The 143,982-nt window shown below is 46.6% G+C and overlaps 2 protein-coding genes and 2 long non-coding RNA genes across 4 annotated transcripts; 3 read left to right on the forward strand and 1 right to left on the reverse strand.

Moving 5' to 3' along the window:
• The first annotated feature begins 36,321 nt into the window (after window positions 1-36,321).
• LOC146203528 (uncharacterized) lies at window positions 36,322-37,524 on the forward strand. Its single transcript, XM_084603083.1, has 2 exons — window positions 36,322-36,692; window positions 36,825-37,524. The coding sequence occupies exons 1-2, from the start codon at window positions 36,322-36,324 to the stop codon at window positions 37,522-37,524; spliced, it is 1,071 nt and encodes a 356-aa protein (XP_084459209.1).
• Window positions 37,525-43,245: 5,721 nt separating this feature from the next.
• Window positions 43,246-44,448, forward strand: LOC146203529 (uncharacterized). Its single transcript, XM_084603088.1, has 2 exons — window positions 43,246-43,616; window positions 43,749-44,448. The coding sequence occupies exons 1-2, from the start codon at window positions 43,246-43,248 to the stop codon at window positions 44,446-44,448; spliced, it is 1,071 nt and encodes a 356-aa protein (XP_084459214.1).
• A 24,529-nt stretch (window positions 44,449-68,977) lies between these two features.
• LOC146203530 (uncharacterized) lies at window positions 68,978-75,853 on the reverse strand. The gene is made up of 3 exons (XR_014703893.1): window positions 75,622-75,853; window positions 74,117-74,242; window positions 68,978-69,528 (listed from the first exon to the last, which is right to left on the reverse strand). It is a non-coding gene; the product is annotated as an uncharacterized LOC146203530 (long non-coding RNA).
• Window positions 75,854-105,021: 29,168 nt separating this feature from the next.
• On the forward strand, window positions 105,022-120,453 carry LOC146203531 (uncharacterized). Its single transcript, XR_014702420.1, has 3 exons — window positions 105,022-105,117; window positions 105,873-106,040; window positions 120,312-120,453. It is a non-coding gene; the product is annotated as an uncharacterized LOC146203531 (long non-coding RNA).
• The last annotated feature ends 23,529 nt before the right edge of the window (window positions 120,454-143,982 follow it).

The following is a 143,982-nucleotide window of genomic DNA, read 5'->3' on the forward strand; positions in this document are numbered from 1 at the left end:
ATTTTGTTGAGGGCGCGGTAATCAACACAAAAGCGTACCGAGCCGTCCTTTTTTTTTAACTAGCACTACTGGGGAGGACCATGGGCTTGTTGAGGGACGAATTATATTGCGATGGAGCATATCATTTACATTTTCTTCAATTACTTTTCGTTCAGAGAGGGAAACCCGATAAGGCCGTCGGCGAACGATAGAGTTACCTTCAGTAATGATGCGATGGTGCGCAACACTAGTCTGTCCCAGTGGTGTGGAAGTGGCATCAAAAATGGCTTGGTGGTGTCGAAGCAATGTCAGCAGTTCTTGGCGTTGGTTCGGCGTGAGTTTAGGATTAATAGTCTTTGCGAGAACAGAGAGACTTCTGACGAAACACGTTGCTGAGGCGGAGGGGCGGTGAGCACCATCAGGGAAAAAGGTTGAACATCCACCATGCTATGCAGAGAAGTTCCTTTTGGGAACACGAGGGATTCACGTGAAGTTTTAGTGGCCACTACTGTCGCTGAGCCGTTGTGAAACCGGACAAGACTTGACGGGAAGGCGATGCCGCGTGCAAGATGACTATATGATGGTGCTATGAGTACGTCCCCGTCAGTTATGTGGTCAGAAACAACAGTAAGCAGTTTTTCGCACTGAGGAGGCAAAACAGTATCAGCGGCGGTAACGAGGGGATGATGTCGTTCAGGAAAGTCAGATGAAAAATCGCTGTCTGTCATATGGATAACATGCTCACCACAAGAAATTAACGCTGAAGCGGTTGAAAAAAAATCCCATCCAAAAATCATCAGATGCGCACAAGGTGAGAGCACAGCAAACTGCACATGATGGCGGATGCCGTCGATAACAACTCGTACGGTGCACTTCGCTGAAGGGCGCAAAGGGACGTCACTGGCTCCACGGAGTTCAGGCCCATCATATGGTGTTGTCACTTTTCGCAAACGGTAGCACAAATCAGCGTGAATAACAGAAATTGCAGCCCCTGTATCAATCAAAGCTTCGACCGGTAAACCTTCAGCGATAACAGCAATCACGTTATACGGGTGTCACGAAATCGGCGCCCATTTTCATCAAGCCGGTACAGCGCAAGGCGCGCGCGGCGTCGCGTGGAGAGCATGGAGAGAAAAGCCCCTTCCCCGCGCGGGAGAGCGCGTAGCTTTGTACGCGTTGCCGTGACCCTCTTTCCCATTGCCCGGGGAGGACGGTGGTTCATCGGCCTGGAATGTGCCAGGCCCTTCGAGAACTTTCTATGGGACCTGGCCAATGACGACGCGCGGCTCGACGGGAGGAGAAGAGGGAGCTACAACCAGCGAAGCTATGTGTGTGTGCGCGCTAGCTTTGGCGCGTGTTAACAAACAGACGCGGCGCGCCCTATTTAAAGCGACCGCGCCGCTTGTTGAGTCAGTCAGTCAGCCAGTCAGCCAGTCAGTTCGCCAAGTGTTTTGCGACGTGCTCGCCTGTGTTTCGACTGGACTCCCGGGGATCACCCGCTGCTGGCAAGCCCACGGACTTTCAAGGGAGCGGCGCTCGTCTCGTATGGCAGCCACATCGTGACTCTTGAGGCGTCGGACTGCAACAGTGCCCGGTGAACAATTTGGTGTTTGTTTATGTACTCTCTCGTGTTTCATCTGTTGTAAAGCCTCTATGTTATTGGATACCTGTGTAATTGCATGCTTAGCGTTTGTATTCTGTGAACCTCTCGTCTGTTGTACTTCAAGTGATCTTGTGTATTCCTTTGTATCGTCTCTTGCTGTGCATAAATTGTGTTTTGTTTGTTACTTCTGACTCCGATCCTTACTCTGGTTTGAACCGGCGACCGCTGGGCACCAAACGACCACCCCCTTCTGTCACTACAAGGTAGCTGAATTCCGGCTGAGCTTGCCACGCAGGTCGAGGGCATCTCCTTTGCGACCGGAACAGCTACCCCCACTCACTCTAAGGGTGTCTGGGAGTGTGCGCACCGTTAAGGGCGCATCGTTAATAATACCCCTCATAATTGTTAACGGGTGACAATTATTCTGGCGTCCGCGACAGGACGTTTGGTGCACTCAAGCTCAGAGGACGGAGAACGAGTTGGAAGAGTTTACGAAGAGGTCGTAAACGGTGTAGCAGCAGAGCGATAGCAAGAGGTACCGCGCTGAAGCGGTTGTGTAAGGTCCATTGAGAGTGCTATGTATTAGCATTGAACAGTTAAGATTGAAGATGAATATCAAGGAGATTGTTGCCTTAGGCCTAGAGAAGGGTCTTAAAGGAGCTGAACTGCGAGAATGGGTGGACCGAAAAGAAAGAGAGGTTCTAGAACAAGCTAAGAAGGAAAGAGAAGAGGCTGAGAAAGAAAGAGAGAGACAAAGAGAAGAAAGAGAGAGAGAATGGCAGAGGAAACAAGCAGAGGCAAAGAGACAAGAAGAAGAAAGAGAAAAAGAATGGCTCAGGAAGAGAGCCGAAAGAGAAAAAGAATGGCTGAGGAAGCAGGCAGAAAAAGAAAAAGAATTCTTAAAAGAGAGAGATATCCTTCTCAAAAAGCTGGCTGAAGTTCGGCGTTTGAAAGGTATTACCGAGCCTCCGGAGGTTACCTTTCCTTATATTAGAAAGTACAGTGAACCAAGCGATACATTGACAACCACAGGTACTGTAGAAACTGGCTCCAGCAGCCAGAATGAGGTTTTGGATCAGCGTGTTCCTGCAACAGAAACCTCAGATGACCGAACTGAAGTTCAGAATTCTCAGAAAAAAGAAATTGTGCCCTCCGAGACGACAGGTTGCAGAGAAGCTGCAACGGCAGATGTCGAGCCAGAATGCTCATTCATGTACTCTACGCCTAAAGATGAAGAAGGGCAGGATTGTAGCTCCTTATTAAATGACACCATGGCTGAATACATGAGTGACCGGGATGAGGAGCTTTCAAATAGCAGTGAGCACGAAAGCTTGGATGAAGGTGACAGTGGAGGTCCTAACCTTGAAGATTCAGAAATGGAAGAAAGCGAAGACTGCACTGCAATGAAAGGATTCAAGAAACATTTTAAGGAAACTTTTAAGGAACGGGATGTAACTGAAAGTGAGGAGGATGAGCCTCCAGTTGCAACTGAGCTCTGCTTAAAGAAGGTACGACTGAAGGTCGTAAAGAAAAGAAAGAAAATTGGGATTGAGGGAGAGCAAAGTTCTCAAAAAGACGCTCCTTTCAGACAGCAATGTTCTGATTATGCGGGTATAACCGGATCAAACGTTCCTCGGCCAAAGGTGCGAATAAAAGTGAAAATGAAAAGAAGCAACTTCAGACCTGCCAAGTCAGGTGAAATGGAGCCGGAAAAGTCAAGAAGAAAGAAAAGGAAGAACTTACTGGAGGACTTGAAGCGCAAGGAGAACAGCTTAAATAGAGAAGAAACTGGGCGGCCGGCACGGAATAATATTAGGCCCGCAGGCAACATTTCTCTCCGCGAGCGTACCGTTTGGGGCCTCAGATACAAGGGCCAAACTACTTCTGATCGGCAAACAGAGAATATAGGGAAGATCAAAGCGCGAATGAGGAAGAAAAGCAGGACACGCGTAAGAAAGACATACCAGTGCTTCGTAAGAAAGAGAACTGGCAGTTTGAGAAGAGCTCACCTGTTCGAAGGAAAAGCCACAAGCCGTTTTTGGAAATATAGGCGAAAGCATGCCCTGGGTTTGTGTGCTCCACATTTGAATAGCTGTGTTTCTGTGTTGTTGATTCTTATGTGTATCTGACGACAGTGTGTTGCTATGTTTGTGAACATCATGGCATTGATGTGTGAATTTTGTAATGGGTTACTACAGTTTGTGAAATTTGTGCAATGTGTGTGATATGGTCATTTGCCCCATACAATTGTGAGCGCATGCATGTGCGCGCGATGTTCGTGGTTATTGTGAATATTGTGGGACAATATTCTTTAAGGGAGGGGCAGTGTCACGAAATCGGCGCCCATTTTCATCAAGCCGGTACAGCGCAAGGCGCGCGCGGCGTCGCGTGGAGAGCATGGAGAGAAAAGCCCCTTCCCCGCGCGGGAGAGCGCGTAGCTTTGTACGCGTTGCCGTGACCCTCTTTCCCATTGCCCGGGGAGGACGGTGGTTCATCGGCCTGGAATGTGCCAGGCCCTTCGAGAACTTTCTATGGGACCTGGCCAATGACGACGCGCGGCTCGACGGGAGGAGAAGAGGGAGCTACAACCAGCGAAGCTATGTGTGTGTGCGCGCTAGCTTTGGCGCGTGTTAACAAACAGACGCGGCGCGCCCTATTTAAAGCGACCGCGCCGCTTGTTGAGTCAGTCAGTCAGCCAGTCAGTCAGTCAGTCAGTCAGTCAGTTCGTCAAGTGTTTTGCGACGTGCTCGCCTGTGTTTCGACTGGACTCCCGGGGATCACCCGCTGCTGGCAAGCACACGGACTTTCAAGGGAGCGGCGCTCGTCTCGTATGGCAGCCACATCGTGACTCTTGAGGCGTCGGACTGCAACAGTGCCCGGTGAACAATTTGGTGTTTGTTTATGTACTCTCTCGTGTTTCATCTGTTGTAAAGCCTCTATGTTATTGGATACCTGTGTAATTGCATGCTTAGCGTTTGTATTCTGTGAACCTCTCGTCTGTTGTACTTCAAGTGATCTTGTGTATTCCTTTGTATCGTCTCTTGCTGTGCATAAATTGTGTTTTGTTTGTTACTTCTGACTCCGATCCTTACTCTGGTTTGAACCGGCGACCGCTGGGCACCAAACGACCACCCCCTTCTGTCACTACAAGGTAGCTGAATTCCGGCTGAGCTTGCCACGCAGGTCGAGGGCATCTCCTTTGCGACCGGAACAGCTACCCCCACTCACTCTAAGGGTGTCTGGGAGTGTGCGCACCGTTAAGGGCGCATCGTTAATAATACCCCTCATAATTGTTAACGGGTGACAACGGGCGATCAGGAGGACTTTTAGTAAGTTCGCAGAGTGCAGTTTGACCTCCGGAAACTGCAACACTTAGTTTTCCGGATGGCGGACAGGAAGAGTGGTTGCGGGGCGGAGAGGGGAAACTAAGCGGCGGTATGGGGAAAGGGACCGGCGTCGAGATACATGGGCGCCATTTGGTTCAGACGAGGATACCGGCGGTGGAGAGGATCGACGAGGTGGGCTGGGAATAGGTCGCCGCTGATAATATGAGGGTACGTCACTTTCGAAGGCGTCGTAACCACGCCGCTCGTTTTGAATGCGTCGACGACAGAAGCGGGATATATGCCCTCGGATTCCACAGTAGTAGCACACTGGGCGAGACTGGCGCCAAGGTGCGTAATAGGGTGGCGTAGGCTGAGCCGTCGTCACGGCGTTGATGTGGTTGTAGGGCGGTGCCAGTTGGGGCGGCGGAACAAAAGGAGGGGGTGATGCTGCGACGGGTGCGTAAGTCGATGCTGGGCGGGGTGCAGGAGGGTCGGACACCATAGGCCGAGTGATTGTTGCCAGCTCATCTTTAATGATGTTGTGGAGACCGGCGTCATTAGAAGGTACCGAAGAATGATCGCACCCGTGTTGACAGACAGGCTTGAGGGCTTGAAGCTCCTCCCGGATGATGGCTCGAATCAGTGCCCGCAGATCTAGGTCAGCAGAGGCCGGGCCAGTAGCAATGCCGGGCTGCAAACGGGAGGACTGCAGCTGGTCGATACGTTGGCAGGTCGCAATAATGGCGTCAACAGTAGAAGGATTCTGGGCAATCAGGGTGTTATATGCCACTGAATTAATTCCTTTCAAGATATGGTGTACGCGTTCAAGTTCCGGCATGGTGGGACTAATACGCCGGCAAAGTGCAAGTATGGCCTCTATGTAAGACGCGTACGACTCATCGGGACCTTGGAGGCGAGAGGCGAGCTTATTCTTCGCGACCTCAATCCGAACTGCTGGGTCCGCAAAATATTGGCGGAACTGCTGCTTGAACGTGGTCCAGTTAGTGGTGTGGGGTTCGCGGTTAATAAACCAGGTTCTGGCGACCTCAATGAGGTAGAAAGAAACATTCAGAAATTTTAGAGCATCGTCCCACCGGTTGTAGTTACTGCAGCGTTCATAGGTGTCCAGCCAGTCATCGACGTCTTCATCGCGACGACCAGCGAACAGCGGCGGGTCGTGTTGTCGTGTGGGCACAGTCGGAGGGGGTGGTGCAGCCGAGGTAGAGGGTGCTGCCGATTCGTGGGTACTCTCGGTAGTCATAACGATGGTGGTAGGCAGTAAACAGCGACCGGAACGTAGCTCCAGCGAGAGGCAGGGCACAAAACAGCAAGGGGATCAAGTCCTATCTCCACCACTTGTGGAAAAAGGCCAGGTCGAGACGGCAAGGTCGAGACGGCAAAGCAAGGGATGCCGAGTCTGGCGTTTTACTCCGATGACAAAGCCCAGGCGCGCGCCGGAGACGGCGCCACGGGACGATGATGATGGTATGTACAAATGAAAGAGGAAGATCATGGAATGAACAAAATAAAGAACATCCACGGAAGGCTCACAATATATATATATATATATATATATATATATATATATATATATATATATATATATATATATATATATATATATTGACAGCTTGAAACTAACATCTGGCGTTGGCACGTGCGTCCCCTCGGTTAGCTATTGGCAGAAACATACGAAAGAAGACACGATCATTCGTTTCTTTCCTGCACTTTATTTCCTGCATCATAACACTTTTGCAGCTTAAAACATTTTTATTAAAAGGCTGTCATTTTTTCTCACAGTGCTATCCGAAAGAGTTTGAAAGATGTCGCACTAGTTCTAGAAGTCGCAGTGTTAATATAGTTTTAAATGCTATTAATATCAATAAAGTAACAGACTTAGTTGATTCAGCGTTGGTAAAGCAGGCAACGAATGCCGCTTATTTGGACAGAAAATTTTTAAACTGTCAGCGAAGCATACGTGCCGCAATGCAGATTTAAGGGCATATATTCTCATCCCCAAACCGTGTTCGTCAAATGTGTGCTCTAATTTTGAAACTCAGTTTACAGATGTCCCACGCGCCACAGCGCAAGTGTTTTTTGGTCCAAGAAGCAGTGAAAAAATCTGGAGAACATTATGATAGCTCGGCCCCGATTACATCCACTCTTGTCACAATTTGTAAGGCGTATGAAACAAGAAATTGGCAGTCTAAACAATGGCTTTTGACGACAACATGATTTCATTAGGAGTTTCTTAAATTCACATACGCGCAAGTGCTCGCGAAACGCGCGCGATGCGCTTGCGCTGGCCGGCGCCGCGTGCTTTTAGCCCCTTGCAACATGGCCGCCGCTGGCACGCTCGGCCGGCTTCACCCGCTCGCATTGGCTGTATTAACTCTATGCCATGGGGGACACTCCAGAAGTTCCATCCATCCATCCATCCATCCATCCATCCATCCATCCATCCATCCATCCATCCATCCATCCATCCGTCCGTCCGTCCGTCCGTCCGTCCTAGAGCTCCAGCAGCCTGCGTATGGTACCGATGTAGCCGAGAGGGCGATAAGCGTAAAAAAACTGGGAGAAACAGTGGAGCACCTCGTCCTCCATTGTCGCAGACTCGAGACACCGCCCCTAGAGGGCGCTACGCTGTCAGAAGCTCTCGGGTATAGTGCCTAGAATATACTGGTCTCGGGTTTGGACAGGTCACGGTGTAAGGACAGGTTAAACCGGCAGCAGTAGCAGCCTGCAAGCGCCGCCTGGCTGAGTGGTAAGCCAAGGTCAATGGTGGGCCGTGGTGCGTGGTTTTGACTGATGGTGCCCGGAGCACCGCTAGCACCGCACATACTGTTTTTTTTTGTTGTACTTTAATTTTTCATTTTGGTCGGACTCGGTTAGCCCGATGTCCACCCGTTGCAAAGGGCACGACCGATATATCATCATCATCATCATCATCATCATCATCATCATCATCATCATCACCTGCCTCCGTCATCTCCGCGTGTACAGTCGGCGTGTGCCGACGGGGAGGGTATTTTTGCCGGTCGTGAACGCGCAATCACGTGACACAAAAGTGACGTAGAGCTACTACGTCACTTCTGCGTGTCCTGTCGACGTTTTTTTTTTTTTTTTTAATTCTACTGGGGCAGCGAGAAAAGCGCTTGGCCGTCGGAGCGCGGCTTCGAGCTGGCGGAGGGAGAGCATCAAGCCGTCCGCACGCTTTCTTCTGTATTTTTTTTGTTCCTATTAGTAGGGAGAGGTTGAAAGGAGGGGCGGGTAAAGCCCCTCACTAAAGGGGCTTTAGGGGCGGGCAGGCTAGACAACGTAGACAGCGTGGTTTCAAACGAGTGACGGCTTGGAGCTGCCCTCGGTAAACCAGTATGCACGCTTGCTTCCTTTTTTCTTTTTCGCTAGCTGTGAGGTATGGGCTGGTTTGGCTTGAGAGGCAGCGGAGGGAGTGCTGAAGATTTGCTGTCGTTTACCTGGCTCAATCAGCCGCTTTTGCACCTTAAAAGTTACGCCTCAATTATGTACATACAACAACTATATATATATATATATATATATATATATATATATATATATATATATATATATATATATATATTTATATACATATAATGTAGTGACGTATCCGTAAGCTAAGTAACATCTTGTATAATTTCACAGCTTAATTCCAAACATCAACGTTTACGCGCCGCAAGATGCTGTAAAGGTATTTGCTTTTTGCCACTAAAAAGCTGCATGTGTATGGGCGCGCGTGTGTGCAAATAACTGATGCGCAGGTACTCAATATATTTGAGGCCCCGCATAAGGTCAGTACTCTTGCACGTTTTCATTGTAGTGAGGAAGCAATCACAATCCCTGCAGCGCGCTGCGAAGAAGCAGACCACCTGACCCCGCCAGACCACCTGAAGAAAGAGAACGAAAGCAAAAGACTGCGAACGCACAAAGTCTGCGCTCACTCATTCTCCCGGGGGAGGAAAATTCTGTTTACTGCTTGAAGCCATGGGGGAGGGGAGAAGACTGTGTTGGAGGAGGAGCCATGGTGTGGACAAAACTAAAGCCCCTCAACAAAACTGCCGCGAACGCTTCCTCTTACAAGGAAAAAAAAAAAAGAAAAGAAAAGAAAGACTCCGCGAGATACGCGTACGTGACGTGTAGGCTACGTCACCCATGTGTCACGTGATTGCACATCGTCGACCTGCAAAAACATTCTCCCGTGCCGACGCAGCAAGCGCGGCGAACCAACGTTACTAGAACAAACTCAGCTCCCCATACCGCCCAGCGGAGGAGCGTGTCCCAAGTGGCGGTCGCGAGAACTAGCGGCGCTGCGGTCGAGTCTTGCTCCTTCCCGGGCGCGTCGTCTGCTAAACGCGGCGCGGAATCATGGAGCGGCTGGCGCGCAAATACAGGGTCTTGAATATTTGGGGGCTGGGATTTAAAAAATTCCTATGCAAAATCTACTACCCCATTCGAGCTGAAATAACGTTCACAAAGTAGCAAAATATAGTCTACGTTATCTGATAAGTGATTCAAAATCGGCACTTGCCTAGATTTCCCGAAATCGAGAAAAAACTGCTCTCGGTGGCGTGCACAATTTTCGCAGAAGAGAGTCAATAAGCTATTTTGACATGATACGTCATCTGTCGAGCAGTAAGACAAGCTCCATCCCGGCCGTTGGCGTGCTTGCTTCGCTGCCCGACAGATGACGCACCATGTCAAAATAGCTTTTCGATTCTCTTCTACGAAAATTGTGCACGCCTCCGAGAGCAGTTTTTTCTCGATTTCGGAAAATCTAGGAAAGTGCCGATGTTGAATCACTTATCAGATAACGTAGACGATATTTTGCTACTTTGTGAACGTTATTTCAGCTCGAATGGTGTAGTAGATTTTGCATAGGAATTTTTTAAATCCCAGCTCCCAAATATTCAAGACCCTGTAGTTTTAGCGAACTGCGGTTGCGCTCTAAAATGGCTGCAGTAAAATTATAACTAAATCACGAAAGTTTTGGCTTCGAAGCTAAGTGTTACCTGGGAGAGCGCGTTTATGTGCTGCGAAATTCCCTCATTAATGCCATGAAACAAATCTGACAACGCTGTTGACTTGCTTACCAACACTGTTCGTTGCTTTGCCCACTGGCTTCTGTTTTGTAGCGGGTAGTCCAGTACTTATTAGACGAAGATTTAATGCCAGCAAACGGCCTACGTCGTTGTATAATCAGAACGTTTGTTCTTAGTGTCCTATTTTTGAGGTCTGACCCAGAATAACGATCCGTAGACATTTCTAAAAAAAAAGTTTTGTTGCTTATGTTATACAAGAACGTCGGATAAGTGGAGTTAATTAGCTAATCAACTGAGAAAGGATTCAGCGGGAATGGACATAAGCAGAGCATAAATAAATAACAGAACATACACGAGTCCCTCTCTCTAAAAAAAAAAATTATATCAAGTTATCGCCCTGAGAAATCCCCCACGCCCCCCTATGCACTCACAGAAAAAGAAAAGGAGTAACGACACTATTTTATTGTTTGTAGAGGTAATTGTAATAAAATTCAAGTGGTAACACAACTGCTCGTTAGCATTTTCCTTGACGACACCTCCGTAGTCGATGAAACCGTTGACGGTGTATGTAGGTTTGTTGAAGTCGTAGCATTGCTTTAACTTAATTTCGTCCAAGATTAGCGTGCCTAATTTCCCGTGGTCGTCTTTTGTTAGCATATGATCTCGTATTTCTTCAAGAGCAACGTCATTAAAGCCATATTTGCAGGGAATGCCTTTGAGTACTTGAGTTAGGCGGCTCATGCTTGGTAGTGGCAGCATCTTAAGGTCACTCAGAAGTTTGTATGCCCTTGGACTCGCCAGCCTCACAAGCATGCAATTGAGAAGCCATTCGGCATCATACCTCATCCCAGACGGCGATTTGTCTTTTATTTGTTTAAATATCGTGATTAAAGCCAGCCGTTGCAAGTGCGGAAGGTCCTCCAGACGCAGCTCTAAATCTTCTTCCGAGTTCTTTTCGAGGTTTTCTTTTAACGGCGCTATTTCTTCTTTCTTTTTCTTGTTTGCTGCCGAAGTTCGCAGAAGTACTTTTCTTAGCCGTCGTGTCTTCAGTTGTTCAAGTCGTTTTCTTTTTTCTGACCCTCTTGCTTGCCGAATTTTTCTGCGCAGCCTTAAACAGAACAAACTTGTCGCGAAGTTAGCACAGAGCAGTTTTTATGATGCATTCGCTCTTCGCTTAAGCTCTGAACTGCGGCCCCCTAACACAATTTCATTTCACTGGCCTGCTTAAGACCTTCTACCTCACCAACCCTTTGCACATTATATAAGAACTTTTCGTGCACTTTACCGATGTACGCCTTCATTGCACATGACAACCGCTCGTCGATCACAAAAGTATTTTCAACTAGCAAGTTTCCTCGAAGTAGACGACGAGTGTAAAACAGCTCACATCTTTCATCTGTCTCCTCATCTCGAAAGTACTCAAATTTCCATTGAGTTGTTGGCAAAGTTACAGACTCCAGGCAATCGAGATTAAAGTCCGAGTCCGTTTGTGCAGTGCTGCTGTCCTGTTCGTGCTGCTCTGATACGAAGTATTGTAGGTTCGCTTCCGACACCACTGTCGAAACACATGGGGAAGCGCGATCCTTTGGTGACTTTCTTTTCGGTCTAGAATGCTTTGGTTTTGAGATTAGTGCCGGCAATGAAGGAAAAAGCCTCGGTAGAGCGCCTGGTGCCAACATCCATTTCACTCTATCCGAAATTACTTCCTTACCTTGAATTATATGCCGCTTTGTCTTTAAGATGTCTTCCTCTTCGAAGTGCAGATCAGAAACCTTGCATTTCGAAGTCAGTTGTCGGTCTTTTCTGTGAAGGGCTTGCTCCCATCTTTTAAATTCGATAGAGTCTTTCGGTGGCGCGAAGAAATGACGGCCTTTCGAGTCTTCATTTCGATACCCACTTTTGCACCCTGGGGCAAAACAGGTCGGCATGGAGAGTCCCGATGTCGCAAAATAAAAATAAAACGAAAGAAATAAGCCAAAAGCAGCCGACGCGCAGTGACTGGCGCGGGCACGCGTTTAAGACCGCTGCAGCCGCCGACGCTGACAGCCGCGGTGCAGAGAGTGGCGGCGACGGAGCCAAGGTATGACGGAGCAGGAGTAGTTATATTACTGCAACCATGTAGAGTGCAACGGCAACGCGTCGATAGGTTATGTGATACCTTGAGGCGCGCAGCCTTCTGGTACCAAACCTTCCTCCATCTGACAACGGCATGGCAACACCTAACAGCTACGTGTGTGCCGGCCGCTTCATGCTTCCGCGCCGCGTGTAGCAGACGACAGCTCCCGGCAAGAAGCTGGATGGATGGAAGGATGGAATATAGGAGCGTTCCCTTTGAAACGGGATGGTAGCAGTAGCTATCATGCTCATTTTTCTCCATATATCTTAATTATTGATTTAGAATGGTTAACTAAACCATCATTCTATTTATAAAATTTTGCTCCTACATTACTAACATTATGTCACTTCTCTGTTTTTAAGCCACCAATCTTCCAGCCGTTTTTTGCTAGTTTCCACCGCCGGTTTATTCACCCGGCCACTGTTATCTCTGAACCCCAGAGCTACAGGAACAGTGATTGCGCCTGCATCAACTTCCGGATGGATACCATTGCATTCGAGTATAATATGGTCAATTGTTTCACTGGAGTTTCCACATACAGCACATACGTCATCTCTATTGTTAAACTTCTTTTTGTAGCTGCGTGTTCTAAGGCACCCTGATCTAGCTTCAAAAAGTAGGGCACTGCCTCTTGAGTTATCAAAGAAATTTTCCTTCCTGATTTGCATTTTCCACTTTCGGTATAATTCCACACTCTGTTTTTTTTTTTCATCGAATTTATCCAATTTTTACCTTCTGTGTTTTTCACCTGTTGCTTAATGCTCTTTATTTCTCCGTCCTTGTTACTAGCATACTTACTAGTTAGTTTCCTAGTTCTTTTCCTCCATTGTGAGTCAACGCTTTTTAGGTACAGGTATTTAAATACCTTAGCTGCCCATCTGTTACTGTCCAATTTCCTCAGGCGTTCCTCATATAATATTTTACTCTGAGCTTCCCGTACTTCGAAAGATGCCCAGCCCATATCTCCCTGTACCGCCTCATTTGTAGTTTTGCCGTGGGCACCTAGTGCTAATCGTCCAACGGATCTCTGATTTGTTTCTAATGTCGACTGTACCTCTGATTTTAGGCACAAAACCGCATTTCCGAAAGTAAGTCCGGGCCCCATAATTCCTTTCCAAATACCCCTCAATACCTCATACCTATTGTATCCCCACAATGTCTTATGCTTCATTATCCCAGCATTCCTTCGCCCTTTGGCCTTAAGTGATTGCTCATGCTTTCCAATGTATGCCAATCCTTCGTTTACCCATACCCCCAAATATTTATATTCTGCTACTCTAGGTATTTCAAGGCCTTGAATTTTAAGACCCTGATCAGTTGAGCAGTTGAAAATCATCAGACCCGACTTAACTGCGCTGAAACTGAAGCCTAGAGCACCCCCTTCGTCTCCGCAATACTTAACTAGAGTTTGCAATTCTTCCAGACTCTCAGCTAGCAGCACAATATCGTCTGCATACATCAAACCGGGGAGGCGCTGCTCTACCGCCTTTCCACCTAATCTGTATGACAGGTTAAAACCTAGGTTACTGTCTTGTATCCTCCATTCCAGGTTTATCATATAAAGCATGAACAGCACCGGTGATAGAGGACAGCCTTGTCTTAATCCTTTGCATACTTTGACATCCTCCGTACTTCTTATCCCTTCCCACGTAATTTCTACTTTGTTATCCCGGTATATTTCCTGTAGGAACTCAATTATCTCATAACCGATACCTTCTTCTTTTAATATGTTCCACAGGAGTTCCCTGCTTACGTTGTCGTACGCCCCGTTTATGTCCAGGAAGGCCAAATACAAAGGTCTATTTTCCACTCTAGGTATTTCGATGCATTGGGTAAGCACGAACAGGCAATCATCTAAGCGCCTACCATTTCTAAAGCCGTTCTGAAGTTCTCCGAGTATCTTGTTACTTTCAACCCATGCTTGCACCTTTAATTTCACCGCCTGCATGGCTAACCTGTACATTACAGATGTTATGGTAATCGGCCTGTAGGATTTTATGTGCATCATTTCTCCTTTCCCTTTATAAATCAAATTCATTTTACTCTGCCGCCAGCTGTCCGGAATTTGCTTATTCGCTATGACTGTTTCCAAAGCTTTTAACAACGTTTCCTTACTTTTTGGACCGAGTTCATTAATCAGCTTGATCGGAATTCCATCTATTCCTGTAGGTGTGTTTTTAGGAATATTCTTTTCTGCCTTTTTCCAGTTTAGATTGGTCAGTTCTAAGGTGCTTTGAATTCTGCTACCTTGTGTTGCTTCCTGATTTGCGGAGATTACCCTATCGTCGTTCTTAAATGACTCGGCTATAACTAATGTAATGTAGCTCACTGCGTTGTCTCCCTTTAAACAATTTCCCTCGTTATCTTGAACCCGATTTTGCTTTCTTTGATTCTTCTTCCCTAGCCAGCTTATATGGTTCCAGAATTTTCTTGCTCCGCCTCTAGAGGCATCGTGTGTATCAGCCATCCAGCGATCGGTGGACTGTCTTGTTTTACTTTGGACGAGGGCCTGCACTTGAAGTTTCTTTTGTCGATATGATTCCCATTTTTGGTCGATTTCCTCCTGAGAAGCCTGTGCTTTCTTTGCCATTCGGTGTTCCCTTGAAGCAGCCCGTCGTTCTTCAATAGCTTCCCTGATTTCCTTATTCCACCAGCTTCGTGGCTTCCTCTTTCCATTCCAGCGGTTTGCTACTTTAACCTCCTGAATTTTACTTCTTATGAGTAGTTCTACCTGTTCATAATCCCAGTCTTCCATGGGGCTTTTCTCTATTGCTTCCTCTATGTCTGCTGCTATCTGCGCTATTTGATCGTCGTTTAATTTTGCGTTTACGTTTTGTCTAAGTTCCATTTCTCTTTTCATCAAGGGCCCCATCTGCAGACTAATACGTTTATGATCACTTCCCAGACTACACTCCCCTTCTTCGTCTATTTCCATATTTATGACCTTGCTATAAATTTCATGCGGCATTAGACAATAGTCAATGGTCGTCTGCCTGTTGCGGAATTCCCACGTGATTTGGCCTTCACATTTTGTTTCTTTATTTACTATAACTAGATCGTGTCGCTCGCAGAAATCTAGCATTAGCTTCCCGTTACAATCCGTGTATCCATCCAGATCGTCGATGTGGCCGTTCATGTCCCCCAGCAGAATAATATTGGCCCCGTTTCCAAACTGGCTTATATCGTCACTGAGACATTCAACAAGATCCCTATTTTCTTGCCTGCATTGATGTCCTGTTCCTAAATAAACTACCCCTAGCCATGTCCTTATGCCGGCAATGGTTCCCGAAACCCAGGTATGTTCTTTACAAGATGATTTAATTCTTTGCCAATTTGTTCCCTGGTGTATCAACATACCTACCCCTCCACCCTTTCTTTCCCTTCTCGTTCTGTTGCACCCTTCCCAGACGCAGCCTTCTATAAACGGCGGATCTTCTAGATCCCTGAGATGAGTCTCGCAAAGAGCGTACACACCTATTTTGTCATCCTTCAACTGCTGTTCTATCTCTAGCCATTTCGCTCTTTTTCTACCTCCTTGCATGTTTATGTAGCTGATCCTAGTGTTAAATTTCTTTCTAAATTCAGGAAATTTCTTGAATTTCTTTCTAATTTCTAAAAAGCAAGAGTCGACTGCAGCGCCGCTAGTTCTCGCGACCGCCACTTGGGACGCCTCTGCGGGCGGAGCTGTGAAAAAAATAGCACCTGCTTTCACATGTTTCTTGCGGTCGGACAAATATGAGAGCGATGGGCAGCAGCATTGAGCGCGACAAGTAGACCCTTGGGCGACGGATTGCCTTTCTGCACTGAAACTTCATAAGTTCGTTTGCAACTTTAAATTATTGTCGATCGTGACTGATTTTCGGCCGCACGATGAATAGCGCAATATCAAATGCCTGCAGCTCGTGCACGTTTTGTTGTATATAATATATCAAGTTAAGATGCCGCCCTGTGAGTTCCATTAATTCACTTGTGCCCGTGCACATATTCGTACTGAAAAGGACACAAAAGCTGCTGCAAAGCTTGTAACTGCTGTTAGTACGTTTGACCGGTCACTCCAGCGAAGCAGCTTTTCTCTGATATCACTTTCACGAGTTTCAACGAATGACTCGTCTTCATCACCGGCTCTATAGAAAGCAAGTAAACATTGTTAGGATCCGGGCAAAGTCACGCAGCATCATTCCTCAAAACTTTCTTTTTGAAGGTCATGAAGATTTTGACAAACGAATTAAATATCCACGTACAACGTACGCGTAGCTCTGATCAAGCAGGATATATTTAAGTATGGTATATATATGGTACATGCATTTTAATGTCCAAAAGAGTAATCTTCTATGAGGGGTGCAAAATAAGCAGATAAGATGACGCACTTTTGAATAAACAGTTTCAGAGTATACTAAAAAAAGCTTAACAGATCGTGCAAATTTCGCTGCGATCGTGGAGAACGTTTTGGTCTCTCCTGAAGACAAAAAAAAAAAAAAAGGAGAACATTCGTACGGGCCTTCATGTATCTATTAACCTGTGAATGACCTTGGCTACGTCTGTACGATATGAAACAGACGTGAAACGTCTTTTTATCGAGTAGGGTGGCAGCGCGCACTGTATGTTACAATTAAAGAACTAAAACATTGAGTTCTTATTCAGTGAAATTTTGACTTAAGTTGCCGGTACACTGAGCTAGAAATATGATTTATAGTTCACTATATTTGTCGGTAATATATTCTTTAGAGTGAATAAGGTGCAATAATGGCAGCGTTTGGGCGAGTTGGTTAGATATGTTAAACCTGGAAAGCGCATAAAAAACACATTGACAACAGCATCGTGTGTCTGTCTCTTGCTGCTGTCCGTGTGTTTTTTTATGCGCTTTCCAGGCTTAACATGAATAAGGTGCTTGGAGCATCAGAAAGCCCATTAAGAGTTGTCATATGAAAAACACAATTCCAGTCATTCATTCGCCGTCCTTGCATGCACTAGCAGTAGGCACGGGAGTTGAACAATGTTGGCTGTTAGTTTTTGATATACATATTGCGCTTTCTAGTTTTCATTTAACTCAGTCCCTACAGTTGTCCACTGTAGCGCCGCGCGCTGCTGAGGCCACGGAAAAGGAAACCAATTAAGCGCTCTTCGCCAGGTAATTCCAGAAGTAATCGGCTGATAAGGTGCTGAACTACTCTTCGGGCATAAACAAAACTATTTCTACGCACAAACGAAGCTTACGCTTCAGAATATTCGCACGCGCGAACTGGTTTCGAAGGCCGCATCGCTTAGCGCTTTGTAGGCACGCCTACACCCCATGTCGCTGCCGATCGCAGCGCTCCCTTTGTTTACAAACATGACACCAAAGCACGGCCGGTCTCGAGGGAGAGCGCGCGCTCTCCCTCGAGACCGGCCGTGACCCATGAAGGAAGGAAAAAACTGAGGAGAGGCCCCATGTATCCAGATGCATTGCGAACAATGTGCCGGAAGTCACGTGCTTTTTTTTTAACCTAGACATGGGGAAGATAGCAAAAGCGTCAGCGTTGCTATGGGGCAGCATGGCTCGCGGCGTCAGCGTCGGATGGCGCGGAGAAGCGTTCAGACCATGGAGGAAGGAAAGAACTTAGGAGAGGCCCTGATGTCATTTTGTCCCTGACGTCAGGGACAAACCTAAAGTAGGTGTTGCCTTCTGGACTGCCACAAGCCTAAAAAGCAGCCTCCAGTCCAGCTGTTGCATAAAAGACAATGTCTACAATATAGCCACACATTCCCTCTTCCCCACTTACTATCGTGCCTACTGCGAGTATTGTCCACTGTAACCACAAAAACTGTTGAACATCATGGTTGATGTATAGGAAAATGTATATAGAGCACCAGCTCAATATACTTTGCCTACAAGAATCGCATAAATTTTATGACATTGTATTCCACAAGGATTAGCAAAGCAAAGCTCACCAAATAGGTGATGTAGTCATTATAATCCAGAAATTCATTTCATGTTGGTCTGAACGGAAGAAAGAAACAGCTCAAATGGGCAGGACATGCAGAAAGGCGAGACAGACAGACACATGAGCTGCTCGTGTGTCTGTCTCATCCGTTTGAGCTGTTTCTTCCTTCCGTTCAACATGGACCAACCAGCCTGACAAAGCCCTCTTCTTCAATTTGTATCTAGATAGCAATCTGCAGGGGTGAAGGTAGTATGAGCCTTTTTTTTTTGTTATAACGGTCTATTCACTCTGCATTCCACTGGATTATACCTATATAGGCTGTGCAGCAAAGAGCTTTAAAAAGTAATGGACCAGCTCCCATAGCCATCCTTGTTAGTTGCAAGCTTTAATGCACACTACATATTGTGGGGTTGTCCAAAAACCGACTTGCGAGATGTACTAATAGAAAACCTGTTGTCCTCTGTATCTTGCTTATTTAACAAGCAAGAGAAAGCATACTACAACATATACCACTATATGTACGCAGCAATAGACCTCGTCATTGGCTGTCCACAGCTCTTTGCTACCACTGATTGGACTACTATTAATTTCTATGGAAGTAGTCACTACCCATTTCTCTAAAACAAAAAACGTGAATCCATCATAAATAATCCGAGTAAGTTTCAAGACCATACTGTTAACTAGAAATTTTGAAGCTCTTGGCAATGTCCTTTTCATAAACCACTCAAGTGCACATCATGACAATCCTTGGTTGCACTGCATGACAAAATGTGCACAGAAATACATTACAGAGACATCAGGTAAAGCACAAAACAAATAAAGACCATAGCTGTACACTCATGTTTTTGGTCTTAAATGGCATCCACAAAAAGTGCAACTGCTTGGAAATGCAGACTGTTGTGACATATTCCTTGAGGTAGGAAAGTATGAGCAATCAATTGGTGTATGATATCACTTCAAGTCCTTGCTGGCAGAATACAGGTGTGAGTTTATACAGATACCTCTCCAAGTTTTCTGATCCTGTGTGCAGCATATGGGCCCTTGTTCTTGAAATCAAAAACAATGAGCAGACAGACATGCATGTACAACTGCCAAATGCTGTTCCATCCTATTACTGCAAGACGCATCATAGAAAAAAAATGCGCCTGTCTGTTATTTGCACGGAAGTTTGGCAACTGCCTTTATTCTCTGTGACATGCCATTAGAATTCATAGACAAATTTTCTTTTCAATAACCTCATGTCATGCTTGCAAATCCAAGTCTGAAATTAGCTGGGTGTTACATTACCGTAACATGCCTAGAAATGAGACAGCCGACAGACTGCCTGTGTCAGCTACTATCTGTAGTACCATGAACACCGAGAAAAAGTACCCCACATGCCTCAACGTATTTGCCCAGGCAAGGGCTGCTACTCATGTCACCTTAGCAATTTTACAGATCTCGTTATACACTGCAAATTAATATTTTAGGGCTATTGATACTTAATCGCTTTCTAAAAGCTTCACACCCAGCATATTTTACTGGCTTGAGTTAACAACTTTTCTTGTGCTTGGCGCTCTTTCGCTTCAGATCCGCTGCACCGTAAAAATCCACCGTCACAAGGAGTTGCCTGCTTCTAGTGGCTAATGGCAGCAGTTATGCCAAAGCCGCAAACACTGTCTCAGCTACCAGTTTCACCGTGTTATTGCAGCAATCTAAACTACATGTGGTTTATTTGTTATTTCAGGGTTATTTGTGCTCTATGCAGTGCATATTACATATGAAACAACAAGACATTATAATGTCAGGTGCAGTTTCGGTAAATGAATCAATGTGCACTGACCTGTACAGAATGGGTGCTGTTGTACTGAGAGACCAATTTATGCAACGCATTCAGTTGTATCCCTGGACCAGGAGGATTATTAAATGCTGCAACAGCAGGCTTAAGTACGCACACCAAATCAATATGATCCGATTTACTGTATCTTATCCTTTTAACATTTGCATGGATGCTGAGAATATTCATACTGGTTGTTCACACCATCACTTGTGGTACCATTTTGTGAATGAGCTGTTACAATAGTTTCACCAGTAAAATTGTTGTTTTTGCTATGGCCCTTAGAGCACTATATATAGATGCCGCCTCCTTTCAGTCACTTTTTTCTGCGCACTGTACATTGTCGTGCTCAGAATGACTTTCAAGGTGTTGTTTCAGCTTGATGCAGAAATGACGCAAACATTATGGTGATGGTTAATATATTTGCAAGTTGTAAGAAATTTATCTTATGGCCTTGCTCAGTGAAGCAATTTCTCAAGAAAGGCAGCTTAATAGTCGAAGTAAATGCACAGCGGTCAAACCAAAATGGTATTTTCATACCCTAAAATAAATCTATACAGCACTATACAGTGTAGCAGTGGTGGAATATATGTTTTCTGCAAATTTTACAGCCCCAGTAGGCAGGAGGAGAAAATGGTCTGGGCATATGTGTAGTGCACAAATATTCTGGAAGAAAGCGGCATTGTGCAGGGGTGCAAAGGGTAGGGAGCTCTTCTCAAGGGTACCTGGCAGAGGGATGTTGGGAGCTTGTTGGCATATTGGAAATGTAGTTGAAGTGGGCAATTTTAGAGACCGGGCCTGAAAAATATGAATTGCTAGTCTAGTTAGTCTTAATTAGGATTCCAGTGTCCTGCTGTGAAGCACATCTCCCCCATCCCCGCACATCCCGCATTTCTAGCAGGTGCTTCTACACCCTACACCCTACTAATGCTTCTCAAATGCATGTCCCCCCCCCCCCTTATTTAGACACCTACTCCTAATTTAAGTTCCTAGAAAACAGGGACGTAGAAGGCAGATATTGGTGAAAGGTGGAGTGATGCTTGGGACGCAGGCAGTTGCATTTGCACTAAACACTGCTAGCATGCAATACAGATTTGTGGCAGTGATTCCGCGGGTCGCACTTCGCTATGTGGCCGTTGGATAGCATTTAGCACGCAGTACGTTGACAGCATGCCGTCCTAATCGATATACTCTCCATCGGCGCATGGATGGCGTGAAATAGAGCGCTTCAGTTCAGTGCATGCTCTGTCCGTTTCACACATGACGTCCCGCACGCTCAGACGACGTGAATTTTGTTCCTACTCACGAAGCAGCTCGATAACAGCTGCATTTAACGTGAGGGCGAAGAGTCAAAATCACACACACGCACACACACGAAAGAAAGAAAGAAACGAAACTATGCCGTTGCACTTACGATCGAGCTTTAGGTTTCGTTTTTGGCATGTTTTTTTTTTCTTGACCTGGGCAGCTTAAACGACGCAGGTTGTATACGCTACACAGATTAATTAAAAGAGTGCGCTAACTTGACAAAACAGACAAACAGGATGAAAAAAATACAAGACACCAGACACAATTAAAGCGCAGACACTGCGCTTTGTGTCTCGTATCGTGTTTTTTTTTTTCATACCGTTTGTCTGTTTTGTTAAGTTAACTAGCGCGCTCCTTTAATAGCAGAACAAAACTAGCCCCATTTAAAGCATTGTTACACAGATACGCGTTATGGTTTGCAGCCGCTACAGATATGACGCAAATCGTTGCGCTCCCCCGCTCAACGCGATCGACGGTGCTCGAGCTCGGAGCTAAGGCACGACTAAACTCGGTGACACTTTTTCTTGGCAATGGAGCCAAAGCTACAGAGCCGAAACGCATCTTCTTCCTACGCAGCTGAATATAGTCCCTAGTTGCATGAGCAGTTTCTGCAAAAACAAATTGAAATCATAGCGCTAGTTATTTACAGTATATTTCTTATAACAGAACCGATTTCCCGAAATGAAGCTGTTATGCCTAAAACATTTGTCTTGGTTCCACCGGGTTTTCTCGTGTGATGTCTGTCGCGGGTTTTCGAGACGCCCCGACTTTGCAAACAAGATGGCGACTGTCGCCTGTACGGGTCGTTCCGGTTCTGGTTCGTCCACTCCGCAACAGTTGGAAGCGTTTTCACCGAACAAAATTCGAGTCAAGTTCAAGAGACGCTGGCTGTCAAAGCTAACGAAAGAAATGATCTGCAACGTCTATGCAGGCCGAAAGCCGCGCGGTCGGACTACATGGCGGAGCGACACATTTAAAGACGCCCCGCCTCCCTACCTTTGCGCCCATTGCCAAGAAAAGGTGTCCCCGAGTATAGTGCGTTTAGGACAGTCTGAACATGCAGCACAGGGATGGTGCCAAGTCTTGCATACTCACGGAGATTCATACTGCCGCGAAACCTTCAGAACAGTATTTGTTGTTTTTTAACAGCCGCCGGCATACAGGCTTATCACTCTGATTCTGGACCGCGTATCAGTTCCGTAATCTTTGTTTGTTAATGCTCGATGCCGCGAGTCACACCTTTATCAGTTTTGTTGTAGCACAAGATGCACCGAGATCTGTCTCGAAGGTTCCGGCCACTCGGGTGTCTTTCCACAATGTTCCAGCCCGTGCTGGTAGCTGCTTGCGACGTTATCTAGATTGTTCTGTGCAGCCTTTAAATTGAGCGTTGCCGAGTGTGACGGGTATTCTTTGTTCGACGATCGACGACGAGCACGTTTGTTTCTATCGCCGCCGCCGAGTTGCTTAGTTCTTTTTGCGGGCGCAAGTCAGCCCAAATAAAGAGTTTCTTTAGTGCAATCATCGACCCCATCATTTGTGTCATCGACCTCGTCACCACTACGTGACATCTGGTGGAGGTGCTGTCTTTGATCCTTCAAGCGAAGACCCAAGCCGTGTTCCTGTCGCCCTGGAAGACCAGCCTACAGGTCACCGAGCCAGCCGCCGACTTCAAGGCCTACAACCCGAACACGGTCTCCTGCTTGACCCCATTCGATCTCGGAAGGCATCGACGCTGACAATGGCCCAGCCTACAGCACCGGTTATTTTCGTACAACCCCAGGAGCCCCCCTGCTCCCATGGACTACCGGATGAAGATGCGGGAGATTGGATGAACCTTTCTGACCGTGTGGCAGATTTCAACGGCTGGAATGACGCCGCGAAACTTAGGCAAGTCTACTTTGTTCTTCAAGGACATGCCCGAGTTTGGTTCGAAAATCATGAGGCAACTATGAAGGATTGGGAGACTTTCAAGGAAGCGTTTCTGACTGCCTTTTCAAGCATCGTCCGAAAGGAAAAAGCCCAGGCCCTTCTTCAGTCAAGACTGCAACTTCCTAACGAGTCTGTCCTGGCGTACGTTGAGGAGATGAAGCGCCTCTTTCGCCGCGCCGACCCTAACATGACTGAAGGTGAGAGAGTCAAACTTTTAATGCGAGGCGTCCAAGAATCGCTTTTTGGAAATCTTTTCCGAAACCCGCCAAAAACAGTGGCGGAATTTGAAACGGAAGCGTCTGCCATCGAGAAGACGTTGTACACCCGGATGCGCTACTACGAGCGGCCACTTCAGCCAGACTACTCAAGCCACTACCCCAGCGCATCTGCAAGTGGAGAGAACCTTCGTGACCTCATCCGGGAGATCGTGCGAGAGGAGCTCCGCCGAATGCAGCCATCATCGCAACAACCCCAGGTGGCGACGCTCGCGGACGTCGTCCGTGAAGAAGTCCAGCAGGCGCTGGGCGTTCCTGAAGCGACGGCTGCGACTGATCCAGCACATGAGGCAACAGCGATGAACTACGCTGGTGCATTACGTCGCCCTCCGCCCCGACGTGATGACTTTCCGAGCCCTCGCCGCTACCGGCCTGTTCCTGAAAACCGCCCCTTGGCTCCCGCCCGCCAAGCCTACCAACGACCAACAAACCCCAGGAAGTGCGACGCATGGAGAACAGCAAACAACCGGCCATTATGCTTCCACTGCGGTGAGGCCGGCCACATTCTGCGGCACTGCCCGTACCGACGAATCGGTCTCCGCGGATTTGCAGTCGACGCTCCACGACCACGCCCAGGTGAACGACCGCAAGAAATCGACAACTATCTGCGTAGCGGTGAGATTGCGCCACCAAGCCGTCGATTCAGGTCTCCATCGCCGTACAGGGCCCGCTTTACGTCGCCAGGACGTAACTATGATGGTAGTGTGCGCGGAAGGTCCCCAAGCCCCCGTAGGGGAAACTAAAGGCAGCAACCTTTGGAGGTGAGGTTGCTAAACGGCGAAAAGACGAAGATCCTCCGCCGCCGACGACCACTCACGACGACGTAACCACTTCATCGCCGCTCCACACGATGACATCGATGGCAACACGACCAGAGTGCAAGCAGACACCGCCGCCCAGCGAAGTAACAACGGTATGCCCCGGCCATGACCTGAAGAAACGACGGAGCCGAGATCGGACACCAAGGCCCACGTGCAATGCGAGGACGCGAACAAGTGACCTTGAAGTTGATATCGACGGTCGCAGAGTCACTGCCCTAGTAGACACCGGAGCTGACTATTCAGTCATTAGTGGACCGTTAGCCTCTCAGCTCAGAAAGGTTACCACCGCTTGGGACGGCCCGCTGATTCGCACCGCAGGTGGCAACCTGATTACTCCATCGGGACGATGCACTGCAAGAATAACCGTAAATGGGCGTACTTACCCCACCAGCTTTGTGGTCTTGCAGCAGTGCTCCCGCGACGTGATTTTAGGCATGGACTTCCTAAATGAACATAGGGCTATCATCGACCTGCGATCCAAGCTCTCTGCAGACAAAGCCATTTCTGCTACGACGACGTCGATGCAACACATCCCTCTAAACGTCCTCGACGAAGAATTGAACGTCCCGCCCCGATCAAGTATCGCAGTCTGCGTAGGTAGCGCCAACATCGAAACCGCTGAAGGCATCGTCGAAGGAAATCTCCAATTGCTCTTAGAACGAGGTGTCGGCATCGCAAGAGGCATCACGAAATTCCGGAAAGGTCAAGCTCAGGTTCTGGTAACAAACTTCACCGAAGAATACTGGCATCTCAACAAGGGCACGACGATCGCCTTTCTCGACGAATTAGCGGACCTCAAAGATGTATTCTCCCTCCACGACCAAACGCTGGAAGACGCACCGGACCTATTCCGTCAGCCCACATTTGACATCAACCCGGCATTGACCCACAACAGGAAAGACCAGATTATCAGTCTGCTTCGAAGCTACGGGGAGTGCTTCTCATCGTTATCGAAGGTACGGCAAACACCACTGGCCAAGCATCGCATAATAACGGACGAACACGCCCGACCTCTGCGCCAAAGCCCTTATCGTGTATCGCCGCGAGAACGCCAGGCGATTCGCGATCAAGTTGAGGAAATGCTGCGTGATGACGTAATCCAGCCATCGAACAGCCCCTGGGCGGCACCAGTCGTTTTGGTCAAGAAGAAAGACAGCACACTTCGCTTCTGCGTTGATTACCGCCGCTTGAATAGCATAACGAAGAAGGATGTCTACCCGCTTCCCCGCATCGACGACGTACACTCTCGACCGGCTCTGCAATGCAAGGTACTTCTCATCGATGGACCTGAAGAGCGGATATTGGCAAATTGAGGTCGACGAAAGAGATCGCGAGAAGACCGCATTCATCACACCGGACGGCCTTTATGAATTTAAGGTGATGCCATTTGGCCTCTGCTCCGCACCAGCCACGTTTCAACGAGTAATGGACACAGTCCTGGCAGGCTTGAAGTGGCGAATTTGTTTGGTATATTTGGACGACGTTGTTGTCTTCTCGTCAAACTTTGAAGACCACCTAAAACGACTACAGACAGTGCTGGAAGCCATCAAGTCATCAGGGCTAACGCTAAAAGCAGAGAAGTGTCATTTCGCCTACGAAGAACTCCGATTCCTAGGTCACATCGTTAGCAAGGACGGTATTCGCCCAGACCCGGAGAAAACAGCTGCAATCGCACAATTCCCACCGCCTGCCGACAAGAAAGCTGTGCGCCGATTCCTTGGGCTGTGCGCTTATTATCGACGATTTGTCAGAAACTTTTCGCGGATCGCCGAACCGTTGACGCAGCTTACAAAGGCTGACGTACCTTTTAAATGGGAAGCGCCTCAAGGAGAAGCCTTCGACGAACTTAAGCGCCGCCTGCAATGCCCTCCTGTACTTGGCCACTTTGATGAAAACGCCGAGACCGAAATTCACACCGACGAGAGCAGTGTGGGCCTAGGAGCCGTTCTCGTCCAGAAGAGTGCCGGGCAGGAAAAAGTAATCGCCTACGCTAGCAGGTCCCTCACAAAAGCCGAAGTCAATTACTCGACGACCGAGAAGGAGTGCCTTGCGATCATCTGGGCTACTTGTAAGTTTCGTCCATACCTATACGGCCGACCATTCAAGGTTGTTAGCGACCATCATGCGCTCTGCTGGCTGGCTAATTTGAAAGATCCCTCCGGCCGCCTTGCCAGATGGAGCCTACGACTTCAAGAATTTGACATGACTGTAGTCTATAAGTCGGGCCGGAAGCATTCCGACGCAGACTGCTTATCCCGCGCTCCCGTCGATTCTACCCCGAAGGACGATAACGATGACGCCTTTTTGGGACCGGTAAGTGCCAGCAGTTTCGCAGAACAACAGCGATCAGACCCTGAGCTGAAAGCGCTAGCCGATTACTTGGAAGGAAAGACCGCTTCCCCTCCTGGTGTGTTCAGGCGACATTTATCATCCTTCACGTTAAACAAGGGCCTCCTCGTGAAGAACTTCGCACCCAACAAGACCGCGCAGCTTCTCGTAGTGCTTAAAACCCTTCGGCAAGAAATTCTGCAGGCGTTGCACGATGAGCCCACAGCAGGCCACCTCGGATTTGCGCGCACGTTGCGTCGAATCCAGAAGTATTACTGGCCGCGACTGCCTGCCGAAGTTGCCCACTACGTGAAGACGTGTCGTGAGTGCCAACGACGCAAGACGCCGCCGATCAAACCAGCAGGACTACTAAACCCGATTCCGCCCCCAATCCTGCCCTTTCAACAAATTGGGATGGATCTCCTCGGCCCCTTTCCATCTTCGTCTATGGGTAACAAGTGGATCATCGTGGCCACTGACTACCTTACCCGTTACGCCGAAGCAAGAGCACTACCAAATGGTACCGCGGCAGAAGTCGCCAAATTTTTTGTCGAACAAATTCTCTTGCGACACGGCGCCCCAGAAGTGCTCATCACGGACAGGGGAACGGCGTTTACGGCAGAGTTGACGCAAGCCATCCTGGATAACAGTCACACAAGCCATCGACGAACAACTGCGTACCATCCCCAGACCAATGGCCTTACGGAGCGCCTGAACAAAACGATCGCTGGCATGATCGCTATGTACGTCGACGCTGAACACAAGACCTGGGACGCCATCTTGCCGTACGTGATCTTCGCGTATAACACGGCAGTCCAGGAGACGACCAGAGCGACTCCGTTCAAGCTTGTGTACGGTAGGGAGCCCACGACGACGCTCGACGCAATGCTACCGCACGCAACCAACGAGGACAACCTTGACGTCGCCGTCTACCTACAGCGTGCAGAGGAAGCGCGACGACTCGCACGGCTGCGTATAAAGACCAACAGCGCACTGACAGCCGACGATACAACTTACGACGACACCACGCAGAGTACAATCCAGGAGACCAAGTGTGGGTTTGGACACCTGTTCGCCGTCGCGGATTAAGTGAAAAGTTGTTGCGTCGATACTTTGGGCCGTACAAAATCATTCGCCGCGTCGGCCTACTGGACTATGAAGTCATTCCCGACGGAATGTCAGCATCACAACGGCGACGCGCACGCCCAGAAATTGTACATGTTGTACGACTGAAGCCATATTACGCGGGTTGAAGAATGTGTGCTGTTTAAAATTTGCAGTGCTTATGTTTAAGTTGCTTTGTTTTGAAACATCGAGGCGATGTTTTTTTTTTTTTTTTTTTAAGGGGGGAGTAATGCCGCGAAACCTTCAGAACAGTATTTGTTGTTTTTTAACAGCCGCCGGCATACAGGCTTATCACTCTGATTCTGGACCGCGTATTAGTTCCGTAATCTTTGTTTGTTAATGCTCGATGCCGCGAGTCACACCTTTATCAGTTTTGTTGTAGCACAAGATGCACCGAGATCTGTCTCGAAGGTTCCGGCCACTCGGGTGTCTTTCCACAATGTTCCAGCCCGTGCTGGTAGCTGCTTGCGACGTTATCTAGATTGTTCTGTGCAGCCTTTAAATTGAGCGTTGTCGAGTGTGACGGGTATTATTTGTTCGACGATCGACGACGAGCACGTTTGTTTCTATCGCCGCCGCCGAGTTGCTTAGTTCTTTTGCGGGCGCAAGTCAGCCCTAATAAAGAGTTTCTTTAGTGCAATCATCGACCCCTTCATTTGTGTCATCGACCTCGTCACCACTACATGACAATACATATATATGGTGGTACATTGCGCTTGTAGAAAAAAAAAAGCCAACACAGATATTAGAGGTGCAGTAAGAATAATAATAAAAATTAGAGGGTCTCTTAGATGTCTCTCAAGAGGAGAATATGGCGAAAGCCTACCCTTTCTATCCTATAATTTGCCTCCAATCGTTAGCCTCTTGTCAGCATTCGTTGCAGGGCTTCTTTTAATTTAATTGGTTTACAGGAAAGGGAAGGCGCAGTATCTATCACACTTTCTCCGGCAAGTGTGAGTTAGGACCGTGGTTAGGATGGTACACATCCTGTCGCATGGCGTTCCTTAGCGCGCGTTCAAGTGTGGCGTTGTAGATGGCAGGGACGCATCTCGCCTCGGACAATCAGAACGCTGCAAAAGCGGGACACACTTTGTGCGTGTGTACAACATGGCTGCATATAGTGCACACAATATAAGTTCGGGTGTGCTGGCAGAAATAAGTCTCCCCCCCCCCTCCTTCCTGCTGAACAGACGGGAAGAAGAAAGCATGCAGAGCTTTCATGCTGTGGGAACACACACAGGCTCACATGAGTGAATTCGCTTACGGTTACGCGCACTGCCTTGCGGCCGATGAAACCAGCGCTGTTATTCGATCGGCGGAAACGGCGCAGTGTATGCGAGAAAATAAGTGACCTCACGTATTACATGCGTCCCTTGTCGATATATAGTCCGTTACTTGTGCTCCCGTCGTTCTGAGCTACGCAACAATTGTACTTAGGTTTCTCCACCATCTATTTTTTGCACTAAACCGGGGGAGCTAGAGTGGGAACATTCCCAAATTATATGTGGTCGAGGATCCTATAGCTCATCTCATCACAGCGGCACTGGCCTCGGGGAACGTTGTGGTTCGCCATAACAGCTATAAGGGCACGTATATGTAGGCTTGCAATCGTGTTCACGCGATTGCCTGTCTGTGGTCGAGCGCCCTAACCATTGAATGCATGCGATATATATCGGGCGCTAGACTACTGTGCATCAAGGATGCGGGATCGAATTCTGGCCGCGGCGGTCGCTTTTCAATGGAGACGAAATGAAAGCGCCCTAATGTGCCCTGTTGTGCTGCTGCTCAATTGCCAGTGCACGTTAAAGAACCCCAGGTAGTCGAAATTTCCGGAGACCTCCTTTACGGCGCGCTATCTTTCTAATCAATTCGCGTGGTGTATACATCTGAGAAGCAGTGCATTTATTCTGACGGTGCTACGATCAAAAATACGTCTTCGTAATAAACGAATGTTCGTTGTAACTGCGCAGCAAGTGGGCTCGACTAGATATTTATAAACTCTCTCGCCAAGGGTACCCCATAGCTATAACGCGCGCATAGCTAATGAGCAAATTTTTCTCATTAAGTTTTTGGTACTATAGTTATGTACGTTACAGTTGGCAGAATTATAAACACGTTTAGGTGAAATATTTTGTTGCTTATAGAACATCGTTATCACACAAATTGCAAACGCCCACCTAAGCTTACGCAGCAAAAACGCGTCCTCGGCTGTAACCAGTAGATTGCAGTTCACAGCCACAGGCCAACAGATTCCTACCAAAAAAAAAATTTTTTGCTTCCGACAACGCCAGAAACCGGCAGCCACAGCACAGAACCAGCTGGTGCTCCCTATAGCTACCGAAACCAGAAGGCTTCCTTCCAATTATTGAGACAATTCAACCAGCAGCAAACAAATTCCTGATGGAAACCAACAGATAAATTTTCATAACGAAATGTTCGCATTGGCGTCCAAAGCAGCACTCCGTGACGCTTGCGTTCGGTGGCTGTCAGCGCTGTTGTGCCGGTGGGGTTATCACACAGTAGCCCACCGTCAACAGGGTTGTGCCAAGGAGTTGGTTGTGCAGCGCTCGTCACCCGTTTCGTGAACGAGGGCTCTCAGCTACCTGGGCGGTAGCGATGAATCCGAGTCGGCGTTGGTGAGATGAAGAAAAGGCTTTATACACTATTTACAGGCATTTAAACAACGAGATCGGCTCCGGGGCCGAAAGCTAACATAGCCATACGCGACTGTTCTCGCGCAGCGACGGCCGGGGAGATTCCGCCGCGTCGGCTCTCTCGGGGGCCGACTGCTCTCGGTGGACGCTAGTGACGAACTCACTCTCGGAGTCTCGAACGGAAGCACTTGAGACTCCGTCGCCGAGAGCCGTTGACGCTCAAAATGGTCCAATCCGACGGCAGCACTTTCGCAGGGCCAATGGGAGAGCTTGCTGCGCTCTCGCTTCAAATATGCCGCGGGGCGAGAAGGGGTTCACCGTCAGAGGGCCACGGCGCCGTGCTGTCTGGACGCTCAGCTCATGTTGAAACACGTCGCTTCTTTCCCTTTGGCACGGCTCGCCTCCAGTGCACTGATGCTTTGCAAAGAAGTATCCCGATTTTGTGAAGAAGGCGTTCGCCGAAGAAGTTTGGCGTCCGGCTGAATTTCTGGGCGGCTTTGGCCAGGCACAACAGCGCACATATGCCTCACACCGATTCTGTCTAAGACAATTAAGCTCATTTAAGAGGGATGTGAACTTGGTTGCGGCTTTCGGTGCAGTTCCATAACCAATGTAACGCGATCGAGCGACCGAACGAGCAGAAACGGAACTATATATGCCTTACACGCATGTTTCGCTTGTGGTGACAATTTTTGGATCTTTAATTTGCAGTATAGATTGTTAAATTCTAACCGATGATAACTAGTGTTGGATTAAACTTGCCGCGGATAAAAGAATGCACAATTATAAGCGCTTGCGTGTCCACGACTTTGCCTGATCCGCGCGCGTTAAAATGCACGAACGTGTAATATGGGAACTTGTAGCTTATCAAAGCAAAGTGGTAGGGCCGCAGCGTTCCCCTCATTCATAAAAAAATAAAAAAATAACGCGATGCTGTGCGCGTAATTACGTTCAAGAAGAAAGGGCATGTGGACTCAGATTAAAGTGTGTCGTACGTGAACTCAAGGGCTCAAAGCTTTTGTGCAGACCGTGGTAACACCGTGGCGGCGGGTCTTCTTTCTGCCCGCGCACCCGAACTTATTGTGTGCACTATAATATGTAGCCATGCAGTACACACGCCCGCCTGTAGTGACGAGCTCTGCAGACTGCTAAGACAATCACGTACGGACCAGATACTGACTACTTAAATTTATTATGATTTTTACTACACCTCTAATATCTGTCCTGTCTCTCTACCACTCGATCTCCTGTTTTGTTTCAGCTCTCCGCCAACACCACTCCAACACTATGCGACTACGCCAATGCCACGGCGCATATGCGCAACCCCCGACCCAAAAGTGCAGCACTGGCAGCCGGTCGCCGAGTGTGATCTGTAGGGAGGTAGGGGTGCAGGCATAGGTGTGGGCATGGAGGAAGTGGGGTGTGGTAGAGTGTGGGCGTGTGGGGCGCCTCCTATGGGCCACGGCCGGTCTCGGGGGAGAGCGCGCTCTCTTTCTTACGGCCTTCTCAATCGCCGCGGGAGCAATGGGAACTTTTCTCCTTCGGTTACGGTCTCCGCCGCCGCAAGGGGCGCGACCTGCTCACTGTTCGCTCCGCATATGCTTCGGCGGCGGCAGGTGGCTTTTGTCTGGTTTCGCGCTGTCGCTCGCTTGTTTCGTGGTGAGTGCAGCCCCGAAATGAAAGAACACGGAAGGTAGATACTGCAGCACCATGTCGTCAGCGTACTACAGACGTGAACCGAGTCTTTATATACCTAAAAGCACTGTCGCTCAGCAAACGTTCGACAAGCGTATGACATGCATTGCGGCATGGTAGCTACTTTTGTCCATTTTAATCCGAATTTTTCCCAAGCCTGCACAAGAATAGCAAAAAAAAACTGAATGAGCAGTGATCACATCGAAGCTTCTTCAAGGCTAACATTACAGCAACTCGTCTGCAGCAGCAAAACCGTCTTTCAATGCTAGATGCGAAACCATCCATACATAGCACCGAAGATGAAAATAATTTCATAAAATTTAATAGTTGCATTGCTTGCATAATATAAAGTATTAGTATAAAAGTAAAAGTAAAGACTGTATGGTTGAGTTTTCAATGTTATTATAATTTATATATTAGCAAATGTGTTGTATTTAAACATTATTTATTTGGAAATAAATGCTGTTTTATTGAAATTTTACATGATATTATGCTTATTATGAAGACAATAAAGAAATGGTTTGATATTCATGACACCATTTTTGCTTGAAGCGGTAAAAAGAGGCTGATATAAATGACACAGCTGGTGATACTCGATTGCAGTGACAGACAACGAGTTCACTTGCTATATCGAAAGCATCCAGGAAACTTCTAAAGCGTTAAAGAAGGAAACTTTCACTGAAGAAACATTTTAAGAAATGCTGTTCATCACGAGTCTACTGTACAAGTGGTAGAATACCTCCTGGGGAAAGGTGTCGGCTCCATCCTCACCAGGAAACTCAATAAAGGCCCCATTGAGCCTGGGAAAGTAAGGCTAATGTGCTGAGAGAACTACATGCTAGATGCGAGGGCCGTAACAGCGGCACTTGACCACGTTGTCAAGACGGACGTTTCATCTTAGAGCAAAATCAAGGCAGTTTTCGTCGATGCCGAAATCATTTCTGCTCGGCCACGATCAGTAACCGAGGAAATGAAGGAATTGTGGTGGCATCTCCTGTCATCCCATTACTGTCTCATTTTCCGGTTTAGCTTACGTCGATGGATACATTCATCACATCACCCCAGACAACACACATACGTCCCAGGGGCATCCCAGGGATTCCGATTATGGGAGAGTCGGATGTCCTAGGGAAGTCCGGAAAGTCCCACAAAAATCCTGAAAACATCCCAAATGAATAAGAAGTGACTTCCTCAGGACGTCCCAAACAATACCGAGGTGGGACATGTTCGGGGTACTTTAGGAGCTTATTGGGACATTGTTTAGGAGATTTTCCTCTGCTTGTTATTCTAGGCCCTGTCTTGCAGAGGCCTCGTAAGAAGCATGCAATTATATGAATCTGAGCTCATGTTGGTGTTATGAGCAGACTCAAGTTGCCATCTTTAATTTGTATTGGGATAGTTAGGGCAGGAATGATTTGGAAAGAATTGGAGGCAGAGTTGAATTTCAACGGGAAAGACCACTATGCTCGAGGTGACCATTCCCAAATTTGTTATAATTATTTGGTGTTGAATGAACGATTCAAAACATATACAATAATATTGGCTAAAAACATTTCACTTACTCGATGAACGCCCACGTGCAGAGTAATATTCGGGGGCGGTGTACACTGCATGCTCCAACCTGTACTATACAGGTTTCCTGCATTTGCCTATATACTGGGTGTTGTATAACTGTGCATGATAAACACACAGCGGAAACTTTGCGGTCCTTGAGAAATTACACACACAGAACTTACGCGCATACTTCGCAAATAACAGAGGAGTCAATTTTGAGATTACCACATTTTTCAAGTACTTCTATATATACTGCACAACAAGGGTGTCCTGATATGTGCAAGCAATACACTGCATAGTCGCAAAGCTATATAAAATTATCTCTTGGATAGTTATATATTTTGTTAGCAATACAGTTAACCAATGTCCCATGCCACATTCTGTTAATTGAGCCACTTCATTTCTTTGTCGACAATAAAAATAAAGCTATTAGTTAGAGCTGGTTTGTGTTCTTCGGAGAAGTTGGGCGCCACGAAGTTGTACCCGTGATAGTTGGGCGCCACGTCTTGTTGCAATTGACATATGCCCTTTTTGCGAACACGATTCATATTTAACATTACCTCTCATATCATGGTAGGCTGCATGTAATGCAGCATATTCCGTCACCGCCTTTTATATATTTTCCAAAGGAACCAATCCCCATGCATCAGCTAATGTAGTTATAAGCTTACATTCGCTGTTCATATGCTCTGAAAAACCACAATGTACAATCAGTGACAACCACCCAACATAGACTCTTGGAAAAGCGCAACTGAAATTTAGTTAGCAACTGTTGAGCATTGTAGCAGGGACGGCGCCAATTTCTAGTTATAGTGATGTTGCCTTTTGTTTTTGACATTTCAAGCGAATTTGTGTGGTTCTTGTTCACTCGCTTTCGTGCGACAGGGTGCATGATCCCGTACAACTGCCCTGGAATGTATTAGCATGGTCGTATAAAAGGACAAGTAAATGGGACGTCCCACGGAGATCCTTCTTCAAAGGTTCAAACATAGCCCAGAAGGGAGTTCGCAGGGACGTCCTAAGGATTACCCTGTTAGGATGTGGGAGGTAGGGGTTTAAACGGGACGTCCCTGGGAGTTGGTGTGTTGTCTGGGACATCACATTTATTTTCATTGTTAGATACATGTACATGGTTATCAGTATTACAGAAGGATGTCCCGAAGTAAAAACTGTCCGGGGAACCTCCTATGACAAAATTGCACATTGATAAGTTAATCAGTGACCTCGGTGTGTGACGCAGCGCTATATTTAAACTAGCGAAAGAAGCAGCTCCATGTACATTCTTCTACGAGGGCAAGAATTCTAGTGGACTGCATTATCCGAAACCAGAGGTTATTGCCCTATTGGATAAGGTTTTCTTACAAAAAAAAAAACTCGTGCATCTACCACAAACAAATGCTCTCGAAGTACTTCAAATCCTGATTCAAGCAGCAAATTCGCCATTGCTGAGTTGCCCTGAAGGAATTAACAACAGCCTATAAGGTCCGCTTCTTTGATATCTGAAAAATTTATCACGATCCTTTTTTTCAATTATGTCAAGAAAGTGACAGACAGGAATTATAGGCCAGCTCCCTATATAAACAAACCGACCAGGAAGATATTGAGACTGAATTTTCTAGCCGCAGGTCACATTTTGATGAATATGTAGTACAATGTATAACTTTGAAGGACAATTTTTTTATTGTTTACCGCTCTTTTCAAATGGGCATGAACAGTTATGCCCATTTCGTTGATTAAAAGTTGTTGTTTATCAATGTATTGAACCGACTACGTCTGTTATACACGTACGTGCGTCAGTCGCAAGACTACATATAAATATTCTGTCTTTCAACCGACTGATTTGTTTTGAATGAAGCTAGAACAGCTCACTCCACTATACAGCTGCAATTTTAACTACATGCATAAATTACATTCCTTACTCTGAATCTGAGACGCGCCATGAATTTTCGCCGGTGCCTCCTTCGCTCTAAACGAAAACAAGCGGTTTACAGAATCTCCCGCCAACAGTTCATGCACTCACGTCAGGTCGCACTGCACCTGCTTACAGCTTTCGAAGGAACACTGCATCGGCTGATGAATTTATTTCTGTACAAAATTTAGAGGCAAAAAATGTTGAAGTGTACCGCGGCTTCATTCGACCGTGCTCGGCCGTACTGACGAAGGCGCTCACGCGCGTGAACTGTGTTGACTCTATTTTATTACTCGTACTCGATAAATCTTAGACGCTGATTACGGCATCTTTGTATCAACCATAAGGAGTGAAATGTCAGGACCTGCCGGTTGCAACTGACGCGGGCGGAGCGAAGAGCGAGCGCGCGTTTCCCTTGCGCGTGAAAGGCGGTAGCAGAGGCGCAGCAGTGGGGCGGTGACGACTAAGGCTCCTGTGACGACCCCACCAAGGCGCGGCGGGCGGTGGAAACAGACCCCATTGGTAAAGTGAGCTAGAATGGGGTAGTGGGCTCACGGGGGCTCCTTCCCCGTGGCCTCCGCTAGTGTTCCTGTATATACAGGAACACTAGCCTCCGCGATCGGCTACGTCGCAGCGGAGCCGATCGCGGAGGCCACGCCTTCCCTGACGCAGTGTATGTTATATGCACTAGGTGGCGCCACCGGAGACTTCAATGTCCAATTTTGCCAGCGACGTCGTCCGAAGCTAAGTGCGCTTTTATATTTATTGTTTAGCCTTGAAAGCGTATTCTCCTGCATGCGTTAAAGCACTAATTTCAATCCTAGGACCAGGGAAAGCGGAGGTAACCGATTTTCCCTAGGTAGGTGGGCGGGCTGCCTATGGGTCGTAAAGTTAAGAAAGACATGGGGGGCGAGGAGCTGGTGCAATGTGACGAGTGCAGGCGCTGGTGCTACATGGATGAAACTGGTTTTGAAAGCTTAGATGACGCGGGGGAGACTAGTTTCTCGTGCAAGTTGTGCGTTAGGTTTAAGGAGACCATTCTGAGGCTGGAGGGTGAATGGGCCGTAAAGATTCAGGAGCTCGGGAGGGACAAGGTTGAGAGGGAGAAAAGGATGGCGCTGGAGGCACAGGCAGTAGAGCTGGTTAGGATGGAAGGGGCAAAGACCGACCAGCTAGAGGAGATAGGGTCTCAGCTCAGGGAAGAACAAAAAAAGCGAGCCGAGCTGGAAGGTCAGGTGAAGGCGCTTATGGCGCGTGCAGCTGAAGACTCCGGGTCGGAACAAAGTCAGGGGGTGGATGAGACCAGCGTGAAGTCCCCTCAGGATGAAGGAGATGGAAAGGAGGCGGGCAGAGAAAATCACCCGGTGGCGGTGGAGTCGCAAGAGGCGGCTACATGATGCTACAGCGAAGTAGCAAAACAGTTCGCGGGAGGGCTATCGACAACCCCGGAATCGCGCGAGAAAGGGGAAACGCCGCTACGACAAGAGAACCAACGAGAGCGAACCGGGCGGCAGTTGGCGCAAGCTGGAGATGAAAGGCTAGATCGTAGGAGAGTTCTGGTGGTGGGGGACTCAAATGTAGCAAGGTTTGAGGAGGCTGTCCTAGCAACAGTGAAGGGTGACAGGCGTTTGAAGGTGGAGGCCCAATCGGGGAAAGGTATGGTTGAAGCGATGACCAAAGCCCAGGAGGTGGTAGGGAACAACAAGGATGTAGAAACCCTGGTCATCATTCATGCAGGACTCAATGATGTCTTGAAGGGGACGAGCCGGAATCTCGGGAGGCAGTTAGAAGTAGGTATAAATAACATAAAGGAGGCCTCTGAGAAAGTACACGTGACTGTATGCACAATCCCGGAAGTAGAAGGGCAGTCCAGCAGAACAGAGGGGAGAGTAGTCGAGGCCAACCGGGTCATTAGGAGCCTAAGCCGACGACTTGGGTACACCACAATGGAGGTTAACAGGGATGTGTACGAGGTCGGCCTCCACCCATTTGCACGAGAAGGCATCCACTACAGCCGGGCCACCGGTAGGAGGGTAGGAGGCAGGATAGGCCACCAGGCAGCAGCTTTTTTAGGAGGGCCCAGGGCCCTGAAGCCACCAGTATAAACAAAGGCGACCAAGAGGACGAACATAGACTAGGGAAACATAGAAGCCATAGAAGAAGCAACAGGCATAAGCGCAAGAGCCATATTAATTCAGACATAGGGTATATTAACATGCAAGGAGGCAGGAATAGGCTAAAATAGGAGGAAATAGAAGTGCAGCTTTGGCAGGAGAAGTTAATGGTTTATGGATTTGTGGAGACGCATCTTCGGGACATGGAGCAACCACCCTGTAACCCTGATTATGCATGGGAATACTGCAACAGAACAGAGGGCAGCAGAAAGGGAGGGGGAATTGGGGCATTCATCCATAAAAGTACAAATTGGCAAAGAGTCAAACAGGAATGTAAGGAACATTTATGGCTAAAAGGAAAAGTGGCAGGGGAGCAAACACTCCTTGGCTTTGTATACCTGTGGACAGGAGCAACTGCCAAAGAGGAAAACAAAAAAAATGGTAGAATGTATAGCAGCTGACATTAATGAGCTAGAAAAAGGATGCGAAATAATTATAGTAGGGGACATGAATGCTCATATAGAAGATATAGATGGATACATAATAAAAAAATAAAAAAATAAAAATAAAAAAATAACGCGATGCTGTGCGCGTAATTACGTTCAAGAAGAAAGGGCATGTGGACTCAGATTAAAGTGTGTCGTACGTGAACTCAAGGGCTCAAAGCTTTTGTGCAGACCGTGGTAACACCGTGGCGGCGGGTCTTCTTTCTGCCCGCGCACCCGAACTTATTGTGTGCACTATAATATGTAGCCATGCAGTACACACGCCCGCCTGTAGTGACGAGCTCTGCAGACTGCTAAGACAATCACGTACGGACCAGATACTGACTACTTAAATTTATTATGATTTTTACTACACCTCTAATATCTGTCCTGTCTCTCTACCACTCGATCTCCTGTTTTATTTCAGCTCTCCGCCAACACCACTCCAACACTATGCGACTACGCCAATGCCACGGCGCATATGCGCAACCCCCGACCCAAAAGTGCAGCACTGGCAGCCGGTCGCCGAGTGTGATCCGTAGGGAGGTAGGGGTGCAGGCATAGGTGTGGGCATGGAGGAAGTGGGGTGTGGTAGAGTGTGGGCGTGTGGGGCGCCTCCTATGGGCCACGGCCGGTCTCGGGGGAGAGCGCGCTCTCTTTCTTACGGCCTTCTCAATCGCCGCGGGAGCAATGGGAACTTTTCTCCTTCGGTTACGGTCTCCGCCGCCGCAAGGGGCGCGACCTGCTCACTGTTCGCTCCGCATATGCTTCGGCGGCGGCGGGTGGCTTTTGTCTGGTTTCGCGCTGTCGCTCGCTTGTTTCGTGGTGAGTGCAGCCCCGAAATGAAAGAACACGGAAGGTAGATACTGCAGCACCATGTCGTCAGCGTACTACACACGTGAACCGAGTCTTTATATACCTAAAAGCACTGTCGCTCAGCAAACGTTCGACAAGCGTATGACATGCATTGCGGCATGGTAGCTACTTTTGTCCATTTTAATCCGAATTTTTCCCAAGCCTGCACAAGACTAGCAAAAAAAAAACTGAATGAGCAGTGATCACATCGAAGCTTCTTCAAGGCTAACATTACAGCAACTCGTCTGCAGCAGCAAAACCGTCTTTCAGTGCTAGATGCGAAACCATCCATACATAGCACCGAAGATGAAAATAATTTCATAAAATTTAATAGTTGCATTGCTTGCATAATATAAAGTATTAGTATAAAAGTAAAAGTAAAGACTGTATGGTTGAGTTTTCAATGTTATTATAATTTATATATTAGCAAATGTGTTGTATTTAAACATTATTTATTTGGAAATAAATGCTGTTTTATTGAAATTTTACATGATATTATGCTTATTATGAAGACAATAAAGAAATGGTTTGATATTCATGACACCATTTTTGCTTGAAGCGGTAAAAAGAGGCTGATATAAATGACACAGCTGGTGATACTCGATTGCAGTGACAGACAACGAGTTCACTTGCTATATCGAAAGCATCCAGGAAACTTCTAAAGCGTTAAAGAAGGAAACTTTCACTGAAGAAACATTTTAAGAAATGCTGTTCATCACGAGTCTACTGTACAAGTGGTAGAATACCTCCTGGGGAAAGGTGTCGGCTCCATCCTCACCAGGAAACTCAATAAAGGCCCCATTGAGGCTGGGAAAGTAAGGCTAATGTGCTGAGAGAACTACATGCTAGATGCGAGGGCCGTAACAGCGGCACTTGACCACGTTGTCAGACGGACGTTTCATCTTAGAGCAAAATCAAGGCAGTTTTCGTCGATGCCGAAATCATTTCTGCTCGGCCACGATCAGTAACCGAGGAAATGAAGGAATTGTGGTGGCATCTCCTGTCATCCCATTACTGTCTCATTTTCCGGTTTAGCTTACGTCGATGGATACATTCATCACATCACCCCAGACAACACACATACGTCCCAGGGGCATCCCAGGGATTCCGATTATGGGAGAGTCGGATGTCCTAGGGAAGTCCGGAAAGTCCCACAAAAATCCTGAAAACATCCCAAATGAATAAGAAGTGACTTCCTCAGGACGTCCCAAACAATACCGAGGTGGGACATGTTCGGGGTACTTTAGGAGCTTATTGGGACATTGTTTAGGAGATTTTCCTCTGCTTGTTATTCTAGGCCCTGTCTTGCAGAGGCCTCGTAAGAAGCATGCAATTATATGAATCTGAGCTCATGTTGGTGTTATGAGCAGACTCAAGTTGCCATCTTTAATTTGTATTGGGATAGTTAGGGCAGGAATGATTTGGAAAGAATTGGAGGCAGAGTTGAATTTCAACGGGAAAGACCACTATGCTCGAGGTGACCATTCCCAAATTTGTTATAATTATTTGGTGTTGAATGAACGATTCAAAACATATACAATAATATTGGCTAAAAACATTTCACTTACTCGATGAACGCCCACGTGCAGAGTAATATTCGGGGGCGGTGTACACTGCATGCTCCAACCTGTACTATACAGGTTTCCTGCATTTGCCTATATACTGGGTGTTGTATAACTGTGCATGATAAAAACACAGCGGAAACTTTGCGGTCCTTGAGAAATTACACACACAGAACTTACGCGCATACTTCGCAAATAACAGAGGAGTCAATTTTGAGATTACCACATTTTTCAAGTACTTCTATATATACTGCACAACAAGGGTGTCCTGATATGTGCAAGCAATACACTGCATAGTCGCAAAGCTATATAAAATTATCTCTTGGATAGTTATATATTTTGTTAGCAATACAGTTAACCAATGTCCCATGCCACATTCTGTTAATTGAGCCACTTCATTTCTTTGTCGACAATAAAAATAAAGCTATTAGTTAGAGCTGGTTTGTGTTCTTCGGAGAAGTTGGGCGCCACGAAGTTGTACCCGTGATAGTTGGGCGCCACGTCTTGTTGCAATTGACATATGCCCTTTTTGCGAACACGATTCATATTTAACATTACCTCTCATATCATGGTAGGCTGCATGTAATGCAGCATATTCCGTCACCGCCTTTTATATATTTTCCAAAGGAACCAATCCCCATGCATCAGCTAATGTAGTTATAAGCTTACATTCGCTGTTCATATGCTCTGAAAAACCACAATGTACAATCAGTGACAACCACCCAACATAGACTCTTGGAAAAGCGCAACTGAAATTTAGTTAGCAACTGTTGAGCATTGTAGCAGGGACGGCGCCAATTTCTAGTTATAGTGATGTTGCCTTTTGTTTTTGACATTTCAAGCGAATTTGTGTGGTTCTTGTTCACTCGCTTTCGTGCGACAGGGTGCATGATCCCGTACAACTGCCCTGGAATGTATTAGCATGGTCGTATAAAAGGACAAGTAAATGGGACGTCCCACGGAGATCCTTCTTCAAAGGTTCAAACATAGCCCAGAAGGGAGTTCGCAGGGACGTCCTAAGGATTACCCTGTTAGGATGTGGGAGGTAGGGGTTTAAACGGGACGTCCCTGGGAGTTGGTGTGTTGTCTGGGACATCACATTTATTTTCATTGTTAGATACATGTACATGGTTATCAGTATTACAGAAGGATGTCCCGAAGTAAAAACTGTCCGGGGAACCTCCTATGACAAAATTGCACATTGATAAGTTAATCAGTGACCTCGGTGTGTGACGCAGCGCTATATTTAAACTAGCGAAAGAAGCAGCTCCATGTACATTCTTCTACGAGGGCAAGAATTCTAGTGGACTGCATTATCCGAAACCAGAGGTTATTGCCCTATTGGATAAGGTTTTCTTACAAAAAAAAAAAACTCGTGCATCTACCACAAACAAATGCTCTCGAAGTACTTCAAATCCTGATTCAAGCAGCAAATTCGCCATTGCTGAGTTGCCCTGAAGGAATTAACAACAGCCTATAAGGTCCGCTTCTTTGATATCTGAAAAATTTATCACGATCCTTTTTTTCAATTATGTCAAGAAAGTGACAGACAGGAATTATAGGCCAGCTCCCTATATAAACAAACCGACCAGGAAGATATTGAGACTGAATTTTCTAGCCGCAGGTCACATTTTGATGAATATGTAGTACAATGTATAACTTTGAAGGACAATTTTTTTATTGTTTACCGCTCTTTTCAAATGGGCATGAACAGTTATGCCCATTTCGTTGATTAAAAGTTGTTGTTTATCAATGTATTGAACCGACTACGTCTGTTATACACGTACGTGCGTCAGTCGCAAGACTACATATAAATATTCTGTCTTTCAACCTACTGATTTGTTTTGAATGAAGCTAGAACAGCTCACTCCACTATACAGCTGCAATTTTAACTACATGCATAAATTACATTCCTTACTCTGAATCTGAGACGCGCCATGAATTTTCGCCGGTGCCTCCTTCGCTCTAAACGAAAACAAGCGGTTTACAGAATCTCCCGCCAACAGTTCATGCACTCACGTCAGGTCGCACTGCACCTGCTTACAGCTTTCGAAGGAACACTGCATCGGCTGATGAATTTATTTCTGTACAAAATTTAGAGGCAAAAAATGTTGAAGTGTACCGCGGCTTCATTCGACCGTGCTCGGCCGTACTGACGAAGGCGCTCACGCGCGTGAACTGTGTTGACTCTATTTTATTACTCGTACTCGATAAATCTTAGACGCTGATTACGGCATCTTTGTATCAACCATAAGGAGTGAAATGTCAGGACCTGCCGGTTGCAACTGACGCGGGCGGAGCGAAGAGCGAGCGCGCGTTTCCCTTGCGCGTGAAAGGCGGTAGCAGAGGCGCAGCAGTGGGGCGGTGACGACTAAGGCTCCTGTGACGACCCCACCAAGGCGCGGCGGGCGGTGGAAACAGACCCCATTGGTAAAGTGAGCTAGAATGGGGTAGTGGGCTCACGGGGGCTCCTTCCCCGTGGCCTCCGCTAGTGTTCCTGTATATACAGGAACACTAGCCTCCGCGATCGGCTACGTCGCAGCGGAGCCGATCGCGGAGGCCACGCCTTCCCTGACGCAGTGTATGTTATATGCACTAGGTGGCGCCACCGGAGACTTCAATGTCCAATTTTGCCAGCGACGTCGTCCGAAGCTAAGTGCGCTTTTATATTTATTGTTTAGCCTTGAAAGCGTATTCTCCTGCATGCGTTAAAGCACTAATTTCAATCCTAGGACCAGGGAAAGCGGAGGTAACCGATTTTCCCTAGGTAGGTGGGCGGGCTGCCTATGGGTCGTAAAGTTAAGAAAGACATGGGGGGCGAGGAGCTGGTGCAATGTGACGAGTGCAGGCGCTGGTGCTACATGGATGAAACTGGTTTTGAAAGCTTAGATGACGCGGGGGAGACTAGTTTCTCGTGCAAGTTGTGCGTTAGGTTTAAGGAGACCATTCTGAGGCTGGAGGGTGAATGGGCCGTAAAGATTCAGGAGCTCGGGAGGGACAAGGTTGAGAGGGAGAAAAGGATGGCGCTGGAGGCACAGGCAGTAGAGCTGGTTAGGATGGAAGGGGCAAAGACCGACCAGCTAGAGGAGATAGGGTCTCAGCTCAGGGAAGAACAAAAAAAGCGAGCCGAGCTGGAAGGTCAGGTGAAGGCGCTTATGGCGCGTGCAGCTGAAGACTCCGGGTCGGAACAAAGTCAGGGGGTGGATGAGACCAGCGTGAAGTCCCCTCAGGATGAAGGAGATGGAAAGGAGGCGGGCAGAGAAAATCACCCGGTGGCGGTGGAGTCGCAAGAGGCGGCTACATGATGCTACAGCGAAGTAGCAAAACAGTTCGCGGGAGGGCTATCGACAACCCCGGAATCGCGCGAGAAAGGGGAAACGCCGCTACGACAAGAGAACCAACGAGAGCGAACCGGGCGGCAGTTGGCGCAAGCTGGAGATGAAAGGCTAGATCGTAGGAGAGTTCTGGTGGTGGGGGACTCAAATGTAGCAAGGTTTGAGGAGGCTGTCCTAGCAACAGTGAAGGGTGACAGGCGTTTGAAGGTGGAGGCCCAATCGGGGAAAGGTATGGTTGAAGCGATGACCAAAGCCCAGGAGGTGGTAGGGAACAACAAGGATGTAGAAACCCTGGTCATCATTCATGCAGGACTCAATGATGTCTTGAAGGGGACGAGCCGGAATCTCGGGAGGCAGTTAGAAGTAGGTATAAATAACATAAAGGAGGCCTCTGAGAAAGTACACGTGACTGTATGCACAATCCCGGAAGTAGAAGGGCAGTCCAGCAGAACAGAGGGGAGAGTAGTCGAGGCCAACCGGGTCATTAGGAGCCTAAGCCGACGACTTGGGTACACCACAATGGAGGTTAACAGGGATGTGTACGAGGTCGGCCTCCACCCGTTTGCACGAGAAGGCATCCACTACAGCCGGGCCACCGGTAGGAGGGTAGGAGGCAGGATAGGCCACCAGGCAGCAGCTTTTTTAGGAGGGCCCAGGGCCCTGAAGCCACCAGTATAAACAAAGGCGACCAAGAGGACGAACATAGACTAGGGAAACATAGAAGCCATAGGAGAAGCAACAGGCATAAGCGCAAGAGCCATATTAATTCAGACATAGGGTATATTAACATGCAAGGAGGCAGGAATAGGCTAAAATAGGAGGAAATAGAAGTGCAGCTTTGGCAGGAGAAGTTAATGGTTTATGGATTTGTGGAGACGCATCTTCGGGACATGGAGCAACCACCCTGTAACCCTGATTATGCATGGGAATACTGCAACAGAACAGAGGGCAGCAGAAAGGGAGGGGGAATTGGGGCATTCATCCATAAAAGTACAAATTGGCAAAGAGTCAAACAGGAATGTAAGGAACATTTATGGCTAAAAGGAAAAGTGGCAGGGGAGCAAACACTCCTTGGCTTTGTATACCTGTGGACAGGAGCAACTGCCAAAGAGGAAAACAAAAAAAATGGTAGAATGTATAGCAGCTGACATTAATGAGCTAGAAAAAGGATGCGAAATAATTATAGTAGGGGACATGAATGCTCATATAGAAGATATAGATGGATACACAGACTCGACAGGTACCATGCTGCTGGATATGTGTGAAAGACACGACTTAGTTGTCTGCAACAGTACTGAGAAGTGTGACGGGGTCATAACGTGGGAGGTAGGGAGTCTGCATTCGACACTAGATTATGCGATAATGTCACACAGGATGTACGATAGGCTAAAGGTCATGAACATAGATGAACATGGTGCCAGGTGTCTAGACAGTGATCATAAACGTATCAAGATGAGTTAATTGGAATAAAAACTAATTCAGGAATGAAAGATGATGACCAGCCAGATGGGATCTTTTACTCGGAGCAGCAAATAGAAACAGCAAGCATCCATATTGAAGCAGTAATCTCTAAGGATAATAAAGCAGAGTGGACATACACAAAGTTAATGGGACTGTTTGGGCTAGAGTTGGCTAAGGTGCGAGTCAGGAAAAAAAGGACAAGACGAAAACCAAAGAGCTGGTGAGATGGGGAGGTGAAGAAGGCCATAGAGAAACGTCAGGAAGCCTCCAGGGAACACAGATATTCTAAGCATAGGGGAGACCCAGAAGCAGACGTTGAGAGAAAATGGGATAAATACATAAAATGTAGAAGGGAGGCATCCTACTTAATCAATGAGAAAATTAGAAGACAAGGGTCCCAGTGGCTGACAGAAGTAAACAAAAGGGATAAAAATGCAGCTAATAAATTCTGGCAACACTTGAATTCCCTTAGTAATAAGACTAGCCTAGAGCAGAGGTCTATTGTTACAGATCAAGGTATTCGGATAGAAGGGGAAAAGGCAATAGATTATATACGACTAACGGTGTCAGAAAAGTTTAAAGAACAAAGAAATGTAGTAGGTGCTTTAGTAGAGGACGATAGACCGGTTAGTGCAATTGTTCCAATTGGACAAAGAGAGTGGGAAAGGGCTGAGAAGAGAGTACCAAGTAGCACATCAGCAGGCCCAGATGGTATTCCTATTAGGTTATTAAAGATGTTGGGGCCAAAGTCTAAGGAAGCGTTAAGAAAGGTGGTGAGCAAAATGTTAATGGATGGCAAAGTTCCTGATGAATGGAGACTAAGTAGAATGAGCATGATATATAAGGAAAAGGGGGACAAAGCTGACATAGGCAACTACCGTCCCATAACAGTAACATCAGTGGTCTACTGGGTGGTGATGCAGATTATAAAGGACAGACTGCAGGTATGGGTAGAGAGCAAGGGGGTGCTGGGAGAGCTGCAGAATGGCTTCCGGAAACAAAGGAGGTTAGAGGACAATCTGTTCTCATTGACACAGTGTATCGAGGTAGCAGAAAAGGAACACAGACCCCTATGACTAGCTTTTCTAGATATCAAAGGAGCCTATGACAGTGTATTTCAAGAAGACTTATGGAATATTCTGGATGTGTTAGGTGTGGAAAGCGGAGTAACCAATCTTTTAAAAGATATTTATAAGGATAACCAGGTGCTAATAAAATGGGAAAAAAGGTGTCGAAGCCTGTAGAGGTAAAGAAGGGGCTTAGACAAGGATGTCCCCTGTCACCTTTGTTGTTCATGCTGTACCTGCAAGGATTAGAGGCTAAACTAGAGGGGAGTGGACTCGGCTTCAACCTTTCTTTATTCAAGCAAGGAGAATTTATCCCACAGTCATTACCAGGACCAATGTATGCAGATGATATAGTACTGATGGCTGACAACAGGGTAGATTTGCAGGAGTTGATGGATATCTGCGGTACAGAGGGAGATAAGTTAGGTCTGCAGTTTAGCAAGGAAAAATCGGCAGTCATGATTTTTAATGATAATGAGGCCGGAGAACATAGGATACAGGAGGACATGCTGGAAGTAGTGGATAAGTACAAGTAGCTTGGGGTGTGGATAAATACTGGAGCTGAATACCTAACGGAGCATGAAAAATATGTGGCAGCTAAGGGAAGTAGAAACGCAGCCGTCATGAAAAACAGGGCACTGTGGAATTACAATAGGTATGAAGTGGTGCGAGGGATTTGGAAAGGGTGATAGTTCCTAGTCTGACTTTTGCCAATGCAGTCCTGTGTGTATGAGATCAGAGGTCCGAGCACGGTTGGAAATTAAGCAGCGCGGGATGGGTAGGCTTGCTTTGGGAGCTCATGGGAATACGCCAAACCAGGGTGTGCAGGGTGACCTGGGATGGTCTTCTTTTGAGAGCAGGGAAGCTGGCAGCAAGATAGCGTTTGAGCAACGATTGAGAAAAATGGGAGAAAAGCGGTGGGCTAGGAAAGTCTTCAGCTACCTCTACATGAGGAATGTTGACACAAGATGGAGAAGGCGAACAAGAAAATTGGCAAGCAAATATTTGGACAGCAGTAGGGGGACTAGCCAGGAATTATCAATTAAGAAAAAGGTTAAGGAAACAGAGAGGGGTCTGTGGAAAACAGGGATGGAGACTAAATCAGCATTAGAAATGTACCGAACTTTCAAGCAGGAAATAGCCAAAGAAAACATTTACGATAATTCTAGGGGCAGCCCATTGTTGTTCGAGGCTAGGACAGGAGTATAGCGGACTAAGACGTACCGAGTTAAGTACCAAGAGATAGACACGCTGTGCAGGGTGTGTGGGGAGGATGAGGAAACGCATGAACACTCAATAATTTCCTGTAAAGGGCTCCTCCCTATAGTTCAAGGCAATGGGCCAGATTTAGCCAAAGCATTGGGGTTTAAGGATAATGAAGGGAAAATAGACTTTAAAAGGGTAGAAATAATCAAACGAAGGTTAGCTGATTGGTGGCTGAAAGGAAGGCAAGAATAGGTCCACACTATATATTACTATTCACGGCTAGGCAGCCTGTGGCGCCGCCGTCCGATTCAAAGGGTTCAGCCTTATCCACCCATCCATCCATGTAGCGCTCTGCTGGTTGAGGGGTTGCGTTTATAGTTGCGTTCATGCGACCGCGGCCTTCTCACTTTAGAAAAACGCAGCGTCTTCGTCCACACTTTTTAGATTCGCGTGTAGCAGCTATGCAGAGGTTGGATATATTAGCAAGTTGTGCTACTACTGGTGCTATACGATAAGCTAAGAGGTTTCTAACTGCAAACGCGTGTCCGATTTCTCTCCGGCGTCCTTGGCGAAAAGTGAATTAAGGCGCGTGTATGAAAATGACTGCGGCGCTCGATAGCCCCATTTTCTGACGTTTGTGATTCACGGCCGCGATGATAAAGAGTACAGAGACACATAGGTTTGCGCGGGTAACGTGTAAAGCTGTATTCGTATTCCTAATGATCGCACTCGCGTAATGATCGCACCCGAACATGGAGCCGCCTGGTGGTTGATCTGCAGTCACCCCGCAGAGAATGCATTCCGACGAGTTCCCAACCTAGTCTAGTAATGTTGGAGTTCCCATGATTCCATGCTTTGCAGCGTTGGCCATTTTGCAATTCGGCAGCGTCGTAGCGTGCTTTGTGTTTTTGTGCGAGTTTACGCCATTTCACCATGGGGCGGTATGCCAGTTACACCGCCGCGTTCAAGCTTAAGGCTGTCGACTATGCACTGGAGCATGGCAACAGCGCTGCTGGTAGGCATTTCGGCGTGGACGAAACGAGGATACGCTATTGGAAGAAGCAGCGCGAGAAGCTGATGGCTACGAACAAGACACGGCGGGCTTTCCGTGGACCCAAAACGGGCAAGTTCCCTCGTGTTGAGGAGGCGGTCCTAGAATACGTGAGGGACCTGCGCAAGGATGGTTGTGCAGTGTCATTATAAATGATAGACGTAGGCGCGCACAACTGCCAGGAAGCTGGGAATCGCCGCAAAGGATTTCCGCGCTAGCTCCGGTTGGACGACTCGCTTTATGCGACGGAATGGACTTTCCCTGAGGCGGCGGACGTCGTAGTGCCAGCGGCTCCCAGCCGCGTATGAAAGCAAAGTGATAGACTTCCATCACTTCGTCACTAGGCTTCGAGAAAAATGCGGTTACCTCATGTCGCAAATTGGAAACGCCGATCAAACTCCACTGACGTTCGACATGCCCCGGAATACAACTGTGAACGAGAAGGGTGCTCGGAGCGTCCTCGTGAAGACGTCTGGCGCAGAAAAACAGCGATGCACAGTCATGCTCGCTGTGACGGCCGACGGGCGGAAGCTGCCACCATACGTGATCTTCAAACGGAAGACTATTCCGAAGGGAAACTTTCCCCGTGGCATCCATATACGTGCACAGATGAAAGGGTGGATGACCGCAGACCTGATGGTCGACTGGATCAAGACTGTTTGGGGAAGAAGACCAGGAGCATTTCTGCTTCCCTCGCTTCTGGTTTTGGACAATTTTAGGGGTCACCTTGTGGACAGCGTGCGTGCCAAGCTGAAAGAGCTGCGCACGGACATTGCAGTCATTCCTGGCGGCCTGACTTCGCTGCTGCAGCCTCTCGACGTGTCTTTGAACAAACCGTTCAAGGACAACGTTCGACGACTTTATGCTGAGTGGATGGCGATGGGCCAGCATGATTTGACGCCGAGCGAAAAGATTAGAAGGCCATCCGTGGGGATGCTGTGCTCGTGGATCACAGAAGCGTGAAGCAGTATCCCCGACGAGGTAGTGGCTAAGAGTTTTAAGAAGACAGGCATATCTAACGCTTTGGATGGAAAGGAAGATGACTTCCTTGGGATTGTGAAGATGCTCCCAGTGACGACACTGCCGTTTCCGATGAGTCGTGCAGCAGTGAAAGCGAGGATGGCGAGGATTCAGGCTTTGATTAGAGTACTGACGAAAAAAAATAAATGGGCATTGTGCACTTCATGTGATGCTTAATGTGCGTGTTTATTGCGAAGGTAAGCCTTACTCAGCTTTTATTTTTGGTTGTAATCGAGATATATGTTCTAAGACGTCTGACCTGCAACTTGTTTGCGTTTTCGGTGCTCAAAAATGTTTTGTAGAAAATTTACCCCGCGTAATGATCGCACCCCGAAATTTGCGTCAGTATTTAAAAAAAAAAGTGCGATCATTATGCGAGTAAATACGGTAGGCCGCAGCTGTCAGCATCTTTTTGTCGCGCCTGCCTTCTGGATCGTGAATTTACTATCGACGCTGTTTATGGAAGAAAGGTGCATAAAATTTGCCACAAGTCATTAGTGAACACATCTTAAAAGCTTGCAGTAGTGCATCCTCCGTCCATTATCAGCAGTTTAATATCTGAGAATTTTCAGATAACTGCACAATTGCGAATAAGCTGTATTCGTGTAGACAGTGTTCTGATCGATAGAGAAGGACCTGACAGGAGCTCTAGGAGTGTGAAAACAAGCATTTAGTAGGCATCTCGGGTTGATGAACGGCGGCTCCACTGCTTCCTTGACAAAAAGTGCACCCGTGTAAATATTAACTGAGAGATGCGAGGCGTATATATGTTTTAAGCATCCGATTTCTCGCTGGAGCGTGTCTTTTACTTCTCCGAGTGCATCAGTTTATTTGCTGCCCGAATACAATTCATGGCATGAAAAAAAAAAAAAACTCAGTGGACATATATTTTTGAGAACGACTGTATACGGCGCAAATTTAAGACGACACAAGGAGCACATGTTCACATATGGTATCCTTTTATTTCTTGTGCTGTCTTCTTTGCGCCGTATACAGTGTTTCGCGAAAATATGTTCACGGAGTGTTTTTCTTTCGTGCCATTAACTGCATTACGAACACAAAAAAGAAAAGGACACAACATGTGTCGTCTCCGTTTTTTGTTTTCTTGTGTTGTCATCTTTGCGCCGTGTACAGTGGTTTTCAAGTCATGAATGATCGCCCCACAGGCCGTCATATTTTCGAGCTTGCTCAAGAAGCAGCAAAGCTGACAATAGCTGAGTCCCCATTGTCGCGGAAGTTAGTGCCGAGCTATTTGCTCCCGGCGACGCCGCGGTTAGCAGGCTTTACAAGATTCGCAATTCAATTTCATTAGACTCTATTTAGCAACATACCTGTGAAATATTAGCCTATAATCACTTCAACTATAATATGCTGGCTGTGGTCAACAGATATACCAGCGCATTCTTGACGCTTAGTAATGCGTTGAATAAAGTTATTTCCTAACTACTGGTCCTCCTTTTTGTTCACATTCGTATTTGGCTTTGTGCTTCTCATTGATGCAGCATGTCGACAATCCGGCTAGCTGGCCCTGCTTGCACGAATTCCCCTGGCTTATTGTTTCCACAAGGCCATAGAATAAAATACAACTGAAAAACTAGGCTGGTATACGTGTAATTGATGTGATCAGGTCATCGTGTATTTATATCCATTAGGGAGGATTTATATTTGCTCCCATTATTTTTCAAGAGCCACATATATTTCGATTCGTGCGGGGTGCCTTTCCCGTAAGCGTGTCTGGAAGCCTAGCACAATGGTTTTGTCATCGGGGTGGCATCTTCGTATCAGAAGTCACAATTCGTCGGGTCACATTGCCCACTGCAAAACAAAACTTCCGCAATGGCGAGAATACAGCAGCGAAGGCAGGCGAAGGCAAACGGCGCGTAGCGCGCGGTGCCGCGCGCTGCTACATTGAAGGCGCCGGTGGAGGCCCTCTCCGGAGGCGCGCAGGACTAGAATCTGCTGACATAGGCAGCGTCATCGCAATGTATGGCGCCGGCTGTGGAGTGAGCGCACTACCCAATTCTAGCTCACTTTACCATTGGTGAGGCCGTAAGAGAAGAGAAGCGCGCCCTCCCTCGAGACCGGCCGTGGATGGGCACGCACGCACGAATAAAGTTGCGTTTCTGTTCTACAAAAAGCTAACGTTAAGGATATTATTTTACTTTACATGGTAGTTCTTCTCTTATTATTATTATGTGCAAACGCATGCTAAAGAACAACCTTTTTTATACAATGACGTCATTTACGCCACTTTCTTCGTGTGTGTGAAAAAGACCTCTCCCTCGAGTAAACAACGTTAAAGTGAGTTAGAACGTGACGTCACGGGACGCACGTGCGGCGACTGCAGCGCTTTTCGAAGCAGCGGCGATGGGCAAAATCGGTCGTTTTTCTCGGCCGCGGCCGTACTGAATGCAGCGGCGCGCGCTTGTGTCTCGATTATTTCTATCCCTGTCACACGGCCGACTCGGAACTACCTTGAACTTCCTGAGTCGCAGGGAGCTTTCTTCTGTATTTTTTTCCTATTAGTGGGGAGAGGTTGAAAGGAGAGGCGGGTAAAGCCCTTCAATAACGGGGCTTTAGGAGCGGGCAGGCTAGCCAATGTAGACAGCGTGGTTTCAAACGAGTGACGGCTTGGAGCTGCCTTCGGTTAAGCAATATGCACGCTTGCTTCCTTTCTTCTTTTTCCCTAGCTGTGATGTATGGGCTGGTTTGGCTTGAGAGGCAGCGGAGGGAGTGCTGAAGATTTGCTGTGTCGTTTACTTGGCTCAATCAGCCGCTTTTGCACCTGAAAAGTTACGCCTCAATTATGTACATACAAAAATATATATATATATATATATATATATATATATATATATATATATATATATATATATATATATATATATATATATATATATATATATATATATATATATATATATATATATATATATATACATATATATATATATTGTGAGCAAGCTTCCACGGATCTTCTTTCATTTGTACATACCATAATCTTCTTCTTTCTTTTGTACATACCATCGTCATCGTCCCGCGGCGCCGGCTCCAGCACGCGCCTGGGTTCTCCTTCAGATTAAAACGCTGACACGGCGTACCTTGCCTTGCCGTCACGACTTTGGCGTCTCGACCTGGCCTTCTTTCACAATATATATATATATATATATATATATATATATATATATATATATATATATATATATATATATATATATATATATATATATATTGACGTATCCGTAAACTAAGTAACATCTTTTATAATATCACAGCTTAATTCCAAACATCAACGTTTACGCGCAAGATGCTATAAGGTTATTTGCTTTTTGCCACTAAAAAACTGGATGTGTGTGAACGCGCGTGTGTGCAAATAACTCATGCGCAGGTACTCAATATATTTGAGGCCCCGCATAAGGTCAGTACTCTTGCACGTTTTCATTGTAGTGAGGAAGCAAACTCACAATTCCTGCAGCACGCTGCAAAGAAGCAGACTCACGACTCGAAGTCCCTGCGTCGCTTCGAATACCAGCTCTAACCCCGCCAGACCACCGGAAGAAAGAAAACGAAAGCAAAAGACTGCAAACGCACAAAATCTGCGCTCACTCATTCCCCCGGGGGAGGGAAATTCTGTTTACTGCTTGGAGCCCTGGGGGAGGGGAAAAGACTGTGTTGGAGGAGGAGCCATGGCGTGGACAAAACTGCCGCGAGCGCTTTACAGAAGAAAGCTTGCGTGCTGTTAAGTGCGGACGGCTAGATGCTCTCCCTCCGCCAGCAATTGAAGCCGCGCTCCGACGGCCAAGCGCTTTTCAAACTGCCCCAGTAGAATTAAAAAAAAAAATAAAAACGTCGACAGGACACGCAGAAGTGACGTAGTAGCCCCACGTCACTTTTGTGTCACATGATTGCGCATTCACTATTTGCAAAAATACCCTCCCATGTCCTCTAGCGAGAGAATAGACCTCTCCTCGGGTACGTCACGCGATGCGCTGACGTCACGGTGGTGACGTTTCCAGTTTGCGCCGCAGACGCCGATGGGCAAAACAGCCGCCTGAATGCATGCGATCCGTTGAGCGAGCCACAAAAATCTTCATTGCAGGAATTGGAACCTTTGCCCCGACCCTGAATCGTAATCCCTACGAGCTGCTGTGCACCAACCGCGCTAAGAAAGGCTCTGGTATACGCTTTTTTCGTTTTCCACGGGACGAAAATTTCCTGAAAGTTTGTGTGCACGCACTGCGCCGAGATAAATGGAAGCCACACCCACAGACCGGATCTGCGGAACTTGCCCATGCTGATTTGTTCTAGAGTTCGGCTAGTTTATCATTCACTGGACTTATTACACTATTTGGTGATTTACATAAAACTGTTTGACTATAGGTTGTTTTGTATCCACAGAATGAGGGGCTTTGAGAAGGCAAGCCGTAACTCATTCTTTACCTTCTTCGTTAACGTTTTTTCATGTTTCCTTAAAAAGGGTGCTCAACTCAACCTCTGTTGGGCTCATATATATGCAGCTTATCTCAATGGCAATTGTAACAACTAGTAAGGTATGTTTTCGGAGCGTTTAAGCTAAAACTGAGGTAATAAAGGTTAAGTATAGTTAGAGGGAATAAAAAATCGCTACGTACACTTTCCCGGAACTTGTTGTTCCACTCACAAAGCTGTGAAGTAGTGGACCGAGTGAGTCCAGATGAAACGAGCATTTCCACTTTGAAGAGTACATAAGCTACATGCGTGGCTAACCTAAAAAATAAGGCTGTGGCTAAAGGTACGTCGGACGGACCTCCGGTGCGTTTTTCTTCGGGATACGACGGACGGATCCGGGAAATATTTTTCAGAGGTACGGCGGACGGACCCGATCGGTAGGGTTCTTCCGACGGACCCAACGCATTTTTCTCCGATATGGGCCTTGGGATCCGTCGGGAAAGCCGGACTACAGAGGCTATAGCCGGACAAGCGTTTAGGGGTAGCTCGACTGGAAACGCTGATTGGCCCAAACTTTGTGACGTCATATATAACGTCACAAACAACGTCATGAGTCACGTAATATTTTATGATGTCATGTCCGGATGTAGGGCGCACGTGTTTTCCCTAGACTGTCCCTGGATTCCCCATGCTTTTCAGAGCGCCCGGGCGCGACCCGGCGGCATGGCCGGTGGTGTCGGCGGCTTGCCGCAAACAAACGGCAGCTGCCCAGCCGATGGCCGTCGGCGGAGAGGCACGAGGCCTAGCTTGCATGCAGTGCGGACACCGTGGAAACGGCAGCGATGTCAAATAGAACCGCCACCTTAAGGACAAGCGTTTAGGGGTAGCTCGGCTGGAAACGCTGATTGGCCCAAAATTTGTGACGTCATTTATGACGTCACAAACAACGTCATGAGTCACGTGATATTTTATGATGTCATGTCCGGATGTAGGGCGCACGTGTTTTCCCTAGACTGTCCCTGGATTCCCCATGCTTTTCAGAGCGCCGGTGTCGGCGGTGCGCCGCAAGCAAACGGCAGCTGCCCAGCCGATGGCCGTCGGCGGAGAGACACGAGGCCTAGCTTGCACACAGTGCGGACACCGTGGAAACGGCAGTGATGTCAAATAACATATGCACGCTTCGAGCCGCGAAGAGGTTTCCGAGCTAGCTTGTCACACCACACGAATTGCCGGGGAAATCACAGTGTAAATGCTTTTCCTTTATCTAGATCTGTGTGAGACCTTTCGGCGACAAAAACAATCGAGGTTCGCCAACGCAGTGTGACCTGTTCGTAGGCCGGCCGGACGAATTTTCCAGTGACAACTGCACACCATGTTTGCGGGGATTCCGCTCTTCTGCACATTTCGTATATTTGCAAAACGTTTCCTTGCAAAATAGCTTTCTCGGTGCGACGTCTTTCAGGCGCGCAGGCTGTCGGCAACGGTCGTCCGTCCCGTTGCCACGCGTCCCGATACAATTCGGTCTTTTTCTAAGCGAAATAGTTCATTATGAATTGTTTTAACCAGAAATGCGCTCGGTGACCGCTCTTATTGGCTAAAAAGGGCCTAATTTCCTCACTCCAAACTAATACGCCGGCGAATGCATATGATGCCGGCCGGCAACACCGCGGCGCCGGCGCTATTATAAGCACATCCTAGCTGCAATAGCTAGCTAGTCCATCACTGTAGGGGGCAAAAAAAAAAAAAAAAAAAGCTTTGAGGACAAAGGGAATAGAGATACGTACTAGGTCATTCTGACTCTACAAATTTTTTAGGTCAGAATTGTGATGCTGGAAGTGATATGTTGATTAGGAAAAAAAATACTAAATAAGCTGTAGTATTAAAGGATGACCTCTCACTGTTTTGGCTACCCTGTTGTTAAAAACAATTAGGTGCCTAATGAATATCCTATTCTCATTTGGGCTATGATTATTATAAAACTATGTAAGTCATTTCACATTGATCAGGGCTTGTTTAAGATTAAGTTTAATAAAGCAAATCCCCAGCTTGCACTTTGAGCTTAATGCCTTCATACCTCAAATAAAGTTGATGGAGCATATAATAAAGTCGCAGTTAATACAACCGGATTTCAGAACATTCAGCCTCAGGATTTCAGGCTAACAAGAAGAAATGTTGTACATTGTTACTAAGGAGGTCATGTTATATATGGGTAACTATAGGAGCATTATAAGATGTGTACTTTTTAAGTAGTAAAGATCTGTGCGTAGCCTTTAGAAAACATGAAAACATTGCAGCGTATATCACATGAAGAGTAATGGCATTGTATGTTTGGTAAGTGTCAGCATATGTTTGCTGTCAAATTGAGATCCATGTGATGCATGCATCTTTTAATGACTTAGGGCTGGTTCTAATGCAACGCATGGACCATTTCAGCTTGTCATGCCTTCGCATGTCTAATATGTAATAAACAGCGTCTTACGTCTTCTGCATTTCTTTGACAGCAACAAGTTTTGCATCCGTCATATGTCTCAATTGTGATTTTTAACTGTACCTGTAGCTTGAAACAGACTGCTGACTGCCATCACAAATTTGTTTGTTATATATTAAAACACTGCATTTATTTTCGTTCATAAAAACATTGAAATGCTTTAATAACTTTCATTGCCTTGAGTAAATGTTTGTCATTCGTTACAATGATTGCTTGCAGTCCAGAAATTCTTTACATTCTTATTTAGCTATACCTTACACTTACAAACACATATAAAGTTATATATGTGCTACACTATTTTTCCTTCCATTTAGTATCTCTCACACAACCTCAGAGTTTAAAGACAATTATTTATCAAACAGCACTTGTGAATATGGGTAACTATCTAAGTGGACACTTTTTTAATTGCACAATGATGGCATAATGCAATGAAAAATAAGTTAATGTGGTCCACCACTTCAGTTTGCAAAAGACTTATGAAAGAGAAAGGTAGCATGCACTATAGCCAATTTTTAACAAAATTTTCTTGGCATATGCCACCTTTTATGCAACTAATATGTCAGCAGCCAAAAAAAAAATATTCTTATACATTACTAAGGTGCAAAGATGAGTAAAACGAGTATTTGCTGAATTTCGGGCTGTCCAGACATTGTGGGATTGCTTTTCAGGATATAAAAAGGCATTTTTTTTTTTAGCATAAAGGAGGGGTTAGAAACCTTGCTGTCCCTATAGGAGTGTGAGGACTGCACTGGGTGCAGTGCTCAGGAGAGTGTGGCTGGGAATAGGGGGGGGGGGGGGGGGGGGGGGGAGAGAGGGTGGTAATGCAAAGGGTGCAGTTAGAGAAATATATGCAAGGCAATTCACATGCTGCAATGCTGTGGGCCTTAAGTTCTTTTCCTCAAGAGAATGCTTTCTCTCTTTTGTTGCTGTAAGAGAAGGTTATTGTTAAAATGAGAGATACAAGTCAGTCCATCATGAAATCAAACCTGACGACCCCCACTATCACTCCGCTGCAGAAGACCACTTTGAGACTAAATGTATTCTGTTAGCAAGGCATCACTGCTCATTGGTACCTTTTTTATTTGCAAGGAGGCTACAGTAGTCTGTGCCATAGCTTTTCTATGTTGCTAGCACCTATAGCATGCAGAACCTGAAGTAGTAAATGCTACACAATTTCATTTGCAGACAAAGCACCTATACCTTTACAAAGTGGTGGCAAAGATGGATGATTTAAAGCTCTTTCTCAAAGATGATGTGTGGCCACAGTGTGCAAGGCTATTGAGCAGAAATTCATAAAATCAAATGAGCTCAGAATATCAGTAGACAGGCCCCAGAAGTTCAAAAAGAGTATGGTAGGGGAATGTGTCTGAGGTTCAGGGTTTTCATTGCCGGAAGAAAATAAAAGGGGTGATGCTTGACTGCACTGGTAGATTTTATATGCCGAGCTCTGCATTAAATCAAAAGCGATTTTAGAAGCCGCAGAACATATCTGGCCCTCTTGAAGTGAAGAGATTTCTTTATTCTACTGAGGGACCTCTCAAGCCTTAAAGTATGTATTCCGAAGCTTACATCCTTCTACGACAAGCTGTCTGATAGAACACATTTCATCGAAATGCCTTGGCTGAGGAGACACTTCAAATTAAAGTGGCAAGCATTGGACTCGAAGAGGCCAACAGTTGGGCAGCATTGGAGTTCCCCAGATTGAGATTTTCTAGAGCCTCTCCCCAGCCTGCAACTATTCCTAATATATGAGTGTCTGTAGTATCCTGTGAGAGGAGGAGGTTGTGTCCTGTGAGGAAGAGGACCTATGATGGGTCAGTGCACGCTTTCAGATCTTGCATTATCATCTCTCGTAGGTGAGCTGGCAAAAAACATTGATTTTGACAAACCGAGTAGCAGCTTTGAAGTCTTAAAGACCGGAAAATGAAAATGTTGGCATGTCGTTTTCTTTTTTTTTTTTTTTTGCTTCATGCACTTTAGATCAATACCAGCTTTCAAAACAAGATTTATAATATCTGAAATTAGTTGCTCAAAGCAAGATGACTTCAGTGTTTCCAACTTTTTGTACACAAGCGATTTCTATAATTGATCGAGGGGTATGTTTATTTCATTTGTGCGGCAGGATTAATTATGCACTTGTCCCTCTGCAAAATTTGATTTTACAGCGTAGTTGTTGAAGGCCTCAATTATGACTGCTTGTTTGTTTTTGTAACTTCAGTTCTCTTCTGTGTGTTCGAGTTGTCCTTTCACTATTAGAATGCTTACTTCTCAAATGGCATTTCTACGCCCATATTTGCATGTGAACGCTCAGTCTAACATTCTAGCTGGTTCGTATTTACTTTATTCTTTGTCACTGTGGCCGATGCAATTGCAGTTGTCTTGTGCATGTTCAAAGCTTTCAACAGTCCTTATGAAGAGTTTGTGGAAGCATAAAAAATATGAACTGCAATACAGCACATTGGCCAGTTCTCAAGGCTTTTGTTGGCACTGCGCTATGCCTGATGTAAACGAAATTGTTCACAATGGCACCGTGTTATAATCCTGGTCGCATCTGCCAGTTTGCCACTTTTTAGTTACTGTGCGTGTTACCAAGTATTTCTACATGCTCAAAGTTTGCAATTCTTGTGGTTTTTATATGCCCTTTTATTTGAGTGGTCCCAATCTAGAAATTCATCTGTCAAAAACCTCTACTTAGTTCTTCACAAATGCACCTTTCTTAAGAAAAGAAAAAATATGACATATGCCCCTCGTAATATAGCTTATTATCAGTTGTGGGGTATGCTTGTTACGTTAAGAAACGAATGAAAAAAAATGCCTCGGCTTGCACCATGTTGTGCGATACGAAAAACGAACTTCCCCAATCGAAGAAAGCCTTGACGACAAAGTAGTTGATGGTATTGCGCTCAGGTGTGTTCATGAAGAAGAGGGGGGGTTGCCCCACGTTATTGCACCGGATGTCGCAGACCTACGCCATTGGGGGTTAGAAATGGAGTGCTTTCATGGGATACAGAGGAACAAATACAACCGGTCATGGAGACTGCAAACATGCGCCTCGCATGCAACGGGTACCTTATACTCATGAACGTTGATCCCAGTTGAATTCCAGTTGGGGATCCATTGTTATCCAACTGGTATGAACTGGAAGTTTGTTCCTTAAACACTTTACATCAGTTAGGATTTTTGCCTGGGTTGTTTCAAAGTAATGTGGAAATGTCAGTGTTGTTCAAGTTACTGCCTATGAAGCAACACAGTTTTACAAAAAAACAATGGTTGTGAGCCGCCTCATGCATTTATTTTTTCGTTTTGAAAATGTTTCAAGCTACAATAATTGCCGTGTCACTTTGCATAAAAGAAGCTATAGCTTTTTACAGGAATGGATTTAGAGTGTGCTAAAGAAAGAAAGTGTAAAGAAAGATGGAATAGTGACATATGTGGTCTCTTTTATGCATGACGTTTGTGTGCCGCACATGAAGTGAAAAGATATCTCTGTTGGTTAACGGCTTTGCACTCAGTGGATTAGTCATGCAGTGTTGCATGACAGACCACCGATGGCCCAATACATCCTACAAAAGACTAAAAATGAGAAAACATGACAATAAAGTTGAAGGCCCATGATCTGCCAGGAAACAATGGGGTGGCTCTGAGAAGGACTTTTATATTGGCAGTAGTAAGGATGGCAGTCCTCTGCTTTGTGGCTCTTCACTTCGCAGTGACAACACTGGTGTATATACTGCACTAACACCTACTGTAGTTTTGACCATGCTGTCAGTTATTCTGAGAGCTGCGTCGGTGAGCATCAGCCAGTGCTCTAAGTTTCAAGTGTTCATTTGTAAAAGATGTGTTCTAGATCCTGCTAAAGAGTCTTGTATTATCCAATTGAGTTTCCAGAATTTACACCTTCTCTAGAAGCCCTCATTCCATTTAGGCATCTTTTCATTCTTTCCAATTAGAATTTTCAGTTCTAATTGAATTTCCATAATCAAATGTCTTCCAGTTTCCAGATGACCTCCCAGCTGGAATAAGTACTTAGTCCCAACTGCATAGTTTTAACTCCGTAAAGAAGCAATTTATTTTTATTATGGGCTGCTAAGTTATGGTCATCTTACGGGTTAGAATTGATATTCCTAATGAACACCCAAATTGAATGGACAATTGTTATGCATGGTGAAACTGGAATTCAAACTACATTTCAATGATGCATTGTGTGTGTGCTGGCTAAGATGTTAAAGGAAGCTGGTGCATTTCGCTCCCTAGTAAAAATACACTCAAACATATTAGATTTCAATAGGCTTTGCAGTTAAAAATTTTGCAACTAATTTCAAAGTCCAATCTGGAGCCAATGATTTCAATTTGAGCATATTAGATAGTCTCGAGAGCTAAATTAAATGTTTCAGAGAGCAACTCATGCACTTAGGTCCTGGACCCATTTACAAAGGAGCAGCAGGCATTAGCTGCTGAGTAGGATAAAAAAATTTACACATTATTTAAAAAAAAGTGCAAGAATTAGAGACCCTATGTCTAGAAGATCTATTAATGCGAAAGTATTACTTCGCTATGTTTATTTATTTATTTATTGTAAGTACCTACAGCGCCCATGAGGCATTATTGTAGGGGGGATACAACTACATACAATAACACATGCAAAGAAGATATAAGGAAACTTGTTAGCAAGGTAACACAACACACTGATAGAACACTAAATGAATTAAGTAGTATAAGTGATAACATAAAATACATTAACACAGCGCTGGCAAACGCACAGATTTCACATATTTCTGTCCACAGACCGCGTCCGCACACCGCATCCGCAGAACGTGTCTGCAAAATCATGTCCGCAGCAGTTGTAATTGAGAAGTGGTGGAGGTGTAATGAGTGGTGTCAATCAATGGAGGGTGATGTAATGTTGCAGCAGCATCCGTTCTTTTGCATTGCTCCAATGCTGATTCTGCAGTGCTCTTTAACTTTGCAACATTTCTGATTTTACAATCCTAAAAAGTGTATTCACAGCTGTTTTACAATTTCAGGAATACCTGTGAGACCATTAGATTGTGTTTTATTGATTGCAGGTTGCACCAAGTGTGAAAGTGCGGGAGAAACCAGAGGTTGGAGTTTTGAGTTAAAAACAGAGTGGCTCTAAATTGCAGCAGTGCCATCGAGTAAAGAAAGCTTTTACTGTCCTGCTAAGAAAAATAGGAAACATGCAACAAGTGGCATTCATAGTTAAAGATAATTATACTGTATTCTGCACGGAGGTGTCATGTCATAAACCGGCAGTCAATATCGGTTATGTAAGAAACACACATTTAATTTACTGAGAATTACCATTTTATTGCTTTTTGCTCTTGTGGTGCTTGCCCACATAAAACTGCGATACCTTATCTGTGGGGACTTGCATAATTAAAGGCAAGGACAGTACCACATCAAGGTAACGCCCACTCATTGAAGAAATCTTTTTTTTTATTTGCAGTGTTGTTTGTATGAATTTCCTATCACAAATGAAAAAAATTCACACTAAGACTTATGCGAGTTTCTACAAGGTCAATATTTTTATTATAGATCGGTAGCCATCTCTTACATCATTTTCTTATTTCAGACTCAAAACAAAATAGTTTTTCTGTGTTTATTTCTTCATGAAATTGGACCAGGCAAACGATTTTTCAAGTAAATAATTTCAATGTAAAACAGTCTCATTGAGATCAAAGCCAGTAATAAACACACTATTATCAGCATACATGATGAGCTGAACACTGTTGTCAATATGAATTATGTCATTTATGTACAAATTCAGCAAAAGTGTGCCTAATACTCTTCATTGAGGTACTAAACAAAATATATAAAGGATGATTTGTTTTTGTTACTGTTCATCTGATTACTTGAATGGGACTTGATTCAATTATTTCCAATACCTTTGCGAGTGCTGGTAATTAAAAAAAAAATATCTCTACGAACGTGTGCTCCATGCTCTAGCAGATTTCATAGAGCTCCCCGATAGAATATTAAGCTTTTATATTAGCATTGCATGACATGTTAATTGGATGTGAAGCATGTTTGATGTTCACAAATGCATGTCCTTTCCATAATTTCGACTCCCTTAATTGTACGAAATGTTGCCACAGAGCTGAAGTGTTGCCATTGAATTGGACTCCAAATTGTTGACTGGAGTCTGGGGGCCTATATCCAAGTTGGAAATGGTCATTTCCGATTTTGATCTGGCCTCAACTGTTTTGTTAAACTTGGAACAAAGCCATACTGCCGCGGTGCAATCCATCGCTACGTACGTGGTTCGGCTAGAGCAGCTTTTTAGACAGTGACAGACACAGAGACCAATGACAATTTTTATTTAAGAAACAGCCAACAAAAGTGAACTGAAAACATGGCAACCCCCATACATGGTTACTATACAAAGGCACACTGCACTTGAACCTTGTCTAGGACGCATAGCGCGTAGGATGCTTTCGTAAAAAAATAAAAATAAAAAAGAAAATAAAAAAACGTACATGGCATCGAATCCAGGTGCGTACACTTCTGCCTTTTCCCGTGCTCTCGAGTTGAGTGATCCTTGGATGGCGACTATAACCTTCGAAATGTGATGCATTTATAAAAAAAAATACACAGCGGCACAGAGCCGCGGTGTATATTGTAGCCTATCGCGAGGCCTATAGTTTGTCGTCACTGCAGCACTGGAGAGAACGACCCTGGCCATGTGCTAGCTGCAGCAGCTGTGGAATGCACGAGGTGAGAATTAAGCAGTACAGTACTCTATGAAGCAATATTCAATACGATTATGCAGTTGTTATATAAAATGTCGATACTTCCATTAACATCGCTGAACAAAGCCGCACCACACTGAGAATACTCTAGCTGTTAACCCTGTTGTATGGACTTAGCGTTCGTCGCGGCAGCAGAGTGACGCTTGCCACGTGTTCTGCAGCTGCTGCACGAAGACTCGGAAGAATGAGTGAGGGAAGCGGGTAATAAGCACTGTAGCACTTTATACAATCAAATTTGACACGATTATGCATGCGTGTATTTACGTATAGCCTGGTAAAGAGGCCTAGCGCGCAAGTTATTTTGGTGGCCGCGGCGATTGATACGAAGCCACGTGCAACGTAGAGAGGGAAGAGGAGTACGGGATGTGCAGGTCTGCGGTCTGCCAGGAAACATTGGGGCGGCCCTGAAAAGGGCCGTTTGGATGCGCAGCGACGTGACGGCGTGGCGAACGCAACGCCCTGCACTCGTCCGTGGCCCTTTGCCGTGCACCGTCAACAGTGGTGCACTACGTCGTACACAGTGCCTGGTTATATGCTGCCCTGGATGCTGTAGCGATGCTTCCACTGTAGACATTTACGAGGGTTGCCGCGATGATCTTTGAGAGCTGATCGATGCCGCGATTCCTGACATGGGCTGCTGCGTACAAAGAAAATCCTCGGCCTCTTCGCAGCATACAGGAAACAATGCTGTAAAAAAGTAGAAAAAAGTTGCATTATGAACATAGCGATTTGATGAATGCGCAACATATTACAAAACTTTCGACAAAGAAATCTGCGTTCTTGTACCTCAATCAGGGTTGAGAATGCGCACGGCCGACGTGCGCCTCAGCATAGCAGTCAGGCAGCGGTTAGTTGCCGATGGCGGATGTTTTCGTGGAGGTCTCCATAGCCGTGGCCGATTTTTTTTTTTTTTTTTTAACACGAAGAGCGCTCATGCCACGAGCTGCTGCTGCACGAGGTCCTGGAAGCACGTGGGGAGAGACAAGCGACACAGCACTTATAAATAAGCAAAATGCGAGACAATTTTGCGCAATTTATACTTACCTTGACGGTGTTTGCGATCTCCCGCATGTCGTCGCCATTATCAACGTCATTCCGCCCAACGTACAGCACGGATCGGCGTGCCGAAAGCGCATTCACGTAAACGCGCAGGCCCGCCATCGTCGAGCACCTCGGTGACCGAACGCGCCGGCGCCGGTGCCATGCAGCAGCGAGATCCACGAACCGAATGCCGGAATCGCGCGCGTTGCCAGAGCGGGGGGCACCTAGCGCTTCCCTAGAGCGTCTAGGGACGAACAAAAACAAGCAAACCCAGTTTTTGACTACGTCACGTCCGGTTAAGCATCGAGCCCGACGCAAAAAACGTCACGCCAGGCCGCGGCGTGTCCACCAATCAGCGTTTCCAGCCGAGCTACCCCTAAACCCCTAAAAAAAAATAAAAAAAAAACTTCGACAGGACACGCAGAAGTGACGTAGTAGCCACGTCACTTTTGAGTCACGTGATTACGCGTTCACGTGTGCAAAAATACCCTCCCAGAGGTAAAGTGAGCTGCCAGAGGACATACCGCGTTTCCGCTTTGTGCGACGGGAGGGTATTTTTGCACATCGTGAAGGCGTATACACGTGACACAAAAGTGATGTGGGGCTACTACGTCACTTCTGCGTGTCCTGTCGACGTTTTTTTTTTTTTTATTTTTATTCTACTGGGGCAGCGAGAAAAGCGCTTGGCCGTCGGAGCGCGGCTTCGAGCTGGTGGAGGGAGTGCGTCTAGCCGTCCGCACTTAACAGCACGCACGCTTTCTTCTGTATTTTTCTTCTGTAAAGCGCTCGCGGCAAATTAGTTTTGTCCACGCCATGGCTCCTCCTCCAACACAGTCTTTTCCCCTCCCCCATGGCTCCAAGCAGTAAACAGAATTTTCCTCCCCCGGGGGAATGAGTAAGCGCAGATTTTGTGCGTTCGCAGTCTTTAGCTTTCGTTCTCTTTCTTCAGGTGGTCTGGCGGGGTTAGAGCTGGTATTCGAAGCGACGCAGGGACTTCGAGTCGCGAGTCTGCTTCTTCGCAGCGCGCTGCAGGGATTGTGAGTTTGCTTCCTCACTACAATGAAAACGTGCAAGAGTACTGACCTTATGCGGGGCCTCAAATATATTGAGTACCTGCGCATGAGTTATTTGCACACACGCGCGTTCACACACATGCAGTTTTTTGGCGGCAAAAAGCAAATGACTTTAGAGCATCTTGCGCGTAAACGATGATGTTTGGAATTTTGGAATTAAGCTGTGAAAAATACAAGATGTTACTTAGTTTACTTAGTTTACGGATACGACTCTCTCTCTCTCTCTCTCTCTCTCTCTATATATATATATATATATATATATATATATATATATATATATATATATATATATATATATATATATATATATATATATATATATATATATATATATATAGGTATATACATAGGCAGATCAATTAAGGGGAAATGAGGGTGCTCGTTATAATACAGGAAGGAAAGAAGCCAACAGTCGGCGAGGCCAAGGAAAGCGTTGGGGATGGTACTTTATGTATTATTTTTTTAATGTTTACTTAGATAATCACACATTAGAAGAATCACAGATAACCACAGAAAGCAGGGACTTTCCACAATCTATACATACTACACAAGATGTTCCCTACACAATACAGGAACACATGTCCGTGGTGCGGGGCAACCCCCACACTATACCACATCACATGGGAATGCGAACGAAACAGAGCCTTCCACAAACTAAATAACCCCAGTGCGGAACAACGGGAGGGTCTGCTGACCAGCAGCGAGCTCACGGCCCAAAGGGCTCTGGTGCGGCACTCCTGCGAAGCAGCAAGACTCAGCGGTGCCCTGGAATAGGGGCGCCGACCTTGTGAAGAGGCCGAAGATATGAAGACATCGGCACGCCGCTAAAACCAAAAATTTTTAGAGCAAAAAATGTTTTTCTCTCTCTCTCTCTCAACGACGCGCCCGAAAGCTCAGGCAATTTTTTTTCTTTTGATTATGAAGCCGCGTGATGCACAGAAGACACGCAAGCTTATTTTACAAGCGAAGAACTTTCCTCGAAAAAGGTTTATGTGCAAGCGTGATTTTTTCCACTGTCAGATTGATGTTGCCTGTAAGTTGGTCAGCAGTGGTCGCATTAGTTTGGTTAGGTCCTTTGTGTGACTGAGGTCTTCTCTCTCGCAAATCAACTCCGGAAATTGCACAAAATAAGGAAGAAGGGATGAAACTAACATGTTGCATAGCTTGCTGCTTCTTCTGACCTCCAGGCACTTCATCACCTTAGTAAACAAAGGTGCATGACAATTTTCAGATCATTAGGCGTCCATCATCAAGAATTTTGATAAGTCCAGGGTTTTGCAGGAATCATAAGGCACAAAGTTAATAAAAGGATGGGGACTAATAAAATAAAATTATTGACGCTCTAAAGTAAGCACTAGAAGATATTTAAACTTTGGTAATATATAAATAATGAAAACACGGGCAAGTACTGAAAACAGATTAAATAAAAAAGTTTCATGAGATCTGTAAAAATATTAATACTTTCTCTTCAAATGGACGTGCAAGGTAACCAGCCAAGAATGCATTCGGTGCTAACTCTATGTCAGCTGCTGGTTCACACCACACATGAATGAATCCAAGCTGACTCGAAAACTCTCTCGCATCAGACGTGATGGCAATTGGCAAGGTACGACTTTCATAATCCCGAATTCCAAGTTTTATAGCTGCCTAATTGTTGATAGGTGTATTTGCAGACTGTTGCTTGCAAGATGCCAACCTGCACAAAGCATGGCAAACAGTGTATAATCTCAGTCGATATATATATATTTTTTTTTGCTAGTGGCACCTTCAGTATTTTCTCCGAGGTGAAACTGCAGCCATTGCGTCAACTCTGTCGTTCCCGCCTTTGAATTGCCTTAGGCTGCTAAAAAGCAATCCTATAAGCCCGCTGTTGAGGTCCTGCTTTAGGGCATATCGGAAGCTCAAAATAAGATTTGGGTAAATGCAATGCACTAGTAAGGCACACAGAAGACATTGTTTTAAGATACTTGATGTGATCAAGAAGGTCCTTAATTTGCGCCACTGTGGATCTGGTTGTCATGATTGTCACTTCGTACGTTTGTTTGGTTAACCTTTGCTTCGACGTGCCTCCTTGGACCTGAATGTCTTCGATATGCCAAAGTCCAACTCTAACCAAGAGAGTCACTCGTCATCTGACGAATAGAGCGGCTCCTCTTGGTGTCTCCATGGCTTCACTTATGCGGCATACCATTTTGATATCATTGTCATAAAAGTGATCGTGGCGGAGCTATCTTGAAACACACATGCTTCAGGATGACACGGAGGGTTGCCAAGGGGGAAATGAAGTGTAGCTATAACAAGTGGGGGAAATATATCTATTGCCCTGCGCACATTCATTTTTTCAAGGTTGTTCGGCTCAACATGAGCCCGCGTGAGTAACTTAACTTGTAATGTGGGCAGTTCGGGAACACGGAGAGATGGCTGAAGGAAGCAGGATCTTCAGTTTTATGTTCTTCCTGTAATCGTCATCTGTGAAGTGCAGTGAGTATACCAGTGACTTGTCACTCAGCTCCCCCTGGCTTCCTTTTCCGTCCTAGCCCTCCCGAGATGTGTTTTTCAGCCATGCTGCTCGACGTTGTGAATCGCACGGGAACTCATGGTAGCCGATCTTTTCTTGCTTTCGTGGTGCACAACGGCACACAGCAGTTGCCTGGCATGTGATGCATACGCTTAGGACGCTGTTGACACAGGCACCAATGACACGCATGCCTATCAGAACCACGCGGTTATGCTGAGTAGTCAATATGAAAACACTCGCCAACACAGCCAGTGCGCACCTTCCGCGTCGTCTGCTCGTCCGTGCCGGCGGCGCCTCGACGATGATGATGATGATTGTGTGGCAATCCCAAGGTATGTCTACCTTTGGCAATCCCTTTGCATCGGGGGGGGGGGGGGGGCACGATGTGCACCCTAGCCGTTTACATGACAGAAGTCTTAGCATATACACACACACAGACCACTTAACACAGTCGGGGGGTGCCTTCGCTGGAGTCACCGAGTTCGCCTTCGGCTTGCGCTGCTGAGTCGACCCCCACCACTGTCGAAGTCGGCTTTTTGTTGCCGCCACCGCCGCGTGCGGAGTGTCACCGTCAGAGGCGGCAAAACCCAGCGCCTGCAGTAGGGTGGCGCCCTCTGGGTGTCGCGGTGCCAGTTGCGGGCAGTAGAGGACCAGATGCTCTATGTTCTCCTGCTCCCCACCGCACGTTTGGCAGCGTCCTGCCTGAACCACCGCAGACTTGTCGAACCTCTGCCGGTACAACAGAGTGCGCAGCGCCCCAGTACGCGCCTCCCAGACGGCCATAGACGTCCGACGGTCGACCGACGGACGTCCGTTTTCGGACCTTCGGACATCCGACGGAAGTCCGGTTATGTTCGATATACGTACAGCGGACGTCCGTCGGACTATCGTTCGTGGATCCGGATCGCGTCCCACGGACGTCCGACGGGCAGCCGGAGGCGGACATTCGGACGTTTCCCGGAACATGCTTGCAGGGCCCGCTATTGGTGCAAAAACTTGCCAATAACATTCGTGTAAAGCTCAGCAAGCATGTGCCATGGAAATTTCAGTCGCATACTAGTGCTCAATGCCTTTGTCGTGAGAGTAAAGCAGACAACAGAATATGCAACAGGTTCAAGTTTCCTGTTGTCTGCTTTACTTTCACACACAAAGCACTGAACAGTAGTGTGCAATTAAAACTTCCATCAAAGAGGCACATATGCTAGCTGAGCTTTACACAAATGCACCATTCCTGAAAACATGCTAAGTGCATAGGCATACCAGCATGCGAGGTTGTAAAAAAAGCATTTTTTTGGCTTTATTGCAAAAACTGCATGCATAAATAGTCTACACTAAAAAAATATCGATGTTAAGGAATGGCATGGTAAAATGCAGGCCAACGGGAGTATTAAGAATCTACTTGAATAATTTTTTTTAATTATCCTTGGCCGTGACAGCTCTTCCCTTGGGGAGGTGGTGGAGGAAAAGGTATTTATTGAAACCTAATATTTCGGAATTAGCGAGGAGATGATCGAGTTCTCTGTGGGCGGCCTCCGCAGGCCGGGATTCCAGGAGCAGTTACTATCCTGTGCATTTGCTCGATCAGCTGTTGCTGGTCTTTCAGGCCTAAGATGGAAAGAGCAGGCTGGGCTCCTCCTGCAATAGAAGGGAAAATTAAATTCAAGTTATCTGTGCTGAACTTTGATTACACATCTCCAAGGGCAACTGCCAGTTTCTCTCAATTGCTTTTTCTAGATGGCACTGTACGCATGCATCTCCATTCAGAACTGTCACATACTATATAGAAAGGTCATATAACTGCAGCAAAACCCATGCAGAATAACAAAATATACAAACGTAGTTTGACCAGAACCTGGCATTCAGTATTTTAATGTTTTTATGTCGTCTCTTTGAACATGCCACTCTGACCAAACACGGCATGTTATGCTTGCTGCTATGCACCCTCAGCAATGCCCAAGACATGGAGTGCACATGCAGAGAAACTAAGCATAAAGGATGCTGTATATGAACATAAAGCACAGCCAGAGCATTGCAGTATTACACAGGTACGCATTGGCGGCAGAAACCTGCACTTTGAGCGGTTTAACAGGCAGATTTCTAAAGTAATTGTTCCTGCTCTGAAAAGAAGTGATCAATAATAACATCATTTAAAATTGTTACCTTTTTGTTCTGTAAACTACACATTTCGCTGGTTTCCATGTACCCTCTACCGAAGACATTGCCTGGGCGTGTCGGGGGTATATCGACATCAACATCTAGGCTACAAGCGTCTAGAAAGCGTCTCCTTAGAGCAGCTGCGACGAAGTAACTTATCTGATCACATGCAAGCTGCTGCAGCAGAATAAAGATGGACATTTGACATGTGGCTAAAGCCCAATGTGGAAGCATAGCCCGCCGCTGTGATTGCGCAGTGTTCATGCTTCTACAAGAGTTAAAAGTAAAGTTATTTGTTTACCCACAGCGCTATATGTGACATTACAATAGCAAGGCTTATAGTCACACAAAACACAAAAAGCTGACAACCACAAGCTCCTGATGTATTACCGGCAGCATGCAGCATGGATGTTAGTTACTGAAATATGGTTGCATAATTCTGGCAACCAGCTGTGCATGTATGTCATAGATTTCTCAACTACGCACAACAAATTACAAAAAAAAAATAATGGTATTTATAAATGCAGCCAGCTGTTCGCAAGAAACATTGTAGCTTTTTTATGGGGAAGGTAGAGGGCGCCAAAGAAACTGCCCCTGTAAAGGCGCCTAATTTGCCCCTATGTAATATCTGGGACAAGTGTGTGGACTACACAAACTGCAATCAAAGCACATAACTTTCACATCGACCAGGAAACTCGGACCATACTTGTCGATGTGAAAGTTGAACGTTAGTTCTTTCATGTGTGCAAGAGAAATAAGGTCACAATTCGTTTACATTTGCGATTCTAGTCCAAAATCTAGACATACTGTCCAGAGACTTTCGCCCCCGCAGTATAAGCCACAACTTGGGTAAGAGATTAGTAAAAGAAGTGTATAAAAGACATTAGTGCTGTTGGACAGCCATAGCTATAAAAATGGTATTGACATTGAAGTACTGCCTTAAGGTGGGGCCTAGGGCATTACAAAAGCAAGAGTTAGTGTCCGCTGGTCCTCATTTGAACGAACAAAAAGAAGGGGGGGGGAGAAATCTACCTCAAGTACATGTTTTGAGTGACACCAAGCCGCAGTTAGGATTAAAGATATCACACAGTTTTGTGGAAGATTTGGGAGAGCTTTGCTGCTTTCTTACAGGATTGGACAAAAGAGCTCACCATCTTCAGAAAGGCACAGTATATAGAAATGAAAATAGTGAATTTACTGCATCTGGCCACAACAACTTGCACACGGAGAGGAAGATGAACTGAAAATTTTATACATGAATGTACGTATTTACAACAGGTGAAACAATGACCATGATCTATGCCGAAGAGGAAAGAGATCAAAATCTAGCTCAGAACGAGTTCTCCTGGCCGCGGGGCCGTTTCATTAACTTCGGGACTCCGCCCACATTTCTCATCCCCAATGACAACGAACTCACACATGACTGGCTAACAAACATTTTGGCATGTCTTTCCACTTTCATAAATTCTTCACCCTCTCCCTAATACAAGCAATGCAAAAGGGACAACAAATTCGTTTCACAACAAACAGAATTTAGAGAATGGACCTCGAAATGATTGGCTCACTAGGTCACATGCCAAAATCTGTCCCCTAGGAAAAAAAAAAGAAAAAAAAAATTAGAACCCATCAAAACGGTGTCCCACGTGCGCAACCATTTCCCAAAGCTTGCATCCTTGGCGGCTCCTTTTACAGGGCAATTATAGCAATTATTGGCGTCCGAGTCAGCACCATTGCGGACCACATCAGAAGAGCCAACCCACATCCTCCCGCTCCGCATCATACCGTCACTGTTACACACTGCCCCTTTTTCAACGCCGCCATCTCCCACCATTGTTGACATCCAGGGTTGGAATCCTCAACGAGACCCCACTCAGCGCGCCTGCACTGAATAATTGTCACTTTTATGGGCTCCCCAACAAGGAAGAGGGCCTTACACCCTTCAACCTGACAGTATTTTTTCTTTGAACGATAAGCAGTTCTTCCAAAAGAGGTGCTCGTTTCAAAGCTGTGCTGCCTCCGGGTGATGAGTCCAGTCAGCGTACTAAGGACCCCTTAGTACGCTTAGTACTAAGGACCCCTTAGTTGTATACTGTTCGTAAAGCTCCTTAAATAAAAATGAGCCCCCTACATGACACAGCAACGAGAACAAACTGCCTGTCCCCGCGTCTTCGAGTGCGACAGCAAAGTCCTCGGAAGAGGGGACTTCTTTCCCTCTCTGCCTACGTTTCCGTTAAGCACTGTAGCTGCTGTAGCTGCCTCTCTGTGCACGTCTCTCCGCCTCCTGTCCGAGGGCAAGTGGGAGACGGCCGCAGCTGGGCATTGAACAGGTGACCCAAAAAGAGCAGACTAATAATGGTGCCTAGCATACCCACCGATCCCTTACAGAAATCATTAAAGAAATGAAAGCAACACATCAGATAACGCTACAATGTTTCTAAGTGCAAAGTCGACAACTCCAAGTCATATAAATATATGTACATCTCCGCACATTAACTAGACAGAAACAGTGCAGAGTAAACTAATAATTCAGTGTCTAGCAACACTATTAAAAGGGGATAAAGGCCACGGGGGGCTGCGATTATTAGTACCGTTTTGCCTTTAAACTACAATAACATACTTGTTGCAAGCTTAAAATCAAAGATTCACACCTGTCCCACCCACAGCAATGGAACACACATCTGACTCGTCTGCAGAGAAAGAGGAAGCTAGACTATTACAGACGCACCCTTGGTTATTTTTCTGGAATTTCTGAGGGTGAAGAATCTGACTTGTCAGTAGCATGTATATGAATAAGAATCCTATGACAGTAAATGCATCAGATTTTCTGGAGTGGCTTTTCTTTGCTGACCACATATGAGGTGAGCTATAATTTATCCAACTTAGCCTAGGTTTATTCTATGAATAACAAAGCTAAAGCAGGTACACAGTCGTCCACTCAGGCTGAACATGCGAGTGCGTGGCATGCACTTTTTGAAATGCCACTGCATCCATCGCAGCTGCACACCGTAGCGAAGAGGCAGACATTGTGAAGTACCAGCCTCTAGTCCCTCTACCACCACTGGGGTCCCAAACTAGGGACCCCTTGTTTTTGTCAGGACAGGCCCCCCCAGGGTCAGCTAGTGAGTAACCTCATGTATTTGTATCTGATGGAAATGTTTTCCACCACCACCCACAATATGCAGCTGCGCATCATAGCAGATGTGAAGCAACAGCTCCTGGTCCTTCTACGCATAAGCCACTTTGCCTTGATGCATGCCTGCGCACCATAGTAAAGAGGCAGACGACATGACGCAGCAGCTCATGGTACCTTTACACATGAGCCCCCCCATTGTACTTCGATATGCACCATAGCAAATATACAGACTACGCCACACAGCAGCTCCTGGTCCCTCTATGCATAAGCCATTTTGCCTCAATACGCACCTGCGTACCTGAGCGAAGAGGCAGACGTGAAGCTGCAGCTGCTGGGCCTCCATGCACAAGCCACTTAGCATCAATGCACGGCTGTGCACTGTAGTAAAGAGGCGAAGGACGTTAAGCAGCAGCTCCTGGTCCCTCTACACATCAGCCATTTTGCCTCGATGCGCATCTGCACACCGTAACAAACAGCCAGATGTGACAAAGAAGCTCCTGGTTTCTCTACACATAAACCACTTTGCCTCAATGCACGTCTGCACACCGAAACAAAGATGCAGATGACGTGAAGCTGGAGCGGCTGGTCCCTCTACGCACAAGCCACTTAGCCTTGATGCATGGCTGTGACGGATGCATTGCTATTTTGCAAACTGCATGCCACACATTCTCATTCAAGCTAAGAGTGGACGACTGTGTAAACGTAAAATACTGGTTATTTACTTCAATGGACAATGACAAAAAGTAACATGGTGGACAATGTAAAAAGAATTTGCTGCATAAAGTTTGTTGAAACCAGTTCTACATCCTACATGTAAACAAGCTAAAACCTTAATGTCGAAGGGATGTCCTGTGTGTTTAAAATCACGCTCAAACAACTTCAACACTGACAATCATGATTCAATATTAATAATATAGATAATGATACAATACTCACTTTTAGCCATACCAAAGAAATGAGAATGCAAAGGGATGTTGCTGTTTTTCCCCCGTGGATGACAGTTTTCCATGTTCAAAGTGCTGCTTCCTGTTGGCCTACGAAATCGGCTACAGCAAATGGCATCTGAAAAATTTTTGGAAGCCTCATGCTAGTCTTTAACGAGAAAAGGATTGCCATACAGAAGCAGAACACAAATACTTTTACAACACACTAAAAGCACCAACTGCGGTACTGTTTTTAGGATGACTAGGTAGAGGTTTTGCTGTAGCAAGCCAAATGTTAGCCTTCAATAAGGAAAGCATTCCCATACAGAAACAGAACACAAAAACTTTTACAACACATTAAAAGCATCAATTGCACAAATGCTTGTAAGATGACCAGGTACAGGTTTCTGCTATAGCCCACATCATGTGACCAGCAGTTATCAGAAGCCTTGTATGTGAGCATGATGCCCTAGATTCAATTTATGGCTATCACTGTATTAACAAGCATGGGTTTAAAGCTACTTTAATATGATAATCTAAGAACATGGTAAGAGCTTTCAGTGCGAGACATAAGCTCAGTATCATGCACTATAAGGTGCTGCATGGCTCTAGTGTAGCTTTGGCATTATCTCGCTGTCAATAATGCAATTAAGTTCTGAGGAGCCTTTGAATATCTGTAAGGATAAAGCAACAACAATTTTGTTTTCATCTCACTTTTGCTCAACTCGTGTTTTTTTTTTTTTGAGCCTGCGGCTTGCATGGCCTCCCAGTATGCCTGTTTTGCATAAAAGAAGGCGTTGCAGGCACCAGAGCTCACAGCCCAACTGTATCGCGGCGGCGGTATGTCAAATTCGTGCCAGAACAGCGCAGAACAGCGGGTCAAGAAAAAGACAAGTGCTGACTTTTTTTTTTTCTCTCATCTCCTTGTCCGCTTGTTCTGCGCGGTTCGGTCCCACATGCATAACCAACATGCGCAAGGGGCTGTCCTGGTTTGTCAAAGCTTAAGGAGAGTACTAAACCTTTAGTTATTTAGTAGCTACAGCCGTTCCTTCTAGAAACTGTAGTTGCCGTAAATCTCGAGAAAGATCAGCGGCTGTCCATTTAAAAAAAAAAAAAAAAGCTCGCGACGTTTTCACAAGTGTAGGCATGTCGCACGATAGGCTCGAGTGCAAAAGATTTCTCGTATAGTTTTTACAACGCAGCACGTTGCGCATGGTTAACAAATTAACTCCTTTAAGCTCGGGCAGGCACTCCTTTATCAGAGACAGAGAAGTTGCGCGGCTTACTGGCGCAGCGTCCAGTAATGCCGAGAAAGATGGCGCTCAGACTTGAGGCTGCACTTTAGTTAGTGGGCGCGGAGTCCATAGAGAGTATATGTTTCTCTATGCGGAGTCAGTCGCGCTTAAAACACTCGACCGTTCGGCTGCTGTACAGAGCTGTTTCCTTACCCAAAAGCTCAGCACCATCGGTGCATCGAAAAGTTCCACTAAAGAAACAAAAGTTCGGTGAAATACTTACTTTGGAATCGGCGGGTGAACAAAGTGTGCCAGCCGCACCAAGCCACAGCAAAAACAATGCTAGCAGTGCATTACAGCCGTAGGTATTTGTAACTGCGCAGTAAATGCAGAACACGGAAACGCGAAGCCATCATCCATGACTAAACTTCAACTTATCAGATGGATTGGATTGGCTCATATCAGATTTTTTTGAGGATAGGTTCGGTTTCGTTCTTTTTGAGCTTGCTGCTTGCTGCGTCTATTCAGCCACTGATTAAAATTTCACCGAAGCATCATGATAGAAAAATGTTTAATGGTCATTTAACTTTTAATCAAAAATTTTGATGGCAGAATTCAACGATGAAACATGCGGAAAATAAAAAAAAACTGTTTAATGGAAACGCTTTCTATCGCATCGATTCGCCCTGACATCATATAATGCAGACTTGACGGCATTACTGATTTATACGCAATTCAGACGAGCACGACGACTACAAACTATATCATAGCTGTGTAAAACCAAATCCAGTGGCGGACGTACGGCGGCTGTCCGCTGGGCGAGCGGATTCGACCATCCGCTTTCGTACGTACGCCGGAATTCCGGCGGACGTCCGAAATCGGCCGCCGAGTTGCGGCCGAGTTCGGTTGTCCGTCGGACGTCAGTGGCCGTCTGGGCTCGAGGGAAAGAGCGCTCCCACTGCCGTTGTCATACAGCATACAGCTTCTCTAGGGCCGGGGCGGTCTTGTGTGTGCGGTAGAGAAGCAGTGTTGACTTCGCGCACATTGCTGCGCGCCACTGCTCCGTCTCCTCTTTTCGGACGCACTCCTGTACCTCCCTGGACCACTTTCGCTCGCTTGCTTCCTGCACTGGCTGCCTCAGGAGGCCAAACTTGCGGCTCAGCGTGTGTAGGCGCGCAGTCCAAGTTGTGCGAATACCTTTGAGATACAGGTAGCGGAATATTCGGCGTGCCCATCTGCAGTCGGGCATAGTCCTCAGGCGGCCCTCATAGGCAAGCTTACTGCGCGCCTCGCGTGCCTCAAACGAAGACCAGCCGAGTTCGCCCTGTATGGCCTCGACTGCAACCCGGCCATGGCAGCCCAGTGCCACTCTGCCCACTTCACGCTGGCCACGTTCCAACCATGATCGGGTTTTGGCCGATATGCAGAGAACAGCATTTGCAAAAGTTAATGCGGGCACATTAACAGCTTTCCATAGTTCGCGGACCAGCATATACCTGTTGCAGCCCCACAGGCAGCGTCGGAGTAACATGTTGCCCGCCCTGCGGCTGGACTGCCGAACGTGTTCTTCGTGGGCATCCAAAGGCACAGGCGCCGATCCGATGAGTACACCTAGGTACCGGTACTCGGTAGCCCGGGGTATGGTGTCACCGTTGGGCAGGGTCACCTCAGCCCCACTGGTCGGGCTCGAGAATTGTAGCACTGCGGACTTCCTGGCGTTGAATTGCAGGCCCAGTCGGTGCACACAGGTGGCGGCCAGGGTGACCAGTTGCTGGAGGATGTCCACGTTCTCTGCCAGCAGCACCAGGTCGTCGGCGTATGCAAGGCCTGGCAGAACCCACACTTCCGGCATTCCCTTATACAAATGGGGAAACGGGAAGCCCAGCCCTGACTCAAGCAGGGTTTGCTCAAGGCTTGCAACATATAGCGCATATAGGAGCGGTGAGAGTAGGCAGCCCTGTTTGAGGCCCCTCGTAACGGGCACGGGCTCCGAGCGGGCGCCACCAAAGCAGGCCACAACCGTGTTCTCGGAGTACAGCCGGCGCAGTAGGTTTATCCACACCGGTGGCATTTCCAGCTCTCCCAGTGTCACCCGTTAATAATTAGGAGGGATTATTAACGATGCGCCTTTAACGGTGCGCACACTCCCAGACACCCTTAGAGTGAGTGGGGGTAGCTGTTCCGGTCGCAAAGGAGATGCCCTCGACCTGCGTGGCAAGCTCAGCCGGAATTCAACTACCTTGTAGTGACAGAAGGGGGTGGTCGTTTAGTGACCAGCAGTCGCCGGTTCAAACCAGAGTAAGGATCGGAGTCAGAAGTAACAAACAAAACACAATTTATGCACAGCAAGAGAGGATACAAAGGAATACACAGAATCACTTGAAATACACAGACGAGAGGTTCACAGAATACAAATGCTAAGCATGCAACTAGAGAATGGTTCAATAACACAGAGGGTTTACAACAGATCAAACACGAGAGAGTTACATAAACAAACACCAAATTGTTCACCGGGCCGCCTCAAGAGTCACGATGTGGCCGCCATACGAGACGACCCAGTAAACACCAACCCATCTATGAGACGGCTATAAACTGTCTATAAGCTGCTATAAGCTATAAGCTGCTCGCATGTGGCTCGGATACCGGGCGCGCTCGTTCGCCAGGTTCTTCCAAGCTCACGTCCAGTGTCCGGGCGCCAGGTAGCCTCTCATGCCTCAGGTTCCACTTGCCAGGTCAGGATCTCTGCCGACAGCCAGCGCCGCTTCCTTGCAGGTCTGTGGCTTGCCAGCAGCGGGTGATCCCCGGGAGTCCAGCCGAAGCACTGGCGAACACGCCGCAACCACTGACTGACTGATTGACTACACAAGCGACGTGGTCTCTTTAAATAGGGCGCGTCGCGTCTGTCTGTTAAAACGTGCCAAAGCTAGCGCGCACACACACTTAGCTTCGCTGGTTAGAGCGCTCCCTTCTCCTCCCGTCGAGCCGCGCGTCGTCATTGGCTAGCTCCTATAGAATGTTCTGGGGTTTTCTGGCATAATCCAGACTGATGAGTCAGTTTCATCGCCGGGTGATGAGAAAGAGGGCGACGGCGACGCGTACAAAGCTACGCGCTCTCTCGCGCGGCGGAGGAGGCTTTTTCTCGAACTTTGTGGAAGAAACCATGCGGCGCCGCACGGACCTCGCGCAGCGCCGATGTGATAAAAATGTGCGCCGATTTCGTGACACTGCCACTCCCTTAAAAAATATTGTCCTACAATATTCTTAACGACCACGAACATTGCGCGCACATGCATGCGCTCACAATTATATGAGGCAAATGTCCACATCCCACACATTGCACAAATTTCACAAATTGCAATAACACATTATAAAATTCAAACATCAATGCCATGATGTTCACAAACATAGCAACACACTGTCGTCGGATACACATAGGAATCAACAACACAGAAACACACAGTTATTCAAATATGAAGCGCACAAACCCAAGGCATGCTTTCGCCTATATTTCCAAAAACGGCTTGTGGCTCTTCCTTCGAACAGGTGAGCTCTTCTCAAACTACCTAGCGTGCCAGTTCTCTTTCTTATGAAGCACTGGCGCTTCTTTCTCACGCGTGTCCTGGCTCCTTTTCTGGTTCTAATGATACTTCTCATTCGCGATTTTATCTCGCTCCTCCCTCTACTCTTTAGCTCTGCTTTCCGATCGGAAGCTTGGCCAGAACTAGCGCTAACATGCCTAGGACCGCTTCTATTAGGCAGTCTCATTCCTTCTCGGCTTGTGATACATTCTTCGCGCTTGCGCTTCCAGTCCTTCATGAACTTCTTCCTTGTTTGTATTCGTGAGGTTTCTTGCTCGACTTCACTTTCCTTGGCAGGTTTAGATTCTTTTCTCTTCATTTTCGACTTCTTTTTTCGCACTACTGGCCGAGGCAGGTTTGCTCCGGATTCACTTGCATATTCAGGACATTGTGGTCTTTACGGAGCATCTCGTTGAGAATCATTTTGTTCTCCCTTAATTCTTTCCATTTTCTTCCTTTTCCTTACAACCTTCAGTCGTAGCGTCTTAGCGCAGGGCTCCTCCTCTACTGGGAGTTCATTCTCCTCACATTTTTTTTACTTCTTGTTCCTCAAAACTTTCTTTGAATCCTTTCATCGCAGTGCAGTCCTCGATTTCTTTCATATCTGAATGTATCAGTGTAGGATCTGCGCTGCCGTTCTCCTCTGAGAAAAAGCCTTCCTCATCGTTCTCGGTGGGAGGAGGTTTCTCATCTTTCTCAGTGCGAAGAACCTCCTTGGTAGTAGAGCCGTCGCTCGAATCCTGCTCTTGAATTCCTGGAAGAATGCTGTCTTCCGTTTCAGCTCTCTCTGAGCTTTCGGGATCGCTGTTATTTAACAGCTCTTCCTCTAGGTTACTCATGCACTCAGGCATGGTGCAATCTGACGTGTAGCTAGAATTCTGTCTTTCCTCTTGAGGCGAAGAGCACATGGATGAGCCTTCTGGCTCGACAACTGCCTTTGCCGCTTCTGTGCAACCTGTCGTCTCGGAGGGCACAATCTCATTTTCCTGACAAATTTTAGCTCCAGTAAAGTCTTCTTCTGAAATTTGTGTTGCAGGAACACGCTGTTCCACAACCTCATTCTGGCAGCTGGAGCCTGTGTTTAAAGCACCGGTGGCTGTCAACGAATCGGTTGTTTCGCTGCACCTCCTAATATAAGGAAAGGTAACCTCCGGAGGCTCGGTAATATCTTTCAAACGTCGAACCTCAGCCAGCTTCTTCAGAATAATATCTCTCTCTCTTTTAAGAATTCTTTTCCTTTTTCTGCCTGCTTCCTGAGCCATTCTTTCTCTCGGCTCGCTTTCTGAGCCATTCTTTCTCTCTCGTTCTTTCTCAGCCTCCTCTTTTTCCTTCTTAGCCTGTTCTAGAACCTCCATTTCTTTTCGGTCCACCCATTCCAGCAGTTCAGTTCCTTTAAGACCTTTCTCTAGGCCCAACGCAATAATCTCCTTGAGATTCATCTTCAATCTGAACCGCCTAATGCTAACACATAGCACTCTCAATGGATCTTACACAACCGCTTCAGCGCGGTACCTCTCGCTATCGCTCTGCTGCTACACAGTTTACGACCTCTTCGTAAACTTTTCCAGCTCGTTCTCCGTCCTCTGAGCTTGAGTGCACCAAACGTCCTGTCGCGGACACCAGAATAATTGTCACCCGTTAATAATTGGGAGGGATTATTAACAATGCGCCCTTAATGGTGCGCACACTCCCAGACACCCTTAGAGTGAGTGGGGGTAACTATTCCGGTCGCAAAGGAGATGCCCTCGACCTGCGTGGCAAGCTCAGCTGGAATTCAACTACCTTGTAGTGACAGAAGGGGGTGGTCGTTTGGTGCCCAGCTGTCGCCGGTTCAAACCAGAGTAAAGATCGGAGTCAGAAGTAACAAACAAAACACAATTTATGCACAGCAAGAGAGGATACAAAGGAATACACAAGATCACTTGAAATGCACAGACGAGAGGTTCACAGAATACAAACGCTAAGCATGCAACTACAGAATGGTTCAATAACACAGAGGCTTTACAACAGATCAAACACGAGAGAGTTACATAAACAAACACCAAATTGTTCACCGGGCACTGTTGCAGTCCGACGCCTCAAGAGTCACGATGTGGCCGCCATACGAGACGAGCGCCGCTCCCTTGCAGGTCTGTGGCTTGCCAGCAGCGGGTGATCCCCTGGAGTCCAGCCGAAGCACTGACGAACACGCCGCAACCACTGACTGACTGACTGACTACACAAGCGGCGCGGTCTCTTTAAATAGGGCGCGCCGCGTCTGTCTGTTAAAACGCGCCAAAGCTAGCGCGCACACACACTTAGCTTCGCTTGTTAGAGCGCTCCCTTCTCCTCCCGTCGAGCCGCGCGTCGTCATTGGCTAGCTCCTATAGAATGTTCTGGGGTTTTCTGGCATAATCCAGACTGATGAGTCAGTTTCATCGCCGGGTGATGAGAAAGAGGGCGACGGCGACGCGTACAAAGCTACGCGCTCTCTCGCGCGGCGGAGGAGACTTTTTCTCGAACTTTGTGGAAGAAACCATGCGGCGCCGCACGGGCCTCGCGCCGCACCGATGTGATAAAAATGTGCGCCGATTTCGTGACACCCAGACGATGGAACAATGGCTCATGGGGGACGCTATCGTACGCCTTGGCGACGTCCAGGAAGCAGCCCACCAGGCCCCGAGCTTCTTTTCGAGCAATTTCCATCTTCAGGCTAAGCACAAAGAGGTTGTCCTCTAGGCATCGTCCTGGGCGGAATCCATTCTGAAGTTCAGTGAGCACACTCGCATTCTCTGCCCATCCACTCATCCACCCTTTCAAAATGTGGGCGAACAGCCGGTAGAGTATGCTCGTTACGGTGAGCGGCCGGTAGTCTCGCAAGAGCCCCGCATCGCCTCCTTTCTTTGGTGCGAGGCTAACCCTGCCACACTCCCAGTCCGACGGGACCAGGTCGCCATCTATTATTCCGGTGAATATGGATGCCAGGATATCCCACGCAGCATCGCCGAGACTCTTAACCACACCTGCCGGGATGCCGTCGAGTCCCTGCGCGGTGTGCGCTCCAATGCGTGATATAGCGCGGTCTAAGGCCGCTCGCGTGACCTTCCAGCCAGGCTCGGATCCTCCTTTGGGCTGGTTGCGGGCTGGCTGGGTTGAGCATTCGTGGCGTGTCATAGGGTCCAGAGGCAGGGGGGATTCGTATGTCTGCGACATGTGTCGTGTGAGGTGTTGTTACATGTCGTTGACAGGTTTGCCAGTACTTTCGTCCCTGATTGTCGGGGCAGTGTCTCTCTTGTCGAGTGATGTCACGTAAGACCAGAACTTCCTGGTACCACTGCGACCTGCGCTTGTGATGGCTCTGATCTGCTCGTTGTCATATTGGGGCTATCTTGCGCTGGACCATCTCCTGCATGGCATGCTTGCACTGCAGGTACACACTCCATGTTCGTTGGCACTAATCATCCAATCCGCTTTTCACAGCATGACGGTGAAGTCGGTTAGCCTCGCGACGCGTCTTCAGCGCCGCCTGCACCTCACAGTCCCACCAGCCTTTGCGTCGCACGCCTCGCCGAGAATTTGTCCGCACTTCGTGCTTCTGCATCAGACGACGCAGCTCCCCAATGAACTCCTCGTAACTAGTGGCCTGACTGCACTGCAGACTGCGCTCGAATTCCGCCGCGACGAGCTCGTAAGCTCTCACAGGCAGGTATCGCCGGGCCGGTTCCCGATTCTCTCTACGTGCACCTCGCCAGACGGAGTATGTGAGCGTGATCTTCAGGCGGTTGTGGTCGCTGCCTGCACTGAAAATGCCCTCCTCGTCAATATGGATTCGGTGCGCGCGTCGGGACAGGTCGCCGGACGCGAGTGCATAGTCAATGCAACTGCGGCTGCTCCTTGCACACCATGTGAACTCCCCTTCACAGCCCGGGCGGAGGTTTAATACCTCAAGGGAGAGTGCATTGGCTGTTTGCAGCAGGAGCTCACCATAGAAATCTTGGTAGCCGTCTAGCGGCTGGATGTGTCCATTGGAGTCCCCTACCACCAGCACTTCCTTGGAGCCTGCCCAGCGTCTCACCTCGGTCGCGACACATTGCATGACACTGGCATTGCCTTCGAGGTAGCTGCCTGTCACTGTTAGATAGACGACGCCCACAACAAGTGGCACACCCATGAGGACTCCGCTGATCCATAGATGCTCACTACACTCACAGGGTATTTCTTTCCATGATGTGCCTTGCCGACATAGGAAGCCGATTCCGCCACCTTTGCGGCCTTCTCCGCTGCGGTTGCGCCCTATCCAGTGCCAGTGAGGATGGATTGGTGGTGTCTCTAGATCGCGTAGGTGCGTCTCAGCAACCGCGAACAATGATATATTCTCTGCATATAGGTTCCTGTATAGCTCTTCCCACTTGCGCTGCTGTCTCGCGCCGTGCATATTCAGGAACCCTACATTCACCTCAGTTTTCTTCCGACCATGTTGGCGGCGGCGGTGGCGCCGAGGGTGCATTCCTTCGTACTGGCCTTTAGGGCGTTTTCCGGCCCTGGATGTGTCGGTTATGGCTGGCTTTCTGTGGTGCTGCAACCGTGGCACCTCATGCGCTGCCTGCCCATCCTCCTTTGTCCGCACTAGGGCCACTGATGAGCCAGGTGCTGTCGCGGGACATGAATGGCCCTTGACACGGGGCCACTTCTGCCGGTGCCGTCGGTGAGTCCGGCGTGTCCAGGGGTTCTCTTCACAGCCGGCAGGTGCCTTATCCCGGGATGCGAGTGATTGGCCTTCATTTTCATCACTGTTCACTACCTGTCCTCGCAGACCGATGGTGCTGCGGGGGCTGTGCTGAATGTCGGCCTCCTCCACCACTCGGGTTGGGCAGTCATGACCAATCAGTATGTTGGCCGGGCCTTGGCCAATGCCTTCTGCACAGAGACCTCGATTAAGTATGCTAGGTCGTCCTGTCGTAAGTGCGACCAATGATCCTTCTGTTGCCTTGAGCGTTTCCACCAGCCTTGGCTCGTATTGCTTTCGGGCATACTTTCTTCTTTCCTCCTGCGTGCTGCCCGATTTGTGGTCTTCGTGCGCGGGCGAGCATCTAGGTGTTGCCTCTGCGCTGGCCACAATGGTGCCTCCCTGGGTGGTGGGGCTATTCCTAAAAAACGGGCGGCTATTCCGCAGATTAACCGGCTGACTTGTTGGGCGTGTTCGGCCCCGTAAGTAACTCCGTCTTTGTGGAACCTCTGTGCTCCGTCCATTCTGTTAAGATCGAGGAAGCGGCTCCCAGTTTTCCTGCACCATTTCTTCAGCTTGGCATTGAGAAGTATCGCCGCTGCCCTCACTTCACCTCCTCGGTTCACAATCTCCGGGACGGAGCAGACGACCAGACTCCCAGGCCGCCCCATCCACTTTGAGTCAAGTAGACTTATCACCTCTTCTACCTTGCCTGCGAGGACATCATGGGTGCCGACGTGTAGAATGTACTGGCGTGGGACCTCACGCGCAGACCCCTCATACTCGAGTGCATAGGCGATGGCTTCCTCTGCTGATGTTTTATCGCCGTAGATGAATTCGAGCGCATCCGGAACTCCCACACCGGTCACGACAGTTGCCGTCATCCGGCCCACATTTTCATCACCCACCACTACCACTTCATTGGGAGTGCCCAGAGGGGGGCGGATGTCCGAGTTGCGTTCCCGATGTGGGCATCTGCGCTGGCCCCTCTTGCTCTGTTTCACTTTACCAGATGTATGTGGAGTCTGGGACCCGCAGGAACTGACTTTTGATGTCCGAAGAGTTGATGAGAGCGCCAGCTCGCTGTGCTGCAGCTGTTGGGAGTGGTGCTCTGTGTGTATGTCCCGCTGGCGAACCTCCGTATTCACTCCATGGGGCCTTGCGTGTTCAGCTGACGCTGCTTGGGACTTCGATGGGTCACTGCCACCTGTTTCGGCTTGGGACTGTGTTTCCATCGCCGATGGCAGATTCACATCTGCACTAGACAATCCGGCCTGAGTGGCGTCCTCACACCCAATAGCGCCCCGAAGCTGAGATGCGGAAGGCATTACTTCACTAGACGCTTCATTTGACACTTCCGGAGCGTCCGCCCCGACCAGTGCACACTTTGTGATGTCTACGCTGTCCCACCGTTGCTGCTGCCTCTGGATTTTCGCAGTGTAAAACCCCTTGATACTTTGAAAGTTACGCCAACGATTGAACTTTGCCGCCGCCGCGCTACCTCCTCGCCTCCTCCTCGCCCCTTGCGCGCCCCTTCGCTGAAGGCCGGCTCTCCGCCCGATTTCCTGAGCGACGATTGGTCTCCCTGCCGTTGCCATTGGAAACCGACGCGCGTCCGGCGTTTTCCTTGTGTTTTCTTTTTCCTTCGCGCCATTTTTCTCCTAATCTCGGCGAGCGAATATTGTGCGCTGTGCTTTTATTGCAGCGTGCAAGCTCTATTCCGTGCTGTTGCGCGTACAACTGCAGCAAGCGACCTGAAGATGGTTATGCGGTATTCATGATATCTCAAGGCAAGCGTGACGGCTTGCGCACGAGTCAATGGATTCACAAGATTAGTCGAAAGACGTTTATTCCTAGAAACAGCAGAGTTGTTTGCGACGTCGAGTGCCTTTCTCACTCCCCTTAATAACGCGTCACCTGACGCTGCGTTTTTTATTCCTGCTTGCTGCTCAATATTTTTGCGGCGGCAGCATGTACATTGTATAAAAATAAGGTTGTCCTCTGCAGCATGCTGAATATTTTGCGAGGCTCCAAGGCTCCATCATTTAACACGCTTCGACTTCTGTACAGTCAGAAACAGGGCGCTATAATCTGCTTTTTGCTGCCAGAAATAACTGGAAAATTACAGTCTCTCGATTGCATTTGTCGCGATTATGCTAGGATCCCTGGCCTCCTTCACTAAAAATCAAAATTCGGGCTTGTAGAGGAGCTAGCCTTTCCAGCTTTTACTTGTAGTGTGCGTCGGTTACTCGGGAGCAATGAATGCTGGCCCTGAAAAACTCTTTGGCAAGTAAACCCGAGGTATTGCGGGTAATCTGCACTAGTTAGGTCGTATGGCATTTTTTTTTTTCAATTCTTGAATGTGTCTTGCCATGCTTCGACGCACGCGTGGGTTAAAAAATATGTGTTCGTTTTATCAGGGATACGGCCAATGTGCAGGAGATGTTCATATGATCACACACGCTTCACTTTGACCATGACTACTAGGCGTTGGCAGGTTACCTTCGCTTTGAAAGCTGGAGCTCTAAAAGCGCGATTCCGCGTATTCATTTATTGCGAGAAAAGTTATCCCATCGATGTCAAATCAGCCGGAATCATTGCATCAATTTTCTGTATTTACAAAACTTAAACAATCAATGATGATTATAGTTATTATGTAAAAATAGGGGAACATTTTGCGAGCAACAATTCTTAACACTGTAACATATTACTCATTTCAATTGTATGCAAGATTTTTTTTTTCACCTAGCTTGAGTAATTATCTCATCACTCTATGTTCTAGCTACATTTCACTGAAGACCAGTTTGAGCCGCCAATATTACACGAACTCGAAAAAAAAAAGCAGACCAAACGCAGTTCCATCAATTTTCTCTCACCGACCTGTCCTGAAGTAAAGGAAGCCTCCTCGACAGAGACATGAACCTCGCGCTGATAGTAGTCAGTTATTTCTGTGGCTTGCTCTTTTCCCACCTCCATTTATGAGAAAACAAGAAAGTATAAGAATTAAAAGTCAATGTATAGTTGTCTCGTCAGATATTATGAGATAATAGAGATATGACTGACAACGTAAGTCAATGAAAATTAAAGTATATCAATGGGTCATGGGACGGCATCAGATTAAATAGTGATGGTTATGAATAGTAATAGGTAATGAAGGTGACTGTTACGGATAACAACAGTAAATTATAGTAATAGGCCCGGATAGTGAGGTAATAATGTTCGTTGCGGATAGTGACAGTTACGATAGGTCTCTGGCATTAGTAGATATAGTGATAGATAGGATAGCGATAGTTAATGAATTGGCAGTTATATGCTTTCTCATTTCCGCACGTTGAAGATCTATGTGCACCTTGTAATTTTTTTATTTGATTGTTGTGTTCAATGAAATCAAGCTCTTTTACACAGCGCATGAGACCACAGCATGCTTGCTTCAGAACTTCAGTGTATCGGCAATAGGGCCCACCACTTCTCCCAGTGTACCCTGCTGTCTTTTAACCACACGCGAAGTCAGTGAGGGGCCACGTACTCATAAAATTATTTAATTCCTCCATCAGCATCATATCAAGACTGCCGTGGCAAACCTGTTCCTTGCCTCGAAGCAGCAAGGAACAGCTCAAAATTTGATTTTATACAAAATTAACTAATGAACGCAGATTATCGCGGATCGCTAACTAGCACAGTGCCATTACACTTGGCCTAAGCTTTCCAAAGGTATACGGTTCGGTGTTGCAGCTAAAATTTAGATTTTAATTGCAATTTACTAAATATCAATTAATTTGGTCCAGCAATTGATTGAAATACATGTACAATTAACCAATAATCCAATCTCATGGTTGATCACGTGACATATACTATGCTTAGAGAGATAGCTTGACAGTAGCGAAATAGACTAAGTCCTGCTTTAACCTTCTCTAATCTTGAAGTTCAAAGCACCAGCCTGGATCGTTTTCTGAAGTTTTACCGCGGTGACAGATTTCACGCTCTAAAAAAAAAACACAAAGTCAGAGGCAGTACTAGATTAAGTGCACAAAGTAAAACCTTATCATGAGACTTAAAGGAGCCGCGAAGCGCTTCGTAATATGATATCGGTTATGCTTCAGGTCAATTCTTTATGTCACAGGGATACTAGCTCAAAAAGAATTACAAGAATCGGTGCACAGGAACGGAAGTTATTTAATGAAGAAATTTAAAAATAGAAGCAAACAAAAAACTGCCCTCAACTCAAATTTTGCGGGGCTTCCCATTCCCATTTCGCTCTCCCATTGACGTCATTGGGTGCGACCAATCAAAAGAGGCAAACCGATGACGTCGCGGAAGTTATCACTGCATGGTTGCCTGTTTGCTTTAACTCGTTCCTGCCAAGGATGGCAGCGTCGTTTCTATGGTTACAAGGAACACGTGGGCGTAAGTTGACAGCGTCGCTCCCATGTTGATAAACAGGTGGATGGTCAGCGACGCTTCACCATCCGATATCAGCACTGCTAGCACCTTAGGAGTGCATAAGAAGTCACCGTAAATGGACTTGCCAGACTAATCGGAACTCAAACGCGAGATATCGCGACGAAGCGACGATCTGCGCGTTATTCCGTGCGGGGATACGCCGAAAGGGGACGAACAGCAGCCGACCAGCGTCGTCGCGTCCACCGCGCGGTGTTGACGACGATCGCCCAGCAACGCTGCCAGACCACCACCAAGCTGACGATGCGCACTTGTAAATATGAACCGCAGCACTTTTTTTGCATCTTTCTTGGGACTGAAACGAATTCTTGTAGAATGCAGTGGCTCGATTAGATCGTTTCCGCCAAGTCGTTCTCGGTACGCAGGCACGCCTCGCGAACTTCGAAAAACAACATACGTGTATATTGACGAAATGTGACTTGTCCATATCGCGATTAAAAACGTGGTGATAGAGCCACTGTGGTAACATTACGTTCAATTTTAACCCCGGAAGTCACGCGAGCGGAGAAAACACCACACTGATGACTTGAAACTGTTGCTGCGTCCAGGTGTACACAGCCTCTGTGCTGCCGAGATGTTGAGCCATGTGGTTCCACATTAAGGACGTTTGAACCTTTCCAACATGTGTGCATGCTGTAAAAGCACAGTATTTCACTGGATTCACTAGTGCAGCTTACTCATTTATTATCATTGCATATGTGTAGAAAGCACTATCAGTAATGTAATGACTAATCTATAGCAGAACTTATTAGATCTATGTACAACCTTTTCTTTTATATTTTTTATTCCCTGAGGCGAGAAAACATTTAAAAAAAACACACTCTACATAGGGTACTTTGTCTCAAGGTATGGAGGTGATTTGTGGTGGTGTGGTACTCTTTTTGCAGTATGCTAGACATTTAAGTCAAACCAATGTGGACTGGAGCTTTGTAAATTCCGAGATTGCTTTTTCACAGATGTCTCTCTTCTTTTCATTCTAGAAAATGTTATGTGGCCTATCACCTGTTTGCAAGATGGATTTGGGGGAGAGACTGAACTGGAGAACAAAGAGTGATCCCTTCAAGTGCGGTGACCATGATTAGGAAGATGTTTCCATCGGAACGCTACACAGGGTTAAATTTCCCAACTGTGAGGGGTAAAAAAAAAATAAACCAGTTTTCAGTTTTTTCAAGCTTCATTTGTTTATACAGTGCACAGCTTGCAGCACGGATTACAGCATGTGGTACTGTTAAGCCGAAAAGCAATTAGTATGCCAGGCAAAGACAGAAAAGGGCAACACAGATATACAACTTTTGAAACACTTTTTTTTCAGGGCTCTTCATTTTTGGTCTTACACTTTCCGGAGGCCAAACTACAACACCATATTGCAACACCGGGAAGAACCGAGAAAAGCAAATGCTTCCCCTGTGGTCATGTTAATGGCCATTTTTTAAATTCTCCTTAGCAAAACAGTGCACAGGGTGACGGAACAGAAACATGAAGACACTAACACAGAACTCGCTAGCAACTGAATAAATATATTGCTTGCAGGCAAGAAATACTGCATGCTGCTCCACAAAGAGACATGCACCAACTGGCCAGGCTACTTTCAGTGATGCATTTTGGAAAGGCTCTTGTGCCAATGGCACTTCGGATACACATATAGGTGTCTGTTCCAAGGCTCAGCCACAACAATACCTATATTCTGGTAGTGAGGCAAAAGTTCTGGCATTGCATAACTTTGACCTGCAGCTATGTTGACGCATGGAGTATTGCAGCAAGGTATGAAGGCAGCAAGGTATGAAGCAGACCATGTTGAGCTTCCAATGTCGAGAGCATACCAAAAAAGAAAAAGAGGTTCATATTCTTGATGTGCAAGATTCGACACCTACTCCTTGCTGCCAAGTATACTAACCCGGATAGCACTTTTGGAGCCACATAGATGATAGGCAGCACTAAATGCAAGCAATGGTCACTCCAAATGCAGCAAGGTGCCAGTGACCACTTCGCTTGGATGTTGAATGAATGCAGGGGCAGGTCTACAGCAGAGGCTGAAGGATAATAGGAAGCGTGGCTTCTATCACTGTCATCATCATCATCATCAGCCTGATTATACCCACTGCAGGGCGAAGGCCTCTCCCATATTTCTCCACTTAACCCGGTATCACTGTCAACAATGTCTAGAAGTTTTCACAAATAGGAATCTGTGTTCTTGTCAACCTGAGAGACGGATAGAAATTTAAATCAACATGTGATCTGAGGAGGTGGGCACCAGTTACAAAGCTACAGTTAAAATTTTCTGTGGAAGCACATACAAAGAAACAACAGAAAGAACTTGTGAGCAGAGTTGTATCCTCACAGCTGCTACTTTAATGACGTCCAACCAAAGATTGGCGATGTTATCAAAACACGCATGCGGAATTTCCTGGAGTATGTATAGCAGCGAGACTTATATCAGAAAAACAGTTTACGTGGCGGTTTTTATCGGTCATATATCTAGACAGAGATCTTCCTTTTAGCAAGCCAGTTTCAGAGAGGCCACAATCTGGACCACAGGTTTTGTTCAAGAATATTTTCAGTTCAGGTTCGTCCCAGCGCAGCTGCACTGCATTACAACTGGCATATTTCGCTGGTTTTGAGTTCTGCAAAGTTCAACAAGGTCATATACAACACAACAAGCATTGCTTTCTAAGTGCTAAACATTAACTACAAGAAAAGCACAGCTGTAGGGAGTTGGTGAAGGTTCCAGGTAATATCGCTGGGCATATGAACAGAGGGCTTCGAACAAAATATAAAGGAAGGAAGGACAGATCTTCATTTCTGAGCTCCGTAATTTGCACACCATAATCCCTCACAACGTCGAAAAAAGATGCTGACTGGGACACACTGGACCACAGCAGATTGTTTGCATGCCACTTATGACGTCTTGCAGTGGCCTGGTCCCTCAAGAACACGAACATTTTTGCTACAGCCGTTTGAACTTGTTTGCACTTAGGGGACAGTGTAGACTGGATCAAATGCAGTTGGTCAAAAACATGGACACACTTTGCAGATGCAGAAAAACATTCATCTTCAGCACACAGGTCATGCACAAGGTCGACACGGCACGGTTAGATTTTGGGACTGGCAACAAGGAACTTTCAATGGTGTAGTGGAAGCCAGTAGGAGCAGCTATCGAAACCAGCTGGATGATCACCACACCTGGCATAAAGTCCATTTTGCAAGTTTTGAAGTCATGGATGAAACCACACAACATGCAGCAATGATTCTTGGTACAAAACTTTGTCTAAAGCGTGACCCGCATGGAGCGTTTTTCCGGGCGATTCGCCGGCGCCGACGGCAGCGGAGCGTTTTTTTGCCGCCGGAGAGGACGATTTTGCCAAATCGTCGGGATCTGGCTGAACAGATAAAAACGCCGACGACGCGCCGACGCCGGAAGTCGGCAGCGGCAGAGAGCCAATGAGAGCCGGAGCAGCCGTCACGTGATTCCGGTTGGAGCCACGCCCACGCCGGCCGAGAGAGAGAAGCTCGCGAGAGCGGAAAGAACGACGGGGGTTTGGCGCTCCGACGGCGCCGAGGGTTTCGGGTTTCTCGGCCGAAACGGCCGAGCAGCAATGTAGTCTTTCGGAGTCGCGGGGGCGCACGAGGCGACGACCGCAAGGTCCGGGCATCGGGCACCGTGCATTTCCTTTTTTTTTTAGGTTTCTAGGTTAGAGTTCCGTGAAGGTGGGCCGTCCGCTGGGGCCACGAGTGTTTACGCTGAGCTCGGAGGTTGTTTATGAGCTTCTAGCCTTGCCAGCGAACTTCTGATGCCTCCCTTGTGCTATGGCTTCTGCATTTAGATCCATAGCTGTTGGAAGTGATGCCTTGCCTGTTTTCTTGACACACCTGACCCAGAAGAAAGAGAGGAAACCACAACTTGAAGCTTGCGGCGACAGGGAAAACAAGATGTTCGCGACCTTCTACGCACGGCCGGATGGGGGCGCGTGCGTCGCGCAACTGGGCGGCAAAAAAAACGCCGCTCGGCTGCTGACCATGCGGGAGTGAAATCGTCGACGCCGGCGCGGGCGTCGGGCGTGCGACGCGTTTTCGCGTGCAAAAAACGCTCCATGCGGGCCACGCTTAAGACATTTTGCATCTAAGGCAATGGGAAAGCATTTCAGCAAGCTCGATGGCTGCGTGCTCTTTGAACCCGCAGTCAAATTTTCTGTGGCATATGCTGTTATGGCAAATGTCAGGAAAACACAGTAGAACAGTGCACAAACACTTTGTAGCAGTCAGTGAGCAAGGTCATTCTTCATGTATCATGTCATAACACCTTGATAACACATCTCCTCTTATGCGGCTTGCAGAAACCAGGCTTTCACTGTGATGCTGGCAATATGGGATGAGAAGAATGTGACTTGATCTTCTGTACGAACATTCATTTGCAAGCCCTTGCATTGAGAATCAGCTGCGAGTCTGTGCTGATCCCAGTACTAGTACTATGGGCTCATAAGGAACATGATGAAGCTTTGCCTTTTGAAAATGATGCCTTTCGTCGTTGGAGTAAGTTTCACCGAAATCCACGACATTCATTGCTTCAGACTCTTATTGTCCACATTGCTATACCAGCCACTATCTTGTCACTTCTCGTGATCGTTGAGTGATGTGGCCGAGCTAAATTGTTGTTCATTCTCATGGTCTGGCAGCTCCATTAACCCACGGCCGATTCCTCAGCACTGGCCTCCTTTGGTTGTCACTGGCCCCTTAGAAATGCTCATGCTGGAGCAGCCATATCCTTCCCATAGGGACAGCACTGCCTTAAAGATGTGGCCATATTCCAAGTCTGCAAACACTACAATAAAATTGCAATTATTACCCCCCCCCCCCCCTCTTGCGTTTACCTACAGCCACAGCCAGTGTGGCAAAGGAACTACAACTGGCAGCCAAAGTAGCAGAAGCGCTCATAATGTGAGTGCATCGCGTGAGCGCACTTGAGAGCTCGAGCGGTGCTATGAGGAGGAATGGCAACGAAATTTTAAGGTCGAGCGCTGCGTACAACCTCTCGAATTATATAATATTGGTCAACTGTCGTCGCGTGGCTTGTCTGAGAGTTTGCGCAAGCTTGTCGTTATTTTTTTTTTCAGAGCATGGCTTGCCGGAGCTCAGACCGCATTATCGAAAAAAAAAAGGAGCAGGGGGGGGGGGGGGGGGTAAAACGCGTTTCATCTGCTTTGTTGCGTCAACAGACCTTGTGGCAAGGGACAGGGGAACGCGCGTGCTAGGGATGTACTCCGTCCCCCCCCCCCCTTTTTTTTCGATAATGCGGTCGGAGTCCAGCAAGCCATGCTCTGAAAAAAAGAAAAAAATCGACAAGCTTGCGCAAACTCTCAGACAAGCCACGCGATCGACAGTTGACCAATATTATATAATTCGAGAGGTTGTACGCAGCGCTCGACCTTAAAATTTCGTTGCCATTCCTCCTCATAGCACCGCTCGAGCTCTCAAGTGTGCTTACGCGCTCACGCGGCCCTATCTGTTGACAGTCGAGAGAACAGTGAGCGGCTGCCAAGGTCGTTACTCGTAACGATGACTCTCTGAGAAAGTATACAACAGCAGTTAAAACATTGAATCCTTGATCGTGCATGAACTTCGACAGACTCGCTGACCAAAAACGTGGTCACTGGCACAACATTCACTGCTCAGTCCGTCACGATACTTCCGTCTTCGACTGTTTTTCGCAGAGCGCCTGGCATCGTTGGCACTGCGTTGCTGCGTAGCCGCCGTTGCTTGTAGCCTACGGATGCATAAGCTACCGATGAACACTCGAAGGCGTCTGGAGTGAAGTGCGCCGAGCACACACGCCGATTCGGTTCTTTCTCAATGCCCAGAGCTTCTAACCACATTCTTTTTCGTTCATTATGGGAAGGAAATCTGTGGTACGACACTCCTCCAATGCTTTCGCTGCTCGAGCAGCCTGGGACTGCGCAGAATTTCTTCTTGACAGCACGAAATATAACCAGCCTTCACCAGCGAAAACCGATCGGTCTAGGCAGGACAGCCTACTAGGATACGAAGAACCACCTACAACAAACCACGAGGAATAAACAAACGGCAAACCACACGCAAAGTCTGGCAAGGTATACGCAAGTACTATACGACATGTATACGATACGTGAGGCAAACACAGGGCAAACAGGAGCTACATGAGCAACTATTTCTACTAGAGGGGCGCAAAATTCTTAGATTCGGGAAAATAGACAGAGCCTCTAGCGTTATTTTTTGTAACATTTTATTTGAAGTGCTTTAATCTAAAATAAATATGTCGGTTTTGTAAGTATATTAGAAAACGCAAGACCATTACAGAGCGTATCATTAATCATGAGTTCATTTAGCCGTGAATTTATTGTTCGTCCAATCATCAAATCGGACCCAATGTCGTCATATCCGCTGCCAAAAAATGGCCGCTGTGTGCCGGCACCATCAGTTGTCCGAACTCGCTTTCACGAACAAATTAAAATATTAAATACTGGATAATACACAAAACAACCACCGTTAATAGTGTCACTATAACTCAATCTACGTAACCAAGAGGCAAAACAATGTGCTTAAAAATCGTTTCGGGGCTCCTTTAAAAAGTGTCTGTAGCACAGAACTCGCCTGAAAGCTTTGTTTATCAGTATTCCCCATTCAAACAGTTCTAAGAAGAAACCAATCAATTCATGAACTTTACTATCGGCATTCTCAATGCTTTTCTCGCAATTTTTCAAAAATTTTGTGCACTCCTGGAGCGCAGACCTGGCCCAAAAGCTCGCGCTTCACTCACTGCTGCGGCCGGCCGGCGGGCGTCAGGGGGAAAAAGCGTGTCGTGCGCAGCGCTCGCCGCCGCCGCGCGAGGAGAATCGAGGAGGAAAGCGCGGCGCAGAGGAGAGTGTCGCTACTTTCAAATTATCAAGGGACTTTATCGTCGCAGTGAGCTCCAGAGCGCCACCACTCGTTATGGAGTGGTGGCGCCCCCGCGAAGAATGACGGCGGAAACTGTAACTTCTCCCAATACGCGCTTCCCCAGCCATTGAGGCGCGACGCAACGGTATGGCAACGGGCCGCACCGAGTGCGCCTCCATTTAGCGGCCGTGTGCTTGTGCATTACAGCGTGGACAGATAATTAAACTATCACAACGAAGAAAAATGACAACTATAATAGACCCTTCTTATCAACAGGTTCACAGTAGCGCCAGGCTGCCCGTAGTGTTCTTTTTCTAGTGGCGAATGCTATTAACTTGAAAGTGCGCTCTAGAGCAGTGCTATCTGTGCAGGTCTGTATTTGAGTCGGTCTTGATTCTCCTTTCCACGACCAGACCATCTTTATTGGAATGCTCCGTCGCTTCTGCGCATGCGCCAGCTGAAAGAAGTGAGGAGGCATAGAGTTAATACAGACTCTAGAGGGAAAGCTGCCCGTTCATCCAATGCATTCGAGTGATGACTGCTTGATTGCCGCCATTATCACACTGTTTAATGGCTGCCAGAGGATTTTTGCTTGCTAAATCGGGTACATGAAGATGGTTTGAAGCTGGCAACGTAGATCGTGGGAAGATAGGACATGCATTGGTAGCGCTTGTGTTTGGTAGCGCTGCATTGGTAGCGCTTGGTAGACGTGTTTATGTCGGTGTGTGTCGGTGGTGTTTTTTTCGAAATGTGTAGAGTGCCGTAGCCCTGGGCGCGCACAGGGTTGAGGTGGTTACGGGTGTGCAGTGCGGCAGGTGGGGCCGTCTGCGCTCGGTCACCGGATGCGACGTTAGGCCTCGCCGCGCTTTGAACGGTCAAAGGCGCACGTGGGTGTTGTCAGCGCCTCAGCACGCAAAGTTGGGCACTTGTGTTTGTGTCAGTGGTGTTTTTTGAGAGGTGTAGAGTGCCGTAGCTCTGGGCGCGCACAGGGCTGAGGTGGTTAAGGGTGTGGTGTGCAGCAGGTTGGGAGGTCTGCGCTCGGCCGCCGGATGCGACGTTAAGCCTCGCCGTTGGATGAAGCTGCACTGAGTCCACGGAGCCGCTGGGTGATTCCACTGCTCATATGTCCCCTAACTGAATCCGTTGAGGTGGCCGTCGGCAGCGGGGATACTTGACCGGCGGTGATTGCCTGCGGGCGCCGAGCAGCGCGGGCCGGGTTGGGCGAGCACGGACCGCAGCATGGGTAAGCCGCGCAACAGGAAGGACGCAGGTGAGGATGGGGAAGAATGGGTCGCCTGCACAAGATGTGACATGTGGATGCTGCTCCAGGACACTCCATTTAAGACGATAGAAGAGGCAAATGGAGCGACGCTTTTCGCGTGTACACGATGCACTAGGATGTATGTTATGGAGAGTGAGTTTGCCATCCAACTGAAACAGCTGAGAGAGGAATTGGTTTTGCGGCTGCAGAGCTTGAAGGCAAGGGTGGTGGAGAATTCAGGCAAGGTGAAAGGGCCTGGGATTGAGAACTTACAGCAGCAACTTGAGCAAGAGACGGGAAGGCGCAGAGAATTAGAAGTGCAGGTGCTCGAGTTGCAAAGAACACTGAACATGATGCAGAGCAGGATAGAAATGTTGGAGGAGCAGGCAAAGCCCGGGATACCGACTCTTGAGCCAGGAGAGGTCCAGGAGGTCGGCACAGATGAAATACCGGACAGGATACACGGGCCCAGGCAGCAACCCGAGGACAAGAATATAAGAGATTAGGAACGTAGCGTTGTGTGTTTCGGAGAAGGGGATCGGGAAGACGAAGACACGGAAAACGGAGCTTGGGGAGGAGAGCGAGATGGAGTCCGTGTAGCTAGTGAGGAGAGGGAGATGGAGTCCGTGTAGCTAGTGAGGAGAGGGAGAAGCACAGTGGGGAAAGTGGACAAAAGACCCGGTCAGTCGGACAACAGCAGGTGAGGCAGGAACCCCAGGATAGTAAGTCACCGATCTCTCAGGAGGGCAGCCTCCAGGTGCCTAGGGGCACCAAAGATAGGCAGGTAGGGCAGTCCCGAGCAGTGTTAGTTGCCGGGGACGAGAATGCTTTCCGTTTGAAGCCGGGCACCCTAGAGGTAGTAGACAAAGACAGTCGCCTGTTATTCCTCACGAAGGCGAAGGCAACCACGGCTGAAACGATACAGCGGGTGCAAGGAAGCTTCAGGCGAGAAAAGACCAACAGCACCTGGTAGTGCTGCATGCCGGCTTGGTGGATTTGGAGGAGGGCAAGGAGCCGGAGGAGGTTGCTGGCTCACTGCAGCAGTGGTTGCGGGAGGGGCAGGAACAGTGTCCGGAACATTTCTTTGCAATTTGTGCACTTCCGGAGGGCGGGGCAATGGAGCCCCAGTTGAGAGAGAGATGTAGGGCGGTAAACAGGCAGATTGAAGGAGTGTGCCAAGAGTTGGGGCCTAGGGTGGAATTTATACGCCATAGGTTGCAGGTCGGACAGGCAGGAGCAGGGGGGCTGCTTTATACGAGGGAAGTGGCTGGACAGCTGGAACAGAAGATCGGCGGACGTGCGCGCGCTTTTTTAGGAATTCCACCCAGAGCCGGGAAGCGCTGAGAGTCTCGCTGCACGCAAGGGTCGGGGCCCCAGATGCGCAAAAGGACTGGACGAGGGTCAGCTCAGGAGAGAGGGGGGGCGTTGGACAAGGGGCGCACCCGGAGCATGATGCAGGCTCTAGCACAGCTGCTACTCCAGGCGGGGGCGAGGTAATGGCTCGCAGCCAAAGGGGGGCAGAAGTTGGACAGTTGCTGGAGTATAGGCACATGAAAGAGATAGCTGCACGGAGTGGAGCATCTCGGAGAAGAGCACGCCCCCGAAGGGGCAAGCGACGTAAACAGTCAACGCAGAAGCGGGAGTCGATCGTCTTCCTTAATATGCAGGGAGGTAGGAGGACGCAAAAATGGGAAGGGAATTGGCACGGCAACAAATGGACCTGTTTGCGGTTGCAGAGACCCATCTTCGAGAGGTAGAAACGCCTCCGCAGGTCGAGGGATATGAGTGGGAGGGATGTAATCGGAGAGGGTCCGAACGACAAGGTGGTGGGATAGGTTACTTGTGGGCGGCGTCGAGGCCATGGAATCGCACTAGGCACTCGTGCCAAGAACACATGTGGATGACTGGAAAAGTAGGGGGCGGTCAGTGGCTTTGGCGATCGTTTATATGCGCTCAGGAGAGGCAATAGAGCATAACGGGAAGTTGTACGAATGCCTCAGACAGGATATACGTACGCTTCGGGAGTTTTCAGAGATTTTGGTCCTTGGGGATTTCAATGCCCACCTTGAAGACTTTGACGGGCACACAGACTCAAATGGCAGGCTGCTGATGAGAATGGTAGAGGAAGAGAAGCTAGTATGTGTGAATGGCTCGGACAAGTGTGAGGGGCGCATAACGTGGGCAGCTCGAGAGATGCAATCCTCGATTGACTATTGCCTTATGACAGAGGAGTTGTACGAGGCGCTTGAGAAGATGGTGATAGATGAAGATGGTACGAGGAACCTTGGGAGTGGCCATAACCGGATCCGGCTACTGTTTGGACACGAACATCGGAGGCGACAGCAACCCCAGACACCACTTCGAAGACGACTTAGCGAGGCTGAACTGCAGGAGATTGCAAGCTGGCTAGAGGAGCGAGTAGACCAAATGGACTCCTATGAGGTGTTGATGGATGCAATAGGAGGGCAACTTAGAGCACGGGAAAGCCGTATGGGGGGGCGGCGTAGGGGTAAAGCATGGTGGTGTTCGGAGGTTGCTGCGGCAATTAAGCGATGCCAGGAAGCTAGCAAGGTACACAGGCGTGCGGTCAGAGAACAGGATGATGTGGCCACGGCCAGTGCATGGAATGATTATAGAGCCCGAAAGCAGGAAGCAGCAGCCTTGGTCCAATCACGGCTTCACTCTTTCAATAGGCGATTGATGGAAGAACTGAGAACGGCAGGGCAACAGGCGCCTCAGCGCTTCTGGAGATGGGTGAAGGCGGGGCAGCAGAACCCTAGGCCCATAGCATTGAAGGCTGACTCAGAAGGTGAAGCGGTGACGGGACCAGCTTGTGTCCCAATTCTCGAGCGGTGGTGGCGTACAATACAGGGATCACCAGGAGGTGCGTAAAATGCGGCTGAAGAGGAGGGGGAGACCGAGTGGCAGCGGCCGGAAGAGCAGGCGGCGGATCTGCGGGCGCCACCCACCGAGAGGGAGTGGGAACGGGCAACTAAGAGGGTTGATTCTAGAACAGCAACTGGATGCGACGGCATCCCCATGGGCTTGATCAAGGTGCTGGGGCCGAAGGGTCAGTCACGACTTAAAGAATGCGTGACAAAAGTGCTGGGGGACGCCAAGATCCCAGACGACTGGAGAAGGACCAGGATCAAGCCCCTCTTTAAGGGAGTCGGGGATAAGGAACGCCTGGAAAACTACAGACCTATTGCAGTGACACCAGTCCGATACAGAGTGGCGGCGCAGGTAGCGAAGGCTCACCTTCAGGGGTGGGCGGAGAGGTGTGGAATCCTTGGGGAGCTGCAGAATGGTTTTCGGTCAGGGAGACGGATTGAGGACAATTTAATTGTCCTTGCACAATATATTGAGGCAGCTCTGCAGGCAGATTGCCCTCTCTATGTTGCATATCTGGATATAGCCAAGGTCTATGACAATGTGGACCGGGAACGACTGTGGAGACTTCTGCGAGAGTATAGATTGGAGGAACACAGTGGTGACCTCCTTCGAGCTCTATACGACGGGGTCAAGGCGCGGGTGGAGTAGGCAGAGCAAGTGACAAGCTTCATGGATATTCCGAAGGGACTGCGTCAGGGATGCCCGTTGTCACCACTGCTCTTTATGATTTATGTCGCAGGTGTCACAGCACAGCTGGAGGCCTCGGGGCTTGGTTTTCGTCTGGAGCACTTCGAAGAAGGAATAAGGGTTGTACGACATATACCCACTCTGGTGTATGCGGATGACTTCGCAGTGCTCGCAGGGTCACCCGCAGAACTACAGACGCTCCTGGACATTTGCGCATCAGGAATGGCGGAGCGTCGTCTCAGTTTCAGTGACACGAAATGTTTAGTGATGGCCTCAGGGCGAGGGAGACCACCACAGCGGATCCACGTGGCAGATTCAAGGGAGACCGGTCACTAGAGTAGACACCGCAAAATACCTCGGAGTCAGATTGTCCGCAGGAGCAGACTACCTTGGACAACACGAATGAGAGCTCAGGGGGAAAACTGCTCGTTACAGGGGTGTACTGGGGCGCCAGGCACTTTGGTCGTTTTACCGGTACGAAGTGACGAGAGCGCTTTGGAAGATGGTGGCAGTACCAGCTCTTACATGTGCCAATGCGGTACTGTGCCTGCCGACTGGCACCAGGGAATTCCTCGAGCGCCAACAGAGAGCAGTTGGCCGATTAGCGTTGGGGGTGCCACGGCACACAGCGGTAGGAGTGCAAGGAGAGGTGGGATGGTCTTCATTCATGGCGAGAGAGGCGGTTGCCAAGACAAGTTTTGAGGACAGGCTAATGCGTCTTCCGGCCAGTCGCCTGGCTCATCAAATGTGGGCATACCTGGTCTATACAGGGAAATCTACACGGTGGACTAGGCGCACAGCGAAGCTGCAGCGACGATACAAGTTGCCAGCGGTGTGCCTTGCAAATGCGAAGGGGGCCCAGAGACCGGCCGGGAGCAGGGCGAAGAAAATAAAGGAGGAAGTGAGGGCAGCTGAAACAGCGGAATGGATAGCTGCGGTAGGTGGAAAGTCATCCCTGGCCTTCTACAGTTCGCAAAAGTTGCTGATCCGCCCGGAGCCGTGGTATGAAAACTCTCTGGGAAGCGGTTTGCTGGCTGAAGCTCGCTGTGGTGCGCTGAGAACGCGACAGTGGAGAGCTAGGCTCACTGAATGCCAGACAGCATGCGCCATCTGCGGGGCTGAGGACGAATCCATGGAGCACGTGGTTCTCCGATGCAAGGACATCGTCCCAGTTCCGAGGGCGACGTCGCTTCTAGAGGCACTGGGTTTCTCCGTTGGTGGGCGCAGCGGCCGGAGCGGCAGGGGAGACATGAGCGAGTGACATAGTGACGGACAAAAGTGGTGTGTGCGGACAACCCGTAAACGCTTTGAGTCTTTTTTTCTCTTTCTTTCTTTCTCCCTCTCCCCACCCCCTTTCTTTTCGTTTTTTTTTTTTTTTGGCCAGATTCAGCTCAGACTGTGATGCTGTGATCGCCCGTTCCAAAGGGTGCGGCCCCATCACCATAGCCATCGCCATCAATTTTTCTACCCGTTTCTCCTGGCTTGATCCAGAACTTTGTGATCCCCCGATACAAAGGGGAATGGCTGCATCAGCATCATCATCATCAGCAGTTAACTGGCGGCGACTGTGTTACTGTAGAGTAGGTGCTGTAAACAACGGCAGAATCGTCGCGTCTGGAGCATTTCTGGTGGTGTGTTGCGTCGCGTACCTACTGTAACATCACATAGGTGTCCTACCTCTTCCGGGTTGTTATCGCAAGGTGGGCTATCCCTGCGATTGTTACGCGTTTCGCATGCATTTCGTCTGTCGAGGACACATGCATCTCCTCTGTGCCCGATCACCTGAAAACACGTCAGAAATTTGCTTTGGCGCAAGACGGCAACCACAGTATATTAAAAAAAAACAGTGACGAATTCCACAGCAACGGCCCTTCTTGGTCTATCCCCGGATGGCTAGTGCTGCATACAGTAAATTTCAAAGGGTGCTCGTGTGTGTTTACTGTTGATTTGCCTTGTGTGCGTATTTTTTATTTTGTTTCCTTTTATAAATGTCAAAGGCTTCTTAACTCCTGTGGATCTTGTGCATTTTTTTACCTTGCGTTTCGTGTAGGATGAAGTTGACGTATCTTTTCTGGCGCGGGACGATGTCGCAATGGGATTATCTCACCACAGCATCATCTCCAGCCATTTTAACAACTGTTTGTTCTTCAGTATACGGAGTAGCAGTTACGAGAAATCAGAAATGCTCTAAATAATATCGTGTTTATTATCGCATGTATTAGCGATGCAAAACATTACTATAAAACAAATTTAGATGCCACTGAAAACACTCGATCATTCACCTTTTAAAATTAGCATAATGTGTCCCCTAGTAGGCTGGGGAAATGTCAATAAGGAAGCTGAATATACCTAAATATAAACAGGATCATAACGGTTTTTGTGCATCTCATGGCAAGACATGCACACAGCGGTAAGGCATATCACTGAAGATATTTATTCGAGTTGCAGCCCGAAGTTATGGACTGAGCATTTTAGTCATCTCATAGTGTGAAATTTCACAGCCATGTAGCATTAAACGAGATCATGTAAGTATATCATAATAATGATTCATTCGTGGAATGCCATGATGCATATATTGGCGTGCCAAAGCCAACAGAAGGCTTGTAGGGCAGTTTTTAGCAGCGTAAGACAAGTCTGAGCATACATGCCTGTCAGCTGACATAAAAAAATAATGTAAAACTAAAGATTAAGCAGGAAAAAAGAAAGAGGGGAAAAAATCAAGCATACAGATCTAATCTAGCATAACTTGACTTGCTTGAAAGAAAACTCTAGTTGGCACAGGTATTATTATGAACACCTATTATGAAATTTGCAAATATAAAATGTGGCACATCTACTCACACGTGAAGCGATATGCCGGATCCTTTTATAGCTGTTGCCTTGCATACAGCGCAGCAAGGCGCCATCGCGATGCATGAAAGAGCAAGCACCTGTTGGCTCTCAACTTCTGGTTGTTTCAAGTGTCTGACCTCGAGGCGCTCGAAAACTGAAATTTGAAACCGAAATTCAAAGGGCGTCTGCTACGTCTGCTCGCAGACATGGTTTCCAATCGTTCTACATCATCCCTTTACGACCAAGAAGGTGCCTGAAAGAGTATATAATGGACTTGAAACTTGAAAACAATGAATAGAAATTTCCTACAGCTGTGTTATCTGCAGCGATTTTTAAAACTGTTGTTCAAACCTTTATTCATTTTTGACGCAGTGAGCAGAACCTGTGCTGGCCACAATGACAAATTTGATGATGGCGACGAACCAGTGCCCCTACCAGTACAGTGTATTAGTACACTATACTACCAGTGCTACCAGTGCGGGAGCGGCTAAAACTGGATGGATGGATGATGGATGATAGTGGCTCTGTCCTTTGTATCGGACGGCAGCTTGCGCCGCCTAGCCAAAAAATTAAAAGAAATATATTTATCTCTTCCCCATTTTTAGCTTCTAATTCGCCCGTATCTGCCCCCCTCCCTTTTTTTCCTCTCTTTATTCTCTTGACTTTTTCCACCAATCCTCTAACCTCTCTTTTGTTATCAGAACGCGTTCCTCATCCATTCGTCCATCTTCCCCAGCAAATCCCAGCGCTCTCTCCAGATCTGCCGCTTTTTCCGCGGGAAGGGCAGGACGAAGTTTTTGGCACCTTAGAACATGTTCCGTTGTTTCCTCCTCAGTTCCGCACGCCGCGCATAATATATCTACTTCCTGAAATTTTTTCCTGTACGTTTTTGTTCTGAGGGCCCCTGTCCTAGCCTCAAACAGCAATGAGCTCCCTCGTGAGTTGTAGAATAAACTTTCTTTCTTTATATCTTGTTTTCGAGTTCTATACATACCCAATGCCGATTTTCCTTGCATTCTTTCCTCCCACATTTTCCTTTCTGCCTCCTTTACCTGCTTTTCAATGCTGCTGTTTTGCTGCGGTGTATCTCCAAACTCTAGGTACTTAAATCTGAGCTTTCGGGTTCTGTTAGTCCATTTCGTATTCAGGCTTTTCATGAAGAGGTGCTTGTACATTTTTCGTGCCCACCTTGATTCCTCCATTTCGGTTAGTCTCTGATCATATTTTAGTTTGCTAATTGCCTCTCTAACCTCAAATGATGCCCAGCCCATATCTCCCTGGACTCCTTCATTAGGTGTGTTGCCATGTGCTCCCAATGCCAATCTACCTACCTTTCTCTGTCTGATTTCAAGGCCTGACTGTACTTCTGATTTCATGCACAGGACTGCATTTCCAAAAGTGAGTCCTGGTACCATAACACCCTTCCATACCCCTCTAACAACCTCATACCTGTTATAATTCCAGAGGGCCCTGTGTTTCATAATGTCCGAACTCCTTTTCTCTTTGTCTATCGTAATTCTTTCATGCTTTTCTAGGTACTTTTTCCTTCATTGATCCATATGCCCAGGTATTTATAGCTCTCCACATGTTCAATATGCCCAGGTATTTATAGCTCTCCACATGTTCAACCTTGGTGCCTTGTATTTCCAGCACGTCCCCCCTTTCATCATTAAATACCATTATTCCTAATTTCTGATCCTGGTAGAACTTGTGTTACTTTCTGTCCTCCCTGCATATAGCTTGCATCGAATCCCATAATACTTTCCTCCAGGCGCCTTTCCATTTGGCTCCTGTATATCATGAAAAGCAGCGGTGACAGTGGGCACCCTTGCCTAAGCCCCCTTTTTATTTTTGCTGGTTTTGTTGTTTCCGTCTCCCATACTATCACTGCCTCATTATCTGCATACACTTCTTGTATGAACTGAACCAGGTTTTTATTCAGGCCATATTCCTTCAACTGGTCCCACAGTTTTTTCTGATCTACACTGTCATATGCCCCTTTAATATCTAAAAACGCTATCCATAATGGTCTCTGACTTGCTGCTGCTGTTTCTATACACTGGGTAACCACGAATAAATTATCCTCTAGTCTTCTGTCCTTGCGGAAACCATTTTGTAGTTCTGCGAGGATATTCCCTCCTTCTGCCCATTCCTCCATCATTCGCCATGAATAATGCCAGTGTTGCCTGGATTTTTGCTGGACAGCCGCCCTGAATCCCTAGCAATCCCTAGGTCGGATTGTCCCTAGTTGGGGGCACGGCGTGCCGACGGGCCACCGCTCATCGCCCGCCACCCACCCTGCTTGGGGGTGCCGCCGGTGCCACGGCCTGCGGTTTGGTTCCGTGGCTTTTGTTATAGTAAACGAGACTGTGCCTGTTCCACGGACGGGTGCGATCGAACTGACTGGTGTGCGCGCCATGAACAACCCTGGCACATCTGCTGCGGCTTCGGTACAGAAAGGTTAGTGCCCGGTCTGTGAAAAGATTTTAGTTGTGGACAAAGCATGCCAATGAAGGTGCCGCCATGTTCAAATTTTAGCTGCCCCTTTTGCGTGCAATGTTCGTGGTTATATGCTGTCCGCTTACCGTTCTTATTTGTCACATACTGCAGGGATTTGTGCCAAGGTATGCACTTACAGCACGCGCCATTTAGCACGGTTGAAGGCGAGCACTGCACTGCCTTATGATGCTACTGACTGGCGCTTGATGCTTTGTCTTCTATCAACCAGATACTCACGGCACTCGTCAGTGATTAGCTGCTTAGGGCGACGAAGCTCATTTTATGCTTTTTTCGTTCTTGGCCCCGATTCTCCATACGCTGTTCGTTTTGATCACATCCGGGTGAAGTACTTGCCTATGATATCGCTCGAGCATCACTACGAGCACCCTCATTTCCCCTTAATTGATCTGCTTGTAGCGTGAAACTAGTGATACATATTGAGCACCAAAAGCTCGAAACTAGCACTGAACCTTTTACAGCCAAAAGCGGCAGCTATATGGATGATATTCTGCGTACCCTTGATGAAATTTTACCTAGTTTGCGTCGGGTACGACAAAAGGATAAGCTCTGTTGAGACAACAGAAATGATAACGTAAATACCGTTTAGACAACTCCATTGTAGCACGGAGACCACGTAGCGGTGCTTAGAAGTAATGAACTCGCTACTGAACTCCCCTTATGTGTGTGTGATTTTTCTTTCCTGTATGTACCTTCAGTTTCTTACACTCCTTACTAGAGCCCTGCACGGGTTGGATTTTCCAGCCCCTTCCCTGGCCCACGTTTGAAGACCATCCCGGGCCCATGGTTCCAAGCCCATCGGCAATGATTACATGGCCCGGACCCGGCCTGCGCTTCCACGACAGGGCCCGTGCCAAAACTGCAAAGTAAGTCTGAGCAGACGCCTTAAAAATGTATTGCTTAACTAGCACATAACAATAAATCAAGATGAGAGACAAACCTTGCAAAATATTCTTGGTAGAAAAGGGCACAGTTAAAGCACCGACAGAAGCAAAGGCTTGGTGAAGAATATTTTGAGAAGACATTTTATGTAAAGCTATCTAGCACAAAACTATGACTGCTTATAAGCAATTGGCTCTTGGTGCAAGTTCTTTGCTTAATCACCTACAAAAAGACTGCCCCTGGCAACTTTGCCCCAGGAACATGAGTGGGCTAGGGCAGAAAAAACCAAAATTTACATATTCATTGAAGAAATCACAGCCACATTGCCACATCTCTGTGGAGACGAAAAGCGGTAGTGTCTGTTCATTGTGCATGTATATGTTATTGGATATGTAAAGCAATAAGCTCTTATCCTACAGCATTTATTGTAGCGTAGAGACATTCTTTGGAGGGGGGGGGGGGGGCAAAGCAGACAGTCAGAATTTTTATGAACAGATGGCTGCCTGCCGAGCAGTCAATTGAAGGTCCTTGTCCATGGGCTGTTATGAGGCTTCAAATGTCCAGCCGTTAGCAGTAACACAAAGGTTAGAAGCTACCCTCTTGCTCACTGATTGCTGAGAAATCCTAAGCTGATGGCGTTGAGTACTTCAGTAGGCACGTGCTTATGCAAACGGGCTGTGTCATGCATGACAGGTTACAGCACTTCATAACACCTCCATTGTAGTACAGTTTGCTATCGAGTTTTGAGCCTTTCCTTTTTAACTTTTTTCACTTGTGTCATTGAATGTAGCCCGGCATGTTCGTACTAAATTACTTGGACAAAATACCGAGTGGCACTGATTAAACTCTGTTTACAAATGGGCTTTCTCTCATTCTCAACATATGTACTAGTAGTGGTTCATTCATAAACCACTGGAATGATTTTAGTGCTCGAATTCCATCTCCAAAAGAAGCCATACACAGCTTTACCCAGCCTGGCCTGGTTCCGCCACTGCAAGCTGCAAGCCCAGGCCTGCATGTCAAGCCCGAGCCAGGTCCAGACCCATAAAAATGGCAATTTCCAGCCCGGCCCAGGTTTTTGGGCTGCCTGAATTCATGCTCTGCTCCATACACTGTTGAAATTATTTGCCGAGAATAAGTTCTCAGCAGGCAGTACTTTGGTAATCTTTGTTAGGAAGAAATTACATGCCATAATTTTTTTGCCCTGGAAACTTGGGTGATATCTGGCTTACACGACTACCTCAAAAATATCACCCAGACGTGTCCCTTGCCTGCAGTCGCTTGCTGTACAAACAGCATTGCAATTTATTTGCTGACACTATGGCGCATGTAGTGCAAAACAAAAGCAGGTCATTATTTGCTAAAAGATGATTGTGAAAGTGTGAAAAATTTCAGTCACTGCTACTTTCATGGGAAAATGTCGCATGGCCTTGTATAGCCAATTAGGGCCAATTGATGAGAAATGTTTGCTCAAGATTTCTGCCAGCAGAGTAGGCACTGCTGTCATTTCTAATAGCTATTTCGTTCATTCATTTGCAGCGGCACCAACATGTTCTGTTGTCTGTGTTTTGTGCACCCATATTCTATTCGTTGCTTTAAAACATTTCTGGGTAAGTGCAGTCGAGACAGCGAGCATAGTGTTGGGCGAATTCACCAGGCGGCATGACAAAAGGAGGCAGTGTGGTGTAGAGGAATCCACTTGTGCCAAAGACAGACTGCAACCATGCCAGACAGGTTGCCAAGACATCGAATGAGAAGCCAGACTAGCCTATTGTCAAGAAGCTTACCAAATGCGGAATCAAGCCAAGACTGAAGCGGCAGCTACAAATGCGGCACCGGCCGATGGCTAATGCTCTTGACTTGGTTCAAAGAGAGCTGAACCTCTACAATTTTTAGTATTTCATAACAAAGGCTTCAAGGATTTGCCTCAAGTGATTCCAGGTAGCCCTGCATGCACAAACCTTTGTCACGGATACACCTGCAAGAAACAAATAGTGGCGCGTAATTGCTCCAAGCGATGTTCTCTTTGTTTTCCTTTTTAACTTGATATCATAAAAAGCACCCTGTGTGGCAGCGCCTGCTGACTTAATCATGTCATGTGGCCTTGTGATGTCACGCAACCTGACGGACAGTCATAGCAGTGCTGCGTCACCTTCCTGCCACTTGCCAGATACATGCCCATAATTTTTCATGGATGCCAGATTTTCTGCAGTATGGGACCCATCACAATATTTTTTGTTGCCAGAATCTAATAGTGCAGTGTTTCGTGACTTTTTTGTCGCTTGTCCGGCAGCAAGACACATTTATTGCCGAGATATTTCGATTTGAAGTTGAAGAGGTCTGCTTTCCTTCCAAGGGATTTAGACTTGGGAAAATGACGCAAACGATAGTGTAAACATAGACTCCGTGATTCTTGATGCATAGCGAGCAGTGCAATCTAGCAGCAGCTGAAATTAAAGCTACAGTTCGCCAAAGCCGTCTATTTGTTTGCACCAGGCATATATCCTGAGCTTGACTGCAAAGTTCTCGCAGTGAATCTTGAACTTGGCACCCACAGAGCATGCGGTGCTTTTTAGAGTTGAGGTCACTTGACTAACGGGATAGAATGTACGAGCGCCGACGTGGCGGCAAAGTTTGTAGCTAGCGAAGCTATGGATGCGGCCACTGACATTGCCGAGCTACCATCACGAGTGACGAGTAAAGACTGCTACAGATGGTCTTTTTTGAATAGCAGCAAGGGGTGAACAATGCATTGTGGCAGAAAGTTAAAAGAAAAAAGGGGTGCACAGGGCCTGTTTTGTTCAATTTATTTCGTTTCCTTCACTATTGTATTTCTTAATATGAACCAACTGAGCTCCCTTTCGTTCAATGCTTCCTTGGGTGTCTACACCTTATATGGTGTACTCTAGCGTCGTTGCCCTGCAGATGGCAAACTGATGTGCCAGTAAGATCTGTGCATGCACGCTAGGACAGCAGGAAATAGAGAAATAGAAATATTACGAGATATTTTGGCAAACTCCTATGCTTATCATAGATATGAGACATCGGTGACACTATTAACAGCCAGCAAAAGCATTCAGCACACTTGGGATGCAATTGTTTAGCGGTGAGTGAAAAATATGTGTAAAAAATGCAAGTGCACTACACAAGTAATGTAATGCGAGAGGTCTCAGCTGTTCGTGTGGCGCAATGGCTAAGACATTTAAAACTCCAAAGGACTTAGGATTAAATCCCTTTCGAGGCTGTTTTTTTTTTAAGCACCCATGTCATTTTAAATCTTACTTTTTCCAGCCTTTCTTTTCTTTCCCAGCTCCACTCGGGTCTGTGGAGGTTTATTCTGCCCAGTAAGTTATAACTTAATCCTGTGTGCATTTCATACCAGATTTTTCAATAGAGAAGCTCTTACTGAGGCATGAACTTCATCAGAGGAAAACTCTGCTGCTCCGCACTTGTAAACCAAAGCATGTATATCAAAAATGAAACCATGTGGTGATGCCAAATGCATAGCTGTGACTTCAAAGAACCAAAACATACCAAAACGAAACTGACTGCCTGTGGCACTGCCAAGCGCAAATTTATTTTTGGCTTCCAATATTTAGCTTGTCTTTTTGCCATTTTTGAAACAAAAGTTAACAATTCAAACATGCAACCATAATACATGTTAGGCAGCCTCCGGGATCCCTTGCATGTCATTGTGCATGCATTTGCGATTTCTGTATTTCTGCAATGCCTGCATTTCTGTTCTCTTTTTTCTACCTTATAAGAGTTTTGTTTTCAGTGAAAGTGGTGTTTTTGTGATTAGGAGCCAGTATACCATCGCTGCAAGCCTACTTTTTCTTTCAGTGTTCCTTTAGCACTACTTGCAGGTCTACTGCAGGTCTTTCATATTGCACTCTGAACAATTTTTTACCCATGCTTTTCATTAAGATTTTCGAAGCATGATGGGTTGTAGCGAATAGATTTGATTGCACCTGAGAACTTCAAACACAAATTGAGAGCCTGTAATTTCTCTTTCTTTTTTTTTTTTTTGCTCACTGCGTGTTCTTTGCGAATGATGAATTTGACCACTTGCTTCACGAGGGAAGGCTCGAGGACATTGAAGCTACTTTGATTGCCCGTCACTAGGCACAGTTATAGCAGTCAGTCTCGTAGCTCACTGGCTGCATGAGGTATTTGAGGTTACTACTCCTTATCGCCATAGACACCAGCAGGCTCAGCATATGTATCTAGGCATGCGGCTTCTTGTTGGTTGACCCCTTATCATTTATACTGCGCAGTTTGTTGAATAATGGAAGCGTACAAGTTGACGCAGGAAATGAAACGCCATGCAGTCCTCATCGCACTGGCCGCGCGCCATAGCGACTTGGAAATTGCCAACTTTCTGAATGTAGCGAAGTCTTTTGTTAACAAGGTGCGAACAGAACTGATGTGCTGTGACGGTGACGTGGCATCTGTGGCGAAAAGGAAAAAGCACAATCAGCGGTCAGACGTCATCAGAACACCTGATTTTCTTCAGAGGCTGCAAGTCATCGTGAGTGACAACCCAGAGAAGTCAATGCGGGCCATTGCAAAGGAGCTCGATGTCGCAGAGTCAGCTGTCAGGCTTGCTGTGCACGAGGACGTGCGGTACCATTTCTGTGTCATGAGGAGGGCGCAATTCTTTTCTGGTAAAGCTCGGGAGAATTGTCTGCTCTGGTCCAATTCGCTTGCTAGGCAAGCTGAAGAGCCTGGAATGCTCTTTTTTTTTCTTTCAGATAAAAAGAACTTCGATCAAGACCAAAAAGCTAATTGCCATAATGAAAGATGGCTTTACGGAAGCGCTAATGAGGTGCCGACAGCATTGCACACAAAATTTCTGTCTGTGATGGTGTCAGCAGCCGTCAGCAACAAGGGTGATGTCATGCTGCCACACTGTTTTGCAGAAGGACTCCGCGTTAATGCTGCCGAGTACGCAGAGGTGCTTGCCACCGTTGTGAAGCTCTGGACCGATACTGTTTCGAAAGGAAAACCTTGTGTCTTTCAGCAACATTCGGCTCTCGCCCACACCGCCTGCGTCACCCACGAGTGGCTGGCCAACAACTTCCAATAACCACATCACTCCCAACTTGCGGCCTCCTAGTTGTCCAGATTTGAATCCACTCGGCGTCGTTGAGAGAGAAGCCGACAAAAGACCACATAATACAAAAAAACTCTGAAGGTCGCCACTGCGAACTCAATGGGCAGTACCTCTAAGAACCACCTGATCCGTGCATGCAGCCATTTCTGAAGCCGAATTGAATTGGTTATTGCTGCAAGTGGCGCATTCATTGAGTAATGTGAAAATAAACAGTAAGAGAAATATCTCCTAAAGTTTGGTGAAAATATATATATATTTGCTGGAGATATTCTCTGCCTGAAGCCAACATTGCATCCTCAAATGCCTCGCGCACCCGGTATATTGCAAGATATGTGGCTCGAAAGTTCAGGCACAAATCAAAATGCAGTACTTATTCTGTATCTAATTTTGAGCAAATTATGTGTGCAAAAAAAAGAAAACGAATTCATCTCAAATTTTGACCACCGAGGTCTTCTTTATATGTCTGCAGAGCTTACAAAGCTCGTAAACACGCTGGAAAATTCGATTTTTTAAATTATTTATTTCATTTCAATAATTGAGATTAAGACAAGCAGCATTCATAATTTTGCGATGTTTTTGAAAAGCCCAGAGGTTCCCGAGCCTGGATATTCTTCCCATGACTGAAAAATTACTCTTCGCATAGAGAAGTTCTACGTCCAGATAAGGTTCTGTTTTTATGTGAAGTCACTAAACTAAGAGCAGAGCTCTAAACCAGAGCAGATAATGCACCTGAAGGTGAGGAGATGGAAAAAAATTATGTTCTAGGGCTCTATTTAATGTCTCTGCCCGCGTCTTGTGTATTTTCAAATTTAGCAGCTTAATTCATTCACGTGCTCGTAGTTCAGTGACATTTTCATATAATTCTGTAGTGTTTCTTATGCTGGTACCATATGCTTGGACTATTTATATTCACTTAAAGGGGTCATGACAGCTAAAATTTGAGCATAAACTGATTATTGCATTTCACTCCATTCACGTTAATTATAAATCCTCGAAATTTGAGATTTCAGCGCAGTAGACAGTTTAAAATGAATTTTTATTATTAATAGCGAAAGCAGCTTTATGGTTTGGCAACCTTGGGCGCTGACGTTACACGATATCATCGCCATGTTTTCTGCTATTCATGGTGACTGCGGCACTCTTGCATGCATGCCGTGGATTGTGGTCACTGAGAGCCTTTTTCTTTCTTCAGCAAAAATATTTCATTCGCATATTTTTTTTACTTTGGCAAGCCTTCACTATAGGGACCGGGTGCCCGTTGTATGGCGCCACCTTCACCTAGGTGGAACAGCGCCGCCCGCGGCGGAGTGCCGAAACAGTGGAATGCCGAGGCAGCTGAGCGGCGCAGTCGTTTCCGTTCTGTGAGGCATTTTTGAGCCTGTTCCTACCAGTCGTTTTGCGGTGTGGCTTTGAGAGCTTTGAGCTGCGTTGAGTAATCGCAAAGAGGATAGTTTGACCGGGAAATCTTGAAAAATAAAAGGGCCGCTCTCGGCAGGGCGTGCATGTTTTCTTTTTTTTTTGAAACCGCCCGGCGCATGGTATTTCTGTTATATACTCGAAAATGTCGCGCGCGTGATTTCACCATGCGCTAGGAACACCTTCGTTAGGTACTTGTTAAGGCAACTTCGAAGGCGGGAATTGCGCCTGCACTGCGCGTCCATCTTATATTAGGTCTAGTCGAAACCTGCCTGAAGATCAAATACTGCCGAGCCGTGTAGCCGTGGCGCCGTAGTAGTGGTAGTTGTAATGGTCAGCGTTCATGTAAAATGAAAAAGATGCTGCACCTGACTTTTCTGGTAAAAGCTGGGCTCAAACGATTCAGAGTAGAATAATAGCAAATGACATTCCAGTTTCAACCTTGCAACGAGAGCTGTAAAAGGAGAAAAATAAACAAGCAAGACAAAAGTAGGATCCTATTTATGGTTAGAATAGCAAACACACATATACTTCCAGGACTTCCTGCACAATTACGCTACAATAGCTCACTGAACCCGGCCTTAAGACCATCAAACTTAATCATAATATAAGCCAAATGAGTAATACCACCTCAGCATCATTTTTACATATACGACAGTGCTCTTGTTGAACACGTCGGAGCTGCTACATATAATTGACTTAGAAAATATTATACTATACATATCTTTCTCCCAACATGCTGCGGAGGTTGTGAAAAGAAAAAAAAATAAATTTCCTGCTAGTGTTCTCTCAGCGCAGGAAGTTCAATGCGATTGACCGCACCTGCCTTGAACATCTGAAGGCAATAGTCCAATACTGTCAAACTGTTAAATACAATCGAAAAAAAAGAAACACAGTGTGATGTGTTGTAAGGTAAGACACCGACCACTAAGAGAGCGTTCTATTGTTAAATGAATCCCTCTGATGGCTCGTTCGCTAAGGTGGTCTACTTTCTCAGCGTACCACGAACTTGCGGGGCCGATACCTAGCTGACCTCGATACCTGATGAGTGTGAGGGGACACGACCATGTATGTAGTTTTCTATTTGCACGCAAAGGAATCCGGATAACTGAAAGCCATTGCTTTTACAACTTTGTCACTGTAGCTTGCCGGACTGCTGCTAAATCTGTTTACATTGGCCATAGAAGCAATTTCTGAGAGAGTAAAACGGTCTTGTCATACTACGCCACAATCAGGAAATCTCACGTTCACTAAAATGCCGATGAGAAACACATGTATTTAGGCGGGCCAGGAAATGGACGCTGCTGAGAAAATACGTAAAGCCGTGTCAGGTGTAACGTGAATGCGAAAAAAAAAAACTGCTACATGGCCTTCGAAATTAAAAAAAAAATGCTACGTTTATGCTCGTTTCCACACATTAAATTGTATTTTTTTTCTTGTTCGACTTTTATATGAAGCCGATAGCAGATTTTGTATTGATTGAGCTGTGAAATGAGTGATTGTATTAAGCAAAATGGACATGCCGCAAACAAATGTTAACAAATTCCAAGAGTATCAACGAAGAGCTCTCAGCGCATTTTCATTGGTTGACAAACGAAAAGAGGAAAAATGACAAGATCATGGTAATATGAATTGTTCATGTCTCCTATCCGCTCTTTCTGTTAAGAGAAAAAAGTAAATTATCTTTACTATGTCAGCGAAAGTATCTGCACAAACATTGTCTCTGCCCATCACTGAAGAACGTAACGCAGCCCGAACGACGATGGTGGAGCTGCCTTTTCTTTTTCCGTGCTGGAGTTTTCTTGTACACAGGCGGGGAAATGCTAGCGTTGTAACACGTTCTAGGGTTATTTCGATTTCCAATTGTCAATAAAGTGACTACAGATGAAGGAGTGCGGCTTCGACTCCGAGACTCTCGTGCCGTCACTCCTGGGGAACAGAAGGCATAGAGCATCCGGTAGCAAGCGGAATTTTAAAAATTTGGCACTTTCCATGATCACACAGTAACCAAATACGTAGATTCGTGCCTTTGCCTTTCAAAGAATCATGCTTAGGTCACCCGTCAATCATGCTTCTGTGGAAACCCGTAGAAAGGAATCGACTTAAAAACGTCAGACGAGTTTGCGTAGCTGCCAGAGGAGCCAACAGCACCACGTTTCGCCAGCCTTGTTTGGCCAGACTTCATTTCATTGGACATATTCACACAACTAGCCCAACTTTCTGTTCTCTTGAGGATAGTATATTCACGCACAACGTCATCTAAACCTTAGGATTTCCAATTTCCAGAAAAACCAATGACAAACAGTACGCTCCAATGCGCTGGCAATGCGCCGGCCGAGGCCGGCGCATTCCGGCGTTTGAGGAAGCGGCGCCCGTACAGCTACCCGGTCCCTATAGTGAGCAACCTTAGCGATCCTTGGACTTGTTTTGGGCTTCGTCTAGAGATTGTCGAGAAGGCCAAAATAGATGTGCTCATGCTGTATTATTTAAGCATACAATCTCAAGCACATTATTCTCACGTTTTGAGAGTTAGCTTGTGTAGCAACAAGCGCTCCCATATATAAAAAGACATATGTCCAACGTTTCCTTCCTGGTCTTAAATCGATAATCAATCAGCAACACAGTTGATATGAATCGAAGTTCGGTTTACATCCGGCTTCTGTTTTGGTGAGCAGTCAAGGTCGACAAGTCTCGTTCTGAACGAGGCCAATTTGGGAAAGCGACCCACAGGTTGCCTTTGCAAGTGCGAACATCGGTCAAGCTGAGCGGTTCCTTAATCGCACACCCTTTGCAATCATCAATCGTGAATGGGCCTTTAAACTGCACGCTGGTCACATGTTGGTTACAGTCAGTCCGCAGTAAAAACATCTTCAGAACACAGCGGGCCTGTCTGTAAGCAGCACAATTTCTGCTGCCAAGAAGGGTAGAAAGGCCTTTATGGCTTATTGGAGATTTAATTGACCACGTGCTCTGAAGTTTCTTCAAAAAGCCGATATTTCTGCTATAAAACATTAACATTTCTGCTCCATAGCTGTTTCAGAACGTCTGTCCTGCTTTCTACTCCATTTAGCTGCTCCAAAAAGCATATTTGCTTACTCCAAGAGCTGCTCTAAACACCTATTTTGGCCACGCACACATGGGTACTGCTTTTCACGAGCCCCTGTCCAAAAGTGCTGGAAGAAGACAATAACGATGCTATTTTGGGGCCTACTTCACGCAACTTCAGCACTCAGACTTCGACTACCTTGAAGGAAAGTCATCCTTGCCACTTGGAGTGTTCAAACGTGGACTAGCCTCCCTTGCGCTTTATAATGGCGTTCGCACCCTGACTGCCTACTTACTTGACCCTGTGGGCCTTCTCGATGAAATCCTACAGGCCCCTCATGATGAGCCCACAGCTGGGCGTCTAAACTTTATTTTACTCTTTCGCATTCAGGTTAAATAATATGGGCCCATATTGGTCTCGTCTATCTGCTAATGTCACGCTCTGTGTCAGGAGTTGCTGCGACTGCTAACGCCACCGAACACTGCTAACAAGACTGCAGGACATACAACCAAACCAATCACTTGCGAGGCCATTCCAACAGATCGGCATGGACTTACTAGGTCATTTCCCGACATTGACATCTAGCAACAAGTGGATAATAGTAGCGACTACCTGACTCGCAACGCCGAAGCAAAGGGCCAAAGGCTTCTTCAGACTAATTATCGTTGTAGAAAGCGAGAAGCACATCATAATATCCGTCGTGTAAAAAACCCACTTCTCGTTGTCCGTGGCATTGTCCTCCTTGCATGCATTAGCAGTCAATCGGCCTGAAAGTTAAGCCGATGTAACTAGTTTCTCGCTTTAATGTCAGCACAGATAGCCCGCCGCGGTGTTGCTGCCGGCTAGGAGCGGAGAAGCAGGTCAACTCCATCCCACCTTGTGTATGGCAGGGAGCCCGAAAATTCCAAGAGCACTGTGGAATCTACACTGCAGAAGTGCGAAAGGCTGAGCGTTGCTGGTGTACATGGTGCATCACGTTTGCTCTCATTATCATTATCAACTAAATGCACCGTTATCATTGCTAATGCCGTCATTGTCATTATCACTAATTGCAGCGTCATTGTCAGCGCTACTATCGTCGCATGTGAGACAACCGCCAAGCTTGCCTTGCAGCGCCGGCTGAGCACTTTGCCATAGATGGTCCAGCGAGGTATACAAGTACATCATACTCAAGTGCTCCAACACCAGATGGATGCTTTGAACGCGAAGGTTGGCAGAGGAGTACGGAATTACACAAGCCGGCCTGTTGGAGATATTCCAGCTTGCGTGGAGAGAGCAGATCCATAACCAGGTTTGAGAAGCAGAAATGAAGAGATGGCACAGCGAAGCACGGGCGAAGTCATCCCTGGCGGTGGACTCCAGCACAAAACACACAATCGCTAATGAGAACATCTATGACAACACACGAGACAGCGGACGGCAGCGGGTTACTCTGCGAGGCACGGAGTGGTTTTCTGCGCACAAGTGCTCCATGTGCGACGCAGCCGATAAAACCATACAGCATGTTGTGATCGAGTGCCCGAAACTGTGGCCCTCCCCCCCTACAACTGCGACATCAGCACTGATGGAGACTCTTTCGGCAGCACTTGGTCTGCAGTCGATGTCACCACCCAAAGAGCACACCCTGGGTAGGGCAGTAGAGGTGACAAAGCACCGCCTTGACTGGTGGCGTAAACGAGAAGATTGTTGAAGGACTCCCCCCTTCTTTTCCTTCCCCTTTTCTTTTTTCTGGACTTTTGACCAATGCACAGCAGTTGGTATAGTTTTTGTTCTTTTTCTACTCCTTTATTTATTGGCCTAATGAAGAACTCTGTGATCCCTCGCTACAAAGGGGAGTGGCCGCATCAGCATCATGCAGACAAGGAGAATTATGATGTGTGTTTTAGCTCATCGTCACGATAGACAAGGGCCCGCCGGGGTGGCGCAGTGGTTACGGCGCTCGACTACTGTTCCCAAGAATGCGGGATCGTAACCGGGCTTCGGCGGCCGCTTTTCGATGGAGACGAAAGCAAGGCCACCTGTGTTCTATGCGATGTCAGTGCACGTTAAAGAACCCCAGGTGGTCGAAATTTCCGGAGCCCTCCACTACGGCATCTATCATAGCCTGAGTCGGTTTGGGATGTTAAATCCCGCAAACCAAACCAAATCACTGTAGACAAGATCTATGTGTAGTTCACGATCCCGGGCGTGGCGCAGTTGGTTAAAGCTTAGGCTGGCGATGCGAGGGATGCAGGATTTTTATCTTTCCGGTGACATTAGTTTCGGTTTCAGGTGATGTAATTTGATTGAAAGCTATATTGTGACCGAACAAACGCCGACAGTATGAGCCATTAAAGCGCAGCTGCATCACTTTTCGAGAATTCTGCGACATTCAAGAATTTGACTCTCCATAAGCTGTCGGTAATGCTTGCAAAGTGTTTGTGTGCTATCTTTAAAACTGATGAAATAATCAACGATTACAATTCGAGCTTCTCCTCACAGCACTGAAGGACTTCGTAGAAGCTCGATGATGACATCAAGGACGGTAATATTTTTTCTTTTCGTTACCTTCGCCCACATCATGCGGTGCCTTTTTTTTTTGATGCCATCAAACAATGTTTCTGGGCCTTCAATTTTGGTAGCCTTGTTTTTACTTCTTCCAACCAAGCCATTCTACACGGGAAACATACCGGTGCCGTCAATGATGTCATTATGTTCCCCCCACACGTCGCTGTGTGGTGAGGAGAAGCTCGATAGCTGAAGCGGTTTAAATCGCTATTTGCGCCATTGTTTGAAACGCTAGCGCGAAGATATCTTGCATGCTTAACCTGGAAGCTGTAATCATTTGATTCCTTGAAACTCATCAAAATCTACAACCGGTGCAGTTTCCCTTTAAAGGCTTTCGCCTTAATACAGCGCTCGATGTCATGCTGATGCCACATGTAACGGAAAAGGACAGCCTCAGTGTCACTGCCTACCTTCAGCGTGCAGAAGTAGCCCGACGACAATGAAGATTACAAGCCAGCAGACCGACTCTAGGTTTGGATGCTGAATCACCATCGTGGATTTAATGAAAACCATAAATTTTATGCTGCTGTTTCCGCAAATCAAGTTCACTCATCTAGATGAAATGGGCTATGGAATTGTCCCCAGATGCTGCTGACAGCACCCCAGGGATGATACATGTCCAGAAATTGTATGTTGTGTGTCTATAGCCCTATTATAACTGATGGACACTGTTTATATTTTGCTTGATGTTTATTTTTGCCTACCTTTCTATTCAATGTAGAGCATTGGGCCGATGCTTCTTTGAGAGGGAAGTCATACCGCAAATGATGGAATAAGAACACAAGGTTGCAAAGAGCATATGTAGGCTCTTGAAGAAGTTACCTGTGCTCCTTCTGCCATTAGCTTGTTAATCGGTGTGATGAACCACTAGTTTAAGAAACACTATCACCAACCAAATTATTTATTAGAACCCAACACTTCGCGACCAACTCGGTCCCTTCCTCAGGGGCGACTAAAGTTCGAGGCCCGCAGTAGCAGGCAGCGGCCTATACTTGGCCGATCTGAAGAAGAATGGCTATACACGCGCCTTTATTCCAATGTGCTTCCCGCTGTCGAGATAGCAGGACAAGAGGGTCGGTCAGCACGGAAACGACGAAGCGCCCTCGCATCGTGCTCCCATACGTGGCGGGCACCAGTGATGCGCTTGCACGCATCCTGCGCAAACACTTCTGTGTGTCGCACAAACCTACCTCAACAGTCTGCCGTTTTCTGCCGCTACCAAAAGACCGTATTCCCAAAGAAAAATAACCAGGCGTTATTTATAAAATCTCGTGCTCCGAGTGCTCTGCCTCATATATCGGCGAAACAAAAAATCTGTCGGCGCATATTGCAGCACAAAAATGACGCCCTGCAATTGAACTCGAAAAGCAACCCCCCTCGCCGAACACTGCGAATGTGCCGACCACAAAATCACCTTTGACGAGGTGAACATACTTGATGTGGAGACCAATCCTTTCAAAAGACGTCACGTCTTTTTTCGGTTCATCCGGCTGACAGCTGCAGCAGTGAACAGGAATCCGGGGACGCTACCCTGGCTCTGCTACACAATTGGACTTCGCCACGTGTGCCTGCTACTGCGGGCCTCAAACTTCAGTCGCCCCTGAGGAAGGGACCAAGTTGGTCCCGAAACGTCGGGTTCTAATAAAAAATTTGGTTGGTGATGGTGTTTCTTAAACTTTTGTTTCAAGTACCCAACCAGGCGGAGTTACACCGAAGATGTTCAAGTCAATGAACCAATAGGAAAAGCTTTAGGCCTTTCCAGTGACAGGCGTCGTAAAGAACCAATGAGTGCGGAGGACAAGTCTATTTGCCATCTTTGAGCCTAGTCAGAGCCTCTATGAAGGCACACAAAGGACAACTTGATAAGAAGTTATCTAGCTCATTTTGGATATGTTGACATTCATCCAGCAGTAGTTATGGCTGACTGCATGGCAGTGTAGCCGAGCCTCTGAAATCTGCTTCCAAAAATTGATGTCAACATACGCAGTTTACTTGTGCAATCCGCTGGTGTTGGCAATACCTGTACTTTTGTTTGTATTTTGTATTTTCCAGTCTACAAGAGTTCTGTTTCTAGCTGTCTTTTTTTTTGAGACTCACTTTTGACAACTTGGAAAATCTTTCTTTTTGCAGAGTTCAAAACCTGGAAGGACCATATGGAAATCTGTGAAGTGGCTCATTTTGTTAGTGGCAGGAATGGCTCATCTGCATACCATGCAGGTCTTTGCAAATGCACATCTGCTTGTTAGCCGACTCTGAAAAATATGAGGGCTAAGGAACCTGTTCCACGTCATGTTCAAAATAGGCTATGCTTATATGCCTAAGCTGCTTCTGACATTCCCATGGTGCTTTCGATTTTGTATACAAATGCTATCTGAATAAAAGGTGCCTACGTATTTTGTATGTTTAATGAACTCAAGCATGTGATGGCTCACATGCATGACATTGTTAATGATGGTCCCCAAGATACACAGCATTTAATTGATGCTAATTATATGGAGTTAGCTGCACGTTAACCCTGTAACTGCCAAATTAACTCCTGAAAAACATACTAACATCGCCAGGTTTAGTTGTAATGTTTTTCATACCATTCTAATTCTAAAAAGTTTCCTTCATTAGTAAAGCATGCTGTCACTTCGCCATCTTTTTTTTTTTTTTTTTTTACCAGTGTATGCACATTGCAACGGGGTCAGAGTAACTGTCAGGTACAAATTCTAGATTGTCAGCGAAGCTGCTGTCTGAACTACTTTACGAAAGAGCTTTTTTTTTTTAGGCATCACCACCACCGGCACTCTTTGTGTGTGGCACTATCATAAAATGACTTTTGTCATGCCAAAAATGTGTGCTAAAGACTGAAATGTGCATTTTTTCCATGGATAACTATGGCTCTGTAGAGTTGAAAATGCAATCAATGTATTTACCAAATCTATTCCTTTTTCATTGGCAGTGCAAGAAATGTAAGAGCAGGTTGGACAAGTGCCACTTGTCACTGGCAATACTGGCACAATTGCCAATGACAAATGAAGCTCTGAGATAAAGGACTAAGCCAGCATATGGTTTTGTGGATGCGGAAAGTTATGTGTAGTTAGTCAAGTTTGTACACAGTCGTCTGAAAGATTCTCAACATTTTTACAATGATTATTGCAGACCTGCAATGAGACACTAGAATATTCACTTTTACATAGAAAAGTGATGCTGCTTCAATAGAGGCAATATGCGAAAATGCCTGTATAATATGCAGCAGTATTAGTAGTGCACAATAAAGGTTCCCAAGAGGCTAAAATTGTGGCCCTCCTACAGCCTGTAAATAAAACCCCATATACTTTGCTGATATGCACAGAAATACTGCCTGTCGATAACTAGACATACGCTGCACCTACCTCCACCATCTGTGCTTGCCTTGGATTGCAATGCCTTATGTAACGTGCACAAAGGGATTGTACTTTATTTTGCAATTAATTTCACATGTACATTTTGGTGAACTGTCTGCAGCCACAGGGCCTGCTTTTGAGCTGCATAGATTGTTTTCTCCTCATGGAAGTTTACAGTTCACAAGTGTTCTGTTCGGTTTATGGGGTTTAATGTCTATTGGCTATGAGGGATGCTGTAGTGGACAGCTCCAGAAAATTCTGACCACCTGGGTTTTTTATGTGCACTGACATCGCAAAGTACAAAGCCGCCTTGCATTTCCCCTCCATCAGCTGAGTAAACCTGTATCCTTGGGATCAGCAATCAAGCTCTCTTATCACTGAGCCACCGCAGCAGGGTACAAGTGAACATGGCTGAAAACAGATCCACGGCATGAAAAGTTTTCCCAGCTGGTGTACCTGTAGGCATAAGTTCAGGTGCAGAAACATTTTCTACAAGATATTGCCTTGCAAACAAGCAACATTTGTGCACAACCTGCGCTGTGTGCAAGGAGGCTGCAGTGACAAAGCTAAGGTAAAGCTTGGCCACAAAGCTGCACATGCAAAAAATGAAATGATGCATTTTGAAAAGCCCAATGCTCAGCTTCATTCAAAGATGTGTACAAAGCCAAAATTCCTTTCGCCAAACATGAAATTCATGTTTCCTGCACAGCTGTTGTGCATAAGATGCCCATCTGAAAACCGATAATCACAAGTTTCGCACCTTGCTTAACTGTGAGGAATCCATTTTTATTGCATGCTTCAAGCTTACTCAAGCTGTTGGGCTGTTCCTAATTCGTTAGCATTGTGCAAATTATTGCAGTGCAAGTTTGCCAGCTGGCTAATGTGCATCATTTAAAATGATGCACTCTAGCCCGCAACCAAGCTTGAACAAAACTAGCCAGGGTTCTTCAATAAATTTGCATTTCGGAAACACCCAGGAGCCTGAAAGTTGCAAGGAATGGCGATTGCTAAATGGTTTTTTTCAGCTGCACAGTGCCTTCAATAAGCTCAAGCTTATGACACTATTTGGCAGTAAAGTCTTCTACTAGCCTGATTGGTGCACTATCCACAAAAAAGCATTGGCACTCGTGCTGAGCAGGTCTAGAATAGGAGATGTTAAATGGTTCACAGGGCAGAGCACAAGCTGCTTTATTCTAGCTGTAGGAAATTACCAACATTACAAAATAGAGAGAGGGTACGTACACAGTACAGGAAAGGAAATGGTTGACAAAATATTCTCAGCCTGTGGAGTCATCTGTCTGACTGTTGGGTCAAACGCTATGCAACCACTAGATAATTCCATTCTTAAAAGCTTGGGCTCGCCTCATGACAATGGCATTAATATTTTTCTATTTTGCTGCATTAAATAGCCGTATTGCTGATGCTGCACAAGCTGCAAGTCTGCGAAGTGTTCACTAGACAAACTGCTTTCAAGCAATGTAAACCGTGAACGCCACTACTTCTACCATTCCACTATCACAAGCAGCAAGCATCGGTGCCGGAGAGCTTCTAGCAAAGAACACTCAGAGCATAAAAGTCGCACAAAAAAGTGCCTCCGTAGTAGTTAAACCGCTTGCGTTTTTCATTCCATAAGGTAAATGAACATGCGGTGCCGTTTCGAATGTCATCAACAGAGCGAGGGGTGCAGACAAGAGTAGTAGCCAAAGGAGAAATCTTCCCTACCGTGGTGGCATTCTGTGCCATCAAGAGCAGTTCCCTCGAATACCGCGCGATGGGCCCTACGTAGCCGCAGTGCTCATCATTGTGCTGGGCGAGGAAAAAAGGTTAATAAATTATATTAAAAGCGATGGAATTCGGGCAAAAACAGCGGAAAGCAGATCAGAATAGAGTTTGGACAGCCAGAGAAAAGCCTACATTTTTTGTCCTGATTCAAACTCCTTAGTCCCGGCGTCACCCATTCCTTGGCACTTAGGTGCACACTTCTGAACCTAAGCACAAAGATATAACTTTCATAAAGCACAAAACAACCGGCGCAACAAAACGCAACATCTCGTATAGGGGAGAAAACCTGGGCCAGGGGGCGCTGCGCCGCTCTGTGTGTCTGTGTGTCGGCTGACAGCCGTGTTAGAGTCCCTAGAAGTATTTCTAGGGACCCTAGCCGTGTGGTGCGGACGCGTGTTCCATCGCTCCTCCGATTGCACGTGGCTACCGGAAACGGACGGACTGGCGACAGCGGGAGCTTCCGAACCGTCAAATAGATGAGTTCTTGCTTTTATTACCTTATTTCTTTTTCAGCTAGTTAGGTTAGGTCCAGCCTAAAGAATAGATTCTAGCTCTTGGTCCTAGCGGCCTGGTTTTTCGTGCCGGCAGCTAGGTTTTCTTGGCGTTCATTGTTTAGCTATCTTGTTTAGATAGATATTTTTCTTTCTAGGCTATTGGCATTCGCAGATTTGGTTTTTAACACGTGTTTGCTAGTCGTTTTTTGTGTCTTCTTTTGGCAATTTGTATATTCTAAGAATTCGTAACAGTTATAGTTCAGTCGATGAGCGCTTAAGATGTGCAATCAAAAGAAGGTAAAGTGTACTCAGTGTGAGGCGCAGGTTAATCTCAAAGAAACGCGTTTTGATTCTGTAGGTGAAGCGGAAGGCAGCGACTTTTTGTGTCGATGTTGCGTACTGAATGCACGTCTAGATAGATTTGATCAAGAAAGGGGCAGTTTAGTGTCTCGTGTGGAGGATTCAGAACATGAAGTACGTTTGCTAAGGACGGAAAATCAGAAACTGCTTGGACAGCTTACTCAGATTGAAAAGAAAGGGGCCGACTTTGTCCTTGGAACCAACAAGGACGAACATTCCAATGCGGGCCACGTGGCTGGGGCCAGCACTGGCATGAAAGGCATAAGCAAAGTAGGTCAGGCGGATCCGAACCATCAGAGTTATTTAGAAGCAGCTAAGGCGCCGGAAAAAAAGGAAGTAAGGAAGAATGAAAATCCCAGAGATAAGGACACAGATAACCGAAAGCAGGAGCCAACAGTTGGGAGAGGGAGCGAGAAGGCCCAGGTGCTTATCGCCGGAGATTATAACATGAACAGGTGCAAGCGAGATATCTTGGAACGTGTAAGGGGTGATAAGAGAGTGTTGGTTGGAGCCTTCCCACGGAGAACAATGAGGGATGTACTAAAAGAGAGTAAAAATAGGCTGTTGAAGGATTCCGCAGAGCGCAGTATGGTAATAGTAGCCGCGGGTCTAAACGATGTCCTAAATGGTGACACTGCAAGAGTGGTGGAAAGTTTAGCTAAGGGAGTTGACGAGATCAGGGAGATAGCACAGCAGACGCAGATAGTTGTATGCACAGTACCAGAGATGCTAGGATTGAACGGAAAGACGGAAAAGGACGTGGTGACAGTTAATCAGGACATAATTGAAAGTTAAGCCTGGAGAAGCGTTTCGAAGTGGTTGAGGTAAACAGGGAGGTACATAAAGCAGGTTTTGGTAGGGCTTTTCAGCGAGATGGCATTCATTTTAGGCTGTGGCTAAAGGTACGTCGGACGGACCCGAGCAATGGTCTTAAAGGTACGTCCGACGGACCCGGTGCGTTTTTCTTCGGGATCCGTCGGATGGATCCGGGAAATATTTTTCAGAGGTACGGCGGACGGACCCGATCGGTAGGGTTCTTCCGACGGACCCAACGCATTTTTCTCCGATATGGGCCTTGGGATCCGTCGGGAAAGCCGGACGGATCCGAGATCCCCAGATGTGGTTGTAGCAACTAGTAACGTTGGTAGCAACAACATGGTAGCCATATGTAGCCAAATCGAAGTTGGTATGAGGTGTACGCAAGGTGTACGTGCGAGGTGCAAGAAGTATGTACTACATACTGCATGCGTGAAATGCGAAATTACAAAGAATAGTACAGTGGCAAGAATAGTGCCTAGAATGGGTGATATACTACGGGATGGCATGATGATAGGTTTACGTGAGTTGGACCGCGGCAGGGTGGCAAGCACGACCAGAGCGCAAGCGCATGTAATCGCGGTGTTGACGGCCAGCCCGCGGCCCGCACGCCCGCTCATCTGGTCCTCGTTATTATGTGGATTAACGTCTACGACAGTCGTTATGTAATTATGTAGTTTTGATTCTTCAAAGTTTCCTCACTTCCATCTGTGATGAGATGCGTCACGTAACGCATCGCTTTCTGCTCGCATTGAGGTTTGGTGCTGCAAGTTCTACGTAGTACAAGCGGCGCTGAAAAAGCTGGGCACCGCCGGCGTGTCTCTAGCCCAAGCATCGCGTCATTCGTGTTTGTTGTACAACTGGAGGTGTGGTTTGTGCTTACCGTGAGATGCTGTGATTACGGATTACGTCCTACTAGAGTGCTGTGTGAGACTACGAAGAGTGCTGTGATGAGTGCGCCGATGTCCGGACGGACATAAGTGTGTCCGTTTATGATCGGCGATGTTGCACGTGCATGTCAGTGTTTATTAGGTGCAGTGGTAATTTATTTACACGCGCTGTGCAACAATCAGACAAAAATAAGTCATCGACAATTTGTTAGCCTGTACTACAGAGCTCAAAATTCGGAAAATGGGAATGCACATGATGCAGTTTTCGCATATGTTGGAGTGGACCGAAAAATAAGTGCCCAGCCCACACCGCCGGGATGCGCATTACTACAGGTGAAATGGTTCAGGTTTCTGTAAAATAGCTGCCTGGCACAGCACCTTTCTAAATGTTCAGGCTTAGTACTATTGTTGAAGGCCACTTTATCATTAATAAAGGAACGAATATGCTTTATGTGTTAATGATTAGTGCTTTTTCAACATGAGGGCACTGTTTTCAGAACACTCAGTGTCGTCGTCTTCTCGGAGTCTGTTGCACTTCTTTATCCTCATCACGAACAGCGAATACAGCTAAGTGACAATATTATGTTCATTTTTTTTTCGTTTTTCATTAGTTTCTTTTGTTTTTCATGCTACACAAACACAAATAGTATACTTTTAAACTTGTCAGTCCAAAGCTGAACATGAATATCTGCCATGCATGTAACAGCTTTAATGCTAGAAAGGTTGACATGTATAGCATGTACGTACACGCTGCGACATCTTAGTGGCACGTTCGGCTACTTGCCCCAAGGTCGTGATGTTTAATACCAGTGATGGCAGTCACACTTTGGTGCAGGTGAAATGCAAATGCTTCTGTTTCTGCAAGATGTCAATGTAAAGTACAAAGCCCGGGCAGTCAAATTAGTCTGAAGCTCTCCACTACGGTATTCTTCATAGCTACATATGTCACTTTAGGATGTGAAACCCTACATGCCACAGGTAGGCTGCACTGTTTTTTAGATTTTGTAACCTCTCATCTATGTTTTGCAACATTTGGCTAATTTTAGTTCCCAAACAGTTGCTAAAGATGAAACCGAAGCAGTTCTTGGCATGGTTTGCTGCTTAGATTAATTTGCTAACTGCAGTTCTTTGAAACTTGCATCAATGCTGGACAGTTCAAATAGCGAGCAGTTGAATTACAGAAATGATGTGGATCATGCCTTTCAGTTCTGAAAAGTGGAAAGTAACGGTCCCCTCCTTGCATGCATAGGTGCCTTTAGACAAATACATACTCAGGTGTGTGATTGTGACGCATATCAAGGGTCAACAGAAGGCCATGTGGAGCCAGTGTGATATTCTTCATGAAGGCTAAAGTAAAATTATACAACAGCTGCTGTACCATGCACAAAAAAAATTGATCATTTAGTGTATGATTAACTGACCATGAATAGCATCTTACTCAGAGTGTGATGTGATATATATCTGGTTTAGCATCCCAAAATAACTACGGCTATGAGGAACACAATAGTTGAGGGCTCCGGTATAATTTAGACCATCTGGGGTTCTTTTAAATGCACTGACACCGCACGGTGCATGACGGCCTATTGTTTCGCCTCTATTGAAATGCCCCTGCTGTGGCTGGAACCAAATCTGCATCTTTGGGTTCAGCAGCCAAGCACTCTAACTACTGAGCCAGCACAACGGGGCCAAGTATCAAAATGCATGCCATTACATTTCCTTCTAGCCTGTGGTTTTCTTCACAGAACTAATGTATACAAGAAAAAGTAAATAGCAAGAAAACACTAGTTTTATTGCACATTATATTCACATTTCAGCAAACATTCTCTAGGAAAACATTTCTCAATGTTTTCATGGAAACCATGAACAAAACAAAACAATGCACTTACTCCACTCGAATTATTATTGGGCAAGGTTGCATCTATGCTACTACACTGCACTTATCACAAAACCACAAGCCCCATCTGCTTTGGCCAATCACTTGATGAAACTAACGGAGACAGATGTCGCACACCACAGACTGGTCGTCTCGCAACATATCTCTGCATACGTTGCATTTCAATTTCATGCTTTTCCACTTAGCTTCAACTGTTGCCAGCATTACTAGTCACCCATCTTTTCTGAAATTCCTTTTTACGCTGTTGGGATCAGCATCCTTGTTAACGATGGTCTCTGGCATTTTGGATGCTATCATTTTCACATCTTCCTCATCTGGAAGAACGAAGGAAATGACAAGCTTTGAGCAGACAAAAAATTAGGGAGACTCCTAATCTCCACCTGTAAGGGTATGGTGTGCCAGCGTTAATGGTTCTTGTCTGCAGATCCCACTGTGGATTCCCGTTAATTTACATGCCCTTTGCTACAAACATAATTACTAATTCCTTAATTCATGTCTCTGTTACCTCAGCTATACTCATTAGCATACGGTCGTAGGCTGCCCTGTTAGGTGATAGACAACCTGGCATAGACCTCTGTAAGCCTCAACCTTTCTTAATTGGAGCTGAAATGTTGAAGCTGAAATATTTCAAATATAACTTTGTAAGCTTGACTTAACAGCTCCTGCCATGTCGTGTGGCCTCGTGACATTTGGCTCGTAGCACTTTTGGCTTGTGCACAGGAGTCAACTGTTAAATACTGGTTAACATGCATGAAAAATACATTTTCACACGAACTGGTGGCAAATGGTCAAGTGGTGCACTGCAGATTCTGAAATGTATACGTATATGCATGCAAGGAATGCATCATCACATAACATGATCAAAAGGTCTATCAGTACCTGCAGTTACATGGCACATTAAAGGACCACCTCAGACAATGGTTGTTGTTACCACAAGACCTGTTCTAACAGCGTACTGACGCCATTCCACTGAGCGATGGACATGTATATGCATACCCTAGACCGCTCATGATTGTGGATCTCATTTATTTCTATGACTTCCAAGGAGTTCCTGTCGTTAGAAACTTTATGAAATCGGGACAGTAGTCTTGAAAGGTGATGAAAAGAAATAACCAGGTTACCTTGACGCAATGCTAAATTACAGAGGGTGAATATGCTGCATGAAGATACCAAGAAGCTTGTACAAAGAAAAGTGAGAGTGAAATGGCAGGATTTTTGAAACATTGAAATAAACTACAAACTATACTTGTCAAACCTGTCATTAAGGAATGGAAATCATGCAGTAATCAAAAACACAACATGGAGGACATTTTAGGTCATATTCACAAAACACATACCCAAACCTTACACACAGCTTCATACTTATGAAAGAGCACAAACCAATATGCAAGGAGTGTGGAGATGAACTAACAATAAACCATATCTTACACGTGCGCCAGAGTCGAGAAAATAAGAGGAAACATTTTGTACAATTTGCAACAGATCCCTTTCCATCCCAGCATGATCCTAGGAGAGACGTGCAAATTTCCTGCATTTTTGGTTTCCTAAAATGTTCCTAAACAAGCTACATCCTAAAGAACATTTTAGTCATTACACACAAAATAAATACATTAAACCATATTCTTGGTGCATGGCAGCATTAGTCGCTTATGCACCATAAAAATCAACACAATGCTGTAAGGTATACCTTGGTTAGCTATGTTATATGACACAAGCTTTCGGCCTGGTGTGGTCCTTATTCACGTGACAGCGCTGTCATGAGGGTCTATGCCCCAGCGATCGGAAAGTGACCTATTCCAATAATTTTACAAACTGAAGGTGATTGTAAAAGACTGGAGTGCTCAACTGTTTTATCAACGTCCGCCTGCTTTGACAGCCTGGAGTGAAACTGTTGAAGAGAATACATTATTGAACATTTAACGCGTTTCTGAAGGCATTGCTTTCAATTACGGGGCCAACAAAAAGCAGGTGAATGTCAAACGCCGCCTAGGTAGGCTTTCTAGCAAGACAGCGGTGTAGCATGAAAAATCGCTACGCCGGTCCATCGCTGGCGCCGCTGACTTGAAAGGCGAACTGTTCAAACTTATATAGCTACTGACCACACCTGAAACACTGAATTGCGCATGATCAAGGCAGAATAACACTGAGCACTGGTAGCTATCGATTTCGCGCCCAATATTGTGAAAATCTGTCCTCTCTTCGATCATTGATACGTCCATGGTTGAACATATTTATGCGCCTCGGGGTAGGCCAGCCGCGGGAACATGGATGCGTGGTTGTAGCAACGATCACTTGCATGGCACACTCTGCAAAATTCCAAGCGTCAGCTTCTTCAACGAAATGTGCAGCGCACATTTTCTACCGCGTACCTAAGTCCGGCGATGCATGCATATCGATCCCGATCGTTTCAAAGCTGCGCGGCCGTTCAGTCGGGTCACGCTAACCTCGAGCATGCGGGGGTTTAAACTACATGTACGCAAACTTCAACGACAAGAAAAAGATGCAGCCTAAGCACTTTCGTCTAGTCTTCCTCTATATACCAAAGAACATTGCTGTTCACAGGGAATTCGGATCATTCACGCTTCCGGCTTTCCGGTTGTTCACTCTTGCGGTGCGGTGCAGTAGGTCTTCGCCTCGACGAGTCGATGTGCAGGCCTCTAGTAGATTCGGCATGTCTTCTGCTAACGACGAATTTAGCTAGAAACATCCTGTTTCCTCGGTCTGCATGCATGTGAGGAACGAGCATAATGCCATTTCACATACATACTTTGGACTGCCGAATGTTCTGCACGGCGAGGTGTGTGTGTGTTGTGCCGGCGCTAGATCTTCGGAGGTCGATGCAGGACCTAAGACAGCGTAAATGCTAGGAATAGCTCGCTCGCATTACGGGCAGATCGAGGTGATAGTTTAGTGCGAAGCAAAAGCTGCTCGTGCATGTGCGTATCTCGATGCCAGCTGGTGGAGCGGGTGCAGTACGTAGCATATCGCCTGCAGCTATGTGCGTGACAGCAATGCTTGCCGTACACAACCCTAAGTGAAGACTGATCTATGTTAGAACGGATGCACTCTTCGTAGCACCTCATCGAGAGTCGCGGGTAGCTGATAGCATAGAGGATATGAGATTCATTCACGCGTAGCAAGCGGAATGTGGCCGCGTTCGACGTGCATATAGCCATGAGCCCAGGGTTGCCAGGTCCAAAAAACGAAAAGTCGCCACAAAAATGGGAAAAGTAGCCAGAAAGTAGCCAACCAGAGGAAGAGCAATAAAAAGTAGCCAAAAAGGAGCCATGAGGCCATGCATGGGGCAGTAAATAGAGCGCTCACTGCAAAAAGACAACCAAAAACATTCGTTTAATCGTCATTTTATTCCAACGCTCGTGAAGAAACAAATGCCACTTGCGTCTTATAGAAACTAAATCACGTAGAAAAGATTTCTGAAAAAAAAAAAAAAAACTGGCTGCGTAAGACTGCGATATTATATAAACAGACATAAAACTAAACTGACCAGATAAACACACATGTTATCAGAAACTTGTCTGTGATGATTAGAAACAATATAAAATGCATAAAATTATGTCCACGAAAATGTAAGTATAAAATGTTAGTGGAGTTGGATGTCTCAAACAATGTCTACAAAAGGAGAACACGATGAAAGGAAACTGCAACCACTCAGGTGCGATGTTCAGGCCTGCCGTAAATAGTTGAGTTGACCTTCTCAATCATCGTTTGGGTTTATCAAGGATATGGCCAATGTGCAGGGGGTGTTCACATGATCACACACACTTCTTTTTGATCATGACTACTAGGCGTTGGACGGGAACCTTCGGTTTCTCAAGTATAATATTACATTATCGAGAGGCGTTTACCTTGCCTAGAGATATAGAAATCATTCTTTCATAGGTATACCGAGTATATTCGTAAGCTTCCTTGACACTAGTGCCTAATAATATTCGGCGAATTGCGGTCAATGAATGGTTGTCCGCGCTCCTTGATCGCATTGAAAGTGCGCAACTGTTTTATTTTGCGAACAAAGTATAAGTGCAAAAGCCACTTTCACACTGATGAGACAAACCTATGGACGGAAGATGCACTCATGACTAATTTATTGTCAGCGGGTGCACGCTAAATAAGACGTACTGCAAGCAAATATGCACGGGCAAAGAAAAACATTTCGAAGCAGTTCGTGGAAAGCCTAGTTAGTATGTTAGCTCTGTTGTGATTTTTATCTAAGTTTGGCTAGCTAGCATAAACCTTTTACATTTGCCCTTAGTTTGCCATCTATAATGCAAAGTTTGGCTTTAAGTGCAGTTAAATAATTAGCACTAATTAATTTGGTTCGATAACTACCACAACTCATTTGCACTCAACCTAAGCTTTCGAAAGGTATATGACGATGCATATAGCTCACTAACGCTAACTAATATGGATTGCTAACTAATTCAGAGCATTTGGAGACATCCTAAGCTTTTCAACGGTATATGACTTGATCGTCTAGCTCAAAGTTTGGTTTTATACAAAATTAAATAATTAACGCAGATTAATGAGGATCACTAGCACAGTGCCATTACACTTGGCCTAAGCTTTCCAGCGGTATATGACTCGATGCTGCAGCGGAAATTTGGGTTTCAAGTGCGATTTACTAAATATCATTTAATTTCGCCCGTAGTTGGTCAAAATAAGTGTATAATTAACCAATGACCCAAACTCAAGGTTTATCACGTGACATATACTATGCTTAGCCAAGATAGCTTGAAAGTAGCGAAATAAACTAAGCGGCCGCTTTTACTTTCTCTGATCTTAAAGTTCAAAGCACCAGCCTGGGTCGTTCTCTCGTTTTGCGAAGTTTTACCGCGGTGACGGAGTTCACACTAAAAAAAAAAAAGATAAAAAAACCCAAACACAGCCAGACAGAGGCAGTACTAGACCCTGCAGCGCAGACCTGGCCTAAAAACGCGCGCTTCGATCACTCACTGCTGCCGCCGGACGGCGGGCGCCAGGGAGAAAAAGCGTGTCGTGCGCAGAGCTCGTAGCCGCCGCGCCCCTTAGCCGCGCGAGGAGAATTGAAGAGGAAAGCGCGGCGCGGAGGAGAGTGTCGCTACTTTCAAATTATCAAGGGGTTTTAGCGGATGGATGTTAAGAGCGTCCGCTTTGAAACACAGTGGGGACAGTCGTCACCATGCAGAGTTAGTTGTATTGCAGCGCTACCGTTGATAGATTTGCTATCTGTCTATCTATAAAAACGAGCATCCTGAACAGCGCGCAAACGGGCTCGTTGGAATAGGCGAAAATTTTTCAAAGTAGCCAGAAAGTAGCCAAGTAGCCAACCTAAAATTTTTGTCGCCAGGCGGCTCAGAAAGTAGCCAATTTGGCATAAAGTAGCCAAATCTGGCAACCCTGCATGAGCCTGTATATCGACGTCCGCCGTATCTTTACGAGAATCGAATGGATACGTCGGACGTACCTTTAGACACTTCGTTCATTTTAACAGAAGGGTCGGAGCAGAGATCGGCTGGCGCTTGGCAGGCAGGGCTGTAGCTTTTTTAGGGGGTCCGCGAGGACTCCGTGCACAGAGGTAGTTAGAAGTGAAGCAGAAGAAAGTGTAATAATGGAGGCTGAACCCCCAAAAATGGCAAAGAGTAGGCCGAGAAAAAAAAGTACAAAAAAGAAATTTAACACTAGGATCAGCTACATAAACATGCAAGGAGGTAGAAAAAGAACGAAATGGCTAGAGATAGAACAGCAGTTGAAGGATGACAAAATAGGTGTGTACGCTCTTTGCGAGACTCATCTCAGGGATCTAGAAGATCCGCCTATTATAGAAGGATACGTCTGGGAAGGGTGCAGCAGAACGAGAACGGAAAGAAAGGGTGGAGGCGTAGGTATGTTGATACACTAGGGAACAAATTGGCAAAGAAGCAAATCATCTTGTAAAGAACATATCTGGGTTTCAGGAACCATTGCCGGCATAAGGACATGGCTAGGGGTAGTTTATTTGGGAACAGGACATCAATGCAGGCAAGAAAACAGGGATCTTGTTGAATGTCTCAGTGACGATATAAGCCAGTTTGGAAACGGGGCCAATATTATTTTGCTGGGGGACATGAACGGCCACATCGACGATCTGGATGGATACACGGATTGTAACGGGAAGCTAGTGCTAGATTTCTGCGAGCGACACGATCTAGTTATAGTAAATAGAGAAACAAAATGTGAAGGCCAAATCACGTGGGAATTCCGCAACAGGCAGACGACCATTGACTATTGTCTAATGTCGCAGGAAATTTATAGCAAGGTCACAAAAATGGAAATAGACGAAGAAGGGGAGTGTAGTCTGGGAAGTGATCATAAACGTATTAGTCTGCAGATGGGGCCCTTGATGAAAAGAGAAATGGAACTTAGACAAAACGTAAACGCAAAATTAAACGACTATCAAATAGCGCAGATAGCAGCAGACATAGAGGAAGCACTAGAGAAAAGCCCCATGGAAGACTGGGATTATGAACAGGTAGAACTACTCATAAGGAGTAAAATTCAGGAGGTTAAAGTAGCAAACCGCTGGAATGGAAAGAGGAAGCCACGGAGCTGGTGGAATAAGGAAATCAGGGAAGCTATTGAACAACGACGGGCTGCTTCAAGGGAACACCGAATGGCAAAGAAAGCACAGGCTTCTCAGGAGGAAATCGACCAAAAATGGGAACCATATCGACAAAAGAAACTTCAAGTGCAGGCCCTCGTCCAAAGTAAAATAAGACAGTCCACCGATCGCTGGATGGCTGATATACACGATGCCTCTAGAGGCGGAGCAAGAAAATTCTGGAACCATATAAGCTGGCTAGGGAAGAAGAATCAAAGAAAGCAGGATCGGATTCAAGATAACGAGGGAAATTGTTTAAAGGGAGATAACGCAGTGAACTACATTACATCAGTTATAGCCGTCATTTAAGAGCGACGATAGGGTAATCTCCGCAAATCAGGAAGCAACACAAGGTAGCAGAATACAAAGCACCTTAGAACTGACCAATCTAAACTGGAAAAAGGCAGAAAAAAATATTCCTAAAAACACATCTACAGGAATAGATGGAATTCCGATCAAGCTGATTAATGAACTTGGTCCAAAAAGTAAGGAAACGTTGTTAAAAGCTTTGGAAACAGTCATAGCGAATAAGCAAATTCCGGACAGCTGGCGGCAGAGTAAAATGAATTTGATTTATAAAGGGAAAGGAGAAAGGATGCACATAAAATCCTACAGGCCGATTACCATAACATCTGTAATGTACAGGTTAGCCATGCAGGCGGTGAAATTAAAGGTGCAAGCATGGGTTGAAAGTAACAAGATACTCGGAGAACTTCAGAACGGCTTTAGAAATGGTAGGCGCTTAGATGATTGCCTGTTCGTGCTTACCCAATGCATCGAAATATCTAGAGTGGAAAATAGACCTTTGTATTTGGCCTTCCTGGACATAAACGGGGCGTACGACAACGTAAGCAGGGAACTCCTGTGGAACATATTAAAAGAAGAAGGTAGCGGTTATGAGATAATAGAGTTTCTACAGGAAATATACAGGGATAAGAAAGTAGAAATTACGTGGGAAGGGATAAGAAGTACGGAGGATGTCAAAGTATGCAAAGGATTAAAACAAGGCTGTCCTCTATCACCGGTGCTGTTCATGCTTTATATGATAAACCTGGAACGGAGGATACAAGACAGTAACCTAGGTTTTAACCTGTCATACAGATTAGGTGGAAAGGCGGTAGAGCAGCGCCTCCCCGGTTTGATGTATGCAGACGATATTGTGCTGCTAGCTGAGAGTCTGAAAGAATTGCAAACTCTAGTTAAGTATTGCGGAGACGAAGGGGACGCTCTAGGCTTGAGTTTCAGCGCAGTTAAGTCGGGTCTGATGATTTTCAACGGCTCAACTGATCAGGGTCATAAAATTCAAGGCCTTGAAATACCTAGAGTAGCAGAATATAAATATTTGGGGGTATGGGTAAACGAAGAATTGGCATACATTGGAAAGCATGAGCAATCACTTAAGGCCAAAGGGCGAAGGAATGCCGGGATAATGAAGCATAAGACATTGTGTGGATACAATAGGTATGAGGTATTGAGGGGTATTTGGAAAGGAATTATGGTGCCCGGACTTACTTTCGGAAATGCGGTTTTGTGCCTAAAATCAGAGGTACAGTCGACATTAGAAACAAATCAGAGATCCGTTGGACGATTAGCACTAGGTGCCCACGGCAAAACTACAAATGAGGCGGTACAGGGAGATATGGGCTGGGCATCTTTCGAAGTACGGGAAGCTCAGAGTAAAACATTATATGAGGAACGCCTGAGGAAATTGGACAGTAACAGATGGGCAGCTAAGGTATTTAAATACCTGTACCTAAAAAGCGTTGACTCACAATGGAGGAAAAGAGCTAGGAAACTAACTAGTAAGTATGTTAGTAACAAGGACGGAGAAATAAAGAGCATTAAGCAACAGGTGAAAAACACAGAAGGTAAAAATTGGATAAATTCGATGAAAAAAAAACAGAGTGTGGAATTATACCGAAAGTGGAAAATGCAGATCAGGAAGGAAGATTTCTTTGATAACTCAAGAGGCAGTGCCCTACTTTTTGAAGCTAGATCAGGGTGCCTTAGAACACACAGCTACAAAAAGAAGTTTAACAATGGAGATGACGCATGTGCTGTATGTGGAAACTCCAGTGAAACAATTAACCATATTATACTCGAATGCAATGGTATCCATCCGGAAGTTGATGCAGGCGCAATCACTGTTCCTGAAGCTCTGGGGTTTAGAGATAACAGTGGCCGGGTGAATAAACCGGCGGTGGAAACTAGCAAGAAACGGCTGGAAGATTGGTGGCTTAAAAGCAGAGAAGTGACATAATGTTAGTAATGTAGGAGCAAAATTTAATAAATAGAATGATGGTTTAGTTAACCATTCTAAATCAATAATTAAGATATATGGAGAACAATGAGCATGATAGCTACTGCTACCCCCCCCGTTTCAAAGGGGACGCTCCTATATTCCATCCATCCTAGTGTTCCTGTATAGGGAGCATATACAGAGTGTAGTTGAGTCTAATTGGAGTAGACTCCCCGCACCACTAATGTATCGCGGGTAGTAGGGAGCATATACAGGAACACTAATCCATCCATCCCGTCAGCGCCCTCCATGGAGACCCTGTCAAAATCTGCGCGCAGCCCGGCCACGTCGTCTGCTAGCCGCCGCATAGAAACGCATGTTGTCGTCTGTTCCGCGCTGCTTTCTAGCACGTGTTTGCGCGCGCGCGCTCGGTTGTTTCTCCCCTCCTCCGACGGCATTGTGGCCACCGTCGCGCTCTAACAATGAGGGGGGAAGAAGAAAGAAAGAAAAGAAATAGAATGAAAAAAAAAATGACGGCGCACTTTTTTCGCGAAGCTTGTGTGGAAACGGTAACGGGATGGTTGCGGGCCTTTCTTTCTTTTTTCTTTTTTTTTGGGGGGGGGGGGGATATCTCGTACCGTTCGTGTGTCGTACTTCTCTAACTGGCGGTGCCGAAGCAGCCATCGTGGAACCGAGTCGTCCTCGAGAAACAGATATTCGTCATTAATGCGATCACTTTACGTCAATCATCCTATCCTCATACGCGATCCTGCTTCGGGAGCTCAAAACTGCGCGTTCGCTATAGGAGATAACTGAACTAGGAATTGCGCAGCGTAACAGTGGAATTAAGAAGACAAATGTTTCCGTGGAGAGATGTCCCCGTCTGCATGGAAAGTCTCAGACATTTCCTCGCTGCTCATCTTGTGGAGAGAAACTGCCGCAAAAATGGCATGCCTCGGCTTCTGGGGAATGACCCAAGTCGTTAGGAACCCCTCATCGTTAAAGGTAGATAGGTCATTGATTTCGAACGGCAGCGCCGCAGCGGCGAACTTCCCCTGGCCGGTGTCGGCAGGAACCAAAGGGTAAGGCGGCATGCTTTGTGCCTTTGTAGGGAACGCATCCTAAACGCGCCGAAAACAGGCCCCACGGCGCCGGCAGCACTGCCTAAAACGTTTGTCCCCGAAGAGCTGAACAGGCCCCTTTCAAGTGACCAGTCACAAAGGGAAAGGAAGGAGCACTCGTCGCTGTGTACAAGCCTATCGGTTATTCTCAACCAGAAGGCTGGACCCTTCATTCTGTGAACATGGATAGAGGCATCAAGAGGTGCCGCCTCAAGTCCTTCAAGATACCTTGTCGTTTGCCTCCCGCCTTCAAGTAGCGAATTCGCGTTCATTTTTTTTTTATGTCTGAGCCTGCCAACAAGCGCTCTTTGAAAACAATGTCCGGCGATCAATTAATCATAATTTCTTACTTAGTCATAATCATAATTTCTTACTTACTTACTAGCACCGATAAAAAACATGCCTCCAGCCAGCCTCTATGTCAGCCGGGGCACAGAAAAAAGCAAAATTAAGAAATCCCACTGGCAAAGAGCGCCGGCTTTGCGCGCGCAGACGCGCCACCAACCCCCCTCGTCCTCATTCTCCTTCTCCCGCTCTGCGTGCACGCGCGGCTAAACGTAGCACACGCTCCCGAGCGAGCAGGCTGCGCAGACTCCGCAGACAGCCGCGCGCAGCGCGGGCGCGAATGCGCGTAGGTTTTGTAGTTCCGCTCCGCTGGAAACCGAGCGCTGGCGTCGCGGAGCAAACTCCAGCCACGGCCGGTCTCGAGGGAGAGAGCGCGCACTCTTTCTTACGGCCTTCTCAATCGCAGCGTGAACAATGGGAATTTTTCTCCTTGAGTCACGCTCTCCGCCGCCGCAAGGGGCGCGACCTGCTCACTGTTCGCTCCGCATCTGCTTCAGTGGCGGCGGGTGGCTTTTGCCTGGTTTAGCGCTGTCGTCCGCGGGTTTCGTGATGAGTGCAGCCCCTAAATGAAAGATTACTAAAGGCAGATGCTGCAGCGGCATCCTGTCAGCGTGCTACACACGTGACTGGAGTCTTTATATTAAAAAACACTGTCGCTCAGCAAACGCTCGACAAGCATATGACATGTATTGCGGCATGGTATCTACTTTTGTTCATTTTAATCTGAATTTTTGCCCAAGCCTGTACAAGAATATGAATAAAAAAAGTGAATGAGCAGTGATCACATCGAAGCTTCTTCAAGGCAAACATAACAGCAACAATGGCAAAACCGTCTTTCAGCGCTAGATGAGAAACCATCGAGGTAACCCAGAAGATGAAAATAATTTTATAAAAATGTAATGTAAGTTGCACAATGCTTACATGACATAAAGTATTAGTAGTATAACGTCAGAGTTAACGCTTTTAAGTTTTGTTTTCAATGTTGCTATAATTTATAGACCAGCAAATGTTTTATGTTGTATTATAAACATTATTTTAATTTTGCAAATAAACGTTGGTGTAATGAAATGTTTACATGATATCATGATTATTTCATGAAAAAACAGGAAATCTATTTCCGGCACTAATTCCTAGCAATGTTTTCTTTCTTTTTCTAGCATGTTTTTGAACTAATAGTTCCTTGTAACTATCTGTGCAGTAATGCCTGGCTTAGAGAGCAATCGCTGCCCCATTATTTTGGTAGAATGCGTAGCTTATTACACATTCGCCACTGTTACTCAAGGGACACTCCTCAATAATGGATATAAAAGCTTTTCTCTGTGCTATTTATTCAGAGGTGACTATAGGAGTTGTATGTCGCGCTGTATCGCTCGCCTAGGCACCTAGTGTCGACACCGACGAAATCATTTCAGCTCTGCCGCAATCAGTAACCGAGGAACTGAAAGAAGTGATGGTATCTCCTGTCATCCCATTACCCACTGTCACGTATTCTGGTTTAGCTTACGTTGCTGGATACATTGTGAAGTTAATCAGTGACTTCGGGTGTGACGCTTGTGCTATCCTTGAAACCAGCGAAAGAAGCAGCCCCATGTACACTATTCTGCGAGGACAAGATTCTAGCGGACTGCATTATCCAAAACGAAAGTTTGTAGCTCTCTTGGACAGGGTTGTGTCTTTTTTTGAAAAAGCTTTCGTGCACCTACCACACACAAATGTCCTTGAAGTCCTTCAAATCTTAATCCAGCCAACACTTGAGAACTCACCTTTGCTGAGTTGCCCGGAAGGCATTGACAATAGCCAAGGTCCGCTTCTTTAATGTGTGAGAAATTTCTCAGACTCCTTCTTGTCAATTATGCTAAGACGGTGACAGACAGGAACGAAAGGCCAGCTCCTTATGTGTACAAACCGTCCAGAAAGATTTTCAGACTTTAATTTTCTAGCCGCATGTACCGTTTTGATGAATGAGTTCAATGTGTTAACTTCGAAGATTTTTTTTTTATTGCTTGCTGCTCTTTTCAGTTATGCATATCTGTTTATGCCCATTTCCTTGATTAAATGATTTTTTTTATCACTGGTATTAAACTGACTACGACTGCCTACGTGTGCGTCAGTCGCGAGACTATACGTATACATCTGCTGTCTTTCAACCTACTGATTTGTTTTAAACGAAGCTAGATCAGCTCACTTCACTAGACAACTGAAATTTTAACTGTATGCGTAAATTTTTGTTCCTTACTCTGAATCTGAGATGTGCTATGAATTTTCGTCAGTGCATCTTTTGCTCTAAACGAAAACGGCAGCGGTTGACAGAATACTTGAAATATCCACCGAACAGTTTGCCATGCACTAGCGTCAGGTCGCGCTATACCTGCTTACAGCTTTCAAAGGCACACTGCATAAAATGGTACATATAGTTTTGTGAAAAATTTAGGGTCAAAAAGTGTTGATGTAAGTGCTCCCGGAACTTCATTCGACCGTGCGCGACAGCACTGACGAAGGCGCGCCTCTCGCGCGCACGCGCATTATTGACTATTTTATTGCTCATACACGATAAATCAGACGATAAATCAGACGCTGATTACGGCTTATTCCTATAAGTCATAAGGGGTGAAATATCAGGACCTGCCGGTTGCAACCGATGCGGGCGGAGCTAAGAGCGAGCGCGCGTTTCCCTTGCGCGTGAACGGCTGTAGCGGAGGAGCAGCAGTGGGGCGGTGGCGACCCCTCCGAGGCACGGCGGGCGGTGGAAACAGACCCCATTGGAGAGGCCGTAAGAGAAGAGAGAAACGCGCTCTCCTTCGAGACCGGCCGTGCTCCAGCTTTGGTCCCTCTAGCGGGAACAATCGCGCCGTCGCGAGGACGTGCGACGGCCCTTTGACGTCTTATGTCCTTACCTGCAAGAAAAAGCAGCACCTTGGATGCGGGACGTGTTATTTATTAGCGAGGACCGTGAAACTTTGTTATGGGTAAACATTCAGGACGAGAAATCTTCAAAAAAGACGGTCACTTATGCGTCTCAGCGCAAAACATGGAAGCAGCCATCTTGAATGTTTTTTTTTTTTTTCTCTTTTTGGTGTACACACACAACAGATGGCGCGAGACTTGTCTCTTGAGACAATTGTGTGTGGTTTTTTTTATTATTAGCTGGGACACCAATCTGGTGTCCACCCGTTACAAAAAGACTGGCTAACACTATCATCATCATCAACGATAATGATAATGGCCGCGAATTTTGAAAATTTAATTTGCGCAGAAGGATGGCGTTTTTCGCTTAAATTAGGCGCAAATTCGACGAGTTTATAGGCAGACGCCAGGCATGAAAGGGAGATTGTTTGGCTACGAAAAAAAATTTACGCCATACATAGCATAAAAACTAATCCCACTAATAGTCATTTTCGACTTCAATTACACTCGGAGACAACTTACGGCAGTGCGGCCAAGGCTAGGCAGAAAAGGCAAGATAGGCCAATGTTCCCTAGCCTTGGAAAAGAAGCCAACTCACCCCTAGTGACCTTACACTTTCTCTTCAACCCCGCCGGGGTGGCGCAGTGGTTACGGCGCTCGACTACTGTTCCCAAGGGCGCGGGATCGAATCCCGGCCTCGGCGGCATCTTTTCGATGGAGGCGGAAAGCAAGGCGCCCATGTGCTGTGCGATGTCAGTGCACGTTAAAGAACCCCAGGTGGTCGAAATTTCCGAAGTCCACTACGGCGTCTCTCATAGCCTGAGTCGCTTTGGGACGTTAAACCCCACAAACCAAACCAAACCGAACTTTCTCTTCAATTTATCCCTTTCATCCGTCCCCTCGCCTTTCACAAGGCAAGAGGACCATGGCCTGTCCTCTTACCTTTCCTGTCTGGCCTTGGCCACAGTGAGAAAAAAAAAAGGGAGTATCCCTTAGTATATAAATAAAATATACTGACAATGAAACATGAACTGATCGGGCAGCGCCTAGCTTGTCTGTGCGACCCTCCATAGCAGTTGCAGATCCTGTATGGCCCGAGAACTTGTGTTCCGTCCAAAAAGCAAGGAAAGGCACAAGCTTTCTAAACTGGTTTATTTTATTTCATACATACTGCTAGCCTCCTTTTGGAGGCTGTTGCAGGTTTGGGGCATAATATAGAAACAGCAAATGAAAGGAATACTGACAATCCACACTTGTCTAATTTTTATATAATTCTATATGGCAGTGTGGAACAAGAAATGGAAAAGAAGGATATGATACAATACAATCACGCTGAAGACACATGTTTCACTATATTTGTACAGAGGTCAGGCTACACATATATAAGGTACTCAAGGAACAATTGCCAGCCGTGAACTGAACCCATCTAGTGATGAGCAATTAGCCACTTCATCGGCTAAACCATTCCATTCGCGGACCGCCAGGGGAAAGAAGGAGAACATGAACATATCACAGTGTGCTCGATACTCGACTAAATGCTTGGAATGACGCATTCCTTCGTTTCTCTGTGGTGACAGTTTAATAAATTTGGAAGCTGTATGCAATCAAGAACATCCACACCGTGCGTGCTGCATAGCAAACAGCCTTCGGATACTTGCCGTTGAATCAAACTATAATTGGAGTCTCTATAAAAGTCCTGACCATGCACTACAGTACTTTATGTTGCTTTTCACCTCATCTTGGTTTGCAACTTCAGGTTTAGGTTCATTGAACAGGCAAGTTCTGAGTGTAACTATAGGCAGGGGTGTTGGAAGAGGAGGAAAGGCAGGGAGGTTAACCGAAGAAACTGATTTGCTACTCTGCACTGGGGGAAGGGGGTAAGTGGATATAAAAGTGATGTGTAAAAGAAAGTTACAGAAATATGAAGTCAGTACTGTCACATCACAGCCATATCACGTCGCATCGCAGCAAAATCACAGTCTACCAATCAGGCCCGTGGTTTTCATGAAGCAGAGCAATGCCTGGGAGGTCTTCACCGCAGACGATCGCCGCAGCCAATGGCATATAATCTTGATTTCTGTCAGCGGGTGTCCATATAGACACTCTAGTGTAGGGCAGAGAAACTGTTTTTCCGCATTCTGTGTGGTCCACTCGCAAAGAATGTGGCCTATAGTCTCGTCAGACCCACAGGTTGCACATGCAGGGCTATTAGCCATACCTATCACAAACGAATGAGAATTTGTGAACGCTACACCAACCCACAGGCAGCACAGCAAAGTTGCTTCACGTTGGGGTAGGCCGTGTAGAATCCGGAGCTTCAGGTCAGGAGCAGGGGTGCCGAGGGGTCTGTTCTGCTTATGATATAATGACAGCACCACATTTAAGCTGCAGTGAATATGTTTTGTTAAGAATGTTGCAATAAGCGGGTACCGCACGGTTGCTGATTTATCTATACATAGGAGAGTGTCCCCCTTATATGATACAGGGAAAGAAATAACCACATAGCGATCAAAAGGATGGAGGAAGGAGAGACTGATGACAGCATGCTTTCTTGCCACTGAAAAACTGTGGAATAATAGAAATCAGGCTAGTGCCAAGAGACGGTTGGTTGGTAACTGGTTTATGGGGTTTAATGCCCCAAGCATCTCGAGTCGTATGACATCAAGAGAAGTGGTTATGGAAAAACCAAGCACATATAACAGTAGGACAAAAAAAAGACATAACAGAACTTGCCCAGAAATAGCAGATAAACAAATAAACAGACAAGTGTAGCAGTATAACACCAAAGCATTGTGCCTTACAACATATTTACAACTTTGCTTCCATGTGAATGCAGGAACTTGTTATAGCCTTTTCAAGATCATGGAATCAAGCATGTTGCATGCAAGGGCAAAAGTCCCCCTTATATGATACAGGGAAAGAAATAACCACATAGCGATCAAAAGGATGGAGGA

Source organism: Amblyomma maculatum, chromosome 1 (genome assembly GCF_055883805.1).
Source record: "Amblyomma maculatum isolate TAMU_Amacu chromosome 1, ASM5588380v1, whole genome shotgun sequence".
NCBI lineage: Eukaryota > Metazoa > Arthropoda > Arachnida > Ixodida > Ixodidae > Amblyomma > Amblyomma maculatum.

What these genes read in the sequence shown, in the direction of transcription:
- LOC146203528 (XM_084603083.1), top strand. Translation starts at nt 36,322, where the DNA reads ATGGGGGGCGAGGAGCTGGTGCAATGTGACGAGTGCAGGCGCTGGTGC. An exon ending in CGTGCAGCTGAAGACTCCGG is followed by an intron (nt 36,693 to 36,824) that starts GTCGGAACAAAG and finishes ATGATGCTACAG; the next exon opens with CGAAGTAGCAAAACAGTTCG.
- LOC146203529 (XM_084603088.1), top strand. Translation starts at nt 43,246, where the DNA reads ATGGGGGGCGAGGAGCTGGTGCAATGTGACGAGTGCAGGCGCTGGTGC. An exon ending in CGTGCAGCTGAAGACTCCGG is followed by an intron (nt 43,617 to 43,748) that starts GTCGGAACAAAG and finishes ATGATGCTACAG; the next exon opens with CGAAGTAGCAAAACAGTTCG.